This window comes from Gopherus flavomarginatus, chromosome 22 (assembly GCF_025201925.1).
Source record: "Gopherus flavomarginatus isolate rGopFla2 chromosome 22, rGopFla2.mat.asm, whole genome shotgun sequence".
Lineage (NCBI taxonomy): Eukaryota > Metazoa > Chordata > Testudines > Testudinidae > Gopherus > Gopherus flavomarginatus.
Window position 1 is genome coordinate 6462487 of NC_066638.1, and position 134597 is coordinate 6597083.

At 52.5% G+C, this 134597-nt stretch overlaps 1 long non-coding RNA gene across 2 annotated transcripts; it reads right to left on the reverse strand.

The window, feature by feature from the left end:
- Positions 1-38470: 38470 nt before the first annotated feature.
- Positions 38471-100346, reverse strand: LOC127039193 (uncharacterized). Of its 2 annotated transcripts, XR_007770917.1 has the most exons (4): positions 100200-100346; positions 96628-96825; positions 92991-93095; positions 38471-38521 (listed from the first exon to the last, which is right to left on the reverse strand). It is a non-coding gene; the product is annotated as an uncharacterized LOC127039193 (long non-coding RNA). The 2 variants fall into 2 exon arrangements; XR_007770916.1 differs by lacking the exon at positions 38471-38521 and having other exon boundaries at positions 92881-93095.
- Between the last annotated feature and the right edge of the window lie 34251 nt (positions 100347-134597).

Below are 134597 nucleotides of genomic sequence, written 5' to 3' on the forward strand. Positions count from 1 at the left end.
CCCAGTGGCTAGAACAGTGAACTGGGAGGCAGAGGACACCCGAGTGCTAGTCACAGATTCATAGATTCCAAGGCCAGAAGGAACCACTGTGATCATCCAGTCTGGTCTCCTGGGCCACACAACTTCCTGAGCTGCTGTGTGACACTGAGTGAGTAATGCCCCCCAGTCTGTATCTTACGTGCCTGTTTTGACTGTAAGCACTTTGGAGCAGGAACTCTTTGTACAGCACCTAGCACAATGGCAAGGTTGGATATTAAGAAACACTATTTCCCTAGGAGGGTGGTGAAGCACTGGAATGGGTTACCTAGGGAGGGGCTGGAATCTCCTTCCTTAGAAGTTTTTACGGCCCAGCTTAACAAAGCCCTGGCTGGGATGATTTAGTTGGGGTTGGTCCTGCTTTGAGAAGGGGGTTGGACTAGATACCTCCTGAGGTCCCAGCCAACCCTGATATTCTATGATTCTAATGGGGCACAATCTTAGTTTGAGTGTCTATAATAACAATTCTGCCGCTCTCACTCACACCGAGTAGTTCTTTCCCTGAGGATCGACACTGGAATCAAACCAGGGCACCTGTGGTGCGTTGCCATTGTGCACACAGAAGTAAATTCCAGCTGCGCTTAGCACAGCTGTCAACGGCTCCACAGGGCATAAGGAAATGAAGAACCAGGCCCTAAACTCATATCCAGCTTTACGGGGCCAGATACCAGGAATGGGCTACTCAGGATAGATCAAGCTCCAGCAGCAGCTGCGTGGAATAATAGACCATGATCCTGGTGCATCCCTCAGTATGGCCACAGAGCCATTTCTGACACCCTCCCAGGAGTTTGATCCTCCAGCGCAACTCTCACCCACGAAAGGCCTGGGATCAGATTAACATTTTAAAGCAGACTGCTAGCAAGACAGCTCTTTGGGTAGAATTGTCCATGCAGAACTCCCTCCTTCCTCATCTCTGCTGCCAGCCCAGGTCCCAGAGATCAGCACATAATAGCTTTAATCAGCTGAAGCAGACAGCTTGTCTCAGGCCAGCATTCCTGACAGCAGTGTCTCGGCAATAAATCACATGCCCATACAGGTCTCTGGGCAAAGAGGTGCCCACTTAAACCAGGTGGCCTCTGAAGTCCAGTCCCTTTCTCAGCCTGGTGCAGCATGTATGTGGATGAAAAGCCAACGTTCCATGCAACACCCTGGAGGCTGGCGGAGGGTCCTGCCCACTGCAGAGGGAGTCTGTGGCACTTCAACCTCAGACCTCCTATGGAAGGTCAACAGTGAGATGGCACCAACTTGATTTAGCAGGTGCCCGCAGGGTGCTGCTTGCCATACTGCGCTGGTGCCAGGTGGTATTGCCTGCCAGGGCTGGCCTGTCCATTTGCGGTTGCAAAGGCTCGAGGGAGGATTGGGTCTCAGCTCTCAAAGGGGAGTTCCACTCCAGCCCCGGGGTGGAGCTGGGAAGAGGGAGGGGTGTAAAGACCGGCTGCTAGAAGAAGAGAAGATCAGGTCACAGATTCCTGGTCTTTATGCTCAAGTGGGCCATCTGCTTAGCCTGTGAGCTGCTGAGCCAGCATGGAGCCTAGAAAGTCTGCATTGCCGATGCTCAAGGCAGGCGAGAGCGGGACGGCACTCTGTGTTCACCCACCAGGCCAAGAGCTAGGCTTCCCCATCGTTAACTAGAACAACCCGAGGGCTGCTGTGAATTACACCAGCTGGCAGTGACTCCAAGTGGCTGACCGATCAAGCAGGGATCACAGAGGCACAGGGAAGCTGCGTCCGCGCCCCCTTCACCCCAGCCACAAGGGAAGTAGTGTCGGAGTTGCTACTACAGCAGCTCTGTGCCCTGACAGATTGTGCTGCGAAGAGGCAATCTTCTCCTGGCCGCCTGTTCTCGTTTTAGGGCCTCTTTGGGACGGCGGAACAGAAGGGTGGCTGGCGACCCAAGTAGAGGGGAGAACCCAGCCCCCCACTGGGTTGGCAGGCAGGTAGAAACAAGGAGCGTGGGTGCCAAAGCAGAACCAAAAGGGTGGACGCCACCCAAAAGATCGAACACAGAGGAGAGGGCCCCCTTTAGCAGGTCTTTGAATTCTGCATGGAGGCAGCTCTGAACTCACAGCTTGAAAGAACCAGGGTGAGCTTGAGAGTTCAGAGTCTCCTCTCCACAGAGGATTTTTTTCACTCTCTCTTTTCCCCGGCATCAGATGCTGGCCGAGACCTGCCTGCTGCAACCTGCTAGGCCTAGCATTCCATTAGCCGAGGCTCATCTCTCTGCCCCTGTTTTCTGCTCTAATTACTTAAGCAGCACTCCCTTCTACGGCAGGCCTCATTGATCAGCTTGTCAAAAGTTTGCCTGCCGCTTGCTCAGGAGTGATTTCTTTTTATTTTTTTGGCATAAAGTGTTGCAGGGCGGCTGGAGTGGGAGGCGGGGGAGAAGGAGCCAGGAATGCTGGGCTGCAGCACTGCAGGGAAATGGAAAAGCGAGAGAGAGAGAGGGGTGTAATTATTCCCTATAAACAATGCCAGGGTTCCCAGAGCTGGATGAATGATTAATCACTGCCATGCCGGTGCTGGAGCTAATGGACTGAGTTGTCTCCCTGCTTTCACTTAGGTTCAGCCCTGCAGGGAAATGGAGTCATGGGAAGACTTCATGGGCAAAGCCTGAAGCATCTGGGTGACTTGCAATTAGGGTGAAATGTCCCGTCAGCAGCCATGCAGTGGGGGGGGGGGGGGCAGATTCCAGTGCTACCTGTGTATGCTCTGTGCATGAGCTAACAAGCCCCCCATGAACACAGAAACATGCCTGGCTCCCTTAAAGAGTCCCTCTCCCTCCTCCCCCCTCCCTAGCAGCTCTATGGATGCACGAGCCAGTGCGGTCATGCAGCAGAGCCCATGGCATGACGCAGAGTGACACTGGAAGCCGCATTTAGGGGTCAGGGCTGGATGGGTATTTGGGGGTTAGGAGCGCCTGGGATGTGCTAGTCTTCCATAGGGTAGGGTAGAGGGGATGAAATTTGGCCTGGTTCCACAAGCATGTGGATGCATTTCCTGAGCCAACTCCTCACCCCAAAGGGTAGGAGCAGCCCCACTGAGTCAGTGGAACCTCCTGTGCACAAGATATCTTCAGGGCATACAGGGCAGGGTCCTTCGTATGAAGCATCACAAAATGCATTACAAGGGAAGGGAGAAGGGTGAGCTAGAGACAGTTCCACAGAGTGGATACAGCAAATCTCCCACTGAGAAATGCACATTAGGTGGTTCACACAGAACAAGCAGAAAGGTCTGGTCCCAGCTGCAATAAGCTTCCTTCTACTCAGGGAAACATCAAAGAAAGAAAGAACAAAAGTCAAGTCTCCAGGAGGGAGAGCACCATGTGCACGTCTCTTCTGCAACATGCTGCAGAAACTTCACCTCGCCAAAGAGCAGCTGCTGCGCAGGCAGGCAGGCCTCTTAGAAATGTAAAGGAGAAAATAAAGTCACCACCGTAGCATAGTGATACCTGCCATCAGTGCAAGCCGACGTGTCTGCAGAGAGGCCGCAGTGAAGGGACGGTAGAAGGAGTTGCTGACTGGGAAAAGGAAGGCAGAGGGCGTACAAGGCTACCTGGAACCCTGGGTAATTCCTGAGGTCCGCTAGCCCATGCTGCCACAGCTTCCCTGCTCCAGTGCTCAAGCCACCTAGATCAAAGCTAGCTCAGGTCAGCCCATGTGACTGCAGTAGATGCACCATTAGTCCTTTTGTGCTTCACTTCCCCTGCCTGTAACATAGGGTTAATGATCTTTCCTTTCCAGCTTGTCTATTTGGAAAGCGAGCTCTGCAGGGCAGGAACGACCTCTGACCATGGGCATGTACAGCACCTGGCACAACGGGCCACAGATCGCAGCCAGGGCCTTTAGCTGCTACGGTAATATAAATTAGGGCTGTTGATTAATCACAGTTAACTCATGCGATTAACTCAAAAAAATTAACAGCGATTAAAAAAATAATCGCGATTAATTGCACTTTTCAAACAATAGAATACCAATTGAAATGTATTAAATATTTTTGGACGTTTTTCTACATTTTCAAATATGTTGATTTCTGTTGCAAAACAGAATACAAAGTGTACAGTGCTCACTTTATATTATTTTGTATTGCAAATATTTGCACTGTAAAAATGATAAACAAAAGAAATAGTATTTTTCAATTTACCTCATACAAGTACTGCAGTGTAATCTCTATTGTGAAAGTCTAATTTACAAATGTAGATTTTTTTTTGTTACATAACTGCACTCAAAAACAAAACAATGTAAAGTTTTAGAGTCTACAAGTCCACTCAGTCCTACTTCTTGTTCAGCCAATCGCTAAGACAAACAAGTTTGTTTACATTTACAGGAGATAATGCTGCCTGCTTCTTATTCACAATGTCACCTGAAAACGAGAACAGGTGTTCTCATGGCACTTTTGTAGTTGGTGTTGCAAGGTGCCAGATATGCTAAACATTCGTATGCCCCTTCATGCTTCAGTCACCATTCCAGAGGACATGCTTCCACGCTGATGATGTTTGTTAAAAAAATAGTGCGTTAATTAAATTTGTGACTGAACTCCTTGGGGGAGAATAATATATCCCCTGCTCAGTTTTACCCACATCCTGCCATATATTTCATGTTATTTCAGTCTCAGATGATGACCCAGCACATGTTGTTTGATTTACCAACACTGTCACTGCAGATTTGACAAAATGCAAAGAAGGTACCAACGTGAGATTTCTAAAGATAGCCACAGCACTCTACCTAAGGTTTAAGAATCTGAAGTGCCTTCCAAAATCTGAGAGGGACGAGGTATGGAGTATGCTTTCAGGTGCAGAAACTACAGAACCCAAACCATCAAAAAAAAAAAGATCAACCTTCTGCTGGTGGCATCTGATTCAGATGATAAAAATGAACATGCATTGGTCTGCTCTGCTTTGGATCATTATCGAGTAGGACCTGTCATCAGCAGGGATGCGAGTCCTCTGGAATGGTGGTTGAAGCATTAAGGAACATATGAATCTTTAGCGCATCCGGTATGTAAGTATCTTGCGACGCCACTTACAACAGTGCCGTGCGAACGCCTATTCTCATTTTCAGGTGCCATTGTAAACAAGAAGCAGGCACCATTATCTCCTGCAAATGTAACCAAACTTGTTTGTCTGAGAGATTGGCTGAAGTAGGACTGAGCGGACTTGTAGGTTCTAAAGTTTTACATCGTTTTATTTTTGAAAGTGGTTTTTTTTTTGTACATAATTTGACATTTGTAAGTTCAACTTTCATGATAAAGAGATTGCACTACAGTACTTGTATTAGGTGAACTGAAATACACTATTTCTTTTGTTTTTTACAGTGCAAATATTTGTATTAAAAATAAATAGAAAGTGAGCACTGTACACTTTGCTGTAATTGAAATCAATATATTTTAAAATGTAGAAATCATCCAAAAATATTTAAATAAAGGGTATTCTATTATCAACAGTGCAATTAAGCGTGATTAATTTTTAATCGTTTGACAGCTATAATTTAAATAAGAACAGCAAGTCAGTGTATTTATTTCAAAACTCTCTTTCAAAGAGCACTTGACCGACTGCCTTCTGCAGGGAAACGCCTCCTGTCCTGGGGATTTGCAGAGTTCTGCAAAAGCCAGAGCAGTGTTTAATGTTCCCCCTTCCGTGCAATCCAGACATTTTAATGGAAACAAAACAGACAAAGCTCACCTCGGCTCCCCACAGCAGGAGCACTGGCACAGGCACAGCCATCTTTTCTTTTCTGGTTTGTTTGGTTTTTTTAATCTTAAAGCAGAGGTGAAAGTTTAAAAATCAATTTCGAGGTCTGGGCAAAGTAATTAAAGACAGGACACAAGTCTGGGTAATTAAACTGTTTTAAATCATATCTATCGATCGCGAGGTCACCGGAGCCCAGCGCTGAGCTAAGAACTCGCTCTCTCAACGGTCCGCTAATAAAGCAAACTGGCATGGCAGGTAGAGACAGAGCGACGCAGGTGGAGTCCCCTGCTGAAATGTTGGGGAGGATCAGACACCTTCCTGCTCACCCCTTCTTCCCCCATTGCTAATTACTTCTGGATAGTTTTAACTTGTTTCTTTTTTTTTTCCCTCCTTAACATCAGGCACAAATCCCTACAGCTGAGGAGGCAGCATCTTTCCAGTCTTTCTTTGTACAGCACCTAGTACCCTGGGATCCTGGTCCAAAAATAGAGGATCGGACAGGAGCATGGAAATCAGCAGACCAGGGTTCTATTCTTGGCTCTACCATGAACTTGCTCTGTGGCTCTGGATAAATTGCTTCCTCTGTCCCTGAACTGGTGCAAACCTCTAGTGTAAACAAGGCCTAGGGTGCGAGGCGAAAGGTGAAATCCACCTGCTCTTTGTTTCTCTATCATATAGGCTGTATTGTCCAGTAGCTAGAACACCAGGTTGGGAGACGGGACACCCAGGTTCCATCCCCAGCTCTGCTACAGATTCACTCGGTGACCTTAGGGAAGTCACTTAGGCCCAGATCCGCAATATTTCAATGGGACTTAGGTGCCTAAATATCTTTGAGGATCTGGGATTTAGGACCAATGTATCAGAGAGCAGCATCTCTTTTGAGGACGCAGCTTATGAGCACAACAATGGCAACAGCAGCTCCGGGCCTCAGTTTCCCCACCTGTCAGACACCTCCCCTCCACTGCAAAATGCTCAGAGATCCTACTGGGATATAAACCACTGCTATTATGATGATCATCGCCCGGGGCATATGTCCTCCCTAGGTGCTGCTTATACCGTTGACATTTGCAAAGCACACCGGACCGGCCTGTGAAGGAGGCGCCACCCTATGAAACCCATCGGGCATCTCTGCTATTTAGAACACGGTGCGACACAAAGTCAAAGCCTAAACATGAAACCGACTCAGGAAAGCACCCACACTTTGCAGTTCACTGTTCATACACATGCCAGCATGCGCAATGGCTTTTAACTGACCCCTAACAAAAGCAGGGAAGATGTTTTTCCATGCGGGGAAACAAAATGCTGTCCATTTCACTTCTCAAGTCCCTGGAGTCCCCAGGTTTCTCCTTCCTGAAGTAGTAGCAGCAGCTGTCAGATCCCTGGCCTTTTAGACAGAACGCTTGAGATAATAAGCTGGGCAGCTGGAAGACAAGATGAGTCACCGGGGTTTTCAGGACTCCCACTCAGAGCAGCTTTGATACCTCCTATGAACACACCGCCATGGTTGAGTTGTTAGCGGCTGAACTCAGCAGCCAGGAGTAACTGTTCTGTTCTACAAATGAACCCGGCCACTCACTCCCTCGCTGCCGCCGCTCAAGGGTGCTCAGGTTCACCAGACCAGGCTGGCTGGATCAGGCAGCTCCAATATCCTTTACAGTGTGGGGGAAGCCAAAGGGGTATGATTCAGAAAAAACGGGGCACAATCAATTGGTGAACTATGATGAATGGGGTCCTATCGTCATGCAACGGAAGCCATAGCCACCCACTTTGCTGTGCTGCAGAAAGAACCCATCCTCCTGCTCCAAAACCCACAGCCCCCAGCAGCTGAATTCAAGGAGAATCTCTTAACTCTTAGCAAGATAGGACCTATGACACACAGCAGAGCAGTTCTGATTCCATCCAACAGAGGGCAGTGCTGTGCACCCCAGCCTACTGTTTAAAATGTGCGATATTGTTAGAGAAGGGGACACGAACAAAGGGTCAGCCAGTGAAATGGAAAGGTGGCAAAATTCAAAACCAACTCCATACACTGTGGGGTTAGACTGTGGAACTCACCGCCACAGAAGTCCTTGAGGCCAAGAATTTAGGAAAATTCAAGAAAAAATTGGCTGTTTCCATGGATAATATGGATCTCCAGAGTGATAATAGCCAATGCAAAGAAGCATTTTGAAAGAGAAGTTAAAGCTTCTGCTTCAGATTTTAAGCCGATCACTTTCAGAGATCAGGATGAGACCTCATGAGGGGGCAGATTATCCCACCTCTGGCTACCGTGGGTTCTTTACACTTTCCTTTGAGGCATCAGTATTGGTGCTGTCAGAGACAGGATGCTGGGCCGGATGGCCCTTAGGTCGGATCCAGTTTGGCCACTCCTATGTTCCTCTGTGACAAAACAAGGAGTAATGGTCTCAAGTTGCAGTGGGGGAGGTTTAGATTGGATATTAGGAAAAACTTTTTCACTAGAAGGGTGGTGAAGCACTGGAATGGCTTACCCAAGGAGATGGTGAAATCTCCATCCTTAGAGGTTGGAGTCCTGGCTTGACAAAGCCCTGGCTGGGATGATTTAGTTGGGTTTCCTGCTTTGAGCAGGGGGTTGGACTAGATCAGTGTTTCCTAAACTCAAGTTCATGAACCCCTGGGGATTCATGAAATGTTACAAGGGGTTCTCAGGAAAAAATTCCCTAATGGCAGACAGAGTTGTCCTTAGGGATCCCGGGCAGCCTGGGGCCAGCAGCCCGTAGCCCTTGGACTTCCAAGAGCTAAGCAGATCAAAGCAAGCATCTCTATTACACTGGGGAAAATTAAACTTCAAGACTCCTTATAAGAAATGGAAAAGGAGGTGGATTTTTTTGGCCGTTTTTAAAATTAAATAGGCAGCTAATATTGTTTTTTAAAAGTATTATATAGAACAAGTTTAAGCTTTGTTGTAACGTGCGTTGTTTGCCTGGACTGCTCAAGACCTGAATGCTTGTGTAAGAGGAACTCTTTGAGCTGGCTCCTTAAATACCTTCCTGCTGTTCCACATCTGATACTCCTTGATGAAATATAGGAGCCTTGTCTTATAACAGGCTTATTCAAAGTGACACAAGCTACGAAAGTGAGATCTTGGAAGAGTGTTGCCATTTTCATAATGTAATAAAAATACTGTAATGATAAATAATAATTAATAATAAATAATGTGTAATAAGCATGTCTTAAAAACAACTTCTATATTTCCAAGATCACTGCTTTTATAATTTATACTCAGGTAAAGGAGAAAATCCCTGGAAACAATCATTTTTAGGAGGGAGTTTGCGAGACTTGACATTTTAGTGAAAATGGTTCACGGGTTGTTAACGTTTGGGAACCACTGGACTAGATGACCTCCTGAGGTCCCTTCCAACCCTGATATTCTATGATTCTATGGTTCACAGAGGAGGTGGGTCTTTTAGGGTTTGTCTACCCTGCCGCTGAGAATTTGCCTCCCAGCTGGAGCAGACAGACTTGAGCGAGCGTGCATGGATGCTGCAGCTTGGGCAGTGGGCCAGGCTCTCAAGCCCGCCTGGCCCCCTCGAACTGACTTGAGTCTCAGCTGGAGCTGCAACCTCCTCATCACAGCTATTTTTAGCACGCTGGCTTGGTCCAAGCTAGCGTCCATCTGTCTAGCCGGGCTGGGTGGTTCACCCCCACCGGCAGCGTAGGCAAAGCTGGCTCTTTGGTGACTCCGGCGGTTAGCTCTAGAGGTTCCTCCTTGATCCCTCTTACGCTGTAATATTAAGAGCCCGAGCCAAGACGCAGGCTCCTAGGAGCTACAAATAATAATATCTCGCAGGGGATCTCCAAGCCGTCAGCCAGCACCTCGGGGAGGCTATTGCTCCCCATTATAAGGGGGTAATTCAAGTCTTCAGTTAATTCCTGTCACTACACAATCCATTGGAGGAGAGGTGGCAGAACCGGCTGTGCCAGAGAAAGCTGCAGGCTGGCTTTTGTTCACAGATTTGCCGGTGCCTGGCTTGGATGTTCCGCACAAAAGGAAGATGGATGAAGCTGTGGTCAGAGCTGATCGGGCCACAGGGTGGGACCCAGCTGGAAGGAGCAGGAGAGCTGGTGCGAGGCATCTCCTGGTTCTTAGTGAATCTCACAAGGGGCGAAGAGGAGGACCCCAGCCTCCGAGAGACAGGTTGAGGTGCATGCGTGGAGCCAGGACTGGAATAGGAGGTGCCGGTGGCTGGGGGCAGGGTGGCTGGACAGGGCTGTATGTGGGGCACCCTGGGAGGGGGCTGAGCACCATAGAGGACAGAACCTTGCTGGCACAGCCCCTTCCTAGCCAAGAACTGGGCCGTTCCTCTGTAGAGCAGCCCTGTTGTACGGATCCAGTGCAGATAGCTGGCAATTAAGGGCTGCTGATGCTGCTGCCCTGGAATCGGGCTGATAATGAAGGGAACAACCGGAGAATGACAAGGCAGGGGAGTTTACTGTCCTAAAGAGGCATTTCAGGGAGACCTAAGTAGGCAATTACGGATGTCGATAAAGCATTCCTCAGCTATTACCAACAACCACCTTGCCCCTGACACAAAGGGAGGCCGTGACCATTATCCGAATGAATCAGGGGTCTGAGGCAGAGTAGGAGGTCAGAGGCCTGGGCGTAGACAACGGAGAGACAACCAAAACTGCAGGGACTGGCTGCATCAATAAAGGAGATGCTGAGTTTGGAACAGAAGCTCATTTATCTCACTTTTAAGTGGAAAGATTCAGTCACGGTAGAAACCTGCTCGTTAAAGGGATATTCACCAGCTCGTATCTTGTAATTCCACCCCCCACCCCATAACAAACCCAGTTGTCCATGCCCTGAGGACGTGCTGCTTCAGCTGAGCAAGTGGCAGCCAGAACAAGGATCAATGGTCTCTAGTTGCAGTGGGGGAGGTCTAGGTTGGATATTAGGAAACACTTTCTCACTAGGAGGGTGGTCAAGTGCTGGAATGTGTTACCTAGGGAGGTGGTGGAAATCTCCTCCCTTAGAGGTTTTTAAGGTCAGGCTTGACAAAGCCCTGGCTGGGATGATTTAGCATGGGGCAGCCACCGGAGTACGTGCCCAGGGCACCAGGCAGGCTGGGACATGCCCTGCCACGGCTTCGCTCTCTCAGTACCCAAGCCAGCGAGCTGGAAGCTAGCTCCGGTCTGGCTACAGATGCTGCAATCACACCTCCAATTGCAGAGGAGACGTACCCCTCGCTTCTCTGGCCCAGAGCCTCAAAGGGATTTAGGCTCCTAATTCCCATTGATTTCAATCGATGTTAAGAGCCCAAACCCCTCTGGGGATCTGGGGGTCAGTTCCCCATCTTACCAATGGGGACAGCAGCATCCCCCTGCCTTGGAGTAAGTGGGGTGAGGATCAGTTTGTTAAAGAGCTGATGCACCGGGATACTATGGTAATGAAGGCCTGGCAAGCCCCTCACATGTGATCAGACTGACAGATCCACCACTTAGCTGACTTGTTTCTTTACCAGTTCAGATCCAAGGGAAGTTGCCGTCTCCGCCAGGAAGAATGTCACCCTCTTGGTACGCTCCTGTGGGTCACTTCACTGAGCCCCCTGGGGGTCTTGCCCTAGAGCTGGCGGGGTGGGGGGGAGCAAACACACACATCAGCTCCCCCTCCCTGCTCCGTCTGGGGCAGTGGTGTGCCCGCATACCCATGGGACCTGGAGGGACGGCCTGCCTGCGTATTAAACACCTCCGCCACCATCAGGCCTAGCGCCATGAATATCTAATGAATCCCTAACGACATGGTTGTTAAATCAAAGCCTTAGCTCATCTTTCTTCTCTTTTTTTATTTTTTTTTAAATTTTATTAGGCTGTTTACATTGCTAAACGAGATTAATTACCGGTTCTGAGGCTGCAGAGAAAGGGAAGGGAGAGAAATCAGGCAGCGAGGGGCCTTAAACTCAATTACCACCACAGCCGGGGTTTGGTTCAGGCCCCTGCGTGCAATGAGATCCCTGCCTCCTAATCCTCCTGAGCCGGGGCAGGAAGGTTAATGTCAGCTCCTGTGGATCTGGGGTGCACGCTGCTTTCGGGGGGCCACCCCCAACACACAGCCCATCCCCATGACTGATGCTAGGAACGCAGTGAAACGTACAGCAACGCCCGCCAGAATCGGAACCATCCATCAAGTTTCAAAGACGCAGCATCATACCTCATTAAGCCGGCAGAGCAGAGCAGCGGGGTGCGCCTGTTCGTATCTGTTAGAAGGGAAGCTGGCTGGCCCATCTGGGAGGATGCCAGCAAGAGATGCACCTAGAACATCTTCCTTAGCCACACAGACATGCTCATTCCTGGCCTTCGCACGTCACCACGTGCAGCAAATCCGTGGGAGACTCAAACCCAGGCGAGAGTCAGCGAGCTTGAGCCCTGGGCTACTGGGAGCTCCTTAGAGCAGATCCGTGAGACCAGGGAGCAAGGTACAGAGCCAAGCTTCACTGAACCACACAGCACCCCCTCAACCCCACAAGTCCCATCTCAGCATGGGCTAGGCCCAACCTCGACCCGGCTGTTCTCTAGCTGGGTGGATCTCAAAGCAAGAGGGTGGTGGAGATGTGACCAACTGAGCTGTCGTGTGCGAAGCTACCAAAGGGGACCCTAGGCAGACCAAATCCATCGCCTCCCTACCCAGGGGGCAGAGCACATTCAGCAGCATTGGAGAAAGCCATGGAGAAATCAGCCTGGCTTAGGCAGCAAGGGGAGCCCACCCTGTCTCAGAAGCTGAGCAGCGAGAGCTGGCAAAGGTCTGTTAGGCCCCCCATGCACTGCTCAGTCTGCACTAGCTAGGACCCCAGCAGTGCCTGGCCCACACCTCGCTGGGCACTAGCAGGGTACAGCCAGCTCTTACAGTGCTCTTCATGCCTTTTTAGCTAGGACTTAAGCAGAACACATTCCCTCTCAGCAGCGCCCAATCTACGCCAGCCCTGATTCTAGCAGAGTTCCCTCCCATCCATAAGGGTACGCCAAGATACCCGCATTGCCTTGCCATGGGGACTCCGGAGAGAAGACCTCCTTAGGGCCCCATGCTCCAGGCACTGTTCCTGGCCTGGCCTCTCAACGCTGAGGTTCTAATGGGCTCCTAAAAGCACCGTAATAACTTGGTGCTAATTTTAGTTCTCAGCGCCTGCCGTAATGAACAGCTCATGGAGGCTCACAGGCGTGTGCTTTCATGTGGTTCTGGAAGAAGGACCTAATTAAAAAGGGAAATGAGGATGACATCGTAAAATGGTCAATTAAGTTTATCTCATTACAGTTAAGATTAGAAAGGAACTTTGGGCTTTTCATATTTTATTCCAAAATTCTTGGCTTGCATTTAAAGAGCAGCGGTTAATTGCACCCTATTCCTTAGGAGAGGAGCGGGGAAAAAAGATATTTAGTTAAACATGCACCTTATTAATGTTCACGGCTGCCAGCCTGACTAACATGAAATTTCAGTGATGTTAGCACAGCATGCATCTTCCCTGCAAGTCCCTAATGGTACAAGCAAAGCAACCGTATTTGATGCCTTTCTAAGTATCATCTGCCTCTTCTCCCCAGCTCACGCTCAGGTGGCGTCTTCAGGTGAGGTGCTGAAGCCAAGGCACGGGGAAGCCACAGATCAGTTAACCCCAAGATAAATATCTAGCGCTGCTAGACATTGGCCAGATGTTCCCCCAACAGCTGGCTCTGCAGCATTGTTATCTTGGCGCAAAACTTGAAGGATTAAGAAAAATCTAGTCTCTGTTATTTTTCTGCTCATCAGGCTTCATGGTGAACTGCAGCAAAGCAGCAGAAAAACACAGCAGTGTTTTGATCTAATTAACAGTAATTTATTTTCTGCTCACCAGCCGTTCGCAGTGGTCTGTTGGGGGACGTTGTTATTTTCCTACATGCTAAGATATAAGCATGGGCGTCTGTTAGCTACAGTTCACGTTACAGTAGATCTACCTACAATATTGATATACAATACATCTATTAGTCTATAAGGAGCCACAGGACACTCTGTTGCTTTTTACAGATCCAGACTAACACAGCTACCCCTCTGATACCGCAGTTGTAGTTTACTTGCATAATTATATATCACTTTTTTTCCAGTTTGTAAAATGGGCCCATCTAATGGATCCGGGTACTTATACGACAGTTAACCTTCCAATCTAAGTATCAACAGCAAATATAACAGTGCAATTAACCATCCCGACATTTCAAAAAACACCGTCACTAATTTAGTTAGAACTGTCAGACATTGCTTCCACACCCTCAAACCAACTTCTTGACCGCTCGGGGGAAAGCCACAGAATATTTCCACACTCGTGCCACCTTTCAGACAGGGATTTGAGAGTCCTTGCAGGCAGTGATGTGAACTCCATGCAGCGATGGACCTGGGTGAACCCTCCCATTCGTCTGGGAAAGGGGCAGGCAAGGCAGGGATGTGGATTCTTGGCACGGGCCAGCCGTGATGTCCCAATGCCCACTGCAGCAGCACCTGCATTTCCAGGCGCTCAGAATCACAAATAGGCAGCAGGTTTAAAACAAACATAAGGAAGTATTTCTTCACACAACACACAGTCAACCTGGGGAACTCCTTGTGACGAACTGGGAAAGTTCTTAATGTTTTCTCTGAATACTGTGTTGGTGCCTCAGTGTCCCCATGGCAGTTCTTAAGTATCTGGCAGAGCAAAGGGCCAGTGCACCTAAATGCCTGACACTCTGTCTCCTAGCAAATGATGGCCTGGGCCCCTCCTCTGCAAAGGTGCCAGCTGAAGGTGTTGGAGACAAAGGGATCAGGTGACCTCCTGGCCCGGGAAAGGGGCTGAGGAGAGAGGAGGGGCTGGGAGGGGTTGTTAGTCTGGAGCTGGCTGGGGTCAAGGGTGGAGGGCAGGCCTGGGGGTCTGGCTCACTGCCCCCCAGAATGGACCCAGCCGAGGGGTCCAGTTCGCTGTATCGACAAGCTCTGTTTTAGACCCTGTTCCTGTCATCGAATAAACCTCTGTTTTACTGGCTGGCTGAGTCACGTCTGACTGCAAAGTGGGGGTGCAGAACCCGGTGGCTTCCCCAGGACCCCGCTGGGGTGGACTCGCTGTGGGAAGCGCACGGAGGGGCAGAGGATGCTGAATGCTCCAAGAAGAGACCCAGGAGGTGAAGACGTGTGAGCTTCTTGCCCTAAACAAGTCTGCTCCAAGGGAGAGGAGGCTCCCCAAAGTCCTGCCTGGCTTTGTGGGGAGGAGTTCCAGAGCATCGCCCGGTGACTCCGTGACAACTGGTGGCAGTGGTGGGATGTACTGCACCCCGTGAATGGCGCTGCTTGCAGTAAGTGACTGGGGAGCAGTAAAACAAAGGAGGGATAATGAGGACCAGGCATGCTGAAGGCTCAGAGTGGGACGGTTTCAGGGGGCGGTTAACCTCTGGGAGTGTGTGACCAGCGAGAAGGACTGTTGGAGTAACAGGGTCCCCCTGAGGACTGCAGCCAGCAGTCTCAGGGGTGGAGGAGCTTGCCGCTCAACCCTGGGAGAGAGAAGGATTTTTGCAGTAGCAGGGTTCCCCGGGGGATTGCAGGAGCAGTCCCAGGGGTGGAGGAGTCTGCAGCTTGACCCTGGCAAAGAGGCGGTGATCACAAGAAGGGCTGGCACACCAGGGGTTCTTCCTGGAAACCATGGGGGAGCCAAGAGCACACAGGCCTGTGAGTCCAGAGCCACTTGGGAACGGTGAAGTGATGGCCTATCACCATCTCCTTGAGAAGGACATTGTGATCCTGTGCACAAAGAGAGGGTTACGCATGGGGAAATTCACCAAGGCACAGTTAATCGTGCAGTTGGAGGAGAAGGACCGCTCTGAGGAGCAGATTCCTGGCCCAGATGGGGCTACAAGAGGATCTGAGAGCAGCTGGAGCATCAGCCAGGCATCCCCGGGAGTCTGGTCCCCAATCAGACGAGGGTCTTCACGATTGGGTTCCCCATCAGGAGATTGGAGACGGATGGGATGGGAGCAGAGCCTGAGAGAGCTAGAGGACCGTGAGAGAGAGCAAGAGCCCGAGGAAGAGCTGCAGGAGAAGCAGCAGCAGCGTGGACTGGTGATGGTGGAGCAGAGAGACATAGGGGGCTGCCCAGGGGTCAGTGGGGAAACACGCCTGCGGGGGCGAGACCCTGGGACAGAGAGAACTGTGGTGGTGCAGCCCCAGATGCTGAGGGACTGTGGGACCTGGGTGAAGTTCCCTGGGGTGGAGCCCCTCGCCCTGCCTATGGCCCAGATCCCTGTGCAGACACAGGAGGCGTCAGGCTGGCTGGTCGTTGGGGTTCTCCAGGATATCGGCTGGGAGGCCCTGTTGGGGGGTGACTGTCTCCCCGTGGGACAGGATCCAGGCCCCGCTCCTGTAACGGCCGAGGGTTTGAATTCAAATCCAGGGAACCAATTGGCTAGGATGGAAATGGTCAGTGAAAATGCAAATAACCTGGCTGGCAGGGGGGAGGGGCTGCAGGGCTCAGGATACCTGCCTACCTGTAACCAGCCCCCTGGGGCTGAGTGGGAGGGAGAGATGCTCCCTGCCCCCCTGCACACCGGAGAGGGGGCTCACGCTGGCTCTGATGCTGTGACCAGAGCAGAGAGCTCGCTGCCTGCCCCCACTGGGACAGCAAGGGCAGCGCTGAGCACGGGGGGAGCTGAGACCCCAGCTGAGTGGGGGGACACCCGGGCAGGGCAGGTCAGCTGCCAAACAGGTTTGCCTGGTCCAGACGTGCTGCTGGGAAGTGATTACACAGCAGGGAGGGAGCTACCAGGGACAGGGCTCAGGGGGGCTGCCACCCCAGGCCCAGCCAGCGAGAGGGAGCAGGTCCCACTCCCTTCCCCCAGCCGCTGAATCCCAGACTGAGCTGCAGAGGGATCCCTCCTTGGAGAAGCTAAGGGAACTTGCTGACCACAGCGCTGCAAACCCCCTTGGGGAAGGCTGCAGGGACAGAGTCCTGCAGGAGGAGGGATTCCTGTACCGGGAATGGGCTCCCCAAGGGTAAGTAGAACTGGGGGGAATCGGGAGGCAGCTGGTGGTGCCCCAGGAATCCACAGGGCTCTTCCCATTTGAGCTGCTGGATGGGAGGAGAGTGAGGGGACCCCTGGACCTGAAGAGGGAGGATTGGATGGAGAAGGGGGAAGACCCCCGGGGGGATCTCTTCCCTGAGGTGGGAGACAATCTCCCCATCAGGTGTTTCCCATTCAGAGTCACTGGGAAAGCAGCCCAGAACCTGGAGAGAGAGGTCAGGAACATGCTGGCTTTAGATGGGATCCAGCCGTTTTACAGCCCATGGGCCTCACCCGTGGGGCTGATCCCCAAGGGAGACAGGATGATCTGGTTTTATGGGGGCTATCAGAAGCTTAAAGCCATCACAGTGTCCAATGCCGACCCCATGCCTAGGCCTGGGGAGATTCTAGACAAGCAGAGGGCGATGGAGAACTTGGCCCTGGCAGACACAGATAAGGTGTGCATCTTTAGCCAGATCTGGGAGGAACAGGTGTCCCAGGTGAAGAGGGGGCTGGGCTGCCTCAAGGAGGTGGGACTGACCTTAAAAGCTGGAAAGTGTAAGGGGGGACGGCAGAGGTGTTGTGTCTGGGCCACAAAGTGGGAAGTGGCTGCCCAAGCCCAGAGCTGGCCAAGGCCAAGATGGGGGCTCTTAAGTGCTGGGAGAAGACCCCGTCCCAGTTTGGACCCCAGAGGTATTGGGGTAGCAAAAGGGTTCAAGCTGCATAAACCTTCCCACATGCGGCCTGCAAGTGCCATCAAGCACACCCGACCTAAGGGAGGGCGTGAGACTGGACTGTCCTGGCGTAACTCACACCAAGGAATGGGAGAGATGCTGGGGCATCCATGGGAACGTTGGTGGGTTCGAACTTCCCCAGGTCACTGGCTGGAGTGACCTCGCTCAGTTCAGTCTCGAAGGGGGGAGAGATGTGACGAACTGGGAAAGTTCTTAATGTTTTCTCTGAATACTGTGTTGGTGCCTCAGTGTCCCCATGGCAGTTCTTAAGTATCTGGCAGAGCAAAGGGCCAGTGCACCTAAATGCCTGGCACTCTGTCTCCTAGCAACTGATGGCCTGGGCCCCTCCTCTGCAAAGGTGCCAGCTGAAGGTGTTGGAGACAAAGGGATCAGGTGACCTCCTGGCCCGGGAAAGGGGCTGAGGAGAGAGGAGGGGCTGGGAGGGGTTGTTAGTCTGGAGCTGGCTAGGGTCAAGGGTGGAGGGCAGGCCTGGGGTTCTGGCTCACTGCCCCCCAGAATGGACCCAGCCGAGGGGTCCAGTTCGCTGTATCGACAAGCTCTGTTTTAGACCCTGTTCCTGTCATCGAATAAACCTCTGTTTTACTGGCTGGCTGAGTCACGTCTGACTGCGAAGTGGGGGTGCAGGACCCTGTGGCTTCCCCAGGACCCCGCTGGGGTGGACTCGCTGTGGGAAGCGCACGGAGGGGCAGAGGATGCTGAATGCTCCAAGAAGAGACCCAGGAGGTGAAGACGTGTGAGCTTCTTGCCCTAAACAAGTCTGCTCCAAGGGAGAGGAGGCTCCCCAAAGTCCTGCCTGGCTTTGTGGGGAGCAGTTCCAGAGCATCGCCCGGTGACTCCGTGACACTCCTTGCCAGAGGATGCTGTGCAGGCCAAAAGTTTTGGGCTCAAAAAAGAATTAGAGAAGTTCATGGAGGATAGGACTATCAATGGCTATTAGCCAGGATGGGCAGGGATGCAACCCCATGCCCTGGGTGTCCCTCAACTTCTCCTCCATGAACGTATCTAATTTTTTTTTAGCCATGTTATGCTTTTGACCCTCACAACATCCCCTGGCAAGGAGTTCCACAGGTTGATTGTGTTGTGTGCAGGAGGACTACTTCTTTATTTTTTTAAACCTGCTGCCTATTCATTTCATTGGGTGACCCCTGGTTCTTGCGTTATGTGATGGGGTAAAGAACACGTCCTTATTCACTTTCTCCACACCCAACACGACTGTATTGTCCTCTATCAAACTCCCCTTTGTGGCCTCTTTTCCAAGCTGGACAGTCCCAGTCTTTTTAATCTCTCTTCAGACGGAAGCCGTTCCACAGAGTTAGAGCCCTGTGCAACTCTGCTAACTGGCTGACCCCTGCTACTCAGCTTCCGAAGCGCCTACCTGCTTCACTATTCATTATTATTATTACAGTAGCTAGGGTTGCCAGTTGTGATTGGACATATTCCTGGAGCTGTCATCACATGATATAATCTTTAATTAAAAGATTAATTTTTAATTCCTGGAGATTCCAGGACAATCCTGGAGGCTTGGAAACCCTAGCAGTAGCACCTGGAGGGCCCTGGCCAAGATAAGGACCCAATGGTGCTAGGCACTTCACAGAGAGCAGGCGATAGTCCTAAGGGAGTTAGGTGCCGAAATACCTTTGCAGTCTGAACAAGAGAAGACAAGGGGTGGCAGGAAGTAGGAATATCACTCCCATTTCACAGATGGGAAACTGAGGGAGGAAGTGGTTTACCGGGGATTCTGTGACAGAGCCAGAAATCATACCCAGCTCCCCCGAGTCCCATATCATCCTTCCTCTCCTGTCCTTTGATGGGCTCTTGGAGGGGAGATTGCTCCATTGTGACCTTTTCCGATTGTCTGAAAACTTTTTTCCACAGTTAATTTGGCTAAAGTGACAGCTGGGGGGGGGGGGCGCACGAAGGGGAGATCTCGGTAATAATTAGCATCCAAAGGAGGCATGCAAATCTCTCAGGCTTTGTGGTGGCGACTTGCATGGGGCTTTGTTAGGGTGGATCCTCATAAATGTTTATACTCTCAATAAAGTCGCCTTCCCCCCCCATGGTATTCAGATTTTATATCCCACGTTTTACAAGTAATAAAACCACACTTGCTTTGGGGATTTCTTTTCTATTTTTCAACACAACCAATCACGAGGCACAGTGAACCAAGAATCCTCAACCTCTTCCTGTCACCCACAACCACTGGTGGGACCCCAGCTAACGAAGTACCCACGAGGGAGTGGGAAGACGAGGAGGGGATGCCCTGGAGTGCTATGCTATGATCGCATAGCAGGGGGCTGGACTATGTCCCAGAAAGTCCCTTCCAGGCCTCTGTCACTAAATGGCAAAGGCCGGAGAAGGCTCCCCCCGTCCCCCAGGGAAATACATGAACACCTGTTCTGGGCGCATGGCGTGGAGGGGTGGGGGGCAGTTCTTTTACAAGCTGCACTTGGAAGGAGGGCAAACAGATGTTGTTTTCTTCGCAGAGACTCTAATTGACGACTGTTCTCCAAAAACCCTGAAGATGGAGAAGTGGTGTTTTCACAAAAGAGTTGGGGCCATTTGCTCAACCAGATGGTGCCGCTGCCTCTTCACGCCCACCCTATTCCTCCTCCTCTCCTTGGGCAGCGGAGACACGCCATCCCCCCCCCCGCCCCCACACCCTGCTTCTGCCGGTCGGCTCTGGGGAGAGAACGCAGGGATATGTGGGGACACGCCGTTTGGCCAGAATGATGCCGCATATCAGAGACTGAAGGTGCTGTGTATAGGAACTGGGGAGTATCCCTTCAAATTGCTTTGGAGACTGCTAATGGGGCCTGCCTCTCTCCTATTGCAGAGGCCACCAGAAACTAACCTTGGCTAACCATCAGGCCGTATCATTGTAAATATGATTCTTAATCAATACCAATAAAGTGTAAGTTCTTTGTGTCAGGGATTGTCTTTTGTTCTGTGTTTGTACAGCCCCTGGCACAAAGGGATCCGGGTGCATGACTGAGGTTCCTAGGGATTACACGAATACAAAATAAAGGGTGTAACTGCATCCCCGCCGGCATCACTGCAACCAGGCAGAATGGCACCATGCAGTGAGAATTTGACAAGGATACTGGCGTTAACACCCATCCACGCGTGGGACTTTGACAATCACAAGAGCTGTCACCCGCACAACATCACACTCAGGGGGAAGAGCGCCCCCCTGCTGAGTCACCCCCACCGCTCCCTGCAGCACAGCTCCTCCGAGCATAGTGCCAAGGAGATCTACCCCAGACCGAGTCACTGACTCTCCACCCTGGGTTTCTCTGAAAGGTCTCCCAACCAGGTGCTGACACAGAGCATAAAGTTTGCTCAGCATGGGTGACCCGATGAGCAATTGACGAGCTCCTCCCCCCATGCTCTTGGGAGAAGTTAAACAGGGCCTTGCACAGGTGAGTTCTCCGTTCCCGGGATGGGCACAGGGTCTGAGCCACAGCCCGACCCTCCATGTGGAGCACGGACCCCCCATCACAGCCCCTTCTCGCGTCAAGGAACCGACGAGAGTCGAACAAGCCTCACAGCCTGCCGAGGGCTCAGTGCTGAATCAGTTCCCTTGTAAGATCAAACGAGAAGCTGCAGCCCCTGATTACAGGGACCGCTAACAAGTTCTCTCGGCTAGGAAGTAATTAAGGTGTTATTGTTTGTACTCCACCTGATAGGGCGCCGGAGATGCAGCAATTACTCCGGTCGCGATTACAGTTCATTTGAAAACATGTAAATAAGCAGGAGGTGTTTGTGAAATGTCAGCAAAAAAACCAGCCCCCTGCGTTAACACCCAGATTGGCAATTTCAAGTGGAAATAAAAGGTGTAATTGCATGTCCGTCGGCTTCATTGCTTCTTTCTTCCCTATCGCCAGTACTAATTACATTTCATTCATTCCCTCTCACAAGCCAGCCTGCACTAGAAACCTGAACGGTTCCTTCCACGGCCTATGATGCTCCAGGTAACCCTGGAACAAGAGTGACCCATTCACTGGCCTCGCTCAGATGGGAGGCCCCAACCCTCCTGCCACTCTGGTGATTCCTAGGCATCTGTATTAACCCCCGATTTGTGTGAACTCGGGTGGTCCTTCCTGAGCCCACGGCACTCACAGGCAAGACCAACGGCCATGACTGCTGCAGATTCCTCCCTGATGTAATGGAGTCACAGCTGGGGACTCAGGAGGTTCCCAGGAACCCAGGGGAGAGAGAAAAGTAACAAGTGAGTTTAGAGAAGGCCTGAACTCCACTGCACATCAGGGAATGAACATTTTACAGAGCTCTCCCCACTACGTCTTTTGCAGGAGCTCAGGGGGGAAGAGCTCAGTGGTTTGAGCATTGGCCTGCTAAACCCAGGGTTGTGAGTTCAATCCTTGAGGGGCCACTTTGGGATCTGGGGCAAAATCAGTACTTGGTCCTGCTAGTGAAGGCAGGGGGCTGGACTCAATGACATTTCAGGGTCCCTTCCAGCTCTGTGAGATGGGTATATCTCCATACAAGAGCCCATGTAGTGTGGAAGCCTCTCTCCTCTTGGGCACTAGTGCAAATCCAGCCCATGACTGAGGAGGCTGATATTTGCTGAGCAGCACCTGGACAATGGATGGCCCTGCACCCTCAATGAGCAGGGACGCCAGTGTCAGCGTTTGCCTCATTGTAGTATTGAGGAGTGTGGCTTTAAGGGCTGAGCTTCCCAGATGGAGAGGCTGGGCAGGGCACAGGGAAGCCCTTGTTAGGCACAGCCAGCTGGACTCAGACACCGAATAAAGCAGAGCTCAAGCAAGCACCTTCAGCACTGAGTGATCTCTGAACACCAAGCATATGTCCAGCCTCTATCATCCTTTTCTGAATTTCATCCCATTTCCTCTCATTCTCTTTTACTGTCCTCAACACTTCCTCTCCCCTCCTTGGGGCGAAATCTAGGTCCCATGACAGCCAATGGCAAAACTCCCACTGACGTCAGTGGGGGCAGGGTTTCACCCTGAGCGTTTAAACCTTTCTTGCACTCACAGGCTGTGACCGCGTCCTGTCCTTTGTCCAGTTAGACATACAGGGCATGATCCTCCATCTCTCTGCACCTTGCATGGTTATTTACACTGGTGCAAAATGGGTGTGAAATGCCACCAGATCAGCAAGGCAATGCAGCCCCTCCCGTCTTCTTGCACTGGTGTAAAAACAGCACGGTGAAGGGCAACAGAGAAAAGAGAATCGGGCCTGTTTCATTCGGTCTCTTTTTCACCATCAACCAACCCCACCAGCTGTCTGATCACTTTTGTTTCTTGCCTTCCGTTTGTCAATATCTTGCTGATAATGCGCTGCCCAGAACAGAACAAGGTGCCCGGGAGTGCTCGGACCTCACCCAACCGGGAAAGGACTGTCCGCTCCCTGTCCTGCGATGGGTGGCCTCGAAGGTTGAAGCCCAAAACTTGTGCTGGCCTTTTTAGCTCTCATCCCACATCCTGTCTAATTCACTATCCATTCCCAGCGCGAGGTTTCTCAGCACGACAGCCCCGCGCCGTCCTCACTCCCAGTGAAGATCTGTGATTTCCCCTTGATGTTCATTTTGCTTTGTGACGTTTTTCCATATTTAGTCCCCCCGTGGTATTTTCTGCCTCTCCCTCTCCCTCTTGCTCACTTTTTCCCTGCCCTTTGCAAGTCCTCTGCATTTAGAGTCAGAGGTAAACACCACGGACACGCTGCTCCCTCCCTCCCTTCCAGATAATTCATCAAAAGGCCAAATATAACCCAACTCTCCCGCTCCCTGGGCTGCCCCATTTGCCACCTCCCCACAACCTGCTCGCCGTTTAGTGGTATCCTTTGTTTACAGTCTTGCAGCCAATTTTTAATCCATATGACTTTTCGCCAAGGCAATTTGAATGCCATTTCTATCTAAGCATTCAAGAGGCACAGCAGCAAATGCCTGAGTAAAATCCAAATAGATTACATCTACCATCAGTCCTAAATCCACTAGGGCCCCCAACCTGCACCCATGTACTCACTTAAGTAATTTTAAGACACACACAGGAAATCTTGTTGCAGTCAAGGGGACTGTTCACATGTGTTAAAGCTATTTTCACACATCAATCTTTGGGAGGGAAGAGCCTCGTTTTGCTGTTATCATCAATATTCTAATAGCACCTCGGGGCCCGTTGTGCCAGATGCGGTACAGACGCATAGTGAGAGAAAGTCTCTGCTCCAAAGAGTCTCATAATCTCAGTGAACAAGACTGATGAAGAGGACATGATTTGCCCAAGGTCTAACAGCAGATCATTGAGGATCTAGGAACTGAATCCCCATATCCTGGCTCCCAGTTTAGTGCCCTGTCCCCAGACCATGCTGCCGAACAAGCAGCCTGCTGTCACAAGGTTTATTCTTTCCTGCCTCATGGTGGTTACATTATCCTTCAGATGTTTGGTGATTTTTTTCCCCTTTTCATGAATGTTGCACTATTTTAGCAGAAGGTAGACTCACAGCACAATAATTATCAGGATCACGCTGCCTACCCCTTTTTGGAAAACCAATATTCCATTTGCTTTCCTCCTTCCTGGGGGCTTCTCCCTGGCTGTCCACGGTTTAAAAAAGAATGCCTCTAAGCTACACTGTCAGGTTGCAATCTAGTAGATAGCACATTAGACTGGGATTCAGATGTGAGTTCTAATCACCACTCTATCATCTGGGTGACTTCTGAAAAGTCCCTTCACTCTCTGTGCCTCAGTGTCTCCATCTGTAAAATGGAGACAATGATCCTAACCTTTGTAAAGCACTGCCAGCAGGGTGTTGATCCTCTCTCTCTGACACATACTCCCAGTGCCATCTAGAGCAATTCACTTCCTCTCTGCATCTCTCCATTTTCCCCATCTTTAACTTCCCTAGCCCTTAGGTGAGGTTTAACGGGGTGCTATGGCAAGGCATTCTGAGCACTCTGCATAGCACTGCAATGAAAGGTACTGCAGAAATATATGATGGTAATGCCCAGGATCACCAGGGAAGCAGGCAGCTTAGTTATGCCCCAATGCGCTCTTTGACATCCCATTGAACTGCTAGACCACACAGCCTCTTGTGGAGAGAGAGGAAGGAAGTGGGGCCCGTGAACCCAAAGAGGACTGGCTCAATGCACATCACGCACGCACACACCACGCAGACAGCAAAGCAGAGAACAGGCTGAGTGGTGGGGCACATTGGAGCGTCAGCGCCCACGGAATCCATGCCGGGGATTTTTGATGTTCCGTTCTGGCTCTCCATTTGCCGAGCACACACGGAGATCAGGATTTCTATGAATGTTTGATGTATCCTGTGTGAAATAAATACCCTTGATCCAGGAAAAGCTACAAAAGCAAATTACATCCATAAAATCATATTAACAAAGCAAATAATCCACCTTCTCCTCCACTCTGGAGGCTCTGCTCCATCCCTCTCATCATGTTCAAAGCATCCCCACTGCTTCCCTCTAGCTCTCCCCAGCCCCACAGTCCCCAGCCTGCTGAGAACACCAGACTCCCAATTCATCTGCAGCTTCACTTAATGTTCCCTTGACTAGTCTCGGAGCATCTCCTGCCTCTGCTGTTCCTGGATCTTGCACATATCTCTGCTCCACAGCTGTTTCAACATCTGGAAATTCTCCTCTCAAAGAGCAGCCTGTAAAGTATCTGCCCCACTCACCACACCCCCACCTGGCCTCACTCCTGTTTTCAGAAAGGCAGCGGGGGGCGGGGAGGAGGTAAGATCTTTTATTGGAGGAGAGACGCTTTCGAGCTTACATGTTCCTCTTCTTCAGGGCCCATGTGAGCTCGTAAGCATCACTAACAGAAGTCGGTCTGGTAAAAGCTATGGCCCCACCCACCTTGTCTCGCTACTATCCTGGGACCTACATGGCTACCACAACACTTAAAATATGAGGGACATTTCTATAGCGCAGGGGTGGCCAACCTGTGGTTCCGGAGTCACATGCAGCTCTTCAGAAATTAACATGCAGCTCCTTGTATAGCAGGGGGGAGCAAACTTTTTGGTCCAAGGGCCACATCGGGGTTGCCCAACTGTACGGAGGGCCGGGTAGGGAAAGATGTGCCTCCCCCAACAGCCTGGCCCCTGTCCCCATCAGCTCCTTCCCACTTCACGCCCCCCTCAGAATCTCCCACCCATCCACCCCCCCCCGGCTCCTTGTCCCCTGACCACCCTGACCCCTATCCACACCCCTGCCCCCTGACAGGCCCCCCGGGCACTCCCACACCTACCCAACCCCCCCGTTCCCCATCCCCAACCACCTGCCCCAAACCTCTGCCCCATCTAACTGTCCATTGGTCCCTGTCCCCTGACTGCCCCCTGGAACCCCCTGCCCCTTATCCAACACCCCCCCTCCCCCTTACTGGCTGGAGCCAGCCACGCTCCCTGGAGCATTGTGCCTGTGGCACAGTGAGCTGAGGCTGCAGGGGAGCGGGGACAGCAGGGGAGAGGCCAGGGACAAGACTCCCCAGCTGGGAGCTCAAGATCCGGGCAGGATGGTCCCGGGGGCCGGATGTGGCCCGCGGGCCGTAGTTTGCTCACCTCTGTTGTATAGGCACCGACTCCAGGGCTGGAGCTACAGATGCCAACTTTCCAATGTGCCGGGGGGGGGTGCTCACTGCTCAACCCCTGGCTCTGCCACAGACCCTGCCCCCACTCCACCCCTTCCTGCCCCCTCCCCTGAGCCTGCTGTGCCCTTGCTCCTCCCGCCCCCCGAGCCTCTTGCACCCCACGAAACAGATGATTGAGAGGTGCGGGGAGGGAGGAGGAGGCAGGGCTGCTGGTGGTCAGGAGGCACTGGGAGCGGAGGGTGGGGTGTTGATGGGGGGGATGCTGATGTATTACTGAGGCTCTTTGGCAACATGCACTGGTAAACCCTGGCTCCTTCTCCAGCTCAGGTTGACCGCCCCTGCTCTAGCGCCTGACAGCTAAAGACCCCAAGGGCTGTCAGCACACACACTCTGCGCTCTATTGCATCCTTAAGGTATTGACTTGTGATGGCGTCGAGCCAACAGGAGACCCCGTGACCCTTTCCACCCTCTTTAGGATGGATACACAACTCACGGCAACCTGCACGGGGGGGTTGAAAGAGGAAAGGCACCTTCTCCCTCGCCCCTGCATGCAGCGCCCAGGCACAATCAAGACCAGTCTACACAGGGCATCACATCACCTCTCGCTGAAACGCAGCCACCTCTGGGGCGAGACGCTACAGCAGCTCACTGCAAAGTATACGAGAGTTTAGGACAGGAAGTGACGGCTATCAATTGGCAGTAGAAATTGCAGAGAGGATTCGGAGACAGAATATAATCACCTTGGCTGGAAACTGGCCGGGGCAAATGAATGCCCCGATTCTTACACAAATTGCCAGGACAGCTTTCAAGGCCTCAAGTGATCGGGGCGTCAGTTTTACAGCTCACTCGACAGACAGTGCTTTCCTTCAGCACAGCATCCCCTAGCACCACACTGGGGCATTGGAATCAACCCCGCCGCAGAGGGCAGAACGCCCCTTATCATGGAATCACTCACGCTCCCTGCATCACGGCGCCCCCAGCCTCACCCTGCAGCATTGACTGCAAGGGCAGCATGCCCCGCCTGAGTCACCCACATGGTTCTTGGGCAGCACAGCACGCCCCCCGCCCCGTCGCAGCGCCATACACCATGCTAGGGCATCGCTTCCGCACCAACTTCAAGAGGAGAACATCACGAGTTAAAAAACAGAAAATCTAAAAACCCCAGCTCTGGAAGGGAGCAGGAGCAAGGTATTTTTCAATGAAATTCCCCCCACTGATTTGTGTGGAGCTCCTCGCAGAGACCCCTAGCAGGAGGCAGCCGTGGGGTTCCTGCACTCCAGCCCAGCGCCGCCGTGAGTGGGTGGCGATGGATGCACGGCTGCTCCTGCCATCTCTCCGCTTCCCCAGCAGGGGAGGGTGGGGAGGGGGCGATCCTTCCTTTTTATCTTCCCCTCTGTTGAACTTTTCTCTTTCTTATAATCAGGGCTGATATTAATGATGCATAAAATTACCCCTGATTAAAGAACCCAGCGAAAGGGAGGTCGGTCTGCATTAGATCACAACAAGTAGCAGTGGCATAAACTCTCTCACTCACATTAATTGGGCTCCCCTTCCTGCCACCTCGTCCCCTTCGTTAAGGCTGCCTGGGTCCCGGCCCTGTCACGGAGGCTGCGGGTAAGGAGCAAGATTAATGAAGATGCTTTTAGGCTCAGCTGCGATTTTATTTAGGAAATGGCAGCTCCATTCTGCAAATCCACTGGCTTCATTTGGGGGCTTAATTAAACCGTAAATGGATTCAGAAAGGGGATCGCTGGCCGCCTGCACCCCGTCACTCATCTCCTCTCCGGAGTCACTGGGACAGATGGAGGCAGCAGAGACGGGGGATTCTGCTCGCTGCAGGAGACAGGGTGTGAATCGCGCTAGGTGTCAGCAAGGCTAAGGAAGGTCAGCCAGGCTGCAAGGCAGAGGAGGGAGGGCAGATTAGGGTGAGCAGCCTGCAGCTGGGCGTTGGGGCCTGGGAAAAGACATAAGAATGGCCACCCGGGGTCAGATCAATGGTCCATCTAGCCCAGTATCCTGTCTCTGAGAGTGGCCAGTCCCAGAGCTTCGGGCAGGGAGTGTGCAGAACAGGGCAGTGATCCACCCTATCTTCTGCTTCTGGCAGTCCAAGGTTTAGCGTCGCCCAAACATCTTGGCTACTAGCCATTGATGGACCAGTCCTCCATGAACACATCTAGGTCTCTTCTGTAACCAGTTATACTTTTGGCCATCACAACACCCCACCCCATCCAGCAATGAGTTCCGCAGGTTAACTGTGCATCGTGTGAAAATGTACTTCCTCTTGTTTGTGTCAAACCTGCTGCCTTTTATTTCCATGGGGTGACCCCTTGTTTCTGCACCATGGAAGATAGTAACTAACACCTCGCTATTCCCTTTGGCCACGCCACCAGGGATGTCGTTACTAGGTCTGCAAACAGAAGGGGGTTTAGTTAGGTCCAGAATGATGCCCCACGGGAAAGGAGAGGGGAATCCAAGCGAAGCCACTCGTATCCTGCAAGGGGGGGCAATGGGCCCAGACAAACACAGCTCCGAACAGCCCCAAACTCAGAGATGGACAGACAGAGCTTCAACCGCAATCTCCCCAGCCCTAGCCCAAGCTTTGCTGCCACTCCCACGGGGGTGGAGGGCGGGGGGCAGAGAGACTTGAACAGAAAACTGCTCAGTATCCAACACTGCCCAGCTAGGCGGCTGCAGCAGCCTGAGAGAAGGACTCAACTGGAGTTCAAGGAGCAGCACCTCTTTAGCGCAGCCGGGCAGCCTGTGGAGACTACAGATCCCAGTGTGCATCTTGAGCCAAGCAGCCTCCTGCCCGGGTTGAGAATGAGTGCTGTGCATGCTGGGAGCTGTAGTCTCTGTATTAAAGATGGGGCCACCACGGGCTGGACTGTAGCACTCTTTTAGAAGGTGTCGTAGTCCAGTGGCAACAGCACCAGGCTGGGCATCTTGAAACCTGTGTCCTACTCTCTGTTCTGCCACAGGCCCATGGAGCGACCTTAGGCAAGTCCATCTCGGCTTCCTCCATCACTAAGTTCTCTGCACGTACAGCACCAAGCGCCATGTGGCCCTGATCTCATTTGTGCCCTCCAGATGTTAATGTAATACAAAGGACCAATGACATAGGCTCTCTCCAGCCCAGGCTTCGCTCCCTGGGGTCTTAAAGATCAAGTTCTCCCAATCATTGGGGAAGCTGTCACAAGTTCTGATCCGTCCATCCTCATCAGTCACAGTCTCTCCCCATCACTGGGGACACATCCTATTCTGCCTCCTCCTCTTATTCCTAAGCATATGGGAACAAATGTAGCAGGGCAGCAGAGCACGGCATGAAGTGGGTATCTTTCCCCCACAGCAGGGTACAGTGAAGTGAGCCGGAACGATTGCTGTCCCTTTACAAAAATGACACCTTGAATGAAAAATAGCTCGGGAGGGGGGGAGGGGGGTCATAACATTTTAAGTTAATGACGTGGAAGTACAGCAAAAAACCCGATCAAAGCCCCTGTGATCTCCATGGCAGCATCAAAGGAGCCATTATTAGAATAAAGAATACCACAAGGGTTGAAAAGAGTTTGTCTGCTTCCTGAAAAACGGCCTGTCCTTTATGTGTGACGAGAACTACCGGCCCAGGCTGGACAATGGAATATTTTGCTTCGATTGAGCTTGTCTGGCCCCAGTCACAGCAGTATCTGAGTGCCTCACAATCTGTACCATATTCACCTTCACAGCGCCTCCACGAGGCAGGGCAGAGCTATGATCCCCATTATACAGATGGGGAACCGAGGCACAGAGAGGCTAAGGGATTTGCCCAGAGTCACACAGGAAGCCTGTGGCAGAGCAGGGACTTGACCCTCAAGTGCCAGGCTAGTGGCTATGCTTCCTCCCTAAGACTGTTGGGCATGACCTTGTGCCGCCACGGTTAATGACCCAAGAGCTCTCACCCATCTGTCATTCCACAATTCAGCCACAGTCCTGTGCCAGGCCCTAGGTAAGCAGCTTTGCATATCACTACTCCTGGCCTGTAGCAGAGCCTGGGCAAAGGTGGTCCCTTGCCCCCAGGCATGCCTTCCAGCGCATTCTGGGGGACATTTTAATCTTTCTTCAGAGCCATGGTGGCGAAAGAACACATTTGCATCATGGAGTCCTCAAATATTTTCTTTCCTCGCAGACGCTCCTGCTTCTGCACGGGGTGGGTTCCTGCCTTGCATCAGCCCTGAAATGTTAAGCTGCTAACACTCGTTATGAAAGAGGCATGGGGCCATGAAAAGAGGTAATGTCTGTGGACCGCTGAGCTGGGCCTCTTGCCGAATCCCAGCTGACCGGAATTGTTTACTTTTGAAAGTCCATCCATAATTCAACAGCTTCATTAACTCGCTAGCCGAGATCCTGAGCCGCTGACTTTCCAAAAGGCCGGGCTCTCGCTAATCACCTTCCGTCCATCCTGCTCCCTTTGTGAAAGAGCCGGGGATTTAAAAGGCGCCAGAGGCTGGGAGGGTGAGGCAAATGTGCTAACATCCACCCCACACATACGTCCCCTTAAAAAACCCCACTGCAAATAGGCAGCAGCAGAAGCGATTGAGTCGGAGGGGAGACCTCTGAGTGGACGAGATGATTTGATCCAAATCCACTGCAGTCAGTGGAAAAACTCCCACTGGTTTCAATGGGCTTTGGATCAAGCCTGGAAGAGGAGACAAACCGCTCCTTCTTTGCACAGAAGAAACGCACCGTCGTCTGGAGTTCAGCGGCACTGTAGGGCGGGTGGATGGATAGATTGATCCATCGCCCATGGCATGTGATGGCCTCTGATCAGCTCTCTCAGTCCTGTTACCATTTCCCTGTCATCACAGATGCATGGGGCACTTGGCAGACTCCTTGACATCTGATTTAATCCTGTCACCTGGGGCAACATGTCCCATGAGTCTGATCTAGCGTGGGACGGGGAGTCAGGACACCGGGGTTCTCTTTGCCGCTCAGCCACCAACTCGCTGTGCGATAAGCCGCATCCCTTCTCTGTCTCTCAGTTTCCTCCATCTGGAAAACGGGACCAGCGACACTGATCTTTGCAGGGGCACCATGCGGCCAATGGAATGTCTGGAAGGCAACATTGTGCAGTGGGGAAAGCACCAGCCTGGGGCCCGTAAGACCTGGGGTTTATGCCTGGCTCATTACTGGAGCTTGGGCAAGCCCTGTCCTTTCTCTGTGCCTCCACTCCCCTGGCTGGGGATAATGGCAGTAAGCTCTTTGGGATTGACAGATGAAGAGCTGCTGTGTAGGAGCTGGAGATGATGATTCACAATGCTTAGCACACGGATTCAGGCAGTGACGCTCACAGGGGCTTTTCCCTTGTTACTTGGGTTAAATTTGGGCATTTGATTGATTTTCCATTTTCCGCCCCACAGAACTGTGAACAGGACTGCTGCAAAGTCATCCAGAGACACAGTGATCGGGGGCCAGGGGCCAAGGAATGCAACCACGCACGTTTGTATCATCCAGCCTGGGCAGCTGAGCACTTTTTTGCAGAGTTCTTATTTAAATTTTTCATTAAAATTTCTCTCTGGCTCCACAGGCCTCGAACAAAAGGCAGCCTGATTGCTTATGTTATTTCCCCTCTCCTCCCCATTCTCTGATCGCAGCCCTGTTCATTGGAGATGAATAGCTCTGCTTTGAGAGCCGCAAGAGAGATTTGTTGAAAGGATCACCTGTCAAGACACCTCAGGAGCGAGGACAGAGCGGCTCTCGCTGCCTTAAAAGTCTCTGGGAAGCAAGACAGTGAGAGGAGGATCCTGCCACACAGTGAAAGTGACAAAACCCTTATTTCACCTAAATTACTCCAGGGTTCTTTATATTGCTTTTAAACAGCCATTTCTTTGTCCCACGGGCCTAGATTGATGGAGCCAGATTAACTCTGCAGAAGACATGCGATGGAATTAGGAACTCCACCCAGGGAAGGATCCACTGCTCTAACACCGATGGTTCCCAGTGAAACGGCCACCCAGCTGCCCGTTCTTTGGGGGGGGAGGGCATTTGCTCCTTTGGGAGACCTTCTGCAAATGTGGCCAGAACTTTAAAGCTGCGGGATAGAATCCACCAACCTCTTTATCACTGAGACCTGCACTCGGCCACCTGGAGCACCGCGCATGCCCAGCGGCGCACACCGGTCACCAGGACCAGTGGGCACGCCCAGTGACAGACACCCAGCCACCAAGGCTGCTGGCCACACCAGCAGTGGACACTCAGCTGCAGGTTCATTAATGAGCAGGGTTATCCATTGACAGGGATTTTTCTCCACCATCACCCCTAAAAGAAGCTACCAGTCCTAATCATCCTACGGGATAAGTCACCTGAATGACCATTACAAGGAGAGATGATTGGAATCCATGGTTTCCCCATGGGGGTCGATGCTTTGAATCCAGTCCAGCTGACCAGGGGACTCTTTCGAAATTTACCTCTGGGGCGTGTGGAACGACAGAGTCTGCTACCATGTCAGAGGGGCAGGGGACTCAGTCAGGCTTGGAAGAGGGCGTAGAATATCCTGAACTGGAGTTCGGTGCCCAGCTGGAACGGACTCTGAGTGCAGCCTCTGAGAGAATAACTGCAACTGGATTTCCTATGTGCAGACAGAATAGAGTGTAGGTTGGATACCCGATGGCGGTAATAGAAATACAGGGGCTGCCAAACTGCAACAAAGCAACTAGCCATCTCCAACGGTGGCCAATATCATCTACTTGATCTCTCAGACACCCCAGCGCACCTCATTGTGCAATATTATCCATTCCATGGGGAAAGTCACCCTAAGAATATGGCATTGGGGACAGCTGGGGTTGGGCTTGTACTGAGCTGGGGCCTGGAACAGCCACTACTGCTCCCATGATTAATCCAAGTGTTTATGGTTCTGGTTTTCTATGTATAGCCCTGGAACGAGACTGTGGAATGAAGGGGTTTCCCAGGGTGGTTCAGATTGTGGGGAACAGGGCAGGAGGCACTGGCCCTTAAGATTTTATTGCAATACCCAAGAAGAGCTGCTTGCACGGCATTTGTTTGGAGCAACATCCCCATCTGGTGGGTGCTTCAGTTGCTCGCACGCGTGTCCTTTGGGGAGACACTGCACAGCAAGTGGCCCGCCCAGCCTAGGGACTGGGATGCACAAGTAGTAACAGAGGGTGCTTCTCACAAAAACCAACATTGGCAGGGCAGGGCAGGGCAGGGCTTGGCTTGCACCTGAGCCTCGTGCTTTAAACAGCTGCAAAATGGGATTCGGCCTCTAAGCAGAGGCAGCCGAGGGAGCTGACCTCATGGCAGCAGCGCAGGCCCCAGAGCTCTTCTCTGGCACTCTGTGGGTTTTGTAGGAAGAGCACAGGGACAAGGTGAGACAAAGCACCCAAAGAGATAGAACTTGCTGTGGAGTGAACCATCCACGACATGAATGACCAGGCTATGGCAGAGCCAGGTAGCACAGGAGGTCAGAGGCTCTAGGAGCTGCAGAGTATGTCTGTGAACAGTAGACTCATAGGAACCCTAATCCTAGCTCCAAGTGCCCTACCCTTAGGAACCCTAACCCAGGTTCCAAGTTCCCTACCCATAGGAACCCTAACCCTAGCTCCAAGTGCCCTACCCATAGGAACCCTAACCCTAGCTCCAAGTGCCCTACCCTTAGGAACCCTAACCCTAGGACGGGAAGCCCTACCTATTGGAACCCTAACCCTAGCTCCAAGTGCCCTACCCATAGGAACCCTAACCCTAGGGCGGGAAGCCCTACTCATAGGAACCCTAACCCGAGCTCCAGGTGCCCTACCCATCAATACAGAATCCCCTTTATAATCAGGATAACCAAGGACCCAGAGTAAGCGGATGGACAGATGAGAGTCCCGTCTCCACTCTATCACTAGGGCTGCGCCAGGACCCATTTTCTCCCTAGCGTAACTTCGGTGGAGTTACAGAGAGGATGAATTCTGCTCATAGTGGCCGGCAGCGCTAGCCACCGCCCCAGGAAGCATTGCCCTGTGTCTCTGGCCTGCAACAAAAGGCACTGATCCTGACAGTTGCGAAGCTCCAGCAATTCCCACAGACGTCAAAGGGCCCAGTTCTGAGATCCCTTTTCAGTTTTTACACTGACGTCAGTGGGAGCTTTGCCTACATAAGACAGATGCAGGTTAGCTCAGTAGAGCACGGGGTGGGGCGACGGGGAGGACGAGAAAGCCACGCCTGCACCTCCACCCTCAACTTGCGCTACGCCTGGGCCTCTCTTTTGTGGTTTTGCATGTTGCATCTACCCCTCTTCCTCTGAATCGCCACCTGAGTGAGTTTGGAGGAGGGCTTTGGGCACCTGGGCTATTCCAAAGGTCGAAGGACTTTAGTGGCTACTCACATTAGCAGCACTACCTGCATGCTGGGCTTTGAGGGAACCAGGCTACGAAGTGAGGTGCTGCTGTCGGGTTGCCTGGCCGAGTCCCCACTGGCTCCAGAACAGCTTCCATTTCTCCAGCATGTTCGCATGCCAAGCCTCTCTCCACACTTTACAGGAGTTCAATCATACGCTCTGGGCTGCCAGCTCCGGTGCCATCACAGAATACAAAGAGGAAGACACAGGAGACCTCAGCGGTGGGCAACAGAGTGATGCCGTCCCTCTCTGCGGGCACAGATCCTGGCATGAGAACCCACGCGCACAGAACTCTGCCCAGGTGCACTCTTAGGGAGTGCTGTGGAGAAGCGTCACAATAATAGCTTGGACTATTAATCGCTGAGTGCCAAGGCATGGTGGGCGCTGCACAGACACGGCCTCTGCTCTGAAGTGCTTGCAGAGGCCAGACAGCCAGAGGATTATTATCCTGGTTTTATAGCTGAGGAGCTGAGACAAGGAGATCACGCCGTTTACCAGGGAGTCTGCGGCAGAGCAAGGGATAGAATCCAGATCTTTTGAGGCCCAGTGCGTTAGCTACAAGGCTACCATTCCTTTCATCCCTCTCTCTATTGATTTTCGTCACAAAGCCCTTTGCAAACTTCAGAGAGGAGAGGTTTCACAGGCTGAAATGCAGCCATCTCTGGGGGGCAGTGGGGCAGCTGTTTACCAGCACGCCACAGAGACAGGCAGCAATTTAGGCCAGGGAGTGATGAAGAATTTCGTGTCTAGCTAAAATTGCAGAGATGAATTTTAAACGGGGAGAATTGAGACAGGCCACCAGGCCTTGCAAAAGTTGCACTGGGTTATTAATGACCACAAGGGGTCAGGAAATCTTATTGCCCGTCAACACCACGCTAAATGCAACCCTTTCTCAGGAGCATGTCACCAGAGCCACGGCTTTCACCACCATGGTTCTCCTTTGGAGCATCTTCCACCCAAAGGCAGACCAGGCCCAACCCTGCCGAGCGAGCATGAGAGAGTTGCCAGTAGATGACAGGTTATTGCAGAAGCTGCTTTTGAAATCTGACACCCTCCTATGACTGCCCATATCCCCAGAGAGAAATGAGCTCCAAGCAGGCTCACAAGCCATTAGCGTTTGGTCTGGAAGAAGTTAAGCAAGAACTGATTTTCTAGCTTCCCTCAGTACGTTATTTTCACTTTCGATTTCTCATTTGATTTTACGGAGGCTTTTCTGGCCCTAACAAACCTGGTATCTGGTTTGGCCATTTGCTGCTTCGCTCACTAGGTAGCTTTCCCGACTCCCGTATCCCCTCGCTGGGAAAGGCAGATGGTCCCCAGAATCCTGACTTCCAAACCAAATACGAAGTCACCAGACCTTGCCCCGTTGTTGGGGGCGAGGAAAACAGCCCAGCACAGAGAAGCTCTGCAGCGAAGCAGAGTGCCGTTCTTTAAATGACAGTCACAAGCCTGGTCTGTTGCCTTGGATGCCTGACTCAGAACTCCCAAGGCAGCTGCTTTGTGTGGGCCCTGGAGCTGGGAGGAGCTGAGGATCTGGAAGGAGGCTGAGGGATGTACATGGGTCACTTGGCCTTCCCCAGTCATGAGGGTGAGGGCCTGGTTAATGGGTCACAAAGGACCCTAGATGTTTGGGGCCTCCCAGAAAATAATCAGGGGGGTGACTCCTCCTCCTACCCTGGGAGCCTGCTCCCAGGCCTGTCCAATGGACCCACTCTGGTGGTCCTATCTGAGCCCCGTTGACACAGAAACCGCAGTGCCTCACTTGCTCTCTGCCACACCCCGGCTCCTCTCTGCTGGGTGGGGGCAATGCTGAGAAGCCACGCAAGCCGCAGCGCCCCCCCCCCAACTAATGTATGAACCTCCTGAAAGCGGGACACACGCGCTTTGGGGAGTGGAGCAGCCTGGGAAGGGATCAAACACCCACCCCACAGCAGGATCGAGTCCTCGTCTCACTTCTCCATCCCAGGACACGAGGGGCCAAGTCGTGGGCAACCAGAACGCAGATGGCAGCATGGATGCCTCCCAAAGGGGACGCAGGATGTGCCCCAGCCATCAAGGGAGCCTAGCAGGTTACAACGTCCTTCAGTACAGCCAGCCACCTCCCGCCCTCCCAGCTATAAATCCCCTGAGCGCTCTAACAAATAACAGGCCTTTAAGCCTCTGTCAGGGAAATTCATTGAGGAAACGGCCAAGATTGCAGGCTCCATTAACTTCATATTTACAACCCTCTTTTATAGGATTTGGGGCCCGGCTTTGCCTCCTGTCAGTCTGTCATATTACCCGCTGATGAAGGGCCCTCTCCCTCCTGTGCCAGCCCTGAAGGCTGCCAAGCAAAGGACCGGGGAGCCGCTCCGGTGTTTCTTCGCAGGCCTCGGACCATCTGTCTGAGCCACTCAATGGCCCAGGGGTGGGGAGCTGGAGCCGCTGCAGAGAGCATGGAAATTACCCATTCCCGCGTTCTCGCCCATTAATAAATATGAGCGTCGGCCCCGAGACGAGGGAGAGAACAGAGCAAACGCCTGCGTTCCTGTCAGTGGAGCCACGCCTGCCAGCCTTATTCACGGCCGCAGGGCCGGACGGAGGCGGGGGGGGGGGACATAGAGAGAGGGGAAGGGGCCGTACTAAGCTGCTTAGGGGCCCTTCGTCAGAGAGGACACCAGATGCCCATCTGTGGGTGCGGAGCTGCAGTTCTAAAAGCAGAGCCCTGCATGGTTCTGCACCTGCCGCCTCGCCAGCAGCCTCACCGAAACGCTGCGTGTTGCAGGTTGCCAGCCTTCTACACCAGCTGCCGGTCTGCTCTCGGGCCTGGAAGATGACTGCCGCCACGGGACAGGCTGGTGGGGCCCTGGAAGAGCAGCGTGCCGTTTGCCTCCAAGACTGGAATAGTGGGTGTTCTGCAGGTCAGGATTCAGGGCGTCAGCACAGCTGTGGGTCAGCTCCTAGTATTGGAATATGGGGGCAGGAGCTGTGGGTTGAGATTACGGGGCAGTGACAGAACTGTGTATGGGGAGGCCAGAGCTGGAGCAGCATAGTGGGCAGTAGGTCAGGATTGAGGGGCATTGGCAGAGCTGGGGCAGAGAGCCCAGGAGTGGGGGAGAGGAGGATGCTTTAGATGAAGATGAAAAGTGCATGGTCAGAGCAGTTTGTAGGGGGAAGGAGGGTCTCCTTTCATTTGCACCCCCAGCATTACACTCAGTTGTAGGTCGTGCCCGTGCTCCTGCCCCATCACAAGCATGACCCCCTCCCGGTTCCCAGATTCCCTCTGCACCAGGCAGCGATGGGTCACTAAGATGGCCAACTGCTGCCCACAAGGAAATGACAGGAGACCTCCCTGCATCTCGGGCAAACAGCTGGGTAGGAGAACCGGCCCATGGCCCCTGCTGGCACATCGCGGCAGGGGCTGTTTCACTGCTCGGCAAGCCCACGCGCCCTCCTCACGAGCGCTCAGCCTGTAATCATGCAGGAGCAGCACAGAGCTATCTCGTTTACACCCTGAAGCACTTGTCAGAGAGCCGCCCTGACAGGGCTGTTGCTTCATTCACAGCACACCTGAGACATTTGCTTTGCCTTGCACAACGCAGACATTTGTTGTCTACAAATGAGGGGCTCCCCAGATTCCATGCGGGCCGGGAACCAAAGCCGAGCGGCGGCCGATTTAGCAAAGCAATGCCGGCTCGACACGGATCCCTCTCCCCCTACTGCCGCCTTTCTCCACTACGCTCTATACCAGTGCTGTTTGCGAGTCGAGGCTCTCTGGCTGTACTTTCACAGCCCGTGACACATCATAAAATGCCTCCAAAGTTTACCAGAGAAAGGCCAGGAGCAGTTGTGTAAGCGTCTATCTATGAATTCCCAGGTGCAAGGCAGTGAGAGTAATTCAAGCCAATGGCACGGAACTGACGGCATGGCGGCACCAGACCGGCTCTGGCTCGGGGAGGAGGAACCGGGGCTGTGCTAGCTACAGACAGGAGACATGGCTGCCTCGTGTCACGGAGTCCCCGGGCGATGCTCTGGAACTGCTCCCCACCAAGCCAGGCAGGACTTTGGGGGGCCTCCTCTCCCTTGGAGCAGACTTGTTCAGGGCAAGAAGCTCACATGGCTTCACCTCCTGGGTCTCTCCTTGAAGCATTTAGCATCCTCTGCCCCTCCGTGCGCTTCCCACAGCGAGTCCACCCCAGCGGGGTCCTGGGGAAGCCACCGGGTTCTGCATCCCCACTTTGCAGTCAGACGTGACTCTCAGCCAGCCAGTAAAACAGAGGTTTATTCGATGACAGGAACAGGGTCTAAAACAGAGCTTGTCGATACAGTGAACTGGACCCCTCGGCTGGGTCCATTCTGGGGGGCAGTGAGCCAGACCCCCAGGTCTGCCCTCCACCCTTGACCCCAGCCAGCTCCAGACTAACCACCCCTCCCAGCCCCTCCTCTCTGCTCAGCCCCTTTCCCGGGCCAGGAGGTCACCTGATCCCTTTGTCTCCAACACTTTCAGCTGGCACCTTTGCAGAGGAGGGGCCCAGGCCATCAGTTGCTAGGAGACAGAGGGTCAGGCATTTAGGTGCACTGGCCCTTTGCTCTGCCAGATACTTAAGAACTGCCATGGGGACACTGAGGCACCAACACAGTATTCAGAGCAAACATTAAGAACATTCCTAGTTCGTCACACCTCGCTGTTAGAGCAGGAGGTCATGGGGAAGTTGTAGTCCTGACTCTGCTGCAGCCTGTCACGTCATTACCCTGTTCCTCACCTGCCCGGGGTATAATAACCTCTGTAAGGAGCTGTGATTGAAGGTATCGTAGGAAGAGTCATTGTCACATTGCATCAGACCAGCATTCACCCAGCTGGTATCCTCTCTCCTACAGCATCTAGCACCAGCTGCTACAGAGGCCTTCCCAACCATGCGCTGGCGCCCAGCTGAGCAGTGACTAGCCAAGGTAGCCGGTTCCCAGGGCGGGGAGATCCCCTGCTAATGCTTAGGTGCTGGTGTCCGGGTCAGCTCACCAAAGACACACAGGAAAGCCTCCTGCTGCAGGCCCTGCTGCTCCTGCCAGCTCTCCGGGACAGCTCAGCTTTGCTGACATGCAGGCAGTCGTGGGGCCAGCCCAAAAGAGCGTTCCACGCCCTGGAGTTCACTGCAAGGACCGCATGGCCGTCTGCCCCACCCCCTCCGTGTCCTGAGAGCAGAGGCGGCAGAAGGCCCTCACCAGCCCCAAATCCAGAGAGCACATGGGGCAGTGCTTCCTCCTGCTCCATGCTGCCCTCCTTCCAGACCCCATGGCCAGCTGGATCCAAAGTCCCAGACCCTTTCACCCACATAGCCCCTGCTACATAGACATGCAGAGAAGTCCTGCCAAACTTGTGCCAATCCCTCTCCACCCTGCTGCTTTCTCCCTCCCCCTCCCTCGTTGCTGCCAAAAAGGCCACTCCCAAAGGATGCTGGGAAGCAGGGGGCGGAGGGGGGAGAAAATGTTCTCCTGTCTTCTCTGCCCCTGGGCAGCAGCACTCAGGAATTCCATTGACTCCTTAATGAATCCATTACAATGCTGAGTCCAGCACTCCCGGCTCCCTCCGGAGGTCGAGAGGCAGTGAAAAAAGCATTCGTTCTCCTCCAACCATCATCCCGAGGCCCCTACACTCCCTTCATGCTCTCCATCCCCTTTGGAGCTACCCAAGGTGACTGCAGATCCCGTCTCCCACTGCTCCATCCTGCCCGAGTAGAAGGTCTTTGGGCCTCGCTGAGCAGGCGATAGTCCAGTTCCACTGAGAAGCCACTGACCCCCTAGGCCTGGCCTGCGATGCTTCGCCAGCAAATTCTGTCCATCATCATCCAGCCCCTCTGCAGCGGCACAGCACGAATGAAGGGAATGCAGCAGGGCTGCATGCGCCGAAGCCCAGGCCAGCACTAGCCACCTCTGCCAAACGCAGTAGAATTTATTGCTGACACGTCCCTAGCGCACATGCGCCATCATAAAACACTTAGAAAGCCCCGCTCAGGCTAACGAGAGAACGCAGCAAGGGAGGGGTGCTCAGAGTGGGTGATGGGCCCAGCGGGTAGAAAAGTGAATCCTGGCTGCGAAGAGCCCCAGAACTGGTGCAGGCCCCAGGAATTCGTTCTTGGGTTCACAACAATGGATTCAGAGCTAGGCCCAAGATGCAAACTGCAGAGGCTAGTCGAGGCCCAGATCCCAGCCTCCCCAGCGCGTAGGGCGGGGGTGGAACCCGGCTGGGGGCTCTCTTGGATTGTAACCTCACCCTGGTTTTTTCAAGCCGAAATAAGAAACCCAGATTCTCTAGTTAAAGCAAAAAAGGGGCAGCTTGGCCAAGGAGATTGGGCTGGGAACCAGGAGAATTGGAACTACCCCAAACTTGAGTGAGTCACCTTCTCTCTCCACCCTGCCCGCGCCTTCAGATTGCTGAGCTCAGGGCTGTCCCTCACCACATCTCTGTGCAGCCCCTGGCACAATGGGGCCCAGTTGTGGTTGGGGCCACTAGGTACTACTGTCATCCAAAAACTTAGCAACAACATCAGCAAGAGGGTCGCAATGAAGGTCACATCAGAGTCAAGCAAATCTGTGCAGAAGACGTTTTGCATTCTTTGCTCAGGGAGGTTAAGTGAGGTGCCTGTAGCCTGCCCTCACACACTTAGTCAGTGGCAAAGACAGACTGGCATCCCTGTCTCCTATCTAGCAGCACCTATATTGGCCACGTCACCATTGTATATTAGCACCATATTATTTGCACCAAGCATGCACATTAAGGGAGGTGCTGACCGCCTCCAATTCCCACTGACCCACTGGAGTTGCAGGTCCAAATCTCCCGACTGCTAGCCCCACCAGCTCTAACCCCTGTATTTTGTGGCTGACTGGGAGAGTCAAATTCAAATCCTCCACTCCCCCGCAGTAAATAAATGTATCAGAGACAAGAAAGGTATTGCAGGGTCCCCTCTGGATGTTGGTATCAGTCACTCAGATACTATGGTATAAAACTAGCTAGACTGACACACAGATGGATGGAATGGACATTGAAGACAGATAGACAAACAGAGAGAAGTTGTATGTATGTGGAGATGGATGGATGGATAATTCATCCAACCAAAATGGGAACGTCTATATTGGTTAATAACTTACATTTCCTTCCCCACTCCCCTTTCCTTAGCCCTCTCCTCTGAAGGGCTTCACTGCCTGTCCAAGGATTTAGCATAATCCAGTGAGAAAAATGAAAGCCCCGGCCCTGCAGAATGGAATATGCTGTCTCGTGTAGAACTAATAGTTATTATCTACATTAAGCACCCTGGCTGTCAGGGCAGAATTAATTTCTGAGCAGCAAGAGATGAAAGTTCCCCATTTTTCAGGGAAATCTACACTACACAAGCTGGCTAAAAAAAAAAATAACTTAAATGTGATTAAAAATGATCTCCATTTTATTAAAAATAATTCTAATTTATCTCTCCCTCCGGCTTCCGGTTTCATTGGAATAAATCCTGGTAACTGAAGGAGAGACAACTGCTGGGTATCAGAGTGTGTCCGACTTCTGCCAATATAGTCCATCATGTTAATGCCTGGATTACGCCAGTTTGTGGCAAAGAGGAAGGTGGGGCACTCTTAGTGCAATGCTAATATTACACCAGATTACAGAGAGAATAAGGATGGAAGTGTCTTGGATTCCTCGGGATCCTTCCATTCTAGGCTTTGACAACATTCACTCATTCTCCTGAGACCCAGCGAGGCAGCAAAGAACTGCTGGCTGCAGGTGTTGGGTCACTACAGGTTGGCTGCCTGTTAGTGGAGAATTCAATGATGCAGTATTCGCTTTGTGTAAGTCATTTATTGCCACACTGTACAGCAGTCCTTGGACAGATGTTGTCACAAACAACATGCAAACAACTCCCTCTTTCAGGAATCTCAGAATACCACCAAAATAACAGTGTAAACTTTTCCACTCAGGCTTGAACCTGGGCTCAGAGACCCATTGAGGGTCTCGAGCTGGAGCCCAGGCTCTGAGACCCCTGCCCCTCACCGGGTCTCTGAGCCCAAGTGTGAATGTCTACACTGCTCTCTTTAGCCCTGGAGTGTGACCCCAAGTCAGGTGACCCGGGCTCCGAGACTCGCTGCCACAGGGCACTTTCTGCAGTGTTGTCAGACCGTAACAGACTCCTTGGGACCAGGGTGAGTGGCATAAAGAACAGTAAACTCTCCTAAACCAGTCTCCTCCTGGCCCTCAGCACTCCAGGAAAGCACACGGGATCCTGCTGGAGATCAGCTCTGCTGGACCAGGATGTCAGCATGTCGACTTCAGGGGGAAAAGCAGGAAACTTCAGTTTAACTCCAATAGCTTATCTAAGGCTGACTTTGGACTTCCATGATTAGCACAGCGAGACCAAGCCATGTTTGGGCCCTGTGTGCGACGCGTGATACCACAGCAGCTGTGAGCATCCCCTAAACCTGGCTCTGCCACCGACACCTTGGGCAAGTCCCTTCCCCTCTGTGCACCTTAGGTTCCCCATCTTCTTAAAGGGCACAATTCCTAAACCCCCTGGCATTGCATGCAGAGGTCCTTGCACGGATGAGGCTCCATATAAATTCAAATGATTGAGGATTGTTCTGAGAATCTTCCAGCCAAAGCAGGGGAGTCAGAGCGCCCACTTAGAGTGCCACAAAACCCTTGTGTTTATGACCTGGGGGTGGGGGGGGAAGAGGGAGAGACCCATCATAGCATTATGCACATCAAAGAGGAAAGAGAGAGAACATTAAATCCTTGAGCGCAGACAGTGGGCTAACCTCGTTAAGTGGGGGCAGAACAACTGAAAATCAACGGAGTGACACCAGCAATCAATCTGGCCCAGTGACTTTGAAGATCTAAAGACCAATCGTCTCTCTTCCCCTCCCACCCTCCCTCTTTTTTTTTTAGGTTAATGCAGCAAGACAAAAATCCATTTCTCTCTCTCTTGGCTTTATTTATTTATTTAACACGCAGAAAAAAACCCACCGCCGGAGGGAATGCAGCTTCTAACGAACCGACTGCCACCAGCTCCCCAATTTAAAAGCACGTCACGTCCTCTGCTCGGTGACGGTGCAGAGCCACACACCCCCGGCACCATCCACACCCCAAACCAGATAGAGAGCAGGCTGCCAGCTGGGGGCAGTCCCAGGGTGATGGACCAGGCGTAGAGAGGGATGGAGAACTTTGTTATGTATCCACACGCACAGTCCAGAGCTGGGGCAGGATAGAATTCAAGTAGACCCTGAGCTGAGCGACTCAGCAGGATCCTTCTAGGGGGGCTTTGTGGCAAAGGGAGAGTACGATCGCCTGGTGCCATTTCCAATTCTCTGAGCCATCAACAGAAGGGCTCAGCCAGACATCACTGCAAAGCTAGGGGCACCAGTTTTACTGCCTCTACACCAGATCCCACAACATGCTGAGCCCCCATGATTCCCCTGAGGATGGTCAGCACCCGGCTGGGTCAGGCCCGGTGATGGGAGAGCAATGCAGGAGTGGGGAAGGATGCGAGGATGGGAAGGAGAAGCTGCGCACGAGAGAGTTGATCCAGGGCAGTTGGAACTCTGCCTGCCTCCCCTTTCTTTGTTCAGTCAGCTGAGGACTTTTCGGCATGCTGCTAGCAGGCCGGATGAGAAGCGACGGTGGTGATGGGTCCTCTAGGGAGCACTCTTCCCCTGGCGCCTGCCCTGCTCCCGCGGATCCCATCTGCAGGCACCCACAATTGATAGCGTTTATAAACTAAACTGGCAATGGAGAAACAAGCTTGTCTCCCCCAATTAGCGATGCAGGGCTGAGATTCCACTGGCGCAAACTCCAGGGGACAGTCGGATCAATACTGACATGCAGGAGCCTCCAGGCATCCTCCAGCCACCGCTTTCTCTCCTTCCTTAACCCCTCTGTGCTCAGCCTGCACACACACAGGGAGTGGACAGAGCGTGGGGAGCTCCATCCAGGCCCGGCCAGGGGGCTGCAGCTGGGGCCAGAGCAAGCATGTCAGGAACACATAGGAGATGGTTTCCAGCACTTTCCTTCCTTCCTGAGGACCTGGTTTTCCATCCCAGGGAGCTCAGGCGCCTCAAGGGCTTGGGGAATGGGAGCTGCAGCCTTTTGGGCCCAGGTTGCTGGTTCTGCTCCAGCCCAAGGTGATAGCGGCTGAACTCAAAGGCTACCAGTGAGTGTCAAGTTGGCTTGGTGAGTTTCAGCCTGGTTCCCCTGCCTGGCATGAGCGGCCACTGCCACAACGACACTGGCAATCTCAGCAGTGGCAATCGGGCTCAAATGGGCCACAGGGACTGGACGCCCCTAGCAGGGAGTCCAGCAGGCGAGGCACGGGGGCATCGTGCTGCGAGGAAACCTGTCCTGCTCCTGTGCTGTTTCTGGGGGAGAAAAGCAGGTCCCTCGGCACCAAAGCTGCACGGCACCCCCTCCCCGAGCACAGCTGGCATTGCCAGCTGGTTCTCAGCCTGGCTCCTATGGGGTGTCTGTCCTGCTTGTCTGGCAGCCTCTGGAGAGATCCTGAACTAAACCAATCAGGGTGATTCTCTGGCTCTACCTAGGCAGTCACACGGCCCTCATCACCACAGTATCTGAGCATCTCCCCAGAGGGTTTTTTCCTTGATTTTTCACATGAACTGAGGTACAGGGCACATTGTGTGACTTGCCCAAGGCAGTCCATAGCTGGGTGCTGAACGCAGATCTCCTAAGTCCCAGTGCAGCAGCCATCCCACTAGGCCATGCTGCCTGCCAGCTACAAAACTTCTTACAGTGTTTCTTCACACAAAACGCTTTTGCTCCTTAGATTTCAAGTGGCCTGCAGTCCTGCTGCATAAGATGGGAATCGCTTTGGGACAGTCGGATTCTCAGCCTGCCGGTCAAGGCAACAGAAGAGCAAAGGGTGGGAAGCATGGTTCTCATACTGCAATTCCCACCTTCCACCCAGCATTCACCATACAGAAAATCCTTCGGAACAATCATGATAAAATTTTGTCCTTCTCTGGCACCCTGTGGATCTCAGAGCACTTCATGAGTCCCCAGAGCCTCTCGCAAGGCTGGTCTGTACTGTTGCCCTCATTTTACACATGGGGAAGTTGAGGCACGGAGAGGGGAAGTAACTTGCCCAGAGTCACAGTCAGTCAGTAGCAGAGCCAGGCATAGAGACCAGGAGTCTTGACTCTCAATCAATTCTCGGGCCTTAAAAGGTGACCCGCAAAGGGGAGAAAAAAAAACACTGAATTTCTTTCCTTTTTTCTGGGGCCTGACACAGGATTTTTGTTCGTTTTTCAACCCAAAGAAGGCGGACGCGCTACAGGTTTTTTACATTGGACATTCATCTGTCATGACTTTCCAACAAGCCTGTGGAAGCCTGGAGAACTAAAAGTTTATGACATTACAAGAACTAGGCAAGTCCACCAGGTTTCATTCGGACTCTAAAAATGCCTCATGTTTGGTGTAGGGGTGGGGGGAGTGTTTGATGGTGGAGGTGGGTTTTTTGTTTTGAGCTTTTAACGCATCTAACTCATATGCCTGTGACCCGTCAAACACCTGGGAGGAAAGGTCTATGTCTTAAAAAATAACAAAACACCTACCACCCCTGTCATAAACAGATAGCTAAGGGTTAATGTCTCTTTCACCTGGAAAGGAGTAACCTGAAACACCTGACCAGAGGACCAATCAGGAAACAAGACTTTTTCAAATCTGGGTGGAGGGAAGTTTGTGTGTGAGTTCTTTGTTCTAGTGTTCTTGTCTTGTGCCTGTCTCTCTCTCGGCTATGAGAGGATTTCTGTCTCTTGCTTTCTAATCTCCTGTTTCCCAGTTGTAAGTACAAAGAGATTGGTTGTTTTTTTTTTTTTGTATTTACATGTGTGTAGTTGCTGGAGTGTTTTGAATTGTATTCTTTTTAAATAAGGCTGTTTATTCATATTTCTTTTAAGCAATTGACCCTGTATTTGTCACCTTAATACAGAGAGACCATTTTTATGTATTTTTCTTTCTTTTTACATAAAGCTTTCTTTTTAAGACCTGTTGGAGTTTTTCTTTAGTGGGGAACTCCAGGGAACTGAGTCTGTGCTCACCAGGGAATTGGTGGGAGGAAGAAGTCAGGGGGAAATCTGTGTGTTAGATTTACTAGCCTGACTTTGCATTCCCTCTGGGTGAAGAGGGAAGTACTTGTGTTTCCAGGACTGGAAATAGGAGAGGGTGGAGTCCCTCTGTTTAGATTCACGGAGCTTGCTTCTGTGTATCTCTCCAGGAACCCAGGGAGGGAACACCTGGAGGGGAGAAGGGAAATGGTTTATTCCCCTTTGTTGTGAGACTCAAGGAATTTGGGTCTTGGGGTCCCCAGGGAAGGGTTTTGGGGGGACCAGAGTGCCCCAAAACACTAATTTTTTGGGTGGTGGCAGCTTTACCAGGTCCAAGCTGGTAACTAAGCTTGGAGGTTTTCATGCTAACCCCCATATTTTGGACGCTAAGGTCCAAATCTGGGAATAGGTTATGACAACCCCACCACCACACCACACCAAAAATGAGGTGCTCTCCAACTGCCTCTGGAAACTCCCTCGAATGCATTAAACCACTCTTTAAAAGATGGAGGCCACTGGGAGCGCGTGTCGCAGCAGGAATTCTCTCTGTGCTGCCACACAGCTAGGGCGTGCGCACCCACGGAGTTAAACTTGGCCTGAGAACAGAACTGAGTGCAGTCCCACAGCAGCAGAGGATATTAAAGAGGAAACGTGCCCCCACCCTCCTCTGCAGCTCAGCGCTGATCTCCCAGGCCAGGCAGCCAGTGATTTGCTTCCCTTCCTAAGGCAGGTGAGGCCGCAGGCTCCTCGAGTGATATGGTGCAGTTTTCCTCCTCACCAGCAGGCCTGTGGAAAAGGTCAGTCCCTCAAATAGCTTCGCAGTTTCTTGACTGAGGCCTGAAACAGCAAAATAATTGAATGGCCCTAACAGAATGAATCACTCCAGAGAAGGGAGGCAGCAGGAGACGGCCCTGTGTTCCAGGAGACAGAGCCTCATGCACATCAGCTGGAGGCTCTCGCCCTAGCGAGGAGCATGGGCCAGATTCTGCTCACCCTGGCCCCCATCCAGACAGAATACATCCCCTGGATCATTAGAGGCTTAATTACAGTAGCATCTAGAGGCCACAGCTGGATCAGGGCCCTGTTGTACATACACACAGAGACAGTCCCTGCCCCAAAGGGACCACAGTCTAAGCCAGTGGTTCTCAACCCATGGGTTGTTTGCGGTCCAATCAGCACACAGCTGCAGCCCCCGTGATATCCTCAGGGCCATGCAGACAGTATATATATTGTGCGGATGCAGCCCACATAACACAGAGAGCTGCATACCCACCCTACCATGGACAATAGGTTGAGAAGCAGTGATCTAAACAGACAGGACACAAGGCGGGAAGGGAAACAGCGAGGAAGTGACCCAGCAGATCAGCAATCCCACCCGGTTTCTCTTAGCCCCCAAGCCAGCGTCTTGGCCACCAGTTCGCATGGCTTCTCAATTTGCACGGCTGTAGCTGAGCTCCGCCTCTGACGCCATCTCGGCCCAGACGTCAGGGGAGAAGTGCCCAAGGCTCCAGAGAAGAGCACAGGAGGGAACTGGCAGCAAGTGCCTGAGGAACTGCCCAGGGGACTGAGACCTCTGACGCCATCCTGAGCCTCTGTTGAACCCAGAGCTCTGGGCTGATCCTCTGCCGAGGAGATTAAGCCAGGAAAGCCGGGCTCAGAGCAGGCGGGTAAGGAGTCGACTTCCACTAGATCAGCAGCTGGAGAGAGAGCTCCCTCCTGCGTATCTTGTGCAGACGCCGCTTTTCCCATGCAGCTCCTTCAAGGAGCCCCCCGAGCCCAGACCCCGGGGGGTTTACTACAGGGACACCAAGGCAGTTTGCAGCTGAGGGCTGTTCCTAGCGGTCAATGTCTACATGATGAAAATGGCCATGGTCATGTCCCTTGACCCCATGTTGGCTGTTCCTGCAGAGACACTGTGGTCTAAATATGTCAGGGAGGCTGAAGCCCCTTCTCTCTCCAGCCAGGGTCAAGGCACATTGGCAGGGCAGTAAGGGGGGACGCTGCTCGGTTTCCTGAGCCTATTCCCAGCATGCATTTGGGGGAAAGCAAGGGCACTGTAGTGCTTAGAGCAGGCAGCAGAGTGCCAGGACCCCTGGGCTCCATGCCCACACCCCCACTGCTGACCCCCACCTTGAGCAGGTCGCCTCCCCGTTCTTTGCCTCAGTTTCCCCATCTGTAAAGTAGGGATAAAATCCTGACCTGCCTCCCAGAGAATCGTCCCTGGATTCTTGTATTGTAAACATGCCTGGAGATCTTTGCTATTGAGGAAGGGAAAAATAGAATATAATCATTGGCCAATCACCCTCTCTCTGCTCTGGGGGATTTGAGATGTTATATGCAGCACATCTGTGCTGACAGCCTGTTGATTTTTTTTAATGTATATATGCGTGTGTCTCTCTCTAGACACACACCCCCTAATTGTTTCTCTTCATCTTTTTATGGCTGTTAATTGCTCACTCCTCCGTTTGCTGTGTTATGCTGACTGTTGCTCTTAATTTGTCTCTCTTGCTGCAGGTGCTAGATGTATTATTAACTTTTAATATGGAGTGCTAGAGATCCGTGCATTTGTTTTCCTCGTTACTGATGGATATTTAATTGGCGGGTTGTTGCTGGGGTGCCAGCGTCATCCAGCAGGAATCCACTGCACACACAATTTTGCATTCCTCTGCCGGCTCACTGGCTGCCAAATATTTTAAATAAACAAACCCGACTGCATCCATACGTCCCAGAGAGTCAGTTTATACATACACAGCCACGCAGCACACCCATGGAGGGGCTGCCTCGCCAGTCACCGGGTGAATAACAGAGATCACCAAGCTGCTCCACGCACCAGCCATGAATTAGTGACGTCGCACGATCATTTAAACAGAGAGGAGAATCGAGGAACAGCAGTGAAGTGATTTTACCAAGATCACCCAGTGGCAAAGGCTGGGAATGGAACCCAGGAGTCCTAGCTCCTCACTTGCACTCACCACTAAAAAATATGCTGCTTGCTCATCTTGATGACATTGATCAGGCCCAGTATGTTGCTGGCGCTGACTGTGCAGCTCAGAGGAGGGCAATAGCCGGGGAAGAATGTGCAGGGGACAGAGTGAGCAGCAGTGCTCAGCAGAGATCATCTCTCAGTCCCCTGTTCACACCACATGATTCCCAGCTGAAGGCTGGGAAAAACTGCAGTGTCTGTGGATAAAAATGGCAGTTGATAAAAATGGCAGTTATCTTAATTCTTTGCATGCTGCACCCGAGTCCTCGCTCGGGGGCTAAGACGTGGCACCTGACAGCTGGCTCCTTTTTCTCAGCTCATCCTCCCCCACACACTTTAGAAAGGAGAACTGAGCTCAAAGCAAGCTCAAGCTGTCATTGATGCTGGGCCCTACTTAGTTATGAAATGGTAACGGTTTATTTATTGTGCACTGTACCTTTAAATTTCCAAGAACTCCGGCAGTCTGCAGAGACAGCTGGCCTTTTGGTCTCACAGCAGCTGCAGCCTGTTACAGAGGAGAGGCACACGCTGTACTCTCTCCTGGTGTCACGACCGGGACTTGGGTGGTCAGACCTAGTGGTCAGAGCAGGAGTCGGCCAAGAGTCAGAGCCAGACTTGGGATCAGAAACCAGAGAGTCAGCGATCAGGAGCAAGCCAGAGAGATGGAACGAGCTGTGCTCTCCTGACTTGTCCCTGGGAGTCAGGAGAGAAGGCCTGGTCCGATAGTGCCACCTCCTCACTTAAATAGCATGGCCGGACCAATCAGTGGGGCTGGGTGCTCCTCCAGTCAGGAGTCCTCAGGGTGGGACTAGGGTTTCCTTAGGCACTCCACCCACCAGTTACAAACAAGCTGCCAGATGGCAGCCAGGATGCAAAGGCCTCCTACGGAACTGCGTTCAAGACCTGTGGATCCTCACACTTGGAGACTTTACTTCTGTTCTTTCTTGTTGTTGATTTCCCTTAACCTAAAATACAAAGCTGAGGTGTTCAAAGGTGCCTAAGGGAGTTAGGAGCCAACTTCCTACTGAACTGGAGGATCCTGTGTAAATCCAAGGACCAGCCATTGAAAGATGTCTGTTTGGTGAAAACCAGCAGGAACCTGCTCATTTAACATTAGCTGCTTCTGCCCCCACTGAGTAACCTGAGGCTGCTGTATCCTACCCACCTCCTCACACCTACTCATTCAGCCATCACCCCCACCCCAGAGAGAGAAACCAAGAGTTATTTGCCCAGTGTCCTGCCCTCGGGAGCTTCGCAGAGTGAAACCAGGTCGTTTGTTTTCATTAGTTTAACCTAATTGCCTGCACTCTTAGAGGGGGAGGGCCAGGGGCGAGCTGATGCTTTCCGATCAATATGCCGCTTGCTTAGCTCGATGCCATTGATGATCAGGCCCAGTATGTTGCTGGCGCTCACTGTGCAGCTCAGAGGAGGCCGATAGCCGGGGAAGAATTCGCAGGGGTCAGAGATGGAGTGAGCAGCAGTGCTCATCTGCTTCTCAGGCAAAGTCAATGCCAAATTACTCCTGTGTTCATCCACAGCCCATGCACAGCACAGGGTCTGCCAGTGCCGAGCAAACTAAGCCCCAGGCCACCCCTTCCGATCCCTGTTTTACAGGTCACAGACAAGGGAAGTGACGCAGGCCACCCAGAGACTCAGTCGCAGAGCTCGGAAGAGAACCCAGGAGTCTTGGCATTTAACCACGAGGCCACACTTGTTCATTCTTCCCATGCATGAATTTGCATAGGAAACTGCCTCTGTCAGTGGAGAGGTTGAAAAATATCAACCAGCTCTGCTAAACCCCCACCAATTCGTTTCACGTGGGCCATGGGATGGCTGGCAAAGGGAAAGCACTGATGAGAGGAAGGATGGCCCAGTGGTTAAATGACTTGGAAGACCTGGGCTCTGCCACAGACTCCCTGAGCGCCCTTGGGCCAGTCACCTAGGGCATGTCTACATTTGAGCTGGGAGGTGCAATTCCCAGCTCATGTAGATGTTCCCGCAGTAGCCTGAGGGGCCAGGGGTTGGGTGGGATCGCACTCAGACCACTAACCTGAGGGGCTCCCCGTGCCACCATGGACACACTGCTATTTTCAGGCGCAGATACATCTATGTCACACCTCCCAGCTCCAATGCAGACGTATCCTTCATCTCTTGGGGCCTCATCTCCCAATCTGTAATGGGGGGACTGCTGCTCCCAGGGGGCTTGTGGGGATAAGTACATTAGAGACTACAAGAGGCACCGGTAGCATGGTAGCTAGATAAGAACTGAAGCTAGACAGCTGTGATGGACTCCAGGTGCCACTACCCATCTTCCCTTTTCTCCATGCCAGGCATCTCCCAGCCTCCCTGAGTCTCCCTTCTGCCTAGCGATGAGGTCTGTGGACTCCCCTCTTAGCCACGGGAGCCGAATCCCAGGCAGCAGGAATCTGACTGCTTAGTTAAAAAGAATGCACATACAGCAGCACGCGCAGGTAAACAACTCATCGGTGCCCAATCAAAAAATATAGACAAATCAATGAACAGCAATCCCCACCCAGCGGAGGGGAGGTGAAGGCTGTTAAGTGCGTCCGGCAGAGCGATTGCTGGCTCCAGCGGTGGCAGGGCCAAGCCTGGCACAAGGCAAGGAGGATCCATCATCGGGCTTTGCTTTAATAAAACAGCTGTCTCATAGATCTTGGGAGCAGTCGATAGGCCTGTTATTCCCCATTTGTTTCCAAGGTGCTGCCAGCCTTCAAATACTCCCCAAGACAGGAGTGAAAGGAGGGGCGAGGAGGGAAAGCACGGATCTCTGGGCAGGGACGGTGCAAAGGGGGATAGGCTCACATGCCCATCTGCATTCCTGCATCTCCAGCCCGTCCTCAGCCTCTCCACTCCCTCCCCCAGACTGTATTTGGTCACCCCACTCCCACGTTGCTTCGTTGGTGCCAACAGCTGCCTGGCCTATGATAACCCCACCATGGTTGGGCTCTGGTAACACTTCACCACTACACACACACACACAAATGTTGGGCCCCGTTGAGGGTTGGGGGCTCAGAGCCAAGAAGGGTGGCCCTGGGGACCTCTGAAATCTCAGGGCTTCTCCAGGGGTACTTGCCATCCGAGAAGCCCAGCCGTGGCTGTAGCCGGAGGGCTCTGCGGTGCCCTGGCATTCTGGCCATCAATTTCTTTACTCTCCCCGCCCCACACCTGGCACCACATGGCAAACAAGACTCCCACCCACCATTCCAGGAATCTGAGGTGGTGGGTGGACATTCATCCCTTCTTGGCCTGTTTTCCACTGACTGTGCATTGTCTAGGGCCCATGCATCAGTGTGGGGGCAAGAACCAACCAACATTTGCACACACTGCCCATGCACACGTGCCCGGGTCACGAGCCCACCATTTGTAGACTCACTGTCGATGCACACATGCCCGGGGCATGAGCCCACCATTTGCACACACCGCCCATGCACACGTGCCAGGGGCATGAACCCACCATTTGCACACTCACTGGCGATGCACATGGCCAGAAAGAGGAAAGGACTGAATGACATTGAAGCCAAAGGCGAAAATCCCCAGCAGTCATTCAGGAGGGAGGGAGGGAGGAAGGGACATGTGCAGGAATCCCTCTCCCATTCCCTGCCTCTGCCCTTTTCCATGCCATGATGCGGAGACTAACACCTGTCACTCCGCTGCTTTCCAAGTGCTCTGCATCCCCTCCAGATGAATATTTATTTGTTTGTCAGCACAGCAGCGGAGGCTCCGGGGCCTCTCTGATGGGCACTCACTCCATTAAGTATTCATGGAATACGCCAGGCTAAAGACTAATTACTTTGGCAGATTGCAAGCTCGTTAAGAGCAGATTTCAAGCATTCCTCAGGTGAATATGGCGTGACAGCAAACCATCAGGCCGCTCCTTCCCTAGCCCTCCTCTGGTCTGGTCTATGGAGAAGGGGAACCAGAGCAGATACAGACATGACCAGGGATGCTGGGGAAAAGGAGACAGAAAAGAGCCCTTTTCCCAGCACAGAGGTGGGTCATGGACAGACGGATTCAAGCTGGGGGGCACAGCAGGCCCAGAGTACCCTCTCTCACTGTGAGATTGCCTTATTCCCTGCTGCCCCTACACAGAGGACTGTCCCAGCATCCCTCCTCCAGCCTCATCAGTCAGCTGCCTTCCCGCTGTGTCCTGAGGGCCAGGAAATCAGGCCCCGAGGACCCCACACCAAGGGAATGCATTGGAAATGGCGCCGGATCATTCCATCATCAGCGGGGCGTGGCAGGGCCCCAGCAGAAGCCAACAGGAGTTTGGTCCCTGGGAGCAGGATCCAGCTCATGCATGTTAAGATCCGACGGCCAGATCACACGCTTCGGATCATCAGCCAAACCTCTGCAGTGGACCTGATGGGCTCTCCCGTCACGTTCCCCATTGCCAGACCTTCTGGCTTTGCACAGGTGGCTCCAGGCATCACAGGATGAACTCACCTCTGAGGTGTCAGATGCCAGCACTGCTAGGACAGGCATCCCCATCCTTGCATCCCCCAGGGCCAATGAGTGACGCCCACTTGAGCCTGCCAGGTCCTGGATTCTCCAGCCCTGCTCTGCAGCTGCCAGTCCCCCAGGTTGCCACTCCCTGCCCCGCTCCATCCACCCTGCCCAGATGGCTTGGAGACCTCAGAGCAGAGGTGCAGACCGAGTGGGCTATCGTGCCCAGCTAGGAGCATGGCAGAGGAGCCAGCCTCATCATGCACCAGCACATATAAAACCTCAGCCCTACCTGCACCAGAATCAATCAGGAAATTGTTACGCTCCATTAAGAGAGACATTAAAATAATGACAACATTCTTCTGGCACCAAATTCAGCTGCATTTTGCAGGGGAGCAGGAATGGAGTATGGTCTATGGAGTACAACAGGGGGATCAGGACACCTGGGTTCTCTCCCCAGTTCTGCTACCACCTAGCTATGTGAGCTTGGGGGAGTCACTCTGACTCTCTTGCATGTCAATAATGCTTAGCCAACCTCACAGGGGTGTTTGAGAGGCTTAATTAATGCTTGCAAAGTGTTTGGAGAGCTTCTGCTGACAGGCTGAATAGAAGTGCAAACAAAGGATTATTGTTAAAACAATGGAGCCCTCTTCAAATCAGGCCCGGGGAGAGCAGAAGCCCTGTTCAGAGAACAGCTTGGCTGCGGCCAAACGGCTCTTCCTTCTAAATGGTGACTTCAGCACCTCGAAGAAGGAGAAGAGACACCAAACAGGGGTGACAGACGACATCACAGCTGGTGTTGGCAGCGTGGCTGACACCACTGCCTTCTCCTGCTTGGGTTCAGAACTACTCCACGTGTGGGTCATAGGACCTATACTACTGACACCTAACTGAAATTCCCTTAGCTCGAGACACCTGGCCTATCTGGAGCTACCCCTTTCCATCTCTGCTGGGAAGTCTGGTGTGCAGTACAGTAACTTGTTACCATATCCTGGGTATTTCCATAGCTGCTGGCACTATATGCTATGGCCATATTTCCACAATACCTCTCACCCAAAAGGTAGGTCAATGCCCCAGGCGGGGAAACTGAGGCATGGTGAGATGGAGTTATTTGGCCAAAGTCACACAACGGGTCAGCTGAAGAGACAGAACATAGGAGTCCTGACTCCCTGCTTTAAACTTGCACTCCATCAGTTTGGAGCGTGGCATCTTACCTCCCACCCCCAGCATCAGGAGGTCCAGCTGGAGCACCCAAAATGCAGTAACAGGGAGGCCCGGGAGTGTGATGTTTTATATGCACAAACGAAACCAGTGGTTCAATAATGACCTGACCCCAATACTTCTGCTCCCTTTGTCTTAAACACAACTCAGGGTCCTTGGAATTCTATTAACAAGAGTAGCCAAGATAATTAAATATCAGTTAGCGACACGCTAGGGGTGATAAAACACTCTGCTAGCTACATTTTCCCCTCGTTCGCCTCTGTTTCCAGCCCCCTCTGGGAAGCCCGGATCACAAGGGGTTTCTTAGGGCAGAATGAAGCAGATTGGAACAGCAAAACAGCAACCCACACCATTTGTCACACCACAATTTGTGCTGAGGTTTTAAAAAGCACCAGACTGCATGATCTCAATTCCCTCCCCCACCTTGTAAATCCTCTTCAGCTATACCTCGGAGCCCACTCACAAGCAGCCACGTGCACGTACACAAACACGTGTCATTGTGTACATGGGTGTGTGCTGTGTGTCAGTATGTAGGTGGCTCATCACACTGTGGTGCACGCCCTGTGCTCACGTGAAGGGATGCACGTGTGTGTGCGCACACGTCTTGGTGTGATGCTGCATGCATGTGTGCCCGCCACGTTTGTGTGTCACTGTGAACACGGGTCCACGCTTTTGTGATGGGGTGCAGGTGTAAGCAAGCACATGTCTGGGGTGTATACACGTGTGCACTGCATGACATGTCTGCACACAAGTGTGTGTGCCCGTGTGTGCCTTTGGGATGGTATGCAGGTGCCAACGTGCACTCGTGTGCACGTGTCTATACACACTTGCGTGTGATTGCAGCTGCTAAAGATCGCCAGGCAGGTACACTAGGCCTGACAAGGGCACAGAGGGACGCCGGCCCCATTTAGGACCTGGCTGAACCGCTCCAGTTTGGCCGTTGCTCCATGTGGCGATACGTTAATTTCACCAACCTGAAGAGCCCTCCCCTTATAACCGAGCCATTACCCAGAGCTGTGCTGGTAGCTCTCCCGCTGTGACCAGGCCTGAAGGGGAGCCAAGTCTGTCACCAGGGAACCAAGCTACCGAGAGCTTTATGGCCACTTCGGCCCATTAATTAAAGGAAGAGGAGGCAGTAATAACAGGCAGCTGCACCTGGGGTCATTAGCAGCTCCATTCTGTGGATTTGGGGGCGCCCATGGTGGGCGCAACTGATCCGCTCTCACTGTAACTTAGCATGGCACCTACACGGGCACCAGGCAAAGCCACCCAGCGCTCCCCCCAGCCCTCCTCTGTGCAGACACTCGCCTTTGCACAGCAGGTCTGGAGGCTGTCACTGAGCGAGTCCCAGGGGCAGAGTAGAGGGGACACAGGATGCAGGAAGTGAGGCAAGGCCAGGCAGGCCCCCAGGTGGGGAACCCTGGTGCAGGAGCCAGCCCCATGGCACCAGTGAGGAGCAGCTGTGCAGGCCACCCCACTGCCCACTCTGGTTTGGATCTGCAGCCCCAGCCATCACAGCGGGGCCAAACCTGAGTGGGGCGGCCGGTACCACTGCTCCTCGCTGCTGCTGTTGGGCAGCTCCTGCACCCGTACCCGACCCAGACCAGCTGGAGCTCGGGTTGCCGCCCACCACCACCACCGATTGGGCCCTCGACACGTGCCCAGCTTGCCTATGCCTTAATGCGGCCCTGGCAATGGCACGTACTGTGCGTAAGGCCGTGGGCGCCGCTAGAACTGACAGGAGTCTTCCCACTGCCTTCACTTTTCAAACCAGGGCAAGAATATCCACAGCCCCCACAAGAGGCGTGAAATGAGCCACGGTCCTGATTCTGGCTCCAAAGCGGGGCACGCCTCAGTCAAGCCTCTTTGCCCTCTGGAAATCTTCCCAAAGAGCAGATTCATTTGGGCCAGCAAATACCGCGCAGGCCCAGAAGGAGGCGCGATGGCCAGGGCGACATTTCCCAAGGAGGAGCCTGAGCCCATCAAGGACAGTTTATACCAATGCACTTTGGGGAGTGCGGGTCCCGCAGGCTGGGTACTAGGCATCCCTTGCCGTGGGCACCATGCTTTGGATTTAACTCTCCCCAAAGCCCACAGTCTAGTTTTCTTTGACCTCTAGACACCACCCATCAGGCAACCGAGCTTTCCTGGTCCCTCCGGTGGCAGCCTGAGGGTGGCTACACCGTACAGCTCTCTCCCACGGGCATCATGGGAGCTCTGCTTCCCCAGGACCGTCACCGAGTCACAATGCCTAAGCACCGGCAGCTACTCTCCAGCCCCACCGTTGCACCAGCCACTGTGACCCCCATGCTCCCATGTGTCAGCCCCCCTCCGAAATGCAGCAGGCAAACGATCTGGGTGCTTACAATCCGAAACATCAGCTGTCACTCAACCAGCTCCCGTGCCGCCCTCACCTATAGGTCCCCTCTGACCACCCCCCCAACACCCTCACCATTTTCCCTTTCAACTTATTTCCTTAAAATAAGGATTTTGAAAGCAGAACCTGCTCTCCTCCCCCAACACTGGCAGAGGAATTCATGGCAGCTGGCTAAAGAACCCAGTGCAGGCAAGCACCCAGAGGCAGAACTCAGCACAAGTTCTGTGCAGCCCCCGTGAAAGTCATAGATAGCTATGCCAGGACCAGCTTTAGGATGTGGGGGGCTGCGGCATGGTTATTCTCGAGGGGCCTCCTCTTTCTCGCCCCAATCAATGTGTGCAGGCCCCATGTTATGTATAGGACTGTCTGGGCCCGAAATGGCTGTGACCCCAGCAACTAGAGTCTCCGCTCAGCTTCCCAGGTCACCAAAGGCAGCTCGTTGCCTATCGCAGACTCCGAGCACTGCCCATTCCCTGGCCAGTGCATCTCTCACCTGCTCCAGAATCCAGACAGCACCTGCCTTTGCCCCTGCTGACATCCTACGGAGGTGCCAGTCCACTCATGCGCAGAATGAGAGAGTCTTGATGCTGGGTCTGGCCTCCCCTAGAAACAGGTCTCGCCCTGGCCCACCTGCCCTGGGCTCCACCTCCCTGGTTCTGCAGTGTTCCTACACCACCATGGTGCTGGCTTCCCAGAAGCCTTTGCAGAGAGAGATGTGCTCCCCACCCCCTATTATTTCACACGCCTGGTAATATCCCACTCAGCATGGCTGCAGCACTCTCCTACCAGGTGCTGTCAACAGCAAAAAAGGGCCAGGTTCAATTTTCTAGGTGTTCCATCTAAAAACTGAAATCACACCAGCTTGAATCCCACCCAGAACCCTGTATGTATGCCCCTTGGGCAGCATTGAGACCAGGGGCTTTAAACAACGATAGCTTATGGGGGGAGTGGGGAAAGGAATGGGGAAAAACAGAATAAACTTGGGAAAACCAGCAATCCACACATTATCAATATCTATTTGGTAAGACTCCCACTCTCTTAATACTCCCAATCTCAGTCCTCCTCTTGCTGTCTCCAGTGGCTATTACAGTCTAACTCAGGGATAGGCACCCTGTGTCACGTGTGCCAAAGGCAGCATGCAAGCTGATTTTCAGTCGCACTCACACTGCCACGGTCCTGGCCACTGGTCTGGGGGGCTCTGCATTTCTATTTAAAATTAAATTAAGCTTCTTACACATTTTTAAAACCTTAATTTACTTTACATACAACAATAGTTTAGTTACATATTATAGACTTAAAGAAAGAGACCTTCTAAAAACGTTAAAATGTATTACTGGCACGCGAAACCTGACATTAGAGTGAATAAATGAAGACTTGGCATAGCACTTCTGAAAAGTTGCCAACCCCTGGTCTAACTGCTTCCCTCCCGCACAACTTCCCCACTCACGGTTTGTTGTCCTGGATTAGTGGAAACTAGAATTCTGAAGATCCATCACCAGCCACACCAGGGCTCTGCTACCTGCCCCTGTTGAAGCAATTTTAACTTTAATTGCTGGATAAGGAGACCTGCGTTAGCATCCTTGGCTGCTGCTGTTCTCTGCATCTTCAGCCTAAGCAAGCTCCACATTATCACTTGACTCAGCACTACCTGGTCCTTCAAAAATTCTTACACAAAAAGTTTATAGAGATCAACCACTACGTACACAACCCTAAACACAGTCACTGCCACCAACAAAGCACAATCAGCAGAGAACAAAAATTTATTGGTTTTCACTCCTCTACTCAGGCTCTTACCCAACTGTATCTAACTATGATCTTGCTCATGGTGACCCCCTTACCCTAGACATATTTGATGTATTTCTCTTGTCCTCTTATTTCTCAACTGGGATAATCATGTTTTATTGCCCCCAAACTCAAAACCTAACTATATTTTAACCAAAATGCCCCAAATTGTCAGATAAGTGAAATGCAAATCATGCCTGGCCCAGTCAGTCATTTCCCCTTGCTCACCAACAGATGACAACTCTCCATCCGGAGTTCTCAAGCAGCTCTGGGCTACTCTTCTCCTTGTTCACCAACAGGTGTCAATAGTGAGTGCCCTACTCTTCAGGGCTTCAGGCCATGGGTCTGACACATTCTCTCTCCCAGTCCCAAATCCGCCCCAACCCTCACAGCTTGTTGCAAACACCTCAATTTGTTCCCACCCATTCCAGTTTTCCTGGCACCAGCTGACAGTGGCTGCGTCATCATGCAGAGAGATCGCTCCTTGCAAGGAAGGGGCGCTTCCTCCGCTGCTGCTTAATTGCCCTTAAAAATAAGCTTCCTCTCTCAGCTCAGGAAATCAATACAATTTAATATGAACCTTCAAGGTCTTAAGTGCGGAGTCCAAGGAATCTGCAGTAGAAACCAAAGGGCAAACCAGTCGGAGAGGAGCTAAACAAAAGGAGGAGGGCCAGTTTCAAGGCGCCCAGGCGAGATCTGCAGCCCTGTGATCCCCAGCTCAGTAGCCCCTGCATACTCCTCACCAAGACCTCCCATTTCCTGATCCTGCAGACACTGAACAACTGCCTTGTCTGGTCAATTTCTATTTATCCGAGATATCTAGCTGGTCTCCATTACCTAGGGTTGCCACCCATCAGTTTTCACCCAGACAGTCCAGATTTCGGCTTGTGTGTCTGGGTGCCATTTGACAAGCTCTAGTGTCCAGTTTTTTTTGACCAGCGAAGAGGCAGAGCAGGGGCTGAGCCTTGGGGGGGAAGAGGTGGAGCAGGGGGTGGCATGGGGGGAAAGGAGGAGAAGGGGGCAGGGCCTCTGGGGTCCAGTCCCCAGCCATTAGAAAGGTGGCCACCCTATTGACACGTCACAATTTTTAGTGTATTTATCCACACCACACCCCGCTGAGGTAGCCCAAGGCCTTTATCTTCATGGTACAGAGGGGGAACTGAAGCACAGAAACCCTGTGTATGGAGGCACCTAACCCCCATTAAAACCAGTAGGAGTTGGGCACCTAACCTAGAGAGATTAAGGATTTCACTGGAAGCCAGGAGCCTGAATACCTCTGAAGATCTGGGCCCTACTGCTTTGCCCACGGTCACAGAGGCAACCTGTGAGAGAGGAACCCTGGGCTCCTGAGTGAGAAGCAGCCACCCCAGCCCTGAACCATCCTTCCTCTCCAGTGCCTCAGTTCCATCCTTTGGCACGTGTGCTGTTAGTGCCAAGCATTCAGCTCCCACAAGACAAAGGGAGGGGAGGTTGTCAGATGTTGTATCGAAGAGCTGGGCACAACAATGACAGTTACTGTAGAGAGGCTGGTAGACAGAGGGCCTTTGCAGCTCCCTGCAGCCATCAGACCCAGAGCATGGCGATCTTCAGGACACAGCACCATGGGCTCTGCTCAATCCTGGTTCCAACTTAGGTTTATTCATTACTTGCGCTCAAGGCCAGGGAGAGGGCTGGGTGAGGAACAAAGAGAGCAGGGTGACTCCCTATAAAGCGCTAAGACACAGCGGTCTTGGATGCAGGCCCTGGAATTAACTTCGACCTAGATGATACTTTGCAGTGCTTCTCTATCCTGCATTGTACCACTTTCCAGGGGTCCTTCCTCCGGCAAAACTCCCGCTGAGAAGGGCACAGAGCAAGGGCCTGAGGATCTGAAGGAGCTCACCCCTTTCCGTCACTCACCGGCGTGGGCCAGTTCTCTGAAGGATGGAGGGACCTGCCCAGCTGCCAGACTGCTTTTGCACGAGACAGTTCCCCAACAGCCTTTGCCAAATGGAGGCGCCTCAGAGATGCCGAGCGCCTACAGAGGCCAAGGTGACGGCTGCTTTGCACCCTCTTCTCCTTGTCTTCATCAGTCAAAGCCTGAAAATTTAATTCCAAGACATCGTTGTGCAGCCGATTGGCCAAACCACACATTGGTGATAAGGCCAACAGCAGGCCACCTCTCCCCATGCCATCCTCCTCTCCCGCTAATTGCTTCGTTAGCAGTATTTGTGAGGTAACTGCAGTTTAATTATCTGCAAAATAAACATATTTGGAAACTACCCTCCAGCTGGAGCAGCATGGGCCTAGAAATGATAAATCTGCAGCCGGCTCACTCCCCGCTCCTGTTACCGCCTGCCTCCTCCCACTGGAGTTAGTCTCATCACAGCCTTCTACATTGCCATTGCTCGGCCCTCTTTTACCTCCACGTCCCTTTCTCTCTCCCCTGCTTTCGCTTCCCATTTTCTCAGCCTTTTCTCTAGCCCCCTTAACCACTCACGCACCCCTCCAGCCCTCACAGCTGTCATCCAGGAACAAGCAACGCCCTTGGAAAACAGGAGCCCGCTGGTGGATCCAAAGGCGGTAGGAAGACAGACATGGCTAATGGCAGTGACCAGCAAAAGGATCCGTTCGGTACTGCTGTGAGCGGTATTCTCGTCAATGGGCGTGGGCTCTCCCTAGCCCGCAAAGCACTTCTCAAAAACCAAGGGAGGGCATGGGGGGCCTTTTTCTCTACAATACATAAAGAAGGCCTCAGTGTTCTTGTTTTCAAAAAAGAGATTGAGGGGACAGAGGGTCCCACTTGGTTCTGTACCAGAGTCCAAGCAGTTAGCATCATGTGTAGTTTTCTATAGCTCTTTGGGAAGACCTCAGGGAGGCCCCTGGGATGCACGTGAGGAACAGGAGGTGCAGTGGTGTTGGGTCTTTAGCAAAAACTTCCTTTCTCCAAAGAGTCTGTTGGGTGTTGGAATTAAATTAGACCTCCTCCAAAAGTGACACTTGTTTAAAAACAGCGGATAGAAATGTCTTCCATTCTCAACTTCCGGGCTTGTCTCTGGTGATGTCATCACTTCACCAATTCTCTGGTACTGATGGAATCTTCTAGGGTAGACAAGACTTGAACTTACGTAAAAAGCAAGCAGGAAAAAGTGGTGGGGGGGGGGGGCAGAATCCAATTTTTCTGGCCTACTGTATTCACCATGAAAAGAGAGACCCAAAAAATGGCAGACTCCCCCCAGCCTTATAAGTCGCCTTTAAAACCTAGCACCTTTGGCTGGGAGTCTGAAATCCTCAGCACACCCCTGACTCCAGCAGGAACCGCAGTTCGTACCCAGAGCCTTTCCCTCCCCGGCCTCCTTTCACGATCGCAACTCTTGGCTTGTAATTCTGGACACCGGCAGCATCCCTGCTCCCTCTCCGCTCTCCCAGCCCCCAGCAAGGGATGCCAGCGCTGTGCTTAGCTTCAAACAGCAAAGATGCTCCTTGCAAAAGCATACAGTAATGCTTCCATCTGGTGGACACAAGAAGGCCGGCTCCAGGTTAACACAGAGAGGGAGGACACTGAATACCCCTCTGAACCCCTCGCATCCCCCACACTGCCTCATCCCTTTAATGCAGCCCTGTCCCCTGCCGCCTCCTCAGTGCGCTGAGGGCAGGGAAGATTTTCATAGCAGCTTTGCAAGGGTGATTTAACGAGGGTCCCTGAGGCTACCAAAGTGGCAGGGTAGAGAGAGCCCACTGGTGCCACAGGAGCAGGGGGCCAGCCGGGGTCGCCACAGCAGGCCAAGGTTAATGTTCTCTGGGGCAAGGGGCAGTTCTTGTGGGGACAAGCAGGAGGGGTTATCGTCAGGCCTTTTCATTAACATCGTGCTGCTAGAGCTCGCTGTCTGTGTGTGCCTGCTGGCAAGGACCTGGGGGCGAGGATGGGGGGGGGTTAGATACATGTACTAAGGCAGAAGCAGATCTGCTGTGAAGGACAGGTGCAATGTTGTTCTAATAAATCTCCTTGTTCAGTGTCAGAAGAAAGCAACTCTTTGTGGGCTGGGGAAATGGGTGGAGTACTAGCTACATCTCTGCACCGGAATGCCATTTCAGATGCTAACCCCCTATGTGTGTAACCCCTTCCAGTAATGCCAACACCAAGCATCCAGAAATAATGAATCAGACCTCAAAAACCATGTTTAAAATAAAAAGTTTGGAGTTCTTATTCTTTGACTTCTGAGTTTTTGGGTGTGCCCAGATTGCAGCTTCAAGCTTCTCTCTGCCACCAGGAAGGCTAGCTACTTACTTTTTTATTTTGAAAATTAAACGCCAAGATTCTCCTGTAGTCACCTGACTCCAGGAGCTGGGGCTTTAAGCGGGACAAATATTGCAAAAGTCACTGTCACATTAGCAGAATTGGCAGTAGATCATAAGCTCTTTGGGGCAGCGACTCTCTTTTGTTTTGTTTGTACAGCACCTAGCACAATGGGAGACCTGGTCTATGAGTAGGGTTCCTAGGTGCTAGCACAATATACCACCACACTGCCCAGGCTGGCAAAATGGGCAGCGCTACTCTGCCCCACAGAACCACAGTCTCGTTTGCCCCCCCCCGCCCCCCAGACACCGATACAAACTAGTTCCTGCTTATTCCCATGTGGCAGGTGGGAGAAAAAGGCAGAGAGGGACATTAAGTGACTCCATCAAAGTCATACAATGAGTCAGTGTTGGAGCTGGGATCCGTACCCAGAGTCCCTGGCTCCCAGGCCCATGCTCAGACCACACCGCAATCTCATTCACACACCATCTTTGGCACCAACAGGATCCTGCATTTCTTATCTCTGTGGCAGCTGGCTCCTCTTCCTGCCCTTTAAAACAAAATCCACCCAGCTCTCAGCTCCGGTCCCCTGCCTGCAGGGAGGCTGAGTGCTTTCATACCTTCATATATTGCAGGGATCAGAAGGGACCGTTGTGTGAACCCCTGTATAGCCCAGGCCACAGAACTGCCCCAAAATAACCCCTAAAGCAGGTCGTTTAGAAAAACATCCCCTCTGGGTCTTAAAACGGTCAGCGATAGAGAATCCACTACCCCCCTGGGTAAATAGGTCCAATGGCAGATTACTCTCCCCATTAAAAATTGATGCCTTTTTTAAGAGGCTCATTTTCTATTGCATGCGTCCAAGCCATTACATGAGTGAAATAAACAATCCACCCCGATGCTTCATTCTTTGCCTGGGGAATTACAACCCAGGACATATCTCCCGAATACTGACCACGGGCAGGGCATTTTGGACAAGCTAACAGTCCCGCTTGGAGCAAACAGGGGGTTATAAAACAGACAGAACTCTGACCTTGCAGGGCCCAGAATGTGCTAACTGCGCAGACAATCCCCATCTGCTTTCCAGCTCTGCATTTTTAAGAGAGGCAGCAACCCCCTAATGGTACATGTGAGAGGCAGAAATCCCTGGAGTGAGGGAAAGTGAAGCAGAGAGACACTTGAAGAAAATGACAAGAGGTTGCTGCTGACTAGAAAATGGGGTGTTTAAAATCATTTCAGAAACCTCGCAAAAGCCCCATTCACCACCCAGCCAGCCCGCCCCGAAGGCAGAGAAGGAGAGAGGCTGCATTGACTTTGCATCTTTAAAAAGCTCCATTAGGAGTCTCAGAACTAATGGGGAAGTATCTTAAAAAAATCACATGGTAAAGAGGAAAGTCAGGTCAGTGTCTCCGGGAAGGGGGGTGCTGCTGGCTCATTGCTGGAGGGGGCAACAAGCAAGAGTTCTCCCGGCCAATCGGCCAAATCTGGGCCTTCTCTGGCTCCTCTTGAAGCCACTGGCAAGAGTGCCCCAGCTGTGCTCAGTTCCACCCCTGAGCAAGGACTGGCGTGGGTTAGCATCCTGACTGCAAACCGTCCTAGGTAAGAGAGGGGCAGAGGGAGCAAGGCCTAGTGGTGAAAGCACAAGATGGTGAGCTCTTTGGTTGCAGGAACCATTTGCTACGCTGTGTCTGTACAGCACCTAGCATAACGGGACCCCGATCTTGGCTAGCCCTTAGGCACTGCCCTAAGAAACGGGACTAATAACAACCAGGCAGTTTGGAAACCTGTGTCCCAGCCCCAGCTCTGCCCCCGCACTCCCTGAGCAAGTCACTTCCCCCATCTGTTGGGAGGCCTCCGGCCCCACTCCGCACAGCCATCCAGAGCTGGGGGGACCGTCATTTGTTAAAAGGGGCCTCGCCCTTGAAGTTCTCCGCCAAGGGTTATAGGAAGTGCAGAGGGGTTGGGGCAGGGGTGCTGATGAGCTTCCAGGCAGACCACTACATCTTTCAGAGCTCTGCTGTACTCCGGGGGTATGGGGCAGGCCTGAAAAAACATCCCTGACTCCTTCACAACTACCCTGGAAACACCCTACTAATCAAACAGAGACCACAGCACTGAGCCACCGCAGGATGCCAGGGTCCCATACCTCCCCCCAGCCTGCCCAGGAACGAGGACCTGGCACACAGGCATGACAGAGACACTCCGACTAAAGCAAAGCAGCTGAGTTCAGAGAATAGGTCTCCCTCCCCCTGCTCCTTCTCCTCAACCTCACACTCCATCCTCAAAGCAGGTCTCCTGGAGGATTGATTTGCATTGCAAGAGGTTGGCTGGTTTCACACCTGTTTGACTCCCCGACCTTGGCTGGGGAGGATCCTTCTCCTCACCAGTCCCTTCAACAAAATGCAGAGTCTTTACCTTTTACGAGTGCAATCAGTAATGTGTTTCTGGCTTCCCAAGAGCTCCCTTAACAGCTTAAGAGGGCTGCAATCATGGCTTCACTCAAGGAACCTTTCTCCTGCTCCAGAGAAGCCCATCAATTATGGCCTTATCGCTTAATTTACCCTCCTTGGCAAAGGTGCTTGAAAAAGGGGGGTCATGTCACAGAAGCTACAATCCCACCTGGGTAAATCATCCATACAGGAGCTTGGGGTCAGCCCCCTGGTATCACAGTCAGCTACCAGCACTTGCTGATATATGGGGTTGTTTTCGCTTACCCCAACCAAAAAAAAAATCTTGCCTTTGGAGGCAAAAACCTGCAGCCTCTTGGTGGCTTCGTTACAAAAAGAACGTGAGTTTGTGTAAAATCAAAACAAAATGCAACAGGTACAGAACGTCCACACTCAGCTCTGGGGGTTTTCTGGTCTCTACCATAATGTACAGCCCCACACCGAATCCTAACATCTCCTGCAGGTGCAGATAGGAGTGTTCCTTGGGATCAGCTGCTGCCGGGAACTCCGCTGCTGAGACTCTACCTGCTCTTTGCATTACTGTCGAGCCTAGAAAGTCCAGCCAGGATCAGGGCCCCACAGTACCAGGCGCTGCACAGACACATGAGGAGAGATGGGCCCACAGACAAAGGCTGTTTCTTCACTGCAAGAATAGAATAGGTGTATTAGCTAATGTAATGGGAAATCTTGCTGGAAAAGCCCAGCGGAGGAAGGCACTGTTCTTTTTACCCTGATAGAGCCAGTCCAAGGAAGCCACAAGTGTGTGGAGGGGTGTAATATAGACCTCAACTAGCCACATCTGGGTAGAAACTCCCTGTGCCTTGTCTCCATCGGGCATATTCTTAGAGATAGCTACTTTGGTGTACAAACCACCTAGTTTAGCAATGAAGACAAAGCCAAAGGGTGGGTGGGGAAACTGAGGCACAAAGGGGGAAGTGACTTGCCCAAGACAGATGGGGCTTTAATTGCGCCTCACTTACACAGTCTTTATGCCAGCATAGCTCTACTGACTTCAATGGACCCATCACATGAGAATCAGACCCCGCAGTGCTTTGATTCCCAGGAATCAGTCCCCATACCTTCCCCTTCCCATCCAGCCCAATTTAAGGGGCTTATCTGCTGAGAATTTGGTCTGAGCTTCATTTTGCATCCAGCCAGCTCAGAACCTGCCTCCCCATTGAGTTTTCTGACCACATTGTCCAACCTCTAATTGATTTGCTCAGGTGTGGCGGCAGCTGCCGCAGCTCAGGCTGTTTTAATCAATTACCCACCCAATAAAATCTTGTCAGTTTCATTACTGCTTCCCCTGTGATACAGAGGAGCTCTCCGAAAGACTGCAGCCCTGGCTTGCTGTAAATCAAGCTAAGAGGGCTCCCCCTTTAAGAGGGACTTTATAGGGCTATAACCAGGCCTGACAGGAGCGACTGTGCTGTGCGTTTGTCCTTTTAACCAGGCTGCTGGCCCTGATGTTTCCATGGGATCTGTATCCGTTTCACAAGTACAGGAATTCTTTGTAAAGTATTTCACGATGAGGTTAAGCCAGAGGAGCTTGTTGTGGGCTATTCTGCATTAGCAATGCCCCTTTGGAGAGCTAGATCTTAGCTTAGGTCACCTGTGCAATGAGTTCAAAGGGCTCAGCCTAGTCCCTAGGGGACAATGCAGAATCTCTCCTCACAACGACATAGTGGCAAGCTCAGGTTTGACTCGAGGTCTTGTGTTCTCAGTCCCCAGGCAGGCTAGGAGAGCCCTCAGAGCACGTAGACAAGGCCAAGCGGCTAAAGAGGAACTGCAGAGAGCACTAATAATGAAAGGAAGCAAAAAGCCGCTGCCAGATCCTGGTCTGAATTACACTGATGTCAACCCGGAGTCACTTCACTGAGTGGTGGAATGATGCCAGACTTACACCATCGTAAGACAGACGGGAAGCTGGCCACGGTGCCCCTGCTGTGAAAATTACCCATGTCTGCCACTCGTCCCTCCTCCTCCAGCTTCTGTTGCCACCTTATCCAGCCAGTCACACCAATAGCGGCTCCAGGTCACACTGCTAGAGAACTGCTATTGAATGTTTCGTTCTTCTACGTGGTGGCACGTTTCATGCTCAAAGCTGGGCAGAGCTGGGGGAATGGAGGGGCGGCTCGATTTGGGGTAGATCCAAAGCAAGGGCAGGTCCAGCCCCCAGCTCTCCTGCCCAGAAAGCTCACACCTCAGTCTCTGCAATGAAAGACCCCTGAACCTCTTCTTAACTGCACAACCCTGCATGTGACAGGGGGGAGCATCTCCCCCTTCCAACTCCCACACCAATGGCCTGGCTACATAGTCCCCGTCCCACACACTGGGGGGAAGCAGCTTATGCCAAACCATGTAGTTCTGCCTATCTCAAGGGGTCATTATCCGCCCATCCTTGGTACTCCGCCGAAGTACGGAGGGAATGTCATGTGTCTGGTCCCCCCCCCCCGTCCCTGTGCATTATGGGAACAGCCACACGGAGGAGGGCTGATCTTGCCCCCTTTTTCTTCGCTGCAAGGCTCTCTTGGTTTTATCTGCTGTACTGCTTGCTGGTCGCTCCCCTCTGTAGCTGGCAGCATCCAGGAAGTCTCAAGCTGAGCCTCAGGAAGGAGGCAGAGGACTGTACCTGCTCTGTTAGTTTCTCAGAAGGGGCTTTTGCAAAGGCAAGTCATAAACACGGGCCTCTTGGTGCAGCAGGATAGCAGGGCTCCCCAGGGCGTTAGCCATCTAAATACCTTTGAGATTCCGGGCCCTCGTGTCCTCAGAGCCAGGTCCTTTCATTGGCTCGGTTCCCCTCCTGGCCCATCCGCTGAAATAAGTGGTCGATCTTTTCACTGTAGTCTGGGGACCAGCATGGGAGGGACAGAAGATGATCTTGGAGCCAGGGCTCTGAGCTGAGACTGGGAACAAATCCCCAGCTCTCTGCGTGACTGCTCCGCTCCAGCTGCGACTCTTACAGCCGGATCACCACAAGAACTTAGCTGCTCCCCAACACGCCGGGCTGATATGGGAATGTGGCCCCTCGTTTCTCTGTTCCCACAGGTCCCAATCGGTAAAATGAGGTTAAGATGAGCTCCTTGGTCTGTCATGTTTATTTAATCTGTAGGCGCTTTGGGGTGCTCAGGAACTGTCTTACTGAGCAGCTACCAAAGCTCTCCCCTGAGGCTTCTACCGTACAATCACAACAGCGTTACGCTCCCTGTGGCCCTGTCCAAGTGCCACTGCTTTGGGCGGCTCCCCCTCCTATTATAGCACGGCCACGGCTCCTTTCAAATTGGATCCCATTCAGAACATTAACCTTTTTTGTTATTAACCAAACAGGGCAGACAGCTGTAGCCAGCAACTGAATTACCCCGCGACACCTGCCAGCAAGAGTCTAAACCGGTCAAAAGAAAGGATGGTGGTTGTGCAATTTTTAAAAGAAATGATTTGGTGCTGGACAGCTTGATCTGATTAAGCAGTGATTGAACAGAGCAGCCAGCTCAGTATCTTTCCAAGTAGGTGCTGATACCACACTCATCACCATGGTATTTGAGCATTCACTGAGCCAGTTATTTTCTGCCTATTCATCTCAGAGCCGCTGGCCCCTCTTAGATATTTCTCATGGTCCCTGTTACTCTGGTATCTGAGCACCTGACAATCTTGTGTGCATTTATCTTCATGACACCCCTGTGAGCCAGGCAGAGCTATTATTCCCATTGCACAGATGGGGACCTGAGGCACAGAAATTAAATGACTTGCCCAAGGTCCCACAGAAAGCCTGTGGCAGAGCAGAGACTGGAACACGGGTCAGCCAGTTCCCTGGCTAGCACCCAAACTGGTGGTTAAACTCCAAGACGAGGGAGGAGTCATCATGAGATGTGGTTTCTAGTCCCAACTCAGCCACTGAGCTTAGACACGTCATCTCACCTCTCTCTGCTCGTTTCCCCATTCATCAAATAGGGACGATGACACTGATCTACCTCCAGTTGTCAGGCTGACTTCATTCATGTTTCTAAAGCACTTTGACAGGGTGAAAAGAATTGTCACAGCATCCCTGCCCATTAGCCTGCCTGTCTCCCATACACCCGCACCTTGCAGGCTGAACGACTGGACGCGTCACTCTGTTCTGTATGCTGTTTTCCTTCCATTCTCTTTGACTTATTGGTTAGGTTTCCCATCCCCTCCCCAAAAGCCGCTGTCCAGAATCGGGAGTCACAGCTGTTGCAGCCTTCACTCGACTCTAATTATATATCCCAATCTGTTGCTATGCAATACAAATGATTTCCAGCCATCTGTCCAGGCCCAGTTCCTGGTGGTAACTGGGGAGGAAGGCGACCTCCTGTGTGCACCAGGACCGAAGCACGAAATCCATCCCTGCCCAGCTTCCCTCCGTAGATCCTCGCTGTGAATCAACTCCTGCCTTCGGTACAGTGACACTGATGCTGAGAGAGGCTCAGTGAACACAGCAGAGATAATGGATCCTTAGGCAAGTTAGTCCAGGGACCTTCCCCCCATTGAGTCAGGCGTTCCCGAAGGATCTCCTGGTTAAGTCAATTACCAGGAGCTGAGACGGAATGAATCTGGGACTGTCTGAATAGCAAGGCAGACGTCGTAATGGTCCCTGGAGCAGGGATGGAACCAGAGACCTTTGGCACCAAAAGCAAAAGCCTTGACCACTTGAATTAACAGTCAGCCTTGTTAGCTACCTCGGTATTAAGGCTGATAAACTTTTTGTAGGGCAGCCACTAGAGAGTGAGATAGTCACATGAAAGACCTTGCTCCCAGGGACCTTTAAGCAATTTGCAAATATTAACAGAGCCTCCCAGCAGCCCCTGTGCACTGGGGAACTGTACCAGCTTCCCTTTCTACGGAGAGTGAATCTAAGGCATGGAGAGGGGAAACGACACACCCAACACACTGCAAAGCCAGGAGGAAAAGCCAGTTCTCTTAACCCCCAGGCGTGTGCTCTAATCCAGGGGTTCTCAACCTTTTTCTTTCTGAGCCCCCCTCGCCCCGCAACATGCTTCAAAAACTCCAAGGCTCAGCTGTGCCACAACTGTTTTTCTGTATATAAAAGCCAGGCCAACGTTAGGGGGTAGCAAGCTTGGGAATTGCCTGGGGCCCCACGCCACATGGGGCCCTACAAAGCTACATTGCTCAGGCTTCAGCTTCTGCCCTGGGTGGTGGGGCACGGGGCCCCAAGCTGCAGTCCTGTGCAGTGGGGCTTTGGCCTTCTGTCATGGGCCCTAGCGAGTCTAACGCCAGCCATGCTTGGCAGACCCCCGGAGACCTGCTCACGGTTCCCCGGAGCCCTGCTTGAGAACCACTACTCTAAATCACCTTCCTTTCAGGTACGCCATTCGCTCCAGTTGGGGGTGCTGCTTATCACCGAGGATGGTGCTCTGTCCCCCTCTAGCAGTGCAGGGCCAAGTATAGAGATTGACGAGTCTGCTACAACCTAGCTTAGCCAAGCTCAGGCTCTCCTTTGAGATCAGACATCCCAGGTTGCATCTGTAGCTGACAACCCACCTGTGGGTGCAGCGTTACACCGAGAGGTCGTGGTTCTGTATCCGTGGGCTGCTGGTGCCTTACACCTGAGCTGGTCACCCCTATAAATGAGAGATGAATTATATTTGGGAAAGAGAGAGAGAGAAGATCTTTTACTGGGCCAACTTGTGTTGGTGGAAGGGACGACGGTTTGGAGCTTTGCTGTGCTCTTCTTCAGGGCTGGAGAAAGAAGCTACTGCTAGAGTGTCCAAGCTAAATAGAAGGTCGGACATGAATCGTTCACATATGTTGTAGAAGTCCATATTCCCTGCTCCCTGCAAAGATTTCCAGGCAACCTAAACAGGCTGAGCAAGCCACCAGAGAACAGCAAGTCGGAGCTTTGAAATGGGAGAGTGAGGGAGGAGGTCAAGATTACACCAAGATTATGGGGCTGGAAGACAGGGAGGAGAGTGGAGCTGTCTGTGCAAATAGGGATGGGTTCTTATTCATTGCATAGGAAGCCTGTAATTTAAAAGGGGAAAGTAATGGTATTATTGTAGCTTAACAAACTGGCAGACTGACTGCTGAATGTGCACCAGGATACCCTCACACAATTCTGAGTTCGCAGCGGCTGGTCGGTGGGCAGAAACCCCACCCAGCAGCTCTGCACAGCAGTGGTAAAAGAGCGGCATCTCCAGGTGAAACTGCTGATGGAAGGATGCAGAATGCAGTTACCCAAGCTGGGGTTTAACAAGAACACTGGGCCTAACATCACTTACTGTATGAAAAGCACCAGGAAATCTTTAATGGCCATGAGTAGCTAAGATCTTGGTTATATGTATAATCCAAGCCAGCGCCCCGCAGCACAGCACCCCCTACTACCATGCTGGGGCACTGGGGTCAGCGCTGACCCAGAGCGGAGAGCACCTCTTACTGAGTCACCCATGCTGGTCCCCACCACATGGTGCTGTGCTGGGGTGAGCACGGACTCCACTAGATCTGTAATGAGATAGTAGGGTCAGTGATCAGGGGTGGGGGATGCCACTGAAAGAATAGGGGCCATGCTTGAGGAGATGAAGCATGAGTGGAGTGGCAGATTGTGCTGGAGAGATGGGGAGTGTGCACCTCTTTAGAGGGGGAGGGCACTGGTGGGGTGCCAGTTATATAGAGAATCTGGTTATGGGGCAAAGGGATTGGAGATAAATTGGCGGTGTGGCTGCTGGAACATTGCTGAGAGCATCAGGGATGGCTGCTGAGATGCAGGGAGCGGTTCATGCTTTGGCAAAATGGCAGAGCTGCCCGCTGATACCAGAGGGGTCTGGGAAGCAGGATAGGGCTCGAGCACTCATGATGTGGCCATGGCTCAGCCCCACACAACCGCCCCCTCCTTTTATTAGTTTAAACACACAGATGCATGAAAAATAAATGTTCCTAGAGAAAGACAGCAATGGAGGGCTGGAAAGCAATTAGCATCCAAAGAGACATAATTAGTGCTCAGAATGCAAGCGGCAGAGAAGAAATAAAGTAGCATTCGGATGCAATCAGGGTCGTGCCTGAATTACAAACTGTTAGCTGAATTGCTAATTAAATGCAGTGTGTGAATCACGTCTTAATAAGGGCACCGTGCAGGCTGGGAGAGCAGCAGCCATGGCAGGATGAAGGATGTGAGGGATGGGGGAGATACGGAATGGCTGGGGATTGCCAGGGGTGATATTTACAATGATCTCGCCAGCCGCCTGGGCCCATAATGCTTGGTGCTTGCCCAGCCAAATGACATAGTAACTTCAGCCAGACCACCGTCTCTGCCTCTGCCTCTGCCAGAGCGCCTTCTGGATGGAATGAGCGTCAGCACTCTAAGGGAACGGGCACATGTGCAGAGCTTAAAAACACCTGCTGGGCCGCGTCTGTGTGCTCCCTCCCAGCTCTGCTCCAGCTCCTGTACCTGGAAGCTTTTGCTTGCCCCCCTCTCCGCCTGCCTTGGTCAGATCTGAAAACCCCTGATTTGGGCACAAAGAGGAGGGAGCAGGGCTTCCAAATCAACACGTGGTTTAATGTTGTGATTCAGATCTCTCGCTCTATCTCCATCTGTGAAGTTCTGGGGCGCAATCCAGACCAGTGAAGGCTTGTGTCACCACCCGCCTTGCCACAATGGGTCCCTCACCACGCTTTGCTATTATCTCCCAAGCTGGGTCACTCGCAAACAGCCTGCCAGCATGCAGGTCACCCCCTGAGTGTCTGTGGATAGCTGCAGACCTGGTCCAGCAGCCACACCCACAGCAGCTGGTCAGCGACACCCACCAGCCTTGGGACTACTTGCAGGGTGACCCCAATACACTCCCAGTCCTGAATGTTCCCAAAAACATGTTCTGCACCGTCCGGCCCTCTCCAGGCCAGTTCAGATATTAAAGGTCCATTGTCCTGTAAACGGTCAGTATACAGCAGTTTGCTACTTTAACTGGCATTTTCAAGCAGTTCAGTTTAAACACAGCACTGGATTAATTTAGATTAAAAATAAAACCAGCTCATTTACCTACAAAGGGAGAGATTTGAAGTGAGTACAGGGATAAGGCATTAAAGTCAGAAATGGTTACGAGAGAAAGAAAGAGAAAAATGCTTCCTAGTAGCTAAGTCTTAACAAGCTAGACCTGGTTCAAGGTAAAATCCTCACCACATGTTCTCAGCAACAGGGCTGACCCAATTCTCAGGTCAGGATCTCCCCCCAGCATAAATCCAGATTCCGGGGGTGCTCTGAGGCTAGAGCACCCATGGAAAAAAAAAATAGGGGGTGCTCAGCAACTACCGCCAACCCTGTGGATCAGCTCCTTCCGCTCCCATCTGCCAGCAGGCCCTGCCAATCCGCTCCTCCCGCCTGCCGAAATCAGCTGTTCAGCGGCATGCAGGAGGTGCTGGGGAAGAGGAGCAGGGGCAGGAAGAAGCGGGGGAGAGGGCAGAACGGGGCAGGAAGGGACCAGGGAGGAGTGGGGGCGGGGCAGGGGGTTGAGCTCCTTCTGAGAACTGGGGAAGTCAGCGTCTCTTTCCCCAAGAATCAAAGTTCCTTTGTCTGCTGAACTGAGCGAGCAATAACCTGAGGTGTTTTTACCCCTCACTTTTACAACCCAGTCACCCTCTGAAATGCACCTTCCTGAGGGTTATCCCGAGGTCCAGTTCATTCCAGCCGTGAGGAGGAAGACACGGAGTCTCGTGGTGAACGGTGCCATGTTGTCTGTTAAAATGCAGATCGCTCTGTTCCTGCCCCCCAGTACTGCCAAAGAACAGCCATTTGTCAGGCAATGGCCTATCACCTTTGAGGACACCCGGCCAGAGGCAACAGCGTCTCCTTTGTCTTTGAGAAACCAATTTACCCCTGTCTCAGACATCGTGACACTGTGCAGTCATCATTTCAGCTTCTGTTCACAACTTAATACCCATTTTGTATGAGCATTGCACAAGAAAATTGGTGATGAATGCCGTGTTTGTTTTGAAAGGATACCTCACAAGACATATTTTGCACAGAGCTTATTAGAATAATGTGTAGGTGTGAATCCAGGGGTGCTTTCGGTCACACTGTCTGTCTGCTTATCCTGTGCGCATCACTCCAGTACCTGAGCACCAGCCTAGGTACCACCCAAACTGATTCTTTACGCAGCACCTCTGCATCCAACTGGTGTCTTCTCTTCCTCTCCTCTCCCCTCGCTGCATCATTCACCTCATTTCCCTGCCCACAACAGTTTCCCTTCTCCTAGGAGGCCCTTCATCTCCCACACTCCCTCTTGCTGCAGGCATCTTCACCAGTAGATACGGGCCTGACCTGAGTCCCTGGCTTCTGAGTGGTCTAAGTTCTCTCCATGAGAGGATGAATGCAAAAACCTCCCAGACACTGGCTACCTTCTGATTAGAAATGCCCATGGATCTAGGAATGCTCGGATCATGGGGGATAGTCTGGCCCTTTGGAAAGAGACAGGGCTTGGAGATGGAATTCCCTCCCCTCCTTCCACTTTTCTCTATCCTGGAATATTTTCTTTCCCGCTCTTGCTGGGCCCATCTCTCATTACACATCTCAGATCCCTTGTTCCTCCCTGCGCTCCAATCTCCCATCGTCTCGGTCTCTCATTACCCAGAACAGTGAGCAGTCTCCTGGGATAACAATTAGATACAGCAGCCTGTGAAACATCCAGTTAAGCAAAGGTACTTACTACGCAGACAAGGGCAATTAACAGCAAACGTCCGGTTCCAAGAGTCTCATTAGCAGCCTTAAACATGCCCGTCATTATTAACCATCTGACATGAAGATTTAAAGCCTGTGCAAAATGAGACATTTTGCTGGCCATATGTCACCGGATGGAGCCTGCCACGCTGCTAGGACTAGACTCCAGCCAAAGCATGACCTGCCTTCACAGCACCACTCCCCATTCACCTTCCCTGTTCTCTCTCTTAGCTTCAGAAAGCAAATCTCCTTCCTCCCTGGCCTGGATCCTTTTTCAGCCAGAGTGGCTCGTCCAGACTTGGGGCCCGCCCCCTCAGGACTATGCAGAGGAATCCTTCCCCGGTGGGCCTAGCCAGACCTGGTGCGGTCAGAGCAGAGAGCAAGCCATGGCGTGAGGTGCAGCTTAGGATGCGTGTGACCCCGAGCTTGGTTTTCTAGAGCAAACAAAGAACCTCCCCCGCAGCGCTAACAAGGCAGCTTTGCTCCTCGAGGAATCGAGGGGAGTTCTCCGCTCTAAACACCGACAAGGCAGCGGTGGCGGGAGAAGGAGACATCCTCAGCCTGACGCTCATTCCCTCCACCTTCTCCCGCCAGCTGCCTGAACCCACAGCACTTGCGAGGCTGAGGCCTGCCTCCCAGCTCCTCCTGACTGTGGTGCGATCAGATGGATGCCTCATGTCGCCTGCCAGAGGACCCCGAAAGCACGGGAGGAAAACAGCGAATACGCAGAGAAGTCTCTGTCCCAGCCCAGCACCAGAACTCTCTCCTCTCTGACCACTCTCCCCACAGCAACACCAGGGCCTTGGGCAATGGGACCCATCAAAGGAGCTTCCAAGAGAGAAATTAACTAGTTTGCTTTCCTGTGCATGCAACCTGGGCCACTCGCAATTACGAGGGCAAGCCCGTCTCTTCCTCCCAGAGCATTATCCCACGTGCAGAGAAGAGCGACAAACCAAAAGCCATTTGGCTGTTTAATAGCAGCTGTAATAACCTTAGTCCCAGATCTGGACCTTAGCGTCCAAAATATGGGGGTTAGCATGAAAACCTCCAAGCTTAGTTACCAGCTTGGACCTGGTACCTGCTGCCACCACCCAAAAAATTAGAGTGTTTTGGGGCACTCTGGTCCCTCTGAAAAACCTTCCCTGGGGACCCCAAGACCCAAATCCCTTGAGTCTCACAACAAAGGGAAATAATCCTTTTTCCCTTCCCCCCTCCAGGTGCTCCTGGAGAGATACACAGACACCAGCTCTGTGAATCCAAACAGAGTGAATCTCCCTCTCTGTTCCCAATCCTGGAAACAAAAAGTACTTTCCTATTCCCCCAGAGGGAATGCAACATCAGGCTAGCAATCCAACACACAGATCTCCCCGATTCCTTCCTCCCACCAATTCCCTGGTGAGTACAGACTCAATTTCCCTGAAGTAAAGAAAAACTCCAACAGGTCTTAAAAGAAAGCTTTATATAAAAAGAAAGAAAAATAAGTACAAATGTTCTCTCTGTATTAGATGATACAACACAGGGTCAATCGCTTAAAAGAATATTGAATAAACAGCCTTATTCCAAAAAAATACAAATCAAAGCACTCCAGCACTTATATTCATGCAAATACCAAAGAAAAGAAACCATAGAACTTACTATCTGATCTCTTTGTCCTTACACTTAGAAACAGAAGATTAGAAAAAAGAAACTACTTCTCCAAAGCTCAGAGAAAGCAGGCAGACGGAAAACAAAGACAAAAACACTCAGTTCCCTCCACCCAAAGTTGAAAAAATCCGGTTTCCTGATTGGTCCTCTGGTCAGGTGCTTCAGGTGAAAGAGACATTAACCCTTAGCTATCTGTTTATGACACGCCCCCCAAATTGCAGACAGTGGGGAAGCTCACTGGCGGCGATTTCCTTCTAGAACTTGAAAATAAACAGATTAATACAACACATACACCTTTACATATACTCCTAAGTATATAACTAACAGACTTCTACATTTTAAGAACACTTTTTAACTACTGAATTATGGGAAACTCTCACGGGAGAGTGCATCAGCAACTTTATTAGAAGCTCCTGTGATGTGTTGAATTTCAAAATCAAAATCTTGGAGAGCTAAACTCCAACGAAGAAGTTTCTTGTTGTTCCCCTTGGCAGTATGAAGCCACTTTAGTGCAGCATGGTCAGTTTGTAGTTGGAACCGCCGTCCCCAAACATATGGGCGTAGCTTTTCCAGGGCGTACACAATGGCATAGCATTCCTTTTCACTGACTGACCAGTGACTTTCCCTCTCAGACAGTTTCTTACTGAGAAACACGACAGGATGGAAGTTGTGATCTGTTGCTTCCTGCATGAGCACTGCTCCTATACCACGCTCAGATGCATCTGTGGTTACTAGGAATGGCTTGTCAAAATCCGGGGCCCTGAGCACAGGGTCCGACATGAGCGTCGCCTTAAGTTGGGTAAAGGCCTTTTGACACTCATCAGTCCACTTAACTGCATTTGGCTGGGTCTTTTTGGTCAGGTCGGTCAGTGGGGCAGCGATTTGGCTGTAGTGTGGTACAAATCGCCTGTAGTATCCGGCCAAGCCTAAGAAGGATTGGACCTGCTTCTTGGACCGTGGGACAGGCCACTTTTGGATAGCATCCACCTTGGCCTGTAGGGGGTTTATGGTTCCTCGACCCACCTGGTACCCCAGGTAAGTCACTCTGTTTTGGCCTATTTGACACTTTTTGGCCTTAACAGTTAGTCCTGCCTGCCTGATGCGCTCAAAGACCTTTTCCAGGTGTAGTAGGTGTTCGGGCCAGGAGTCTGAAAAAATGGCCACATCATCGAGGTAGGCAACTGCAAATTCTCCCAGTCCAGCTAGTAGACCATCTACCAGCCTCTGGAAGGTGGCGGGTGCATTTCGAAGGCCGAAAGGAAGGACATTGAATTCATACACCCCCGCATGGGTGACGAATGCTGACCTCTCCTTGGCAGGTTCATCTAGCGGTACTTGCCAGTACCCCTTGGTTAAGTCTATTGTAGAGATGAACTGGGCACGTCCCAACTTTTCCAATAGCTCATCGGTGCGTGGCATTGGATAGTTGTCCGGACGAGTTACAGCATTTAGCTTACGGTAGTCCACGCAAAAGCGTATTTCCCCATCTGGTTTGGGTACCAGAACCACTGGAGATGCCCATGCACTGGTAGATGAGCGGATTATACCCATCTGTAGCATGTTCTGGATCTCCCGTTCTATAGCGGCTTGGGCATGAGGAGACACTCGGTAGGGTGGGGTTCTGATTGGGTGAGCATTACCTGTATCAATGGAGTGGTATGCCCGTTCAGTCCGTCCTGGGGTGGCTGAGAACAGTGGGGCGAAGCTAGTGCACAGCTCCTTGATTTGTTGCCGCTGCAGACGTTCCAGGGTGGTTGAGAGGTTGACCTCTTCCACGCCACCGTCTTTTTTCCCGTCGTAGTAGACACCGTCAGGCCACTCAGCATCATCTCCCTGGACTGTAAACTGACAAACCTGTAAGTCTCTGGAATAGAAAGGCTTGAGAGAATTAACATGGTACACTTTAGGCTTTAGTGAGGAATTGGGAAATGCTATGAGGTAGTTTACAGCTCCCAGGCGCTCTTGGACCGTGAAGGGCCCTTCCCATGATGCTTCCATCTTATGGGCCTGTTGCGCCTTCAAGACCATAACCTGGTCTCCTACCTTGAAGGACCGATCTCTGGCATGTCTGTCATACCAGGCCTTTTGCTCTTCCTGAGCATCCTTTAGATTCTCTCTAGCAAGGGCTAAAGAGTGTCGGAGGGTGCTTTGTAGGTTGCTTACAAAGTCCAGAATGTTAGTTCCTGGAGAAGGCGTAAACCCCTCCCATTGCTGCTTTACCAACTGTAATGGCCCCTTAACCTCGTGACCATACACAAGTTCAAATGGTGAAAACCCGAAACTGGGATGTGGTACAGCCCTGTAGGCAAACAGCAACTGCTGCAACACTAGGTCCCAATTATTGGAGAATTCGTTGATGAATTTTCGTATCATGGCCCCCAAAGTTCCATTGAACCTTTCCACCAGGCCATTGGTTTGATGGTGGTACGGGGTGGCAACCAAGTGATTCACCCCATGAGTTTCCCACAGTTTTTCCATGGTCCCTGCCAGGAAATTAGACCCTGAATCTGTAAGGATGTCAGAGGGCCAACCTACCCTGGCAAAGATGTCTGTTAGGGCCAGGCACACAGTGTTAGCCCTGGTGTTGCCTAGAGCTACTGCTTCTGGCCATCGGGTAGCAAAGTCCACGAAAGTCAGTACGTACTGCTTTCCTCTGGGTGTCTTTTTTGGGAAAGGGCCCAGAATATCCACAGCTACTCGCTGAAATGGGACCTCAATTATGGGGAGTGGCTGGAGAGGGGCCTTGACCTGGTCTTGAGGCTTTCCCACTCTTTGGCATACCTCACAAGACCGGACATACTTGGCAACGTCCTTGCCCATCCCCTCCCAGTGGAAGGACTTCCCCAACCGGTCCTTGGTTCTGTTCACCCCAGCATGGCCACTGGGATGATCATGGGCTAAGCTTAAGAGCTTCCCCCGGTACTTAGTTGGAACCACCAACTGTTTTTTCGGCTGCCATTCTTCCCGGTGTCCACCAGAAAGAATTTCCTTGTATAAAAGTCCTTGGTCTATAACAAACCGGGATCGATTAGAAGAGCTGAGAGGCGGTGGGGTGCTCCGTGCCGCCGCCCAAGCTTTCTGAAGGCTGTCATCCGCTTCCTGCTCAGTCTGGAACTGTTCCCTTGAGGCTGGGGTCACCAGTTCTTCCTCAGACTGTGGACTTGGGCTTGGTCCCTCTGGAAGCAATGTAGGTGATGGGGTTGTTTCCGTTGCTGGTGAACCGCTCTCCGCTGGTGCACCTGAGGGTATTTCAGGCTCTGGCTGAGCCTTTTGGGTATGGCTGTCTGTTGCTTCTGCCAGTTTTGGCTCGCTGGCGCCCTCTGGCGTTGAGTTTGAAGATGTAGTTGCACTTGCTGGTGCTGGTTGCTGTTCCAGTTCCGGGCCTGGGACTGGAGATGCTGTGGCTGTTTCAGTGGTAGGCATGGAATCCGGGTCCACTACCTCTGTCTGGGTCTCTGGTAACACAGACGGGGCCTCTGTGGACGGTTCAGGAACAGGAATGGGTCTGGAAGCTTGCCTGGTTTGGCTACGTGTAACCATTCCCACTCTCTTGGCCCGCCTCACCTGGTTGGCCAAGTCTTCCCCCAGTAGCATGGGGATAGGATAATTGTCATAGACTGCAAAAGTCCACATTCCTGACCAGCCTTTGTACTGGACAGGCAGTTGAGCTGTAGGCAAGTCTACAGCTTGTGACATGAAGGGGTAAATTGTAACTTTGGCCTTTGGGTTGATGAATTTGGGGTCAACGAAGGATTGGTGGATAGCTGACACTTGTGCCCCCGTGTCTCTCCACGCAGTAACCTTCTTTCCGCCCACTCTCAAATTTTCCCTTCGCTCCAAGGGTATTTGAGAGGCATCCGGGCCTGGGGATCTTTGGTGTGATGGTGGTGTAATGAATTGCACTCGCATGGTGTTCTTGGGACACTTGGCCTTGATATGTCCCAGTTCATTACACTTAAAGCATCTTCCATCTGATGGGTCACTGGGCCGAGGTGAGTTACTGGAGACTGGTGAGGTTGAAGGGTAGGGTATCTGTGGCTTTACTTGGGTGGTATGTGGGGTCTTTGGCTGTCCTCGGTTGTAGGGTTTATGGTCTGTGTGCCCCCTGGGGTAATCGTTCCCCTTGACAGTAGCTTTTTTGCTTTCTGCCAGTTCCATCCATTTGGCTCCAATCTCCCCCGCCTCAGCGATATTCTTGGGGTTTCCATCTTGTATGTACCGTGTGATGTCTTCAGGAACACCATCCAAGAACTGTTCCATTTGTATGAGGAGGTTTAGTTCTTCCAAGGTTTGAATGTTGTTTCCTGTTAGCCAGGCCTCATAGTTTTTTGCAATGTAGTAGGCGTGTTTGGGAAATGACACCTCTGGTTTCCACTTTTGGGTTCTGAAGCGCCGACGGGCATGATCTGGGGTTATCCCCATCCTGTATCTGGCCTTGGTTAGAAAAAGTTTATAGTCATTCATTTGGTGCTTAGGCATTTCAGCTGCCACCTCTGCTAAAGGTCCACTGAGCTGTGACCTCAATTCTACCATGTACTGGTCTTCGGGAATCTTGTACCCAAGACAAGCTCTTTCAAAATTTTCCAAGAAGGCCTCGGTGTCATCACCTGCCTTGTAGGTGGGAAATTTCCTGGGCTGTGGAGCAATATTTGGCGCCGGGTTGTTAGGGTTGGCTGGCACAGGCAGCCCAGCTTTTGCCAACTCCAGTTCATGTTTTCTCTGTTTTTCCTTCTCTTCATTCTCTTTTTGTTGTTTTTCCATTTCTCGGTGGTGGTTTTCCATTTCTCGGCGGTGGGCCACCTCTTCTTCTTCTAGTTTTCTTTTGTGTGCTGCCTCTTGGGCTGCCTGTTCTCTTTGGAAGGCTGCCTGTTCTCTTTGGTAGGCTGCCTCTTTGATCTGTTCTTCTCTTTCTTTCATCTCCATCTCTTTTTGTTTTATTTCCAGTTGTCGCCTGTGTTGAGCTGCTTTGATTTGTTCTTCGGCGTCAATTTTTGCCTTAGAAGTCATGGTTCCTGTTTTCTTGTGTTGGGGTGCCCTCCGGTGTTTATCTTCTGAACTGCAGGTTCTGTTGCCTCCTGGAGTCTGCCTAGCAACAGTGCTTTTTTCCTTTTCTCTCTCTAGCTAATGTTCAATGAAGGGAAACCAGAAAAACCACTTTATTTGCATGCCTATAAGTGCTGGTACTTGCCCCCTAATGGGAGGGCTATTGCATGACAAAAGACCCTTAACAGGTTCTTAATGGCTTCTCGCTTAACATGCAAGCCACAAACTGCCAGAGAGAGCAGAAAAAAAATTTCTCTCTGGTTCCCTTTTAAAACCAAACTGTTTCTCTCTGCTAAAAAGCCCTTAGCAGAGAAAAGAAAAATATAATATTTCTACTGGCTTCTGGGTTCTGTCTATCTCCCACCACTGCCACCATATAATAACCTTAGTCCCAGATCTGGACCTTAGCGTCCAAAATATGGGGGTTAGCATGAAAACCTCCAAGCTTAGTTACCAGCTTGGACCTGGTACCTGCTGCCACCACCCAAAAAATTAGAGTGTTTTGGGGCACTCTGGTCCCTCTGAAAAACCTTCCCTGGGGACCCCAAGACCCAAATCCCTTGAGTCTCACAACAAAGGGAAATAATCCTTTTTCCCTTCCCCCCTCCAGGTGCTCCTGGAGAGATACACAGACACCAGCTCTGTGAATCCAAACAGAGTGAATCTCCCTCTCTGTTCCCAATCCTGGAAACAAAAAGTACTTTCCTATTCCCCCAGAGGGAATGCAACATCAGGCTAGCAATCCAACACACAGATCTCCCCGATTCCTTCCTCCCACCAATTCCCTGGTGAGTACAGACTCAATTTCCCTGAAGTAAAGAAAAACTCCAACAGGTCTTAAAAGAAAGCTTTATATAAAAAGAAAGAAAAATAAGTACAAATGTTCTCTCTGTATTAGATGATACAACACAGGGTCAATCGCTTAAAAGAATATTGAATAAACAGCCTTATTCCAAAAAAATACAAATCAAAGCACTCCAGCACTTATATTCATGCAAATACCAAAGAAAAGAAACCATAGAACTTACTATCTGATCTCTTTGTCCTTACACTTAGAAACAGAAGATTAGAAAAAAGAAACTACTTCTCCAAAGCTCAGAGAAAGCAGGCAGACGGAAAACAAAGACAAAAACACTCAGTTCCCTCCACCCAAAGTTGAAAAAATCCGGTTTCCTGATTGGTCCTCTGGTCAGGTGCTTCAGGTGAAAGAGACATTAACCCTTAGCTATCTGTTTATGACAGCAGCACTCTCCCGTCAATGGTGATGTGACCTTCTCCCTGCCCAGAGCAGCTTCCCCAGAGGGTTGAGAGGAATTCAGGCGACCTGGTTCAAAGGACGGCACTGCTCAGAGTTAGCCAAGTATAACGATGTTAGTTCTGGTGGGACCCTGTGCCAATTCAGGACAAATTGCTTAAAGCAGGGCAGTTACAGCCCAAGGCTGGGGGTTTTCCACCTCTAAGGCAAACCAAACCAGCCAGCCAAAGAGGACTTTGGTCTCACCCCACTGGTTAACCACAAGTCACAGAAGCAATTCCCTTAGACACTCCAGTTTCCCAGTATCACTACCACTGCCACTCGTTATGGGGACAAATGGTTATGAAAACCAATACCCCAGTAAAAGAAAAAAGGTTCTCTTGATCCCAAAGGACCATGCCACAGACCCAGGTCGATATACAAATCAGATCTTACCCACAAATCATGCTGTTGCCAATCCTTTAGAATCTAAAATCTAAAGGTTTATTCATAAAAGTAAAAAGATACAGATGAGAGCTAGAACTGGTTAAATGGAATCAATTACATACAGTAATGGCAAAGTCCTTGGTTCAGGCTTGTAGCAGTGATGGAATAAACTGCAGGTTCAAATCAAGTCTCTGGAGTACATCCCCCACTGGGATGGGTCATTCAGTACTGTGTGTAGAGCTTCTGTTTGTAGCAAAGTCCCTCCAGAGGTAAGAAGCAGGATTGAAAAGAAGATGGAGATGAGGCATCAGCCTTTTATAGTCTTTTCGAGGTGTAATAACACCTCTTTGTTCTTACTGTGGAAAATTACAGCAAAATGGAGTCTGGAGTCACATGGGCAAGTCCCTGCATACTTTGCGGAGTCAAAAGGCGTATCTGCCTTCTCTCAATGGGTCAATTGTGTAGCTGATGGTCCTTAATGGGCCATCAAGCAGGCTAGGCAGAGCTGACAGCAACTTGTCTGGGCTGTCACCCAAAAGCACAGCAGAAGTTTGAAATACAGACGGTATAGAGCCAATATTCATAACTTCAACTACAAAAATAATACACATATAGAGATCGCATAACCATAACCAGCAAACCACAACCTTGTCTTAGACACTCTATTTTACCCCCTTTATATAGGATTTGGTGCCACTACAGGACTTTGGTTGCAACAATGATCTATATGGTCCCAGTTCATGTCAATAACGTCACGCCAAGCCCACCTGATAAACAGATGGGACTGCAGGGGTCCCAGGGGGGCTGTCAGGGAACAGCAGGATTTGGATGGGGCAGGAGTCCTGGAGGGGGCAGATAGGAAGTGCAGGCTGGGCCACGACTCCCTCCCCTAACCAGCCCTCCATACAATTTACGAAACCCGATGTGGCCCTCGAACCAAAAAGTTTGCCCGCCCCGGGCTAGAGCATTGGATTAAGACTCAGGAGATCTGGATTCTATTCCCATCTCTGGCCTACTGGGTGACCTTCTGCAAGTCAATTCCCACTCTGTGCCTCAGTGTCCCCATCTGTAAAATGGGGACATTGATACTGACCTCATTGGTAAAGCACTTAGAGATCCACTCACAAAAGCCCTATAAGAGCTAAGTATTATTATCCTACTTGATATAACTGGATGGTCTCAAGACACATAGGTGTGTAATCAATCACACGTGATGCCATGATATTATCTTTGGATACAACGCACAGCCATACTGCAGGAGTGCTGGTATCTGTCAGCTCTGTGTTCTTGGGGAACCAGGGAGCAGTATCCAGCCTGTCTGACTCACGAAGGACACTCGCCCCTTCCCCAGCCTCTGCCTGAACCAAAACCATCAGAAGAAAGACTTAGGCCTGGTCTACACTAGGGGGCGGGGTCCATGAGAGATCCACAACTTCAGCTATGGGAATAGTGTAGCTGAAGTCGAAATATCTTATTTCAACTTACCTCCTGTCCTCACAGCGCGGGATTGACGTCCGCGGCTCCCCCGTCGACTCCACTACCACCACTTGCCCTAGTGGAGTTCCGGAGTCAAAGGGAGCGCGGTCGGGGATAGATATATCGATCCCTGATAAACTGATCGCTCCCCGCCGATCCGGCGGGCAGTGTAGACATACCCTTACAAAGAGCAATGAAAAGGCCATAGGAGACACACCTAACCCCTCCAGACAAGGGTGACAGGATTAAGGCAACTCCCCAGCCTCATTTGCGTCAGAGATGGGACAGGGAGGCATCCCCGTTAGCTACAGAATGGAGAACAGAGATTCCAAGGCAAGAACCACCCTGAACTCTGGGACCAGAAAAGCAGGGAAGCAGTGCATCCTGGGGGATCTCTGCTCCAGATGTTAATAAACCCACCTGCCCACCCCCAGCTCAGCAGTTATCAGATCTAGTAATAAATTTGAGTAATAAATCCTTTATTGGTATCCAAAATACGGAAGCTGCCTAAGTGCATTGCGAGCAACCTGGAAGGAACACTGCCTATAGCCAGGAATGATCAATTCCCATTGTCTAGCCTGAACAAAACAACTTTGGGATACTCCCTTGAGCCACAAACAAATCTAGTGTTCTCCCTTAAACCATTATTTTTCCCTACAAAAAACCCCTACCCAAGCTCAAGTAAGTGTTCCGATGCCTGGATTCAAAATCTGCACCAGTTCCACTGGGATTTCATCTTCTCCTGACTGATCGTGCTGAGGGCTCTGCCTGTCTCCAGAACTCCAGACCCTCGGCCATCACCACCACCTGGGAACCCCGACCAGTACAAGCTTCACGGAGTGGTGAGAACCCAACTCTCTCTCTCTCTCTCTCATGTTTTTGGCATCCCCATTCACTTTGCAGCAATGCTCCTCTTACTAAGCTAAAGATCCCTGTAGCGCCCCCAAATCCTGTGGGGTTTGCTCATCAAGTGGGCTACTCCCAGAACAATGGTAAAGTGATAGTGGGGACAGGGACGTGCTGAAGCTGTGGCATAGGAGGGTGGCAGTTTGGAAGTGCTGCTCGACCCAGCCTGCGGAGTCCAGGGACATAAGGGGTCAGCTTGGGAGTGCCGACTGACCCGGTCCACTGAGACACTCTCTGATTCTGGAGCTGGAGGAACCCAGCCCTGGGGAAGCTAGGTCCTGCAGGATAGCTCCATTGGAAGGGAACTTGCAGAAGGGAGAAGTAACGCTCCATATGAAAACACAACTGACACAAGCAGCACATTGATAGAATTATAGAAACCCCCACCCCCTGAGAAGAGTAACCCTAAAACATGAGTGTACCCCAAAGTAACAGGCAAATCTGGTAACGGTACCTAGGAGTCCCACTCATGGTCCTAGGTGCTGCACAAACACGGAACAAAAAGACAGCCCCTGCCCCAAAGACTCAGCCTTGTTTTCTTCTTAAGTGCACGAAACTCTCGGCCTCTTCCAGCAGTGAGCTCCACAGGTATATAGTGTGCAACTTCACAGACAATCCGTAGGGATCTGCGTGGTGCAGGGAAGGAGGTAGAAGACTTTGAAGTTGGAAGTGTGGAAATTGAATAGACCAGCTTTAGGTATTGAGAGAGTGTGATAATGTCACCCCCTAGTGACAGGAACGAGAATAAGACGCCTACTACGAGCTAATGGAGGGGATTTCTCCTTGGGCTCAAGTGGGAAAGGCCCGTGAAGGAGCCGGGTTCCAGTCCCAGCTCTGGGGGCGATTTCTCTACTACCCATATCCGCTCTCTGCAGCTCCTGGATTCTTTCCACCCCACACTGCAGAGGGGAGAAAGATCAGAGCCATGAAATGATGCTTCCTGTAAACAAGCAAAAGGAGTCAGAGCCTGCCACCGTAATCCCCATGCAGAGAAGGTGCTGTGCCGCCACGTGCTGGGATAATTAGCTGCCTGCTTGCCAAGTCACACTTCAACACAGGCCACACAGCTTTTCATCGGGAGCCGGCAAGCACAATCCGCTGACAATTAATTAGCTATAATTAGCAGGATTCACCTCGTTCTGAAAAACTGGGCAAATATTTTCCCAGGGAGTTCTGCACGGTGTCCTGCCCTGGCACACAGCCGGGCCTCCCCGTCCCGCTCTCAGAGAAAGGAGAGAAACTGAAACGCTAATAAGTGGCCCCGTTTCTCCTCCTCGCCAGATGCCTTCTTGGCCTCTTTGCAGCCCTGCCTCTCAGCCAGGCATGTCCCAGCTCACAGGTGGGTGAGAAGGCAGTTTGTCCCTTGCAGATTCCAAAGTTGGCACCAGGGGAGAAGGTTCCCTAGTGAGATCTATGCTAGGGCCAAAGAGGCAGGGTCCCTGCATCCCGCCTGGGACTGACTCGGGATAAAGGCCTTGAGAGAAGGCGCCATATGAACTGAATGCTGTAAAGACATCTCCAGGCACTAGCTTTCTTTCTATGGGGCTGGGCCAGGTGTGGAGGGAAAAGGATGGGTGAATTTCTAGGGGGCTGGGGGGGAGGTGCATGCATCTGGAGGTGGAGGTGTGTGTGTGTAGGGACTCAGGTGGGTGTATTTCTATAGGACAGGTGCATGTAGGTGGGGGCTGGTGCATGGGTGTTGGGGACAAGTATGTTTGGCTGAAGGTGGGACGGGGCAGGTTTGTGGGGCTGGTTCATGTATATGGGGGTTGGGAGCAAGCGTATAGGGCTGACAGTGGGGGCATTTCTACATCTAATGGGTTTGGGACAGGTGCCCATAGGGGTGAGTTGGGTGCAGTGTTATATGGACAGGGCAGGTGCATGCAGGGGAATCTTTCTGTCGCTGGCCCAACAGGGCCCCAGCAAACTTCACTCCTGATTATTTCTTCCGCTTTTAGCTCAAATTTGGATTTGGAAAGTAGAAAAAAAAAAAACACATACACACACAAGAAAGGGACTGCTTCTCCTTTGAAGGCAGCTTCTACCACAGCCGCTCTGTCTGGCTCAGGCAGCGGAATGAGGCTCCGGGCACGGGCACAGGCCCCAGCTGCTTTCATGGCGCACACACAAAAAGTGCTCTGTGTCGCAGCTCCCTGATTAATCAGATTAGCACAGCAGGCAGGTCAGCGCCCACAGGCGCACACTCAGCAGCTAATACACAACAGCAGAATCCACAGGGGGCTGGATTCATTATTCAGATTTTAACAAATTCAGCCACGTCTCTTTTAAGGTCTAATAAGTTGTTTCTTTCCCACCAGGGACATTCTCCTCCCATCTTCTCTCCTTTTCCCTTGTATTCATTTTTCATTTTCACCATCTCACCTTCTTTTTTAAACCCTGGTGGCATTTACAGAAGAGGGTTTTGACCCTGTATCCCTGAGATCCCCCTCCCACCCCACCCAGCTCCATCCCAAAGATGGCTGCATTTCTGCAGTGCTAGGTGAATCGTTTGTATTGCGCTTTGGGTGAAAAGCCCTGCATGAGTAGTAACAGTCCCTCAGCCCCTTCTGCCCCAGAGTCTCTTACCACTTTGTAAGTACGCAATAAGGGATCCCTGGAGGGTCTCTCTGAGATGGAGAAGCAGATTTGCCTGAGGCTGCAGCAAGCCAGTGCAATAGTGGGGAAGAGGATGCAGGAGCCATTGGGTATCGAAGGGGAGAGAAGGAAGCAGTGAGGTTACGAGCAATGTGCACAGACAGGGGGCTGGTGCAACAAGGTATCTGGGCATGAAGGGACAGGGACAGATGGGTAGTGGGGCTAGTGAACTGTGAGGTATGGGGCAGAGTGCAGGGCAGATAAGTTAGGGGCAGTGAAGCGAAGTGCCTGGGGGTGGGCGCAGCTAGGGGCAGAGTGCAGGGCCAGAGGGATGAGGGGCAGTGGCATTGCCAGGCGTTAAGGGGAGGGACAGAGTAAAAGGGATGTGGGGTCACGGAGCGCGGCCTAGAGCCTGCTGGAGTGACTTCTCCCTCAGCCTCTCTAAATTCACCCTTCTTTCAGGGCGGGACTTAGTGGGCTCTGCCCTGGGATCCCCCAGCTAATCCCAAACCCAAAGCACAAACTTAACCCCACTTCTGCCCTCCTTGGGTTTGACCCTTCATCTGAACGCCACTCTGATCCTCCAGGCTTCACCACAGGAGCCTGCTCCTCCCCACTGGCTGCTCCATGTCTCTCCCACTCCTGGCCTCGAGGCCGACCCTCCGTACTCAGGAGAGGACCCCAGAATCAACCCTCCCACAGGGCTTCCTTCTTGGCCTTGCCAGTCTCTCTACTGCTGACTGCAGAATCAGCTTCAGCTTTAATTAGGCCTGGCCTGCCTTCCAAGTGGGTTAACTGGTCTCCCGGGCCCAAATTAGCTCTTTCACCACCTGTGAAAAAACAGATCGACAGAGCCAGAGGAGTAACTAGAAGTCACCTACTGCAAGACAGGCCCAACAAAGAAAATAACAGAACGCCACTAGCCGTTACCTTCAGCCCCCAACTAAAACCTCGTCAATGCATCATCAAAGATCTACAACCTATCCTGAAAGATGATCCCTCACTCTCCCAGATCTTGGGAGACAGGCCTGTCCTCGCTTACAGACAGCCCCCTACCCTGACGCAAATACTCACCAGCAACTGCACACCACTGAACAAAAACACTGACCCAGGAACCTATTCTTGCCACAAAGCCCAATGCCAACTCTGTCCACATATCTATTCAAGTGACACCATCATAGGACCTAATCACATCAGCCACGCCATCAGGGGCTCGTTCACCTGCACATCTACCAATGTGATATATGCCATCACGTGCCAGCAATGCCCCTCTGCCATGTGCATTGGCCAGACCGGACAGTCTCTACGCAAAAGAATAAACGGACACAGATCTGACATCAGGAATCATAACATTCGAAAACCAGTGGGAGAACACTTCAACCTCTCTGGCCATTCAGTAACAGAGTTAAAGGTGGCAATTTTGCAACAGAAAAGCTTCAAAAACAGACTCCAACGAGAAACTGCTGAACTTGAATTGATATGCAGACTAGATACAATCAACTTAGGCTTAAATAGAGACTGGGAATGGCTGAGCCATTATACACATTGAACCTATTTCTCCCATGTTAAGCATCTTGTCAAACTGTCTTAAATGGACTATCTTGATTATCACTACAAAAGTTTTTTTTCCTCCTGCTGGCAACAGTTCATCTTAATTAATTAGCCTCTTAGAGGGGGTAGGGCAACTCCCACCTTTTCATGTTCTCTGTATGTATATACATCTCCTCACTATATGTTCCATTCTATGCATCCAATGAAGTGGGCTGTAGCCCACGAAAGCTTATGCTCAAATAAATTTGTTAGTCTCTAAGATGCCACAAGTACTTCTGTTCTTTTTGCGGATACAGACTAACACGGCTACTACTCTGAAACCTGTCACCACCTGTATGAGGTAGACCCCTCATTGCAGTCCCTGTGTAGCACATCTCTCCTGAGATTCCCAAAGGTGGGTACACATTCTCATCCTAGCTTGTTGGGTGACCTTAGACAAGTCACTGCCACTGGCTGTGCCTCAGTTTCCCCATCTGTACAGTGGGGATAACAATACTGACCTTTTCATAAACACACATTGTGTTCTAGTGATGAAAAATGCCCTAGAAGGACAAGTTATTAGTTTACAAATGGGGAAACTGAGACATATTGCCCAAAGGATGCAACCCCATGCTCCTAGTGTCCCCAGCCTCTTTTTGCCAGAAGCTGGGAATGGGTGACAGGGGATGGATCACTTCATGATTCTCTCACAGACCTGCAGCTGGCACCAGGGAAATGCCATGCTGGAGTTTGGTGCCAACCTGCAGGGACAGTTCAGCGGTTTGAGCGTTAGCCTGCTAAACCCAGGGTTGTGAGTTCAATCCTTGAGGGGGCCATTTAGGGATCTGGGGCAAAAAATCTGTCTGGAGATTGGTCTTGCTTGGAGCAGGGTATTGGACTAGATGACCTTGTGAGGTCCCTTCTAACCCTGACATTCTGTGTTCTGTTCATTCCCTCTGGGCACCTGGCACTGGCCACTGTTGGAAGACAGGATACTGGGCTAGATGGACCTTTGGTCTGACCTGGTATGGCTGTTCCTATGAAATGCCACCCAGCGAATCAGTAGCAGTCAGGGAATCAGTAGCAGTCAGGGATGGACCAGAACATTGGGCAGGCTCTTCAGGAAAGGTTGGCATACTTCAGCCCAGACCCTAGTGACTGAGGAAATCCCACGACAACCAGCATTGACTGGTGTCTAGAGTTGACTAGGCCACTGACAAGCAAGCGCAGGGGTGGTCCCTCCAGAGTCAGACACAAGGCACATGGGTGAGAACCGATGCATGGGGAAGTTAGTGCCAATCCTTCCCACGCTACCCTGGGCCTGTGCACAGACCACATCAGTCTGCAGAGTTTCCACCAGCAACACCATTCGCACCCACAAGCAGTTAGGGAGGAGGGAACAGCTGAGAGCCCCAGTCTGAGCCTCTCCCACACAGCTCCAGCTTCCAGGAGCTAGACTTTCAAGAGAGCTAAGCCCCCAGGCAGGGTCCCCCCGGACTGCTGAGAACCAAGTGAAAAACTGCAGGTTTAGGTCAGTGCCCCAGTATGAACTGAGCCCATCTGAAAAGCCAGCCCGGATCCCGGGGGCTGAGCACCTGGGAAGCTGGCCTTGAGCTCTTTGGAGAATCTGGCTTAACGCGCAGGGCTGCAGCTCCTCAAGGGAGTGGAAAGTTCTGCAGCGAGAGGACCAGGCCGTGAAGGCTGACTCGGAGCAGCGCCTAATCCGGGCCCTGCCTTCGTCCCAGAATCTCACATGCACTCGCTGAAGCTCCTCAGCATTACCGCAAGGAAGGGCCCGCAGCCTCTGCTGGAGGCCAGCAGCGGGGACAGGCCTTGCGAGCACTGAGCAGGATCAAAGGGAGTTCTTCATCTGTTTAATAAGTCTCAGTCAACCAAGACATCTGAGTCAGTCTTAGCTGGGGAAGGGGCCTTCCAGACAACATCAAAAGCCCTGTTTGAATGGCACAGGGGGGCAGGGGCAAGAAGAGGAGGAAGGACGAGAGGAGATGGAAGAAAGCGAGAGATGAAGAGGCAGATACCATGGCGAGCGACAGCTATTTTGAAACTAGACTTACCACAGTTTTACAAGCATCCGGGGCAAGAGCGAGCGGCCTAAGATACAGAGGATGAGAAGGAGCTAAGTGCAGACTGATTCTCACTCTCTCTGGCCATCAAAGGAGCCTTTCAGAATCAAACGCCGGCGCCTGACACTCGGCTCCGTGCTTGATCCTGCACACGGCACTCCTCTGCAGCGCTGGGGTGCGGGGTTCATGCCCCGAGGTGTTACGGAGTCCCCGGGCGATGCTCTGGAACTGCTCCCCACCAAGCCAGTCAGGACTTTGGGGAGCCTCCTTTCCCTTGGAGCAGACTTGTTCAGGGCAAGAAGCTCACACGGCTTCACCTCCTGGGTCTCTCCTTGGAGCATTCAGCATCCTCTGCCCCTCCGTGCGCTTCCCACAGCGAGTCCACCCCAGCGGGGTCCTGGGGAAGCCACCGGGTTCTGCACCTCCACTTTGCAGTCAGATGTGACTCTCAGCCAGCCAGTAAAACAGAGGTTTATTTGATGACAGGAACAGGGTTTAAAACAGAGCTTGTAGATACAGCGAACCAGACCCCTCAGCCGGGTCCATTCTGGGGGGCAGTGAGCCAGACCCCCAGGTCTGCCCTCCACCCTTGACCCCAGCCAGCTCCAGACTAACCACCCCTCCCAGCTCCTCCTCTCTGCTCAGCCCCTTTCCCGGGCCAGGAGGTCACCTGATCCCTTTGTCTCCAACACCTTCAGCTGGCACCTTTGCAGAGGAGGGGCCCAGGCCATCAGTTGCTAGGAGACAGAGTGCCAGGCATTTAGGTGCACTGGCCTTTGCTCTGCCAGATACTTATGAACTGCCATGGGGACACTGAGGCACCAACACAGTACTCAGAGAAAACATTAAGAACTTTCCCAGTTCGTCACATCTCTCCCCCCTTCGAGACCGAACTGAGCGAGGACACTCGGGCCAGTGACCTGGGGAAGTTCGAACCCACCAACGTTCCCATGGATGCCCCAGCATCTCTCCCATTCCTTGGTGTGAGTTACACCAGGACAGTACAGTCTCACGCCCTCCCTTAGGTCGGGTGTGCTTGATGGCACTCGCAGGCCGCATGTGGGAAGGTTTATGCGGCTTGAATCCTTTTGCCATCCCAATACCCCTGGGGTTCAAACTGGGACAGGGTCTTCTTCCAGCACTTAAGAGCCCCCATCTTGGCCTTGGCCAGCTCTGGGCTTGGGCAGCCACTTCCCACTTTGTGGCCCAGACACAACACCTCTGCCGTCCCCCCTTACACTTTCCAGCTTTTACCGTCAGTCCCACCTCCTTGAGGCAGCCCAGCCCCCTCTTCACCTGGGACACCTGTTCCTCCCAGGTCTGGCTAAAGATGCACATGTTATCAGTGTCTGCCAGGGCCAAGTTTTCCATCCCCCTATGCTTGTCTAGAATCTTCCCAGGCCTAGGCATGGGGTCGGCATCGGACACTGTGATGGCTTTAAGCTTCTGATAGCCCCCATAAAACCAGATTATCCTGTCTCCCTTGGGGATCAGCCCCACGGGTGAGGCCCATGGGCTGTAAAATGGCTGGATCCCATTTAAAGCCAGCAGGTTCTTGACCTCTCTCTCCAAGTTCTGGGCTGCATTCCCAGTGACTCTGAATGGGGAACACCTGATGGGGAGATTGGCTCCCACCTCAGGGAAGAGATCCCCCAGGGGGTCTTCCCCTTTCTCCTCCCAATCCTTCCTTTCCGGGTCCAGGGGTCCCCTCACTCTCCTCCCATCCAGCAGCTTGAACGGGAAGAACCCTGTGGATTCCTGGGGCACCACCAGCTGCCTCTCGATTTCCCCCAGTTCAACTTCCCCTTTGGGAGCCCATTCCCGGTACAGGAATCCCTTCTCCTGCAGGACTCTGTCCCTGCAGCCTTCCCCAAGGGGGTTTGCAGCGTTGTGGCCAGCAAGTTCCCTCAGCTTCTCCAAGGAGGGATCCCTCTGCAGCTCGGTCTGGGATTCAGCGGCTGGGGCAGGGAGTGGGACCTGCTCCCTTTCGCTGGCTGGGCCGGGGGTCACAGCCCCCCTGAGCCCTCTCCCTGGTAGCTCCCTCCCTGCTGTGTAATCACTTCCCACCAGCATGTCTGGACCAGGCAAACCTGTTTGCCAGCTGACCTGCCCTGCCCGGGTGTCCCCCCAATCAGCTGGGGTCTCAGCTCCCCCCGTGCTCAGCGCTGCTCTTGCTGTCCCAGTGGGGGCAGGCAGCGAGCTCTCTGCTCTGGTCACAGCATCAGAGCCAGAGTGAGCCCCCTCTCCGGTGTGCAGGGGGGCGGGGAGCATCTCTCCCTCCCATTCAGCCCCAGGGGGCTGGTTATAGGTAGGCAGGTATCCTGAGCCCAGCAGCCCCTCCCCCCTGCCAGCCAGGTTATTTGCATTTTCACTGACCATTTCCATCCTAGCCAATTGGTTCCCTGGATTTGAATTCAAACCCTCGGCCCTTACAGGAGCAGGGCCTGGATCCTGTCCCATGGGGAGACAGTCACCCCCCAAAAGGGCCTCCCAGCCGATATCCTGGAGAACCCCAACTACCAGCCAGCCTGACCCCTCCTGGGTCTGCACAGGGATCTGGGCCATAGGCAGGGCGAGGGGCTTCACCCCAGGGAACTTCACCCAGGTTCCACAGTCCCTCAGCATCTGGGGCTGCACCACCACAGTTCTCTCTGTCCCAGGGTCTTGCCCCCGCAGGCTTGTTTCCCCACTGACCCCTGGGCAGCCCCCTATGTCTCTCTGATCCACCATCACCAGTCCACGCTGCTGCTGCTTCTCCTGCAGCTTTTCCTCGGGCTCTTGCTCTCTCTCACGGTCCTCTCGCTCTCTCGGGCTCTGCTCCCATCCCATCCGTCTCCAATCTCCTGATCGGGAACCCAATTGTGAAGACCCTCGTCTGATTGGGGACCAGACTCCCGGGGATGCCTGGCTGATGCTCCAGCTGCTCTCAAATCCTCTTGTAGCCCCATCTGGGCCAGGAATCTGCTCCTCAGAGCGGTCCTTCTCCTCCAACTGCATGATTAACTGTGCCTTGGTGAATTTCCCCATGAGTAACCCTCTCTTTGTGCACAGGATCACAATGTCCTTCTCAAGGAGATGGTGATAGGCCATCACTTCACCGTTCCCAAGTGGCTCTGGACTCACAGGCCTGTGTGCTCTTGGCTCCCCCATGGTTTCCAGGAAGAACCCCTGGTGTGCCAGCCCTTCTCGTGATCACCACCTCTTTGCCAGGGTCGAGCTGCAGACTCCTCTGCCCCTGGGACCGCTCCTGCAATCCCCAGGGGAGCCCTGCTAATGCAAAGATTCTTCTCTCTCCCAGGGTCGAGCGGCAAGCTCCTCCGCCCCTGAGACTGCTCGCTGCAGTCCTCAGGGGGACCCCGTTACTCCAACAGTTCTTCTCGCTGGTCACACACTCCCAGAGGTTAACCGCCCCCTGAAACCGTCCCACTCTGAGCCTTCAGCATGCCTGGTCCTCATTATCCGTCCTTTGTTTTACTGCTCCCCAGTCACTTACTGCAAGCAGCGCCATTCACGGGTTGCAGTACATCCCACCGCTGCCACCAGTTGTTACGGAGTCCCCAGGCGATGCTCTGGAACTGCTCCCCACCAAGCCAGTCAGGACTTTGGGGAGCCTCCTCTCCCTCGGAGAAGACTTGTTCAGGGCAAGAAGCTCACACGGCTTCACCTCCTGGGTCTCTTCTTGGAGCATTCAGCATCCTCTGCCCCTCCGTGCGCTTCCCACAGCGAGTCTGTCACGGAGTCCCCGGGCGATGCTCTGGAACTGCTCCCCACCAAGCCAGTCAGGACTTTGGGGAGCCTCCTCTCCCTTGGAGCAGACTTGTTCAGGGCAAGAAGCTCCCACAGCTTCACCTCCTGGGTCTCTCTTTGGAGCATTCAGCATCTTCTGCCCCTCCGTGCGCTTCCCACAGCGAGTCCACCCCAGCGGGGTCCTGGGGAAGCCACCGGGTCCTGCACCCCCACTTTGCAGTCAGACGTGACTCTCAGCCAGCCAGTAAAACAGAGGTTTATTCAATGACAGGAACAAGGTCTAAAACAGAGCTTGTAGGTACAGAGAACCGGACCCCTCGGCTGGGTCCATTCTGGGGGGCAGTGAGCCAGACCCCCATGTCTGCCCTCCACCCTTGACCCCAGCCAGCTCCAGACTAACAACCCCTCCCAGCCCCTCCTCTCTGCTCAGCCCCTTTTCCCGGGCCAGGAGGTCACCGGATCTCTTTGTCTCCAACACCTTCAGCTGGCACCTTTGCAGGGGAGGGGCCCAGGCCATCAGTTGCTAGGAGACAGAGTGTCAGGTATTTAGGTGCACTGGCCCTTTGCTCTGCCAGATACTTAAGAACTGCCATGGGGACACTGAGGCACCAACACAGTATTCAGAGAAAACATTAAGAACTTTCGCAGTTCGTCACATCTCTCTCCCCTTCGAGACCGAACTGAGCGAGGTCACTCCAGCCAGTGACCTGGGGAAGTTCGAACCCATCAAGGTTCCCATGGATGCCCCAGCATCTCTCCCATCCCTTGGTGTGAGTTACACCAGGACAGTCCAGTCTCACGCCCTCCCTTAGGTCGGGTGTGCTTGATGGCACTTTCAGGCCGCATGTGGGAAGGTTTATGCAGCCCACACCCTTTGCCACCCCAATACCCCTGGGGTTCAAGCTGGGATTGGGTCTTTTCCCAGCCCTCTGGTCTGTGATTCGGGCTCTCTTGGTTAAGAGCCCCCATCTTGGCCTTTGCCAGCTCTGGGCTTGGGCAGCCACTTCCCACTTTGTGGCCCAGACACAACAGCTCTGCCGTCCGTCCCCACCTTACACTTTCCAGCTTTTACCGTCAGTCCCACCTCCTTGAGGCAGCCCAGCCCCCTCTTCACCTGGGACACCTGTTCCTCCCAGGTCTGGCTAAAGATGCACATGTTATCAGTGTCTGCCAGGGCTAAGTTCTCCATCGCCCTCTGCTTGTCTAGAATCTCCCCAGGCCTAGGCATGTCGGCATCGGACACTGTGATGGCTTTAAGCTTCTGATAGCCCCCATAAAACCAGATCATCCTGTCTCCCTTGGGGATCAGCCCCACGGGTGAGGCCCATGGGCTGTAAAACGGCTGGATCCCATCTAAAGCCAGCATGTCCCTGACCTCTCTCTCCAGGTTCTGGGCTGCTTTCCCAATGACTCTGAACGGGGAACACCTGATGGGGAGATTGGCTCCCACCTCAGGGAAGAGATCCCCCAGGGGGGTCTTCCCCCCTCTCCATCCAATCCTCCCCCTTCAGGTCCAGGGGTCCCCTCACTCTCCTCCCATCCAGCAGCTCAAATGGGATGAACCCTGTGGATTCCTGGGGCACCACCAGCTGCCTTCCGATTCCCCCCAGTTCTACTTCCCCTTGGGGAGCCCATTCCCGGTACAGGAATCCCTTTTCCTGCAGGGCTCTGTCCCTGCAGCCTTCCCCAAGGGGGTTTGCAGCGCTGTGGCCAGCAAGTTCCCTCAGTTTCTCCAAGGAGGGATCCCTCTGCAGCTCGGTCTGGGATTCAGCAGCTGGGGCAGGGAGTGGGACCTGCTCCCTCTCGCTGGCTGGGCCTGGAGTCACAGCCCCCCTGAGCCCTGTCCCTGGTAGCTCCCTTCCTGCTGTGTAATCACTTCCCAGCAGCACGTCTGGACCAGGCAAACCTGTTTGGCAGCTGACCTGCCCTGCCTGGGTGTCCCTGCACTCAGCTGGGGTCTCAGCTTCCCCTGTGCTCAGCACTGCCCTTGCAGTCCCAGTGGGGGCAGGCAGCGAGCTCTCTGCTCTGGTCACAGCATCAGAGCCAGCGTGAGCCCCCTCTCCGGTGTGCAGGGGGGCGGGGAGCATCTCTCCCTCCCACTCAGCCCCAGGGGGCTGGTTACAGGTAGGCAGGTATCCTGAGCCCTGCAGCCCCTCCCCCCTGCCAGCCAGGTCATTTGCATTTTGACTGACCATTTCCATCCTAGCCAATTGGTTCCCTGGATTTGAATTCAAACCCTCAGCCATTACAGGAGCGGGGCCTGGATCCTGTTCCATGGGGAGACAGTCACCCCCCAACAGGGCCTCCCAGCCGATATCCTGGAGAACCCCAACAACCAGCCAGCCCAACCCCTCCTGTGTCTGCACAGGGATCTGGGCCATAGGCAGGGCGAGGGGCTTCACCCCAGGGAACTTCACCCAGGTCCCACAGTCCCTCAGCATCTGGGGCTGCACCACCACAGTTCTCTCTGTCCCAGGGTCTCGCCCCCGCAGGCGTGTTTCCCCACTAACCCCTGGGCAGCCCCCTATGTCTCTCTGATCCACCATCACCAGTCCACGCTGCTGCTGCTTCTCCTGCAGCTCTTCCTCGGGCTCTTGCTCTCTCTCACGGTCCTCTCGCTCTCTCAGGCTCTGCTCCCATCCCATCCGTCTCCAATCTCCTGATGGGGAACCCAATTGTGAAGACCCTCGTCTGATTGGGGACCAGACTCCCGGGGATGCCTGGCTGATGCTCCAGCTGCTCTCAGATCCTCTTGTAGCCCCATCTGGGCCAGGAATCTGCTCCTCAGAGCGGTCCTTCTCCTCCAACTGCACGATTAACTGTGCCTTGGTGAATTTCCCCATGTGTAACCCTCTCTTTGTGCACAGGATCACAATGTCCTTCTCAAGGAGATGGTGATGGGAACGGTGAAGTGATGGCCTAAGTGGCTCTGGACTCACAGGCATGTGTGCTCTTGGCTCCCCCATGGTTTCCAGGAAGAACCCCTGGTGTGCCAGCCCTTCTTGTGGTCACCACCTCTTTGCCAGGGTCGAGCTGCAGACTCCTCCGCCCCTGGGACTGCTCCTGCAATCCCCCGGGGAACCCTGCTACTGCAAAAATCCTTCTCTCTCCCAGGGTCGAGCGGTAAGCTCCTCCGCCCGTGAGACTGCTGGCTGCAATCCTCAGGGGGACCCTGTTACTCCAACAGTCCTTCTCGCTGGTCACACACTCCCAGAGGTTAACTGCCCCCTGAAACCGTCCCTCTCTGAGCCTTCAGCACGCCTGGTCCTCATTATCCCTCCTTTGTTTTACTGCTCCCCAGTCACTTACTGCAAGAAGCGCCATTCACGGGGTGCAGTACGTCCCGCCGCTGCCACCAGTTGTTACGGAGTCCCCGGGCGATGCTCTGGAACTGCTCCCCACCAAGCCAGTCAGGACTTTGGGGAGCCTCCTCTCCCTTGGAGCAGACTTGTTCAGGGCAAGAAGCTCCCACAGCTTCACCTCCTGGGTCTCTCTTTGGAGCATTCAGCATCTTCTGCCCCTCCGTGCGCTTCCCACAGCGAGTCCACCCCAGCGGGGTCCTGGGGAAGCCACCGGGTTCTGCACCCCCACTTTGCAGTCAGACGTGACTCAGCCAGCCAGTAAAACAGAGGTTTATTCAATGACAGGAACAAGGTCTAAAACAGAGCTTGTAGATACAGAGAACCGGACCCCTCGGCTGGGTCCATTCTGGGGGGCAGTGAGCCAGACCCCCATGTCTGCCCTCCACCCTTGACCCCAGCCAGCTCCAGACTAACAACCCCTCCCAGCCCCTCCTCTCTGCTCAGCCCCTTTCCCGGGCCAGGAGGTCACCTGATCCCTTTGTCTCCAACACCTTCAGCTGGCACCTTTGCAGAGGAGGGGCCCAGGCCATCAGTTGCTAGGAGACAGAGTGTCAGGCATTTAGGTGCACTGGCCCTTTGCTCTGCCAGATACTTAAGAACTGCCATGGGGACACTGAGGCACCAACACAGTATTCAGAGAAAACATTAAGAACTTTCCCAGTTCGTCACACGAGGGACCTGGAACTCGCTAATGCCAGATGAGGGTGCGTGGCAGGCACCTAGCTTGCAGCCAGGAGGCTGGCGAAGTTGCAGGATCTTTCCTCTCAGGTCATCCTGCTGGGATGCCCTCCTCTCTAGAGATCAGGGGCAGGCCAAGGACAGACCTGCAGATCCAAAATCTGGCAGCTCCCCTGCTGCGGCCGTCACCCTCTGTCTGCAACTCCCATCCTGACTCTGGGCCTTACCCAGCCACTGACCAAGAGGCTGAGGAGAATTTATCAGGGAATCCCATTTCCCATCACCAGGGCAGAGGAGAGAGAACCAGGGTCTATTGCCATGTTGGAGTTTAGTGCCAACCTGCATTTCCTTGGTGCCAGCTGCAGGTTTTTGTTACTGGAAGGAACCAGGTCTTCCCTGCACCTGTATAGGGCCATGGGCAGCTCTGGCACCCAATCAACAATAAGGATAATTAACTTGCCCAGCTATTCATCACCACTACCTGCTGCAGTGCCACTCAGACAGCACCATAATCTGCCATGCGCAGACTGGAGGCAGGTCAGCTGTTCGTCGCTGTGGGTAATTCCCAGGAAACTGAAGTATTTAAAGGGGTCTTGGCATGCTTGTTTTTATGCACAAGTTAACCAAAAAGGCACTGAGCTGCCACCTGCGGGAATGTCATTTGCCCACGTGCTGCTGGTGCCCATGGCCAGCAAGGAAAGCCCAGGAGTCTATCTGGGTGCCATGAAACAAGGCAGATCTGATGGTTTATGCCACAGTCAGATGAGGAGGCAACTCCCTGGGGCTGGGGAGACTCACCAAAAGCTCTTAAGCAAACTAAGTCGTCCCGGGATAGGTCCTCTCCTGGATCAGTAATTGGTTAATAGATAAGAAACAAAAAGGCCAGACTAAACGGTCCGTTTTCAGAATGGAGAGAGGTAAATACCAGGGACCCCCAAGGATCTGTACTGGGACCTGTGCTGTTCCACGTATTAACTGATGATCTAGAAAAGGGGGCGAACGGTGAGGTGGCAAAATTTGCAGATGATCTTAAGTTACTCAAGATAGTTGCGTCCAAAGATGACCTGGAAGAATTACAAAGAGATCTCACTAAACTGAGTGACTGGGTAACAAAATGGCAGATGAAATTCATTGTGGATCAGTGCAAAGTAATGCACATTGAAAAAAACAACAATCCCAACTATACATACAAGATGATGGCGTCTAAATTAGCTCCAGAACGAGATCTCGGCCTCATTGTGAGTAGTTCTCTGAAAAAAATCTGCTTAATGTGCAGCGGCAGCCAAAAAAGCTAATAGAGTATTAGGAACCATTAGGAAAGAGATCGATAATAAGACAGAATCCATCATACTGCCTCTATATAAATCCATGTTACGGCCACACCTGGAATACAGCGTGCAGATGTGGTCACCCCATCTCAAAAAGGATGTATTAGAATTTGAAAAGGTGCAGCAAATAGCAGTGAAAATGATAAAGGGTATGGAACAGCTTCCATAGAAGGAGACATTAAACAGACTGGAAGTGTTCAATTTAGAAAAGAGACGACTAAGGGAGAAGTGGGGACATGACAGAGGTCTGTAAAATCATGAATGATGCAGAGACAGTGAAAAGGAAAAGGTTATTTACCCTTTCACATAACATAAGAACTTGGAGTCCCCCCAGTTAAATTAATAGGCAGCAGGTTTAATACAAAAGGAAATACTGCTTCACACAATGAACAGTCAACCTGCGGAACTCATTGCCAGGGAATGTTGTGAAGGCCAAAGGTATAACTGGGTTAAAAAGAGAATGAGATAAATTGGAGGAGGATAGGTCCGTCAATGGCTATTAGCCAAGATGGTCAGGGACGCAACTGCATATTCCGGGATTTCTCTAAACCTCCAACAGCCAGAAGCTGGGACTGGATAACAGGGGATGGATCACACAAAATTGCCCTGTCTTGTTCATTCCCTGTGAAGAATCTGGGACAGGCCACTGGCAGAAGACAGGATACTGGGCTAGATGGACCATTGACCTGACCTATTTAGGGCTGTTCTTATGAATGTACCGGGATCAGGTGGACACGGATTCCCTGGGTCTGGGGGCCAGGCAGGTAATAGGATCTGTACTGGTGTAGAGGGCTCCCTCCATCTGCTCTTTATCATGGAATCAGGAGAAGGGCACTGGCTTGCTCTGCTTTGTCCAAGCAGATTTTCCCACAGTGTCTAGGGGCCCAGGATGTGCCCCAGGCCAGCACTGCCCAGTCTGTCCCTGGGATCAGCAGGCCCTTGCTCTTCACTGCTCAGAGACACCATCCCAGCCTTCCTGCATCACACAACACCCCTCCCTGCCCATCCCCAGCTGTTCCAGTGCAGAGCAAGAACGGTGCCCCCAGGAAGATGACCACCACTGCATCATACACAAGCAGTCGCCGCGCTGCTCATGGGGGCATCCTGAGAGCTGCAGAGTGTGGTCTAACGGGCGCAAGGGCAGATCCAGCTGTTTCCGATACAAACAGGCCACATGCACACAGAGGTGAATATGTCCAGCCCTGGCTGCAGAATCTGTAGCGAGTGAAGGAACATTTCTCACCCGTAGACTCCGAGCCAGCCCCTCTGGAGATGAAAATGCTTTGCCTTTTATGAAGGGTTGATCTAGTTTTGTTTTTAGAAAAAAAAAAATCACCAAGGAAGATTTCATACTCGAATAAACCTCCTGCTCACACTGGATTAATTCGCCGAGCTCGGGACTCTCAATTGCCTTGGAACCAGATAATGGGAGAGCGCAAGTTCAGAGATAAAGCCGTGCACAGCCCGGGAGAAGCACTCTCCCTTGACTCAGGCACTAATTTGAATAATACAGACTATGCTAAGGCAGGCAGGATTTCAGAGAGCAGATAAGGCTGAATTATTTGCGGGACAGAGCTTGCTTCGCGTTAATCTGGCTCCAGTTTTGTAGAGAAAAGTGCTTAGCTCAAATCTCCTCTTATCTCTGAAAGGGCCTGTACCAGACAAGAAATTCCTTGCAATGAACATTGCCCTCACCGCGTGCGCCCTGGTTTGTGATCGTGGGGTTGCTTACGAGGCCTGGGCAGTGCATCCCAGTTTGTTATTATATCATAAGGTCACTAGGGAGCTCTGGGCTTTGCAAACAGGTTGTTTATTGTAGGGTTACTTATGAGTGGTGGGCTGCAGAGCCTGCAGTTTCTGCTGATTCAAGAGTGGCACACGCTGTGTTATTGTAGGGTGGCCTGTATTGGGATGCACGCGGCTGCTTTACGATTCCCATCGGTTGCCTGGCTGCACACACTGGTTTGTTCTTATAGGGTCACTCAAGACAGTCTGGAGCGTTTGTTGTTTATTTTATAAATGAAAAAATGAGGATGAGGGAGAACTGTTTTTAAAATGTGGCTTTTGCAATCAGAGATAAGGACACAGGTGGTAACATTCCCGGCCTGCCCAGTCAATTGGTCTCCTTTTCAGGCACTGAGCACAGAGGTGCTGGAACTGAGGGTGCTGGGGGGCTGCCACACTCCCTGGCTTGAAATGGTTTCCGTCATATCCAGGGTTTACAGTTTGGTTCGATGGCTCTCAGCACCCCCCACTGTTCCAGCCCCCGCCTGAACACAAACTGAACAACACCCAAAAACCAACATTAAGAGAATATTAAAGGTGCAAAGTCAAGCAGGCAGAAGGTAGGAAATACTGGAATTAAGATTGTCTGTGTCATAGGCACCGTTCTATGGGTGCTCTGGGGCTGAAGCACCCACGGGAAAAAAACAGTGAGTGCTCAGCACCCTCTGGCAGCCCCTTGGATCAGCTCCCCCCCACTGGCGGCTTCGCCAATCAGCACCTCTCCCTCTCTCCCAGTGCCTCCTGCCCACAGCGATCAGCTGTTCCCCGTGTGGTGCCTCCTGCCGGGAAGGCAGGGCATGCTCACAGGAGGGGACAGACCAGGGGTGGGAAGAGGCAGAGTGGGGCCTTGGGGGGAAGGGGTGGAGTGGGGGCAGGGCCTGGGGCAGAGCAGGGGTCAAAGTGGGGTGAGGGGGGAAGTGGACTGTCGGCATATATGGCCTGTGCCACCTTAACTTGGCCTCTCTGTGCTTACGCGTGATGACAGAGTCTTTCATTCCATCCCCAGCTCTCCCTCTGCCTTCATAGCCCAGTCCTCTCCAGCCTCCACACCTTCAATCTCCATCTGATCTCATGCCTTCCCTGCCTCCCAGCGCTCTCCCCACCCCATTCCCCCAGTGGTTACCAATCCCAGTCTCCTGCACCCCTGGCTCCTCCTTTGATCTCAGCCTCCCCCCGACACACACTTCAGTCCCCCCCAGTGTCTAGTACAGCTCCCCCCAGCCCAGTTTCCTTGCCAAGCCAGTCCCAGGGTCCCCTCACAGGTTCCTTTACTCCTCTCCTTGGATCACAGGATCCAAGCAGCCACTTGCTATCTAGCGGGCGCCATCCACTTCCTTTGGGCACCATGAGTATTTTGAGTGCCTCAGGGCTGGCTGGCTCTAATCATCCATCTGGCTCAGGCAGAGGGCCGCGCTTGCTGCTCATCACGTGGCTCAATCATTGCAGAAGCCCAGAAGATGACATTCCCTGCCAGGCGCAGTCAGAGCCGGGGCTAATTAGCTGACGAGAGCGAAAGGTCAAACTCAAAGAGAGAATCTCTCTCAATTCTGGGGACATTCTTAGTGGAAGTGGGACTGCCGGGTCCAAAGACACACTCTCTTTCCAGATCAGCCTCTGCTTTCTCTCCCCTCGCCTCTCCATCTTTTGCTCTCGCTTGCCCGTCTGCCTGGCAGAATAATCAGCCTCTCCTGTTAGCTCTGGGAAGAGTGGGCGAGCCAATTATAAAAGACCAAATTAAAAATAAATAAATTGCAGGAGGCTTGTCAGGGGAAGGCAAGAAGCAAACAACCCAATTCTTCACTTCATGGCCAAGGAGCCAAGTCTCCATCGCTCACAAAACGGTCTTTGAAAACTCACTTCCTTGGCAAGTTAGATTGGTGCCATGTCACCCCCTAAAGTGGCATTTTTAACCTTCTCTTGTGCCCCTTTTCAATCAAAGTTGAGGATCTTCAGATCTGGCCAATTATAGAGGGGAAAAAGGAGCCTCTGAAATTCAGTTGTAAATTGCAAGACAATGCCAGCCATGCTTGTTCAGAGTGTGGGACTCTGTGATTCTGGTTCAGTCCCTGCAGAAAGGGGGAGGCTGTACTTTGCCAGCTCCTTAAGCACTGTACAAAGCTGGAGAGGAGTGAAATTAGCCCTTGTTGTATCCTGGCTCACTCTCCCCAGCTGACCAGGCTTTCATATAGGGAGATATACCTGTCGCATAGAGCTGGAAGGGACCCTGAAAGGTCATTGAGTCCAGCCCCCTGCCTTCACTACCAGGACCAAGTACTGATTTTGCCCCAGATCCCTAAATGGCCCCCCTCAAGGACTGAACTCACAACCCTGGGTTTAGCAGGCCAATGCTCAAACCACTGAGCTATCCCTCCCCCCCAATCAGCATTGGAACAGCATTACCCAACATGCCCTGCATTCTGGTGGTGGACTGGTCTCCACCTGTCACCCAAAGCCAGTTCTGCTTCTAATCACGGGGTATTGCCAGTGGCTGCCCCTGGAGGAGGATCTGTTGTTCCCGGGAGCTGGTCCCGAGACACCGTGATGGGGTTGGCTCTCCAGCTGCCTGCCTGTCCTCAGGCATCATCAAAGAGCCTGAGGAAAGCCCCAGGGGAAGCTGTGCTTAACCAGCTGCCGCAGGCCGTGCTCAGCACTCCCAGAGGAAGGCAGAGCTGAGCTCGCAGCATAGCTAGATGTTTGTGCCACTGACACAACGGGCCTTTTCGGGCTACCCAGCCGCTGCTGTGTCTGCTCCGACACTGCTCTCTTCCTGGACAAGGCTGTTCGCAGCCCAGTCCCCCAACGCCAACACAATCTCCCCTGTCCCCCTCGCCCCTTCCCCCTCACCACTCAGCCCGTTCTGCCCAGCTTGCTGTACAGTCCCTCCCCATCACTCCCAACTCCTTCCTGCACACTCTGCTGTATCCACCACCCCTCTCCCTCCGAGCCCCCTCACTCCCTCTCTCAGCTCTGCCATGTCAGGCCGATGACCTGCATGCTCCCTTTTTGGCCTGGGCCCTTTCCGCCGCCCATTTTGGCCTCCTCTCAGCCCTCACCTTGCCCCCCAGTCCCTCTGTCTTCTCACTTTGGCGATCAGGCCACCCCACCATGCTGAAAGCATCTCAAAACTCCCCGCTTGCAGCCAGCACCCACCCGCCTTCAGCAGCCCTCACTGCCTGCTGCAAACTCTTCACTGCATGGCCTGTCTTCTGCCCCCCCAGAGAGCCCTTGCCTTGCATGAAACCCCCAGCACAGACTAACGGCTGACATGTCTCCCCAGGAGGGGAAGGTCCCTGGGGAACTCACCGTTCTGTGCCCACTTGGAGCGAATTCTAAGCATGGCCCCTCCACTAAGCCACACGCAGCAGAGCTGAGAATCACCCAGATACTCAGTCAAAGCGCTGTAGCTGTATTGCCAGGTCCACTAGGTGAGGTCAGCCATGGGCAGATTACGGCGCTGACCTTGCAAGCTACCTCACTTCCCCAGCTCTCACGCATTAGCTATCCCGCTGTAAGAAACCTCCTGTGGGTCAGTGCAGACAAAGGCAGGATCTATCACGGAGGGATGCTGGGACCAGATCCTCTGTTGGTGTAAACTGGTGTAGCTCCGCCAACATCCACAGCGCTCCGCCAGTGTACATTCCCCCCGCCCCCCGGTGTAACTTGATTACAGCCAGGGGAGTCACAGCAGGGATGAATCTGGCCCTCTAGAGTTTCTCTGCCTGATGTGGACAGGAGTCTACCCTGAGGTGCTGGAACTAGGGGTGCGGCTGCACCCCTTGGCTTGAAGTGGTTTCCGTTGTGTAGAGGGTTTATAATTTGGTTCAGTGGCTCTCAGCACCCTTGACTCTATAAACCTTGGTCTAAGCCTGTGCCCCAGACAGGTAAAGGACGGGAGACGCTAGGTTGAATTCAGATGTGCTGGGAGCAGGTAGATAACAGAGAGCCTGGTTCTGAGTGGGAGATGTGGGTGCTTGGCCTGGGTCCAGATGAGGCCCAGAATTTGCAAAGCTTTGTGCGGATGGAGTTGGATTTTTTTTCCTTGTGAGGGAAGCAGTGGGTTTTCCCCAAGCTCGGCTGGCAAACGATTTGTCCGTTTAACGGACCAGCCCGCCTGCTCACCACACAGAAAGCCTGTAGGAAAGGAGCCCCATTCAGGGCACATGAGAGGAGCCCGCTACAGCTGCACCCAAGTGCAAACGAGGCAGCTTCAAGCCCTGGACTGAAGTCAGCTCTGTATTGCAGCCTCCCCATTCTGTGGAGGAGGGTAGAGTTTGTTGGCCAGGTGCCAAGCTGGGACTCTGCCGAGCTCTGCCATAGACTCCTTGGGCAACTCCATCTCCTGCACACGGAAATGCTCTGCCCCCTGTTCTACAGGCTCTGAAACTAAGTGACTTGGCCAAGGTCATACAAGGAACCTGGAGCAGAGGAGGGACCTGAACCTAGGTCTACCAAAGCCCAGGGTAGCTCACTCACCACTAGGCCATGCTTCCTCAGCTCTCACTGACACAGAATAGATATTAGTGAGAGGAGGCGCCTTCTCCCGCTCACTACATCAGGCTGTCAAACTGTGGGTTTCCGTAGCAGCCATAAGAAGAGCTCTGTGGAGCTCGAAAGCTCGTCTCCCCCACCTTGCCTCACTAATATCCTGGGACCGACAGGGCTACCACAGCCCTGCATCCAGCATCCCCTTTGAGTGTTAATTCCTCATTCGCTTTCGACAGTGTTTAAGAAGCCGTTCTTTGATTTACTCCCCTTCAGAAGGGGTTGTAGCCATCAGCATCGTTTTCATGTTACACCAGGTTGCCCAGCAAAGAACTCCTCCACTTCCTTGTTTTGCTTTCGGAGCTGGTTAGACGGCAGATTATGCTCCCTTCATCTCCAGCCAGAGCTGGCCCAGCTCTCCGGATCCTCCCCATCGATCTGGGGCAGGTTTGCTTTCCCTTCGCCTTGTTCGATGCCTAGGTCTGATTTTTGTGTGTGTGAGATTTGGAAAGGCTGAGAGATGGGTTCGGTTTTTGGTTTGTTTTTTCCCTTGCTCCCCGCGGCACCTCCTGCTAGCCCCTAACATGCTACAGTGAACAGACAGCGTTTTTCTAGTGTTTTCCTGCTTTGATCCAGCCACCTTTTACCCAAACCAGCCCAGGCAGTGGCTATAATTATCTGCCTGCCTCCGAGAGCTCCCTTGGCTGCTTGCAATGCTCAGACTCCTGCTTTGTTTCCATCAACTTGTCACTTTGAAAAGCAAAAAGAGAAGGGCCCTCCCCTTATTCCTCCCCCCTCCAATCCATTATTGAGGAGCTAGAGAACAATCTACGCTATTCTTTCCACTCCTTTAAACAAATTCATCAAGGCAGCCTCCATACCCCCTTTGTTCCTCCCGTTCTAAATTGCTACCGAAGTCCCTGGATAACCCATTTTATTTGTACTTCTTCTGTCAGGATCACACAGCACTCCGGTCGGCTTCCTACGACAGGATGCTGTAGGGGTGGAAGCTACATGCTGGCTCATTATTTATAAGCACAAGAGGCCTTCAAGCACCTCTGGGGGCGGGGGGTCCCTTAATTCCACCGAGGCTCCATTTAAAGCTTCTTAGAACCATAGGATTCAAAGGGACCGTGAGGGTCAGCTGGTCTACCTCTTTTCTAGATGCAAAGGCCACAAGGGACCATCCTGATCATCTAGGGCTCCAACCTAACCCAGGCCAGAGAATCTCTCCATTATGCCCACAACCACTGTCTGAGGGCTTGTCTACATCACAAAGTTGCAGCGCTGGTGAGGAGGTTACAGCGCTACAACTTAGGAGGTGTACACATCTGCAGGGCATCACCAGCGCTGCAACTCCCTGTTTGCAGCACTGGCCGTACTCTCGTTTTGTCTCGGGTGTAGAGGATCCAGCGCTGGTGATCCAGCGCTGGTAATCAAGTGTAGACACTTACCAGCACTTTTCTTGACCTCCGTGGAATAAGCAGGTATCCCAGCATACCTGAGGAAGCCTCTCTGGTAATCAAGCAGGTCTCCTTCCCCGGTTTGCTCTCGCGTTCCCCGAACCCCCGTGCAAGCAGGTCTCCTTCCCTGCGGTTTTCAGGGGGATTCGGGGAACGCGAGAGCAAACCACGGGGAAGCTGGTCTCCTTCCTCGGTTTGCTCTCGCGTTCCCAGAACCCCCGTGCAAGCAGGTCTCCTTCCCTGCGGTTTGCAGGGGGGTTCGGGGAACGCGAGAGCAAACCGCGGCAAAGCTGGTCTCCTTCCCCGGTTTGCTCTCGCGTTCCCCGAACCCCTGTGCAAGCAGGTCTCCTTCCCTGCGGTTTGCAGGGGGGTTCGGGGAACGCGAGAGCAAACCGCGGCGAAGCTGGTCTCCTTCCCTGGTTTGCTCTCGCGTTCCCCGAACCCCTGTGCAAGCAGGTCTCCTTCCCTGCGGTTTGCAGGGGGGTTCGGGGAATGCGAGAGCAAACCGCGGGGAAGCTGGTCTCCTTCCCCGGTTTGCTCTCGCGTTCCCCGAACCCCTCTTGAAGCCGCCCAACAGCGCTGCAGTGTGGCCACATCTAACACCACTTGCAGCGCTGGTTGCTGTAAGTGTGGCCACTCTGCAGCGCTGGCCCTATACAGCTGTACTAATACAGCTGTAACAACCAGCGCTGCAAAATTGTAGATGTAGACATACCCTGAGCTACAGCACAAACAATGACATCAGTGCCAGGTCCCATGGGGGAAAGAGGGGAATCACCCTACTCGTGAAACGGGAAGAGGGAGGAAAATGGACACAATCATCCACTAGGTTTTTCCGTCTCTTTGAGAGGAAGGATGGTTTTGCCAGGATGCAGAGGATCTACCACAGACTCCCTGCACAACCGGGGCCAAGTCATTCAGTTTCTCCAGGCTTCACCTCCCCATCTCTTAAATGGGAATAATACTCCTGCCTCTGTCTGCTCTACTTGCATTGCAAGGTGTTTGGGGCAGGGACGTGCTATACACTAGTGCAGAGTGGAGCACCAGGGGTGTAGAATGTAATTCCTGTGTGGCTTGCACCACCATTTCTGCTCATCCCTTTACATACCTACAGAGCTTTTCATCCAGAAGGCTGCAAAGGTTTTCCTCACGCTGATAGACACTGGAATCACTCAAGACGCCACTGAAATGCAGCCTCCAGGGTGAAGAAGGGTGGCTGTTTAAAACTCAAGGCTAAGGTTGAGGACAGACAGCACATAGCTGAAAAGGCAAGGCAGGTCCCGACTCCTGGGAGGATCTGTGCATGCTCGACTCCCACGGACATCCACAGGGATGGAGGTCATTTCCCTCTTATATGATCGTGTCACTAAGACGATGGGCCTTATGGGATCACAGGGCTGAGACAGCGGGAAAGGGAGGAAGTGTGATATCTGTCCCTCTGGGACACCTGGCATTGGCCACTGTCGGCAGACAGGATACTGGGCTGGACAGACCTTTGGTCTGACCCAGTATGGCCGTTCTTATGAATCATGGAAAATCCCCTCCACCCTGGACAGAGATCACATACAGCCTGCCCCACAGGAGCTCTGAAGTTTCTTCTCACTGACAGCTCAATTATCAGCATTCAATTCCTGTTTGCCCGCAGATCCTGTAATCAACGTCTGCATGTGTATTCTGGCAAAATTAATCATAATTGCTGAAAGCAAGACACATTGCACTTGTAACTCTGGTCCTTTAATTAGGATTCTGTAATTGGATACAGCACTCCCTGTAAATCCAATTACTAAGGATTAGGACAGCAGCTGTCTGGGGACAGGAAGGGGGAGCCGGGTAGGATGCGCGGGGGAGCTTCTCAAGGCCAGCAGGGTTTGGGTGGTGTGACGAACTGGGAAAGTTCTTAATGTTTTCTCTGAATACTGTATTGGTGCCTCAGTGTCCCCATGGCAGTTCTTAAGTATCTGGCAGAGCAAAGGGCCAGTGCACCTAAATGCCTGACACTCTGTCTCCTAGCAACTGATGGCCTGGGCCCCTCCTCTGCAAAGGTGCCAGCTGAAGGTGTTGGAGACAAAGGGATCAGGTGACCTCCTGGCCCGGGAAAGGGGCTGAGCAGAGAGGAGGGGCTAAGGGGGGTTGTTAGTCTGGAGCTGGCTGGGGTCGAGTGAAGTGCAGACCTGGGGGTCTGGCTCACTGCCCCCAGAATGGACCCAGCCGAGGGGTCCGGTTCGCTGTATCTACAAGCTCTGTTTTAAACCCTGTTCCTGTCATCGAATAAACCTCTGTGTTACTGGCTGGCTAAGAGTCACGTCTGACTGCAAAGTGGGGGTGCAGGAGCTGGTGGCTTCCCCAGGACCCCGCTGGGGTGGACTCTCTGTGGGAAGCGCACGGAGGGGCAGAGGATGCTGAATGCTCCAAGGAGAGACCCAGGAGGTGAAGCCGTGTGAGCTTCTTGCCCTGAACAAGTCTGCTCCAAGGGAGAGGAGGCTCCCCAAGTCCTGACTGGCTTGGTGGGGAGCAGTTCCAGAGCATCACCCGGGGACTCCGTGACAACTGGTGGCAGCGGTGGGACGTACTGCACCCCGTGAATGGCGCTGCTTGCAGTAAGTGACTGGGGAGCAGTAAAACAAAGGAGGGATAATGAGGACCAGGCGTGCTGAAGGCTCAGAGAGGGACGGTTTCAGGGGGCAGTTAACCTCTGGGAGTGTGTGACCAGCGAGAAGGACTGTTGGAGTAACGGGGTCCCCCTGAGGACTGCAGCGAGCAGTCTCAGGGGCGGAGGAGCTTGCCGCTCGACCCTGGGAGAGAGAAGGATTTTTGCAGTAGCAGGGTTCCCCGGGGGATTGCAGGAGCAGTCCCAGGGGCGGAGGAGTCTGCAGCTCGACCCTGGCAAAGAGGTGGTGATCACGAGAAGGGCTGGCACACCAGGGGTTCTTCCTGGAAACCATGGGGGAGCCAAGAGCACACAGGCCTGTGAGTCCAGAGCCACTTGGGAACGGTGAAGTGATGGCCTATCACCATCTCCTTGAGAAGGACATTGTGATCCTGTTCACAAAGAGAGGGTTACGCATGGGGAAATTCACCAAGGCACAGTTAATCGTGCAGTTGGAGGAGAAGGACCACTCTGAGGAGCAGATTCCTGGCCCAGATGGGGCTACAAGAGGATCTGAGAGCAGCTGGAGCATCAGCCAGGCATCCCCGGGAGTCTGGTCCCCAATCAGACGAGGGTCTTCACGATTGGGTTCCCTATCAGGAGATTGGAGACGGATGGGATGGGAGCAGAGCCCGAGAGAGCGAGAGGACCGTGAGAGAGAGCAAGAGCCTGAGGAACAGCTGCAGGAGAAGCAGCAGCAGCGTGGACTGGTGATGGTGGATCAAAGAGACACAGGGGGCTGCCCAAGGGTTAGTGGGGAAACACGCCTGCGGGGGCGAGACCCTGGGACAGAGAGAACTGTGGTGGTGCAGCCCCAGATGCTGAGGGACTGTGGGACCTGGGTGAAGTTCCCTGGGGTGAAGCCCCTCACCCTGCCTATGGCCCAGATCCCTGTGCAGACCCAGGAGGGGTTGGGCTGGCTGGTCGTTGGGGTTCTCCAGGATATCGGCTGGGAGGCCCTGTTGGGGGGTGACTGTCTCCCCATGGGACAGGATCCAGGCCCCGCTCCTGTAACGGCCGAGGGTTTGAATTCAAATCCAGGGAACCAATTGGCTAGGATGGAAATGGTCAGTGAAAATGCAAATGACCTGGCTGGCAGGGGGGAGGGGCTGCAGGGCTCAGGATACCTGCCTACCTGTAACCAGCCCCCTGGGGCTGAGTGGGAGGGAGAGATGCTCCCCGCCCCCCTGCACACCGGAGAGGGGGCTCACGCTGGCTCTGATGCTGTGACCAGAGCAGAGAGCTCGCTGCCTGTCCCCACTGGGACAGCAAGGGCAGCACTGAGCACGGGGGGAGCTGAGACCCCAGCTGAGTGGGGGGACACCCGGGCAGGGCAGGTCAGCTGCCAAACAGGTTTGCCTGGTCCAGAGGTGCTGCTGGGAAGTGATTACACAGCAGGGAGGGAGCTACCAGGGACAGGGCTCAGGGGGGCTGCGACCCCAGGCCCAGCCAGCGAGAGGGAGCAGGTCCCACTCCCTTCCCCCAGCTGCTGAATCCCAGACAGAGCTGGAGAGGGATCCCTCCTTGGAGAAGCTGAGGGAACTTGCTGGCCACAGGGCTGCAAACCCCCTTGGGGAAGGCTGCAGGGACAGAGTCCTGCAGGAGAAGGGATTCCTGTACCGGGAATGGGCTCCCCAAGGGGAAGTAGAACTGGGGGGAATCGGGAGACAGCTGGTGGTGCCCCAGGAATCCACAGGGTTCTTCCCGTTCGAGCTGCTGGATGGGAGGAGAGTGAGGGGACCCCTGAACCTGGAGAGAGAGGTCAGGGATATGCTGGCTTTAGATGGGATCCAGCCATTTTACAGCCCATGGGCCTCACCCGTGGGGCTGATCCCCAAGCGAGACAGGATGATCTGGTTTTATGGGGGCTATCAGAAGCTTAAAGCCATCACAGTGTCCGATGCCGACCCCATGCCTAGGCCTGGGGAGATTCTAGACAAGCTGAGAGGGATGGAGAACTTGGCCCTGGCAGACACTGATAACATGTGCATCTTTAGCCAGACCTGGGAGGAACAGGTGTCCCAGGTGAAGAGGGGGCTGGGCTGCCTCAAGGAGGTGGGACTGACGGTAAAAGCTGCAAAGTGCAAGGGGGGACGGCAGAGGTGTTGTGTCTGGGCCACAAAGTGGGAAGCGGCTGCCCAAGCCCAGAGCTGGCAAAGGCCAAGATGGGGGCTCTTAACCAAGGGAGTCCGAATCACAGACCAGAGTGCTGGGAAAAGACCCAATCCCAGCTTGAAGCCCAGGGGTACTGGGGTGGCAAAGGGTGTGGGCTGCATAAACGTTCCCACATGCGGCCTGCAAGTGCCATCAAGCACACCCGACCTAAGGGAGGGCGTAAGACTGGACTGTCCTGGTGTAACTCAGACCAAGGGATGGGAGAGATGCTGGGGCATCCATGGGAACCTTGGTGGGTTCGAACTTCCCCAGGTCACTGGCTGGAGTGACCTCGCTCAGTTCGGTCTCGAAGGGGGGAGAGATGTGACGAACTGGGAAAGTTCTTAATGTTTTCTCTGAATACTGTATTGGTGCCTCAGTGTCCCCATGGCAGTTCTTAAGTATCTGGCAGAGCAAAGGGCCAGTGCACCTAAATGCCTGACCCTCTGTCTCCTAGCAACTGATGGCCTGGGCCCCTCCTCTGCAAAGGTGCCAGCTGAAGGTGTTGGAGACAAAGGGATCAGGTGACCTCCTGGCCCGGGAAAGGGGCTGAGCAGAGAGGAGGGGCTGGGAGGGGTGGTTAGTCTGGAGCTGGCTGGGGTCGAGTGAAGTGCAGACCTGGGGGTCTGGCTCACTGCCCCCCAGAATGGACCCAGCCGAGGGGTCCGGTTCGCTGTATCTACAAGCTCTGTTTTAAACCCTGTTCCTTTCATCGAATAAACCTCTGTGTTACTGGCTGGCTAAGAGTCACGTCTGACTGCAAAGTGGGGGTGCAGGAGCTGGTGGCTTCCCCAGGACCCCGCTGGGGTGGATTCTCTGTGGGAAGCGCACGGAGGGGCAGAGGATGCTGAATGCTCCAAGGAGAGACCCAGGAGGTGAAGCCGTGTGAGCTTCTTGCCCTGAACAAGTCTGCTCCAAGGGAGAGGAGGCTCCCCAAGTCCTGACTGGCTTGGTGGGGAGCAGTTCCAGAGCATCGCCCGGGGACTCCGTGACAGGTGGCAACACTTGAGATGCAAGTGGGAAATCCAGGCCCCCTCACACCACACGTAGGCCTGACTCCCCCATTTCCTCTCTTGGGTGAGGCTCAATTGCTCTGTGCAATGGGGGCAGGGGGGAGGGCTTCCACTGTGGTCTCACTGGGGGGATTTTGGAGGAAAAACTCAGGCTAGAACATCCTCTGGGGCTGGGCTCCTCCTTACCAACTAGGCCTAGAATTCACCCTGGGCAGAACGCTACTGAAGAGAATGATGTTAGCCCTGGATTCAGAGCGGTGTACTTGGTGGGTCTCAGTCCAGCTCCCAAGGGACCAATGCCCAGGTCATCACACAACTGACAAGCCACCAGCTTCAGCAGGGAGGCCAAAGCATTAACAAATATGGACACGCTCACCCCACATTTCTCCCAGAGGTCAGCTGGGACATGCGGGGCAAGTGTTATCCCCTATGAAACAGGGATAAACGGAGACACAAAGAGGTGAAGTAACTTGTGCGTGTTCACACCACACGTCACTGGCAGAGAGGAGAATTGAACCCAAGAATCCTGTCGTCTAACCCGTAGGCGACCTCACACGCAGCCTTAGAAGCAGGGTTGCAAATGCACCAGCTTTTGTAGGGGTGTATCACTAAGTCGATTTGTTACCAGTCTAGTTATACCAGTATAGCTTATTCGCCATCCCATGGTAGAACAACTATAACAGTGTGTACATCTTTGTACTGGTACAACTGCAACTACACTAGGGGTTGTACTGCTTTACTTTACCACTGTAGTTACAGCTACACAACTTGTGTGTGTTTAGACCAGGCCTCGACTAAGAATACAAGAACGGCCGTATTGGGTCAGGCCAAAGGTCCATCCAGCCCAGTATCCTGTCTACCAACAATGACCAATGCCAGGTGTCCCAGAGGGATTGAACCTAACAGGTAGTGATTGAGCAATCTCTCTCCTGCCGTCCATCTCCACCCTCTAACAAACAGAGGCTAGGGACACCATTCCTTACCCATGCTGGCTAAGGGCTTCTCTACACTGGGAGTTATTCCTGATTAACTTCCTGTTTGATGTGCTTATCCAGAACAACAGTGCCTTGTTCCAAATGAACTTAATCCACTGTGGAAACAGATTAAGAGCATCCACACAGGCAGCTAATCGGGTGCAGCTATTCCACTTTAAATTCACACCCTCCTTTAATCTGAATTAGATTCCTAGTGTGGACAAGCCCACACACATCAATGGGATCTGTGTTCCAAATTCCAATCCCAGCCTGAGCTGCTCATGCTGGGTTTAGCAAATTCACACTTGAAGCCTCAAAGTCCCCTCCCCAGAGTGCTCTGCAATCCAGGCTCTGAGGGGTTTCCCTGAGCCCCTCTCCACCCATCTCAAGCCAGCTAGAGAGCTGCATAGCCCAGCACCAGTGCTCCCTTAGGTCTATAAAAACTGAATTACCAAAAAAAAAAACCAAAAGAAAACCCCATCAACCCTCGCTTTAAAACCCCCCATCATGAACAATATTTTTTAATAACCGAAGATAAAAAGAATAATTGTTTTAAATGAGCGTTCGGTAATTTGGACTTCACTTTATGGTGTTTGGGACTATAAAGTCCTCTTGCCGACAACTCTTGGCAGCCTTATATATGTGTTGTTGGTCTTTTTTTATTATTTAAAGTTATGCTGGGAATATGGAACAATTCCAGCCTTAATTTATAGGATCCTGAGGGTTCATTTTTCTCTCTCTAAATTACTTCAAGCTAATCTGAAGAGCTGGGGAAGATCTACGCATGCTAACACCACCTTATTTTAAGCGCAGCCTCTCTGTTCCTCGGGGGTTTGATGCTGTGGACCGGGGGCCCAATCCTCGGTCCTGGACCAGGGGCCAAGGTGAAGAGAGGACACAAAAATGGGAGCTTTCCGAGCATTTTGTCCTGCCTGGCTGAAATTCCCTAGTACTAGAGCTCACCAGAGGACAGCATATGGCCACTTATGCTGGCTTTGCCCTGTGTCTGTATTAGGAGAACATCCCCATCTTCCTTGCAGGCTGGGTTCACCTCCTGTAGGAGGAAGCAGACCTCCACCCCATTTTGGACCTGAGCAATGCATTGTCTAGCCATTTGGGATCAGAGTAGCCCAGAGACTGCTCTAATCTAGACTCTGAGTCAAAGCCCTCTGAGGTCAGTGAGAGTCCTTCCATTACATACAAAGGGCTGTGGATCTGGCTTCATCTCAGGAACACAAATACATCTTCATGCACAAAAATCATCATCACTGAAACCGCAGAAAAAGATCCCATCCCTCAAGCTTCCCCTCCTATTCTTAAAGATATTTAATTAGGGGACTCTCTCCTTTCATCCCAAAGTCAAAGAGGAATCTACTTCCCCTGCCACTCATATGCAGCCACCTCTGGAGTGGAACACTGCTGCTGTTTAACAGCACAGAGCAACACCATGTGACGATTCAGGACAGGAGGAGAAAGAGAAACGCATGTTCCACAGAGCGCGCCAGAAGAATTTAGCTCCACAGCGTGTAACAATAACTCATGCTGAGATTTAGCCAGGTCAACCCCACGTTTGTGAGATGCACCAAGGAATTTTTAACAGACATGAGGGCTCAGGAGCTCAGTTTTGGATCTCTGCTCAAAGGCAGTGCCTCCAGCAAGCACCATGGAATAATGCCGACCCAGCACCGACTCACAGGGCAGAGCACCACATAAGAGACCACCGGCACCGCTTCCCCTCCTGTCAGGAGGAGGGGGGTCTCCCATCCAAGAACTGAGCAGACCTGAGCTTGGTTTAGACACAAGATCTGATGAGGTCAAAGCCCTAGTGGGATGAGACTGCAGGCCAGGAGGAGACGATTCAGGACAGGAGGAGAAAGAGAAACGCATGTTCCACAGAGCGCGCCAGAAGAATTTAGCTCCACAGCGTGTAACAATAACTCATGCTGAGATTTAGCCAGGTCAACCCCACGTTTGTGAGATGCACCAAGGAATTTTTAACAGACATGAGGGCTCAGGAGCTCAGTTTTGGATCTCTGCTCAAAGGCAGTGCCTCCAGCAAGCACCATGGAATAATGCCGACCCAGCACCGACTCACAGGTAACAAAGGGGCCACTGGGCTGTGGTGAAGCATGTGGGAAGGTTATGGATTTGCCATGGAGAAAGTGAGCAGTGCAGGATGCAGTTCTGTGGCCGGCGAGTCAGCACCCACACTGTGAAACTGGGTGAAATCTGCACGCTATGTCACTGCAGCATTAGGCCCATTGCATGGGGGGAAGGGGGACAGCCCCCAGGGCTGGGAGCAGCAATTCTAAACAAGGCTCCAGTTCCTCACCGACCTTTCACAGACAGTTCATCATTAGGACCTATTCCACCCACCCCCACAAACTCCCCCACTTCCAGGTCCCTGGCTCGTTCTCAGCTGTTCTTCACTGCCAATAATGACTCTGACATTTACATTTGAAAGAGAAAGCAAAAAAGAACCTTCTGCTCATTCAAGATTCCCTTTTGCATTTTCATGAGACATGAATTCCCTTTGCAGTTTTACACCTGCCTCCCGGTGTTTATATCCCAGAGGGGGAAACTGAGGCATCGAACCGGGAGGTGATTTGCCCAAGGTCACACAATGAACCAGTGGCAGAGATGAGAGCACAGCAAGGTCCCCTGACTTCCTGGGCCGGGAAAATATAAACAGCACTAGAAAAATAACTGGCCGCGAACAATCTTGAACTGGATGAGAGGAGGGCTAGATGGGACCTAATGGGCCAGATCCCTTGCTGGTGGAAAGCAGTGTGGCTTCGTTTAAGCCAGTGATGCTATGCCAATTTATACCTCCTGTTTTACTAGCAATTCTGTGACTCAGACAACATGATCGCAGTGCTCCCTTCTGGCCTTGGAATCTACGGCCCAAAGTGCAAAAAATTTACCCCTTCACCGTCTTGCCGTGATGTTTCCAAGCCAGAATGCTCAGAAGAACGGCAGACAGGCCCCGGCCAAGCAGCTAGGCGACACGCACAAGGGTAAGATGGAAAGATCAAGGTCCCACCAAGATCAAGAGCCCAGCGGAGGAACTGCCCCACACCTCCAAACCACCAAGTGATAAGGGGACTCCTTACACGCACACACAGCCAGAGAGGGGTTACAGGAAAGACCCCTGCTGGAGGATCTATTGGTCATGGGGCTCCTCGCCATGTGCCCCAATTCCAATAATCTGCTTGAGGAGTGCAGAGAAGTGACCACAGGCCATTGCCCCACATTAAGCCATCAAACCAGAGCTTATTAATTCTGTGTGTTACAGAAACACCCAGAGGCCTCAGCCGAGATCAGGGCCCCCTGGTGCCAGACGCTGAACAGATACCTAGCAGGAGACCATGGAGCACTGCCGTGTTAATAGATCAGGCAGATGGAGGGTAGGATGGGAAGCAGAGGGCCGGGGAGGTGTCATGATTTGCCCAAGGTCACGGCAGAGCCAGGAATGGAAGTTAGTCCAGTGCAGTGCACTAGATTGCAGACCATACTGCTTGGCTAGCAGTGGTGATCCCTCCGGTGCAACCCCTGCCCTGGCTTTCACCCCTTTCCACTAGCAGTGGGCACCTCCCCAGGACACCACCTCAGCCCAGCTCTGCACCCAGACGGCGAGACAGAAGCACCTGCCGAGGTGGCCCAGGGATGGAATTCCTTCCAGGCCCGAAATTCACATACAGTCACCATAGGTTGAGCAGCTAATCCCATCCGGGCAGCCACCTGAGCTGCGGCAGGGTCAGTTTGCTCAAGCTGGGTCCCAGGCCGCGCCCCAGGAGCTATCCCAGCAGAGTGGGACTGGGAGGGGGCCCATAGGCTAAGACAAGACTTGGGAGAGCTAATAGGGGCTCTCAGCAACTTGGCTGGGGGTAGTCACGGCCCAACAGGTGTCTGGGCAGGATGATTTAACGCCTGCTCACACACACCCCCTGCGATCCTGTCAGATGCTACACTAATAGGCTGCACGTGCTATTGATTTAGTAGCACCTATTAGCTCTAGGAATTGATCTGATGTTTCTATTAGGCTACACAAATTTTTAACACGTGGGTTTGTTCCAGATTAGCTCACTGGAGGCCCAGGTAGCCAGTGATCACATCCCTTCGCACAGGGTGATTTATCAGCACCTGCACGAGGGCCCCATTCCCAGAGAGAAAGAAGCACCACGTAGACAGACGAGTCTGGCTGTGCACCCAGAAGTTCTGGGGCTGGCTACTGCACACCCTTATGGCAGAGCAGGTCACGGCCACTCGGCATCCATTCCTTCTCGGGATTCAGCCCTCAGCCTAGCGGCTTAGAGCCTCCCCACTTCTGGGGTGACAAAAAGTCCAAATAAAAAAATTTAGCGTCTTAGTGACCCTGTACCAGCCCTTCAGCCCTCACTTGAAGCAGACCCCAGCCCTTCTCCCCCCCGGCCCTTGTGATAAGCAGCTAGGGTCTGTTTCTTACAATCCCTTGCTGATTCCTACCTGTGCCTGCGGGCAGGTGTCTGTCACAGAGCTGCGCTCACTCGTCCTCCCTGGAGCTTCAGCTTTTCCCAGGTTGTTGCTACCTTTGTCCTTTCACCGGCTACCCTCTCCTTCCAGGGCCTACACAGCCCCTACGGCTGCTGTTCTTCCCTAGGGCCACTGCAGTCCTGCCTTGATAGAAACTACCTTGCCCAGTTCCCCCCAGCTGGGTCTAATTCTCAATCACTAGCCTCCCCTCCAGGTGCCACAGAATGGGCTGATTGGGCTCGCTGGCTCTGCTTTAACCCCGTCACTGCCGGGGTGGGGTTTATACACCCCACGGGCCTGTGAGCGTGTGGGTGGGGAAGGAAGTTGCCCTTCCAAGGGATCCCGGCATCTCAGTCACGACCCCGGCATTTCTTTCTCCCCAGGGAGCGAGTTGATGGGCTTGGCAGCGAAGCCTGCAATGCGTCCAGGCTCGCTCTGCACACAGACATGGAACGATGCCCCTGAGCCTAGTGCAAAATGCCTGCCTGTGCCAGATCCCAGTGGAGCAGAGCCAGCTGTTCCCCACCACTCCCCCTGCACGGCCAGCAGCATCCCACTCCTGCCCCGTCTGTGGCAGGGCCTGCTGCATGTTGCTTCCGTCCGCCCCGCCTGCAGAGTGAAACTTCGCCCTTTGCACTACGCATGCCCTCTTTTGGAAGTGGTGCACAGCCAATAAGCTGGGCCATGGCTCAGAGGGATATTGCCCCCACAGGGCAGGGCTGGAGAGAGGCCCCCTAGATAAGATCTCCTGACATAACGCTTCACTTCTGAGTACTGCCTCCAGCCCAGCTCCTGACTCTTCAGAGGCAATTTCAGTTGACGGCCCAGAGCCGTCTCTTCTGTTATTTATCACTAGGGCCCTACGAAATTCACAGCCATGAAAAGCGCATCAGGGACTGTGAAATCTGGTCTTCTCCCCACACACACCCCTGTGAAATCTTTCGTGTGCTTTTATCCGATACCATAAAATTTCCTGGGGGAGACCAGGGTTTCTCAAATTGGGGAGCCTGACCCAAAAGGGAGTTGCAGGAGGGTCACAAAGTTATTTTAGGGGGGGTCCCAGTATTGCGATCCTTACTTCTGCGCCTTCAGAACTGGGCAGCTGGAGAGCGGCGGCTGTTGGCCGGGATCCCAGCTCTGAAGGCAACACCCCACCAGCGGCAGTGCAGAAGTAAGGGTGGCAATACCATACCAGGCCACCCTTACTTCTGTGCTGCTGCTGGCCGCGGCGCGGCCTTCAGAGCTGGGATCCCGGCCAGCAGCTGCTCTCCAGCTGCCCAGTAGGAAGAGGTGGAGTGGGGTGGGATCTCAGGAGAAGGGCGGGACAGAAAGAGGCGGAATGAGGGTGACCTCCTCTGTAAAGTGCTGTGACACCTATGGGTGAGCTGTTCATTCCAATGGGAGTGAGGTACCCAAAGACCTTTGAGGATTTGGGTTTCAGCTCCCCATCTGTAACATGGGGATAACTACATGTCCCTCACTCTCAGGGCATTGTGTGATAAATGCATTACAGATTGTGAGGAGCTCTGATACTGTGGTGACAAGGGCTATAAAAGTACCCAATATATATAATGCAATGATTTATATCACACCTTGAACTCCTGCCACGAAAGGTGTTATATATGTAAAAAGGAGTATCATTGCAATGAAACAGTTTGTGTGTGTATATGCATGTCCCACTGCCCTCAGCAGGATGGACTTGGCACTCCTCAGCTGTGTGTCCTAAGCCCAGTACTGCTAACAGCCGACGGAGAGTCTCAAGTGGCAGGTGCCCGTGTTCTGAGCATAGCAGAATCTGAGAGCTATGCCATGAAGCACAAGTAACAAGAAGAGCCTCTTATGTGGCAATGGATTTGTTACAACATTAAAGAAAATTCATTCAGTTAAACATCTTCAATATTATGCAGTTTCCTAACGACTGCCTCCCACTCCCACCTTGAATCTAAATGTCGGGCCTGATCTAAGCTAGCAGTGTCCATTTAACAAATGAATTCATGGCACTTTCGGAAACAACTCCATTCATCTGCTTTGTAATAGGCTCCATTTTCTCCACTTAGACCCATGGCTCATTAAAACTCCTTTGCACAATAGGGTGTTATTTCATGAATTTCTTTTCCATAAGAGTGCTCTTGATCTCTTTCAGTGTGCCTGGCACCATTCTCTTCCCCCCATCCCACCCCCCACAAGATCATTAACAGTCTATTAATTTCACAGATACTTCACTACAATCCATGTTCTCCCCTTCCCCCACCTTCCTGTAATTTTCATGCTCAGGTTAAAAATATCTTCGCTTATTGCCTGGGGAAAAAGCTAAAGAGACAGGTCCCGTGACAAAAGCTGCTCTGACACCTGTTCTTGGTAGCATGGTCCTCTTGTGAGCCCACATGGGCAGTGAGTTCTCCATTCTCAGCTCCACATTTTAAACATTTAACTTTAATCAAGGGGTGCCCCGCAGGCCGCCCACGGCGTTTTCCCACGTGACCTGCACGTGGGAATCTTTGACACACTGGGTGGTCTGCAGAGAACTCAAGTCCCAGCAAGCATTGCTGCATCTTGATCCAAGTCAAACCTGTTTGGACTGACCAGGAGCAATGGCAGCTGAGGTCAGTATTATCCTTGGGGTGCTCATCTCTATAAATGGCCTGAAAAGGGAAAGCAGATGTCTTGTTTAAGGCAGCCAAATAAACCCTTATCAGGAATGCCGTCTTGTCTCCTTGGTTTCTGCGGGAGAACTCCTTGGATGACTCAGAGATGAGGACAGCCCTCAACTGAAGGGGTGGGGGTGTTTTAACTAAGACAATCTTCTTCCCAAGTGCTAGTTTTAAAGAGATGTTAATGAGAACAAGACCTTTCAAACTGCCAGCCCTAGCCACCCGACCCTTCCCAGCCCATCAGCTTTCACTGAGAAAGCTCCCCTACCATTTCTCAGCTGGTCCCTAGAGACTTGCAGGCTCCACAAGCCCTAATGTATAAAAACAGACAGGAAGACAATTCTTTTCAAGTCTCTTTGTGCATCGCAAAAGGGCAGAAGCTGAATTATTATCCTGCCCAGGTCTCCTCTAGACAGGAGAAATGCTGAGCTCTGCTCAACCTGAGGCAGATTTGTGACAGCCTCTCAGACTGGTGGCAAATTGCTGATGTGGCTCCAGGACTGGGACAAAGATTGGGCACCCTGTTTTACTCCCATTATCCTCAGGATCCAGACAAGTTAGACAGGCAGCATGGTGTCATGGATCAGGCACTGGCCTAGGAGACTGGGATTCTAATCCTGGCACTGCCACTGTGACCTTGGGTGCCTCCATGCCTTAGGGGGATAACAGTCCTTCCTCCCAGCTGCTGTCTATTTACAGTGTAAGCTCTTTGGAGCAAGGACTCAGGGCTGGCTCCAGGTACCAGCCCAGCAAGCAGCTGCTTGGGGCGGGCAACGGTGAGGGGCAGCATGTCCAGCTCTTCAGCGGCAATTTGGCAGCAGGTCCCTCACTCCTTCTCGGAGCGAAGGACCAGCTGCCAAATTGCCACCGAAGACTGAAACGGCGACGGTAGAGCTGCAGATCATGATTGCAGTGTTTTTGCTGCTTGGGGTAGCAAAAACCCTGGAACCGGCCCTGCAAGGACTGTCTCTCACTATGGCCATGTCTACATCTAAAATTTTGCAGCGCTGGTTGTTACAGCTGTATTAGTACAGCTGTATAGGGCCAGCGCTGCAGAGTGGCCACACTTACAGCAACCAGCGCTGCAAGTGGTGTTAGATGTGGCCACACTGCAGCGCTGTTGGGCGGCTTCAAGGGGTTTTGGGGAACGCGAGAGCAAACCGGGAAAGGAGACCAGCTTCGCCGCGGTTTGCTCTCGCGTTCCGCGAACCACCCTGCAAACCGCAGGGAAGGAGACCTGCTTGCTCGGGTTCGGGGAACGCGAGAGCAAACCGGGAAAGGAGACCAGCTTCGCCGCGGTTTGCTCTCGCGTTCCGCGAACCACCGTGCAAACCGCAGGGAAGGAGACCTGCTTGTTCGGGGAACGCGAGAGCAAACCGCGGCGAAGCTGGTCTCCTTCCCCGGTTTGCTCTCGCGTTCCCCGAACCGCCGAGCAAGCAGGTCTCCTTCCCTGCGGTTTGCAGGGTGGTTCGCGGAACGCGAGAGCAAACCGCGGCGAAGCTGGTCTCCTTCCCCGGTTTGCTCTCGCGTTCCCGGAACCACCCTGCAAACCGCAGGGAAGGAGACCTGCTTGCTCGGGGTTCGGGGAACGCGAGAGCAAACCGGGGAAGGAGACCAGCTTGATTACCAGAGGCTTCCTCAGGTATGCTGGGATACCTGCTTATTCCACGGAGGTCAAGAAAAGCGCTGGTAAGTGTCTATACTTGATTACCAGTGCTGGATCACCAGCGCTGGATCCTCTACACCCGAGACAAAACGGGAGTACGGCCAGCGCTGCAAACAGGGAGTTGCAGCGCTGGTGGTGCCCTGCAGATGTGTACACCTCCTAAGTTGCAGCGCTGTAACTCCCTCACCAGCGCTGCAACTTTCTGATGTAGACAAGCCCTCAGTGTCTGCACATCACCTAGCACAGGATAGATGAATGCAAAGCACTCCACTTAGGACGGAACAATCAGTTGCACAACTACAAGATGGGAAATGCGACACCCGTGGCACCTTGTAGACTAACAGACGTATTGGAGCATAAGCTTTCGTGGGTGAATACCCACTTTGTCAGATGCATGGGAAATGACAGCCTAAGGAGGAATACTGCAGAAAAGGATCTGTGGGGCGGGGGGTCAGAACAGATCCCAAACTAAATGCATCGACCATGTAACACTGTTGCAAAAAAAGCAAAGGTCCTTCCGGGATGTCTTAGCAGGAGTGTTGTATGTAAGACACGAGTGGTAATTCTTCCGCTCTGCTCAGCACTGATAAGGCCTCAACTGGAGTACTGGGTCCAGCTCTGGGTACTGCCCTTTGGGAAAGATGTGGACAACCTGGAGAAAGGTCAGAGGAGAGCAACAAAAACGATGAAAGGTCTAGAAAGCATCACCTAAGAGGGAAGAGTGAAAAATGAAAAAAATGGGTTTAGTATGGAGAAGAAAAGACTGGGGGCATCGGGCCATGATAACAGTCTTAAAATGTTGTTATAGAGGGGAAGGTGATAAATTGTCCTCCTCATCTACTGAGAGCAGGACAAGCAGTGAGGAGCTCAAATTGCAGCAAGGGAGATTTAAGTTAAACATTAGGAAAAACTTCCTCACGGTAACAGCCGTGAAGCACTGGAATAAATTCCCAAGGGAGGTTGTGGAATCTCTGTCATTGCTGGTTTTGAAGACCAGTCCTTTGGAACAATAAGCAGCTCTCCCTCCCCCTGAACTCTGATAGATAGGAGAATTAGCATGTGCTCTATTGACATACAACCTGCTCCACTCTTTAATTATCCCTGGGATCCCCGGCCAGCCCTTGATTGGAGTTCAATAACCTTTCACTGCTCAGCAGCTGTTCAAGCTGGTGATTACAGGTTACATCTACTCCGGAGTTCCACTGCCAGGAGCTGAGATCTACCCGGGGCACTGACCTCTTTGAGGTGCCATGGCGGCACCTGACCGTCTAGCTCAGGTTGGCCAGAGCCATGCAACTCAAGATGTCACCTTGGAGTAACCTTCCCAATGTCCGATTTGTGTTTCCGTGAGCACCTTCCCCCCAAGCACTTTCCAGCCAGTCGCATATGCTGATCTCTGCTGCACCAGTTGTGAGCTCCATCGATTTCTCAAGTGTCGGTGAGATCAGAACCTGACCCCCTTATCTCTCTCTGTGAGAGTCACCATGGCAAAGAGCCTATTGATTTATCTTTTTTTTTTAATTTTTATTTTGCAGGCGATAACCAGCAACTGACACGCAGGCACCCAGCTGAGTGGAAGCATCCAGATAGTAAAGCTCTGTAAAATGAACTCCCAGGGAGGCTGCCTTCGCTAGAGTGCGCTGAATCAGAGCAGGTGTGGTTTAGGATGGAATGAACTGTGGGGAGCTCGGATGCAGCCCTCGGGCTAGATATTTCTGAGAGGGGATGTGCTAATGGTTTACAGCAAAGACCTAGGAGGAGGCAGGTCTCCTGGGTTCCACTTCTGGCTCTTGTGCTTACTCACTGTGAGCAAGTGATTTCACCCCTCTGTGAAGAAAGGCACAAATCCTACCGCCTTTGAGGAATGTAGTGAGGCGCAAAGAAGGACTCTCTCTGAGAGCCTCTCATGGAAACAGCAGAACATGGGATGGGAAGTAGTACTGTAATGAACCAGACTAGCGCGTCTGCACACCTCTTCCTTCGGCTGGGTGGAATCACAGCTCCTCAGCTGTGTGTCAGAGGCCCTATGTGGTGTCTGCTCCTTTACCCAAGTGCTAGGGACCTGTGCTCTTTGAAAAGGAGGCTCTGAAATCTACCACCATGGTCACAATGAACGCCCAAACAGCTGTGTCATGCAGCACAGCGACATGTGGGAAGGCTTGGGTGGGAGGCTTTGTTACATTATTCTTGGGGGGCAGAAAGGCAGGGCCCTAGGGGATCCTTCTTCATCTGCAGGAGAACAAGCTGCCAGCAAAGGGAATGGGGGGCAGGGCTCTGAGTTCCTGCATGGAAGCTCTTCCTGAGGCTCTGGCTTTGTCCTTTATCCTTAACTTAGCTAACAGAGCCCCGAGCAGAACCTTACTTAGCCTGAGCTCCCTCGTGAGCTGGTTGTACCTAGGTGCACTCCCTGCAGGACTTCCTACCCCTTCCTCTGGCTCTCTCCTGCTTTGGAGAGACTCTCTGCCTTTGGTACTCCTCAACTGTTGCTCATGAGACCGACCTGGCCTGACTGGCAGTGAGAGTCAGCAAAATAGCTCTGCTCTGCCCATTGCTAGCGTGTCCAACACTAATGCACCCCGTCTTGGCACTGACAAGCAACACCTTTCATAATGTCCCATACGCAGCAGAACCTGCCTTCCCTTTGCTGGGTTGCCAGCCCTCTCTAACTGCTAACACTTGAGGAGCCAACACCATCTCTAGCACAGCCTGCAGGTGCATGAGGAGACGGCCTGAGGCTGTGGTTTCTCCAGGGCGCTGGAGAGGAGATCTCGCACAGAAAGGAGTTGATTTTCAATCAGTAAAGTTGATCTTGTGAGGCCAATGGCTTCTGAAAGCAAAGACAAAGCAGAGGGACAGGCAGGGAATGAGCAATCGGTGGGGACAAAGAGAATCCATGGCTCCAACCCACACACTGAGATTAGGGTCACTCAGTGGAAGAGAAGAGGTTTAAATGAACAGCCCTGGGGAGATTGAAGTGTTTGTCTGCTTTGCTGTCCACACTCTGGCCTGGACTCAGATTATTCCGGGCACGTCAGTGCACGGGGGAGATTTATTGACCGGCCACTTCTCCATCACAGTCTGAGTAGTTTTCTTACAGCTTCATGCAGGGAAAGACAGAGAGAGAGAGAGAGAGAAAAAACTTAAACTGGCTGGTGACTCAGTGTCTTGAATGGGCCTTTCCAGCCAGCATGTCACAGCACTGGGGAAGTGATGGATTTTGTAACGTTTGTTTTGGTCTGATGCACAGCAGCTCCGCAGGCAAGAGGCTAAGCGCTCTCCCAGGCCAGCCGCGGCTTCAAACACTACAGCAATTCCAACCCATCTGGAACCCCCTCACCTCAGCACTAGGGGTTCTGTCCCCATCACACTGTCACCAAGGGCTTCTCTATCCCACAGGCTGTCTCATACCCCTCACTCTTAAGGGTCCCTTGCTCCCATGGCAAGAGTTCACTCCACAGCTCTAATGCATGAGGCTCTCCCTGTCCCACCTTAGGAGGGGGATATCTCTGCGCTTCCCCCAACGCCCCCATGAGGGGGCTGGCTCTCTAGACAATGATCCCTCAAGCTCCCCATTTCTTCCGCATCCACCTAATTAATTGAAAGCGTCCCATGGTTCCTCCTGCAGGGAGATGATACCCTGCTCTCCCTGTGACTGCTGAGAGGGGCTGGTCATTTCCTTTGAGTCAGCAAATGACCTTGGCCCAGCTCCTTAAAGGGATTTCGGTCTCTGATTCCCATGGTTATCAATGGGAATTAAGCACCTAAATACCTGTAAGGATCTGGGTCTTCTTGCCCCTTGGGTGCCATTTCTGGCAACCTGCGGCCCTTAGGAGACAAAGATGGCACAGAGCCTGCTCCAAAGATGCTGGACCAGCAGACTGCCAAGGAGCTCTGAAGGGACTCAGCCTCTCACAGCTTTGACACCTCCTGCTGGCCACACAGGGAGCTTGGTCAGAGTCCAGTCCAGACAGGGACAGAAACCCAGCTCCGATGCTTCTCTTCCCTAAGGCTGCAGCCAGAGTCCACTGCAGATGGGCACGAAGTTCCCCCTGCCCTCGAGGCCAAGGACATGAGTCATACACACTTTTCATCTTGGAACAACTCACACATAAACACATACAAACCCTTAGCCCTGTATTTGCTGCAACAGGCTAGAGACGCACATGCAGATACGAACACACGAGAAAAAAGATTCACATGCAGACACACACACCCAGGTGCTTGCATGTGGGGATGCAGAGATGAATGCAACCACTCGTATGTGCATGCCCAGCTATGGCCAGGCACAGAGACACAAAGGGAGCAGCACAGCCTAGTAGTTGAAGCACCGCACCAGGATTCACAAAAAATGAGTTCTAGTCCCACCTCTGCCACTAAGGTGCTGTGAGACCCTGGGAAAGTCATTTCCCTGCTTGGTTCCTCAGTTTTCCCTTGTGTTGAATGGGAATAATGCTACTTCGCTACCTCCTAAAGGGAGGTTATGAGGCTACAGTCATGCATGTGTAAAGTGCATTGAGATCCTCAGATGGGAGGTACTGGAGTCAGGCAGAGTACAGTATTATATACTGGGGCTTTATCTTCCTAGGCTCCTAGCTGAACCTTTTATGTCCCTCTTTCTGCCCTTCCCACTGTCCCCATGCGCCCATAGCCAGTTAATGACTTTCCTTCTTTGTACACAAGCTGCAGAAATATCACTTGCTGCTGCCTGAAGCCTATCAACGTACAGGGGCGCACACAGCTGGCCACCACTGCATGCAAACCAGCTGCAGCTACACGTATGCTGCACGCCAGTACAGACATTCACACATCCGGCATAAAGCTACCACAGTGAGCTAGAGCTGCGCTCACACAGGCACCGCCATGCACCAGCAGTGCTCCCGGCTGCAGCTGTGACTGTCTCTCTCTGCCAAAGCAGAAGCTAGATTGATTTTAAAAAGGGGGCGGGGGGGGCCTCTTTTTCTTGTTGTTCTGGATGCAATCCTAAAGTGCTTAGCTCTTTATTCCGAATTAGTCACTAACTGCTAATCTCAGCCACGCTGCTGTAAACACTGGGCTTTGAAATCAAGGAACCTGGCACCCCTTACAATGTTTATTCGGTGCCCGCTCCCCACCCACCTACCTACTGAAACAGCCATGCTATTGTCAAGTGCTCTGCTACCCTCTGCTGTTCATTGCAGGGAAACATGCAGTCCTGGGAAGATTTCTTCTCTGCCCAGCACCTTACAGCAGCCTGTCTGTTTTCCTTGCCCCTGTGGTTTGTGCTGGCACCTTCCCTCCATTAAATGCTTCTAGAAATGGTGCTTCCTACATGGCAGATTCATTTCAGATCCCAGGAGAGGCTATTCTATGAAAAGCCTGGGGCTTTAGAAAAGAGCCTGCTAAATATTCATTTGCACACACAGAGCCCTGACTGGCTGGGCCATTCCTCCAGCAGCAATCAGCAGTGCAAAAGCCATGGTAGATGTATACTATGGCGGAGACCGCATGCAGCTCTGGGCACCTCAACAGGAACACACCAAAGGGAATTCAGAGGAGAACTGAGATGACTGAAGGGGCTGATTCACGATAAAGATTAGAAGAAGTGAACCCAGAGAGCCTGGTTCAATAGTGCCCCAGCTGGGGATGCAAAGCTGTCTACAAGCTGAGGCGGGCGGAAGTGTTTAGGGGATCCCAGGTGTTATTACTAAGAACGATGGGACAAAACGGAGTGAAGGAAGACTGAGGCTCAAATACCGTGGAAAAAAACAAACCTTACTGGCCACATCTACTAGGCTGTGGAAGTCTCCCACAGGAGATAAATGGACATTAACTGAGTCCATTTAAAAGTGGATGAGACCAGGCCCCAAAGAACAAAGGCAGGGAACAATCTTACTTTGGCTGAGGGAGTGGGCTGAACTGACAGGTCTTTGCTCCCTCACTTCTAGATGCTTAGGGAAGTTAGTGCTTCTTGTGGCCTTCAGTTTGTGGCCAACCAAGGGGCAAGTCTGGCACAGCCATTAACTGGCTGGACAGAGGAGGAGGTGCATTGCTGCAGCTGTAACTCTACCTAGGACACTTGTGTTCTAGGAACAGGTGGGCTGCAGCAAGCTCTCTCTTCCACTGCCCCACCAGGAGCTGTTCTAAGCAATTTTTTCTGGAAGCTGCTCCTTGCACTTCCTGTCCTACCTGAGTACAAAAGCCTTTCTCTGGCGTAACATATTTTGTTTTCTGGTAGAAGCCGGCTGTATTAACATACTTAATTATATTAGGGGCTTGTGGATTATCTAATTATGAATGTGCCTAGTTTTGATTTTCTTGTAATTAATTTGTTTTGTTTACATGCAGCAACATCTGTCTGAGCTCCCTTGGACTCCATCAGAAATGAGATGGGCTGTCCCTAGGGAGGTGTTCTTCTGGCAGATGACGTTGTAATAAATGAATTGGGGTGTTGTGCGGGGGTTGGGTTTACATTTAAATGAGTATTTCAGGGGGTTGGGTGGCTCAAGGATAGAGACCTTTTCACTTCTGTGGGCTGGTTTGAAGGCAAAAGTGACAGAGCTGTTACCATGAGACAGCTGGGCACGAATTACATGAAGTGAACAGGCAGGTAATGGGCAACCTCCCTGTGGACACGTGTCCATGTCGGCAAGACCACCCCAAATTGCAGGAGTTGGCAGCATCTTCCGAAAGCCAGAGGGCTGAGTAGGATATGGAGTGAGAACTCTCTTTTCACCTCTGGAGATGGTCTTTCCAGCCAGGGATGAGGCCCTTTGGCAGGAGGCAGGGGGCTCAGAAGTGCCAGGGACAGAGGCCGTCAGTTCCTGGCTGGCTATCTTGCACTTCACACACAGATGCACAAGTAAACAGCCGGTCCCCTGTCTCTGGTGCCAGGCGCTGGAGATGCACTGCCTGTCAGTGCAGGTGGCGATAGTACAGTGAGTGCACACTGGGAAAGGGGCAGCTGCCTGTTTCACCAGCACTGAAATACTGTCCCCACCCTTCAGACCAGGGGGATAGAGACATCCCACCAGACTGTCAGGTCATGGGATGGGACCCAGACACACTACGGCAGTGCCCAGCATGGTTAGAACACAGCTCAGTCTTGCAGTCAAGGGGAACAAACTGCTCACTGAATTGCACCAGAACCCTGCGCAGTGCAAGGCATGGCTAGAACTCAGTTCAGCTCCAGCTGCACTGCAAAAGCGAATGGTGTTCCTGCTGCGGCCAGACTCTGCAATACCCTGGTTTTTTCGCCGTGTGGGACCCTGACAGCTAGGCTCTCTCTTTCCACGGGAGGGCAGCAAAGTGCTGCATTTTCAAAGGTTTGGCAACACCAAGGCAAAGCTGACCCCAGACATACCAGCGACCCATGCAGGGTGCCCTTTGTGATTGCCGCCATCCCCCCTCTTCCTTCTCCTTCACCCTTGGGCCTCGCTTGTGCCACAATGCCTCTCCTTTCAGCAGAGATGGGCTAGAGGTGGCTCTCGCCAGCAGCCACTGAAGCTGCTCTAGGCAGGGGATTAGATGAGGCTTAATAGCAGGCTGTTCCCCACCACTCCGGATCTCCGTAGGGCAGCCAAGACCCAGGTTTTTTTAACATTACACACACACAACTGCACTCCTCTTTTGCAAAGGCAATACTGCAATTGCATATGCATGCTGGACAACTCCCACCAAAGGGCCAGTTACATGCATGATTTGTGCGCACAAGTTTAAAAGCAGGCTCTTAGTCTGAAACATAACCAGAGGAACAGTTTGTGGGGTGGTCGTCAGAGCAGGGGTCTGGGGTTCAGGACTCCTGGGTTCTAATCCCTGCTCTGCCACAGACTTGTACTTTAGAACTGGCTCATAACACCACGACTCCTACTAAACTCGATGCTCCACAACTCTGAAAATAGGGCCCACGGTGGCTAAAAATGGGAAACCAAAGTGTGGCCCTTAAACTCCACACTTCCTCTCTCTGTAAATGAGCCTAGCAATCTCACCCACTCCATAAAATGCCTGGAGATTCTTGGGTGAAAGGCTCTATATAATAAACAGTGAGTGTTACTGTTCACAGAGTCTGATCTCTCTCCTGAGAGGCCCACTGGCTCAGCCACAGAGCGATTCCCACCCTGTCTCTGACAGCAAGCCTGAGAGTCAGACTGTTTTGCTGCTCTCCCGTAGCCTTTGCTCTAGCAAGTAGGAGGTGGAGCAGGCAGGAATTGACACCAGACATTTGGGCTGAGAAACACTTACTGCTTAATCGGCGCATTTCCTGGTATCAGCAGGGCAGCCTGCTTTGTTTACTATCTCATGACACAGAGCTCAGTGCCATCTGGATACTGTACAAGGAAGTGAGATAAGTTTGTATGCAGGGAGGAGAGCAGAATTTCTCTAACGCATTCTAAAGCAGTTGGGAGTTCTCAGCAAAGATACCACGTCCTTGCTGGCTCATTTCAAGTGAGAGTTCACTTTTAACATGTCTACACACCACCTCTTTATGTAAGCAAGGAGCCTCTGCATCTCTTCTGGGTACAGCCTGGTTCTAAACTCAGCAGCAAAATCCTTAAAGTCAATTACAGGAAACATCTTGTAAACAAAACCAAAGTCAACCTCTGCTGGAAAAAAAACATGGCTGATCAGTCCAGCTCTGCAAAGCTGCAAAATGAGAAAGGAAGAGCAGACTAATATTAGTGGGGGGCAGATGGGGTTTGAAGATCTGATGCAGAAAAAATAAAAACGTGACGACGAAACGGGTAAGAGTACCAATGCATAACACACAGACACGCTGTGTGTGCCTTCAGGTCTAAGCGTGCAGGAGCAAGGAGACCGTGCTTGTGTTGGAAGGGCAGTAAAATGCTGTGCATGTGTATGTCTAGACATGGGACAAGGTTTTATTGTGGCTCTGCGGCCCAGGCCCAGGTTGGGAGAGTCGTGTAGTGTCACACCAGCCAAGGGGGAGCTGGAAGTGACATTTGGAGAGTTTTGCCGTGGATTTCAATGGGACTAGAATCTGATTCCCAATCTAGGAGAGGGCTAAGTAACAGAGACGTAAGGCAAGAGAAGGTTCTTAAAAGCACAGGGTCAAATTCTCTTTTCAGTTACACCAGTAGGTGTGGGGTAACACCAGTGAAAACGATGGAATTACTTCAGATGTACACCGTTATTAAGGCAGAATTTGTCCCACTGGAGTTACACCTGGGATAAACCAGCGTAAGAGGCCAAATCCTCCATGGGCATAAGCTGTCGTATTCCACGGTTACGCCAATTTACACAACAGAGGCTCTGGCCCCACGAGTAAAACGCAATGAAAACTTGATTTAAAAGCCGTAACACACACCAGCTTCATTTTAAAGAGCAATTGTCTAACCCCGTTAAGTGGTATATTAGAGATGTCGTTCATTATCAAATGTATTAGACAACTGGGGATAGTTTGACTAGTTTTAATGACAGAAGTTAAAGGCACATGCTTCCGCATTTTGGGACTGAACCGACCTTGCC